Source organism: Lynx canadensis, chromosome A3 (genome assembly GCF_007474595.2).
Source record: "Lynx canadensis isolate LIC74 chromosome A3, mLynCan4.pri.v2, whole genome shotgun sequence".
NCBI lineage: Eukaryota > Metazoa > Chordata > Mammalia > Carnivora > Felidae > Lynx > Lynx canadensis.
In genome coordinates this window covers 63,387,187-63,531,365 of record NC_044305.1, presented here as the reverse complement: position 1 = coordinate 63,531,365, position 144,179 = coordinate 63,387,187, and the positions used below count along the sequence as shown (strand labels likewise).

Genomic DNA, 144,179 nt, shown 5'->3' with positions numbered 1-144,179 from the left:
AGATAACCAACTAGAAGGTGCACAGAAGCAGGAAGCATTTGAGGAGGAAATGAGTTCCACATAAGAAGTCAGAATCGATGAACTAAGCATATATACTTAGTGGGCAATAAATGAAACAACTCACTGGGGGCTCAAAGGCATGCAGCGAGGAGCCTTTCATCGTGCTGAGTACTGCCGGGTTGTGCTGAATGGCTTTTCGAATATTATAAACATGGAGAAGCTCGGCGTGACCAGTCACAGCGGAATGTGCTTAGCGCCCAAGCCAGGCACAGTTCGGTTTTGAGGATTGAGAGCCATAAACCAGCTGCATCCCGGCCCCGCCCTAATCCCCACTCCCGAACCCACCTTTTAGGTCTCCGTTCCCATCCATGTCACTGTCCTTGAAAGATCTCGGGTAGATCTGGTACATGGGCCCCGCCTGCCACCAGTCGAGACACTTTGGAGAGACGGCGATGATGGCTATGGTAGCCCCGATGAGCACGAACACCGAAGCCACGGTGAGCCAGAAAAGCACCTCCCGGGGCAGCCGGTAGCGGGCCTGGCCTGAGAACTGGAACAGCACCTCCTTGGGCATGCCCGCATAGGGCCTGATGTCCTTCAGGTCGGGCTCCACAGGGCCAAGGACGGCCACGGCGCCGTCCAGCCGGCTGCCTGGGTCCGGGTCCTTCTCCAGGATGTCTTCGTTGTGGACAAACCCGTTGTTTGTCCGGCATCCCTGCATACTCATCCTGATGGAGTCTGTCTTGCCTTTATTCTCAGCCATGTCCCACAGCCTTATGCCTTCAGAGGGCCTTCCTGCAATAAGAAAGGTGGAAAGGTGGCTTGCTGAAGTGCTTGGTCCTGTTAATGAGCTTTCGTGGTTTATAAATAAACCTGGGCGGACAAAGTCCAGCCAAGGAAGAAAGGGTAAAGGTAAAAGGGGTTTTAAAAAAAAATTCTCTCTACATCAACCCTTGCGGCTGTTGTGGCTACTGTCCCAACGCTGAGGGATTCAGACCTGGACGGGAACAGGGGCACGGAGGAGGGGAAAGGGGAGGAAGAAGCAGGGTTCCACCGCAATTTAAATGTTACTTGACTGGGTACACCAGTGTTCACGGCAGCGTTATTCACAATAGTCAAAAGGTGGAAACAAGCCAAGTGTCCATCAAAGGATGAATGGACAAACAAAATGTGATATATGCAAACAATGGAGTAATATTCAGCCATAAAAAGGAAATCCTGTCACACGCTACAACATGGATGAACCTTGAAGGCCTCATACTAAGTGAAATAAGCCACAAAAGAACAGATATTGTGTGATTCCACTCGTCTGGGGCACCTAGATGAATTTATAGAGATAAGAGAGTAGAAGGGTGGTTACCAGGGGGTGGGAAGAAGGGAGTCATGGGGACTCACTGTTTATGGAGTACAGAACTTCCATTTGGGAGGACGAAAAAGTTCTGGAGATGGAGAGTGGAAGATGGTTGCACAATAATGTAAAAGTACTTAATGCCACCGAATTGTATACTTAAATAAAGTGGCAAATTTTATGCTATGTATATTTTACCACAGTAAAAAAAAAAAAAAAAAAAAAAAAAAAAAAGTTTAAAAAATGGTCCTTTTTAGCTAGGTAGGAGAAAAAGAAATACTGAATTTTGCAAGCGGAAACAGGCTTTTCTGTATGTTTTGTTTTAAAGGTCTCTTTTCTTCCTCCAAATCCAAGAGGAAGAGTGTCTGGAGACAGGGAACAACAACACTTTTGTAACTGAAGCTAACTTTATTTTATCTCAGTCCAGGCCAACCCTATAAATAAGCTTGTCGTACACTCAGTTGGACCTCAGGTGCCTCCAGTCTTGTTTTCTTTCTTTTTTTTTTTTAACGTTTATTTATTTTTGAGACAGAGAGAGATAGAGCATGAACGGGGGAGGGTCAGAGAGAGAGGGAGACACAGAATCTGAAACAGGCTCCAGGCTCTGAGCTGTCAGCACAGAGCCCGACGCAGGGCTCGAACCCACGAACTGCGAGATCGTGACCTGAGCTGAAGTCGGACGCTTAGCTGACTGAGCCACCCAGGCGCCCCTCCAGTCTTGTTTTCGATTTTTTAGCTTCCATTCATTGAAGTACCCTCTGAGGGTGGGGGAAGAGAAGACGAGGAGAAAGGATTCCATGTCTAGCAAGTTCAAGTGCTTTACTATAGATAAATATAAATGCACTTAATACACGCACTTAAGAGTTATTTAATCATTGACAAGTGCAAAATACAACATTTGCAAACCCGAGCAAACTGCACTAAAGTTAGGTGAGCTTTCCTAGAAGATTCTTCAAGGCTTCCAAGAATGTGATGACTCATGGTTACCATTTAATCAATCGAATTTAAACAGCCTTATGACTCATTTGATCAGATAACAAGAATTTTTGGTTCTTTAAATAAAGCTATATGAATTCTTAACATTCCTGTATTTTTTTATAGAATGGGTTGGAAGCAGTGTGGGGTACACAGGAATAAACCATTTGATTGTGTCCAGGTTATTTTTCTAAAAGAGTAAATCCCAATACCTAGCTCATTGAATGCATCCAACATGGCATCTGTCATTAATTATGCATACTGTGTATTTTTTTAAAAATCAAAGGAATTCGGGGCGCTTGGGTGGCTCAGTCGGTTGAGCGTCCGACTTGGGCTCAGGTCATGATCTCATGGTTTGTGAGGTCGGGCCCCATGGCGGGCTCTGTGCTGACAGCTTGTAGCCTACAGCCTACTTCAAATTCTGTGTCTCCCTCTCTCTCTCTGCCCCTCCCCTGCTCATACTCTGTCTCTGTCTCTCAAAAATAAATAAATGTTAAAAAAAAATTTTTAATAAAAATCAAAGGAATTTAGCATTATGTCTTGAAATTGCTTTATCTCTCAAACACATAATAGTAATTTTCACAAAAGAATCTAATTCTTTTTTTTTCTTTTCAAATTTTTATTTAAATTCTAGGTAGTTAAATTACAGTAGGTTTCAGGAGTAGAATTTAGTGATTCATCACTTATATACAACACCCAAGGCTCATCATAACAAGTGCCCCCCCTTAATACCCATCACCCAACTAACTCATCCCCCACCCAAGTCCCTCCATCAACCCTCAGTTTGTTCTCTATCATTAAAAATCTCTAGGGGCGCCTTGGTGGTTCAGTCGGTTAAGCATCCAACTTTGGCTCAGGTTGTGATCTTCCAGTTCATGGATTCAAGACCCCCATCAGGCTCTGTGCTGACAGCCAGGAGCCTGGAGCCTGCTTTGGATGCTATGTCTCCTCCTCTCTCTGCCCCTCCCCCACTTGTGCTCTCTCTGTCTCTCAAAAATAAATAAATGTTAAAAAAAGAAAAAGACTCTCTTAGGGTTTGCTTTTCTCTCTCTGTCTTTTTTTTAAAGTTTATTTATTTTTGAGAAAGAGACAGAGAGCGTGAGTGGGGGAGGGGCAGAGAGAGGGAAAGAAAGAATCCTAAATAGGCTCTGCATCATCAGTGCAGAACCTAATGTGGGGCTCGATCTCATGAAGCATGAGATCACCACCTGAGCCAAGATCAAGAGTCAGACACTTAACCAGCTGAACCACCTAGGTGCCCCTCCTCTCTCTCTTTTCTTCCCCTTCCCATATGTTCATCTGTTTTGTTTCTTAAATTCCACATGAGTGAAACCATATGGTATTTGTCTTTCTCTGAGTGACTTATTTCATTTAGCATAATACACTCTAGCTCCATCCACATCATTGCAAATGGCAAGATTTCATTCTTTTTGATGGCTGAGTAATATTCCTGTGTGTGTGTGTGTGTGTGTGTGTGTGTGTGTGTGTGTATACCACATCTTCTTTATCCATTCATCAGTCAATGGACATTTGGGCTCTTTCTACAGTTTGGCTAAACAGGACCTAATTCCTGAAATTCTGTTACTATTTGGGGGAAAAAACAATGTGCAAAAATACCCATAGTTTCAAAATAATTTTAAATTATACAAAATAGCTTTTAGTTATAAATCCTTAAATTCTAATTATGCAATCATATAAATGCAGAGAAAACTCTACATCACAGCAGTATGCCTTCAAGACAGAAATGCTCCATTTCAACTTTTCTACACCCAAGATGGGGCTCAAACTCAGGACCCAAGATCAAGAGTCACACGCTCTACTGACCGAGCCAGGAAGGTGCCCCTCAACTTCTCTAAATTTTATTTAAGATAGCAACAATACTTTAAGCTTCCAGACATGCAAACTAGAATCTTTTAGAAACAAACGAATGATTATCTAGTCTTTGGTGGGAGGATTTCTTTAAATAAGAAAAGCAATCACAAAAGAAGATTGCTTAAATAGATTGAATAAAATTTTTGAATTTATTATATCATAAAATGTAGTCACTAAAAAGCATATGCCAAGTTGGGAAATATATTGGTAATAAATATGCCAGAGAGCTATGTCTTTAACATTAAAGGGACATAAACATTGTTAGGCTTTATATGTATGTATATGAAAGTTCATGATATCAAGTAAAAAATATGTATGTCAATAGAAAACTCAGAAAAAAATATAAAGACATTTCACACAAATTAATTCGCTAATATTAGAGAAACAAAGGAACATTTCCAATCACCTTGGCAAAGAATTTCTAAAAGATTATAGTGCTGGTGAGTGTCCAGGGTAAATTGACATAATAACTCTAGAAAGTAGTTTGGCAATGTGTATCATGAGTTTTAACATTTTCAGAGTAATAAATGAAGCCAGGTTTTAAAATATAAACTCCAGTAAAATAAGGAGTTGGTACGAAAGAAGGGATAGGCCAAACGATCAGTTGAACAGATTGGAGTCACCAAAAATAGACCCCTATTCAGAAGGGAATTTAGAACATGAAAAGGCAACATTTCAAATTAGGAAAAGAAAGATTATTTAGTAAGTGATGTTGGACAAATAGCTAGCTATTTGAAAAAGAAAATAAAGCTATATAGCTTTCCTTATTCCTTACATCAAAATAAGTTCTATGTAGATCAGATTTACAAGTAAAAAGTAAAACCATAAAAATGCTAGACAGAAATTTGTGAATTAAAAAAAAACCTTGGACTTGGAAAACTTTTCTAAATAGAATATGAAATATAAAACCTAGACCCTATAAAGGAAAAAATTTATCAATTTTTTTAATGTTTATTTATTTTTGAGAGATAGAGCATGAGCAGGGGAGGGGCAGAGAGAGAGGGAGACACAGAATCTGAAGCAGGCTCCAGGCTCTGAGCTGTCAGCACAGAGCCCAACAGGGGGCTCAAACTCACAAACCGCGAGACCATGAGTAGAGCTGAAGTGGGACGCCCAACTGACTGAGCCACCCAGGTGCCCCTTACAAAATTTAAAAACAAACAGAGCAACCCACAAAGATAGAAGGCAAATGGCAAACACATATGACAGCTAATATCCATAATACAGGAATTGATTATACAAACTAACACCAAAAAATAGAAAAATGGACAAAGGGTATAAAAAGTTGACAGGAAAAAAAATACAAGTGGTTAATAAACACACAATGTAAATTTCACCCAAAATTAAAGAAATAGAGACAAAAACAAAAACGATATACTACTTTTAGACTATCATTTTGGCAAAAATGAAAGACTTTGGTGATACCCAGCATCCAAAAATATAGAGGGAACTGGCACTCATACATTCGTGCATACATTAGTGCAAATTTTGTGTAGAACAATTTGGGAGTCTATGTCAAAATTATAAACTGCATAACTTTTGACTTGGAAATTACACTGCTAAAAACTTACCTTGAAGATGTAACCAACAAGACATATGTACAAGGATGTACACTGCAATAAAATTGAAGACAATCTAAACATCCATCATTAGAAAATAATTTAAGTAAATTATGGTTGATTCAGACAATGAAATATCACATAGCTCCTGCAAAGAACAAGTTTATAGGGGTGCCTGGGTGGCTCAATCAGTTAAGTGTCTGACTTCAACTCACATCATGATCTCACGGTTCATGAGTTCAAGTCCCACATTGAGCTCTCTGAGGTCAGCACAGAGCCCACTTCAGTTCCTCTGTCCCCCTCTCTCTCTGCCCCTTCCCTGTTCTCATGCTTGCTCTTTCTTTCTCTCTCTTTCAAAAATAAATAAATAAGCAAACAAACAAACAAATAAATAAATAAATAACATTGGGGAAAAAAGAAGTTACTGTCATAAATACTTAAGTGCATGAAAAAAAGAACACGTTTATATATCTCTGCTGATAAAGAAAAATGTCCAAAATACAGTGTGAAGTGGAAAACACTGTTTTGGAACGGTACAGATAATATCAGCAGAGTTGTGTGGAGAAAATTGGACACACATGTACACGTGAATATTTCATTCTCAGCTAGTGGTTGACTGAGACTAAGAGAATGAGGTCAATAATCCTTGCACTTTTACTTTTCACTATTTGCCCTCAACATATACAACTTTTGTAATAGAAGGAAGGAAAAGTTCATAACCTTTAACTCAGCAATTCCACTCCCAACAATTTATCTTAAGGAAATAATTCAACATAAGAACAAAAATTTACATATAATGAGGCTTCTAAATTACAGTACTATTTGTAACAGCAAACACGGGGGTGCCTGGCTGTCTCAGTCAGTAGAATGTGAGACTCTTGATCTCAGGGTTATAAATTTGAGTCCTGTGTTGGGTGTGGAGATTACTTATAAATAAAATCTTATAAGAGCAAACATTGGAAACAAGCTAACTGTTCAGTGATGCAAGACTAGCTAAAACATTATTATAGATCCATGTGATACAATATTAATCATCAAGTATATTTTCTAAGATTTTTTAAAAAATTTATTTATCCATTTTGGGAGGGAGGGAGGGAGGGAGAGAGAGAGAGAGAGAGAGAGAGAGAGAGAGAGAAGCAAAGGGAGAGCAAGAGAGAATCCCAAGCAGGCTCCACACGGCCAGCATGGAGCCCGAGGCTTGGGGCCCAAACCTACAAACTGTGAGATCATGACCTGGGATCATGAAGTCAGATGCTTAACCAACTGAGCCACCCAGGCACCCCTATTTTCCAAGATTTTTAATGGCATGGAAGAAACCCCACATTATCATGCTGAATGGAAAAATGAAGAATATAAAGAAATTATCCCACTTATGTGAAAAAAAATTGCATGTATATCTGCAAAATCCTACTAGAAAATATGTTTACAGGGGCGCCTGGGTGGCTCAGTTGATTGGGCATCCGACTTCAGCTCAAGTCATGATCTCACGGTTTGTGAGTTCAAGCCCCATATAGGGCTCTGTGTTGACAGCTCAGAGCCTGGAGCCTGCTTCAGATTCTGTGTCTCCCTCTCTCTCTCTGCCCCTCCCCTGCTTGCACATGTTCTCTCTCTCTCTTTCTCTCTCTCTCTCCCTCCCTCCCTCCCTCAAAAATAAATAAACATTAAAAATTTAAAAAAAAAAGAAAAAACGTTTAGAGTATTTATATCTGGGCTCTAAGATTATGTGTGATACTCATTTTGTTCTTTAAACTTTTTTGATTTTTCTAATTTTTCTATAATTAATATGTATTTCTATTCCATTGGAAAAAAATATTAAATCAGGAAGCCCTGAGCTGGGAGTCTACCTAGGCAGGCGGTAGAGTTCAGTAATAAGGTGACTTCTCCTAGCAACAGCCACCCCAAATTCATAAACACCCCATACTTATATCTAAAGTAAAGAGAAAAAAAGCAAACTTCAAAAAGTAGAAAGAAAACAGAGAAGAATTCAGTGAACCAGTACTGAAACACCAGTACTGCTAAGAGGCAGTTAGCAGTAATCTGGAAAAGAGTACACAAAGCTAAGAATTCCACGTAAGTACAAAGCTATCAGTATCACTTTCTTTCAAGGAGATTTTAAAAGGAAATACCGATTATAGAAAGCCAAACACACTACTGTTAAAACTTTTAAATGTGACTAAGGAACAAGAACACTAAGGAAGCTTTAAGAGCCAACAAGGATAATCAGAACAAAGAATCAGAGATAATGAAGATAAACCCGCTTGGTAAATTCAAATCCCAAGTGCATTACACAATCACGATCATAAAGCAGAAACGAATGAAATATCTAGAAAACAGGAGATAGCACAACGGGGAATACCACAGGATCCAGAAACACCCTGTAATTAAACAAAGAAACAAATACACAGAAGTAGTAACCAGTGGGGGGAAAATATATGTATATAATGAATTTTAAAGCCATCATATCATAAATATCATCTCAGCAGCAAACCCACCAAAGTGACATTCAACATATAACCTGCCAGGTTTGTGAAAATTTGAAAAAGAGGAAGAATTTTCCGTATTTCATTCACCTATTTACAGCCTCTCTGAACTAAGGGTGGGACCTGTTGCAATGTTCTCTCTCGGGTTCCCAGCGTCTGGCTCAGAGGCTGGTACGTTACATGAATAAGAGAACAGTCACTTAAAGATGGATGGACGGAACTCAATGCTGAAGGAGGAGGAAAAGGAGGATGTGGAGGAAACGGAAGAGAAAAAGTGGAAAGTACACTCTGCACAAAAATGTAGATTTGTATCACCTAGCCAAATGTTCCTGCCTTGAAACGGTTTCATGAGTGAAACTGGAAGTCAGAGGAAGTGAGATGCATCACGTGCTCTCTGATCTTGGGACCCACTGCCAGCTTCGCTGAGGCTTCTGTTACCTCACCTATAATATTAAACTTGGTTCCAGGGTGACTATTCTAAATACAGTCCAGAGTAAAATGTTTCTTTTTTTTTTTTTAATGTTCATTGATTTTTGAACTAGAGAGAGTGCGAGCAGGGAAGAGAGAAAAAGAGAGAGAGAGAGAGAGACGCAGAGGATCTGATGTGGGCTCCGCGCTGACATCCGAGAGCCCCGATGTGGGGCTCAAACTCATGAGCCGTGAGGTCATGACCGGAGCCAAAGTCAGACCTTTAACTGACTGAGCCACCCAGGTGCCCCTGAAATGTTTTTTTTAAAATAGTTCTAATTAGAAGGAAACAAAAAATAGATTTATCCCAGCTAGTGAGGGAAGTTAAACTTACATCACCACTGAAATCAAAGGAGAATATTTAAACATGTTTCTGCTGAAAATTAAACTATTTTAAAACACTTTTATAATCAAATATAACCAAAAATGGCAAAAGAAATGTGGACAGAAAATGAGAGTGCGACAATGTCACAAGACAGTCTTTCTACGCTCCACATACAAAGAATTAACACAAACATACAAATCAATAGCTAAATTACATTCAATACAAGATTAAAAGAGATAGCAAATTATATCTAGGAAATTAACATCACATAAAAGTCACTGCATAAAAAGTATTTGCTTGATGGGAATAGAGAAATATAAATTAAAACATTAAGGGTGAACACCTGGGTGGTTCAGTCAGTTAAGCAACTGACTTTGACTCAGGTCAATGATATCATGGTTTGTGAGTTCAAGCTCCATTTCGGGCTCTGTGCTGACAGCTCAGAGCCTGGAGCCTGCTTCAGATTCTGTGTCTCCTTCTCTCTCTGCCCCTCCTCCACTCATGCTTGTCTCTGAAAAATAAACATTAAAAAAAATTCTTAAATGTTAAGGGACATGATGGATTAATTGCATCAATAGCCCAGTTAATGGTCTCCCTGTATGCATGCCTTTTGTCCCATCATTTCTTAGACCCTTAACACACTGAGCCTTGGCTTTGGACATGTGGCTTGCTTTGGCCAATGGCACAATAACAAACTTGAAACAAAAAGAAGCTTTAAAAATTGCTTGTGCATTTCTGCTTTTCTTTTGCTCTCCTGCCATCACCATGAGATTATGTCCAGGCTAGCCTGCTGAAGGATAAGGGTGGGATGTGGGACATGTGTGAAGGAGTGTAAAATCTTCCCATCCAGGGTCTTCTAGACCAGCCAGTCCCCAGGCAGCTGGCCAATTGACCATAGATGCTTGAGCAAGCCCAGCCGTGACCACTGGAGGCCACCTAGTTCAGGTCCGCCAAACTGCCCGTCAATTGTTGTGTCATGAAAATTAATAAATGGTTGGGTTACTGTTTGGTTCTCGCCTTTAAAAAACAGCTTTATTGAAGGATAAGTGACATACAATAAACTGTACTCATATAAAGTATTTAATTTGGTAAGTTTTAACATGTGTATACACCCATCACCATGACAAAAATAGTGAATATGCTGGGGCACCTGGGTGGCTCAGTCAGTTAAACGTCCGACTTCAGCTCAGGTCATGATCTCACGGTTTGTGAGTTCGAGCCCCACGTTGGGCTGTGTGCTGACAGCTCAGAGCCTGGAGCCTGTTCTGGATTCTGTCTCCCTTTCTCTCTGCCCCGCCCCTGCTCACACTCTATCTCTCTCAAAAATAAACATTAAAACAAATTTTTTTTAAATAGGGAACATGTCCAACATGGCATGACTGCCAGATTGTCTTCCCAAGTGGCTGTACCATTCATTTTGCATTCCCACCAGCAATGAAGGAGAGTTCTTGCTCCACTTCCTCACTAACACTGAGTGTTGCTATTGTGCTAGATATTAGCCATTCTGATAGGAGAACAGTGACGTCTCGTTGTTGCTTAGTACGTTCCTTTTTACCTCTGAGTAGTATTCCATTGTGTGAACATACAACTGTTTATAACTGAACACTTGGGGCTTTTCCCCCCCAGTTTTTCACTATGACAAATACAACTGCTATGAACAACCATGTACACGTCTTTGTAAGGATATGGCTTTCTTTTCTTTTGAGTAAATACGAAGGAGCGGACTGGCTGGATCACATGGCAGGTATATGGTACATAAACCTTTCAAGGAAGTACCAAGCCGTTTTAGAAAGTGGTTGCAGCACGTTTGAGAGTCCTGGTTCTTGAACATCCTTGCCAGCACTTGCTATGTTCTGCAGGTTTAATTTTAGCAATTCCGGTAAAGAGGGAGTGGTATTTCACTGTGATTTTAATTGGGGCATCCCTAATTACTCATGCTGTTGAGTATCTTTTCAGGGTTTATTTGCCATCCGTGTACCTTTTTGGTGAAGCTGATGTTGGCCATCAGCCGGGGGGGGTCTCCGTTCTCTCCACATGGACCTGTCCATGTAGTCTCTCCATGTTGGCCACGTTGGGCTTCGTCACAGTATTCTGGCTTGGTTCCATACATGAGTGTCCCAAATGAAGAGAGAAAGCAAGGCCGAAACTGTATCCTTTTTCGTGACCAGCCTCAGAAGTCACATAGCCCCTTTCGGACTGTACTTTATATACAAGCCCAGAGCCTGGGTGTGAAGTTCTGGGGTAAAGGACATGGACGCAGGGAAGCCATTGCCCGGGATATTAATGCAATTAGTCTATCACGTACTTAACTCTTTTTTCATCAATCGTGGTGAAAAAACACAGAAGATATACCGTCTTGGGGCTCCTGGCTGTCTCAGTTGGTAGAGCCCGCAACTCTTGATCTCCAGGTTGTGAGTTCGAGCCCCATATGCTGAGTGTAGAGATTACTCAAAAATAAATTGTTTAAATTTTTAATGTTTATTTTTAAGAGAGAGAGAGAGAGAGAAAGAGAGGGAGAGAGGGAGAGCAGGGGAGGGGCAGAGAAAGAGGGAGACAGAGGATCCAAAGTGGGCTCCATGCTGAGAGCAGAGAGTCTGATGTGGGGCTCGAACTCATGAACTGCAAGATCATAACCAGAGCCGGCCACTTAACTGACAGCCACCCTGGCACCCCAAAAATAAAATCTTTAATATATATAGTGTCTGAACATTTTTAAGTGTATAGTTCAGTATTAAGTACATTCGCATTGTTGTGAAACCGATCTCCAGAAATTGTTGCATCTTGCAAATCTGAAACTTCACATACCCATTAAACAACTCTTCTCCCTCCCCTCAGCCCTTGGTAACCACCATTCTACTTTCAGTTTCCATGAATTTGACGACTTTAGATTCCTCATATAAGTGGAATCACACAGTACTTGTCTTTCTGTGACTGGCTAGCTTATCTCACTTGGGATGATGTCCACAAGATTCATCCACATTGTAGCCTGTGTCAGAATTTCCTTCCTTTTGATTAAAAATAAATGTTTATTTATTTTTGAGAGAGACAGAGCATGAGGGGGCAGGGGCAGAGAGAGAGAGAGACACAGAATCTGAGGCAGGTTCCAGGCTCTGAGCTGTCAGCACAGAGCCTGATGTGGGGCTTGAACCTGTGAACTGCGAGATCATGACCTGAACCGAAGTTGGACACTCAACCAATGGAGCCACCCAGATGCCCCAGAATTTCCTTCCTTTTTAAAAACTGAATAATATTCCATTGTATGTATATACCATCCATTCATCTGTGGGACATTTGGGCTGCTTGTATCTTTTAAGTATTGTGAATGTTGCTGCTATGAAATTGGTTGTGCCAATATGTCTGCAAGATCCTACTTTTGAATTGTTGTGGATACGTATCCAGATGTGGGGTTGCTGGATCTCTATGGCAATTCTATCTTTCGTTTTTTGAGGAAACTCCGCATCACTTTCCATAGCAGTTGCACCCTTATGCAATCTCGCCAACATTTTATTGTGATATTTTACTGTGGTTTTGATTTACATTTTTCTGATGATTAGTGGTACAGAGAGCATCCTTCATATTCTTGCTGGCATTTGCGTATCATCTTTGGAGAAATGTCGATTCAAGTCCTTTGCCCCCTTTTCAAATCGGGTTATTTGATTTTTTGTTGTTGCTGAGTTGTAACCATGTTTAATTTGTATTTCCAACAGGCTGCTAACAGCACCAGGTGCAGCCCTGAGCTGATACTTCGGCCTGATAAGAGGTGTTTCTGTGTATACCTCAGGCCCAAATTGGTGATGATCACAGCCAGGGGATTTCTATGGCCATTGTCAACCCAGAGCAACTGCTATTGATAATAACACTTCACCACTGTGCCTTCCTGGTGGCCTATCCTCCAGACATTACAAAACGAAACAACATACACACAAACAAAAAACCCTAATAATGTCCTAATGTGACATCATTCGCCAACGATGTAATTGCATCCACAGCATAATGGGCTGATTGATCGAGTGTTTGAACCTTGGGGTGTTTCAATTCTCTACCGCTTAAAGACTGTTCTCAAAAAAAAAGTCCAGAATCACAAAAGAAATAATGACACATAGCATCTGGTCTTTAACAAAGTTCTATTGAAAAAGATCACCCAATAGTTAAGTGCCAAGTTACCCACCCTGTGGTAAATACTTCAAATTCAGACACACTGAACGACTCCAGAAAACTTGTAATTACTAGCACCGGGACACCGTGAGCATGAATCAAATCAAGAGCTACACTCATCTGAGAACACTGTGCATTAGAGCTTCACTGGGACACTAACGTTACTCTCTGCAATTTAAAGCTGGGGGAATGTGGTTGTTGGATGTTGAGCGAATTCCTCCATTCCCAGGCCAGACCCAGTATTCTGGGGACGGGCGGGGGTCTATGTCTCCCGGACCTTTAATGGACACTCTCTTAGCAAAGCCGGGCTCAAAGCCCAGACACATTCAGCATGACTTTGGGTGCCGGATCAAGGTCTCTGAGAACATGTATCAGAGGACAAAGTGCCAGGATAGGTAGAAAAGACACAAAACGTGTCCCTACTTTAAGGAAATGGCTTTGCCTACAGCTAGGCATATACACAAACCCACTGTGAATGTGTTCCTTTGAAATAAAGCCCACTGACCCAGCACAATCTGTCAGACCATTGACCTTCTCAATAACACTTCTATTGAAACTCTATAGCCTCCAGTGGCTTCTCACTATAAAGAGGACAAAGTCCAAATAACTTGGCCTAAAGTCTAAGCTTCAGTCTATGCCAACCCTACATTCTAATCTTACTTCTCTCTTAATACCTCCAATCAGTGATGTTCACCGTTCCTTCGCCGCAGACTAGGCACACCTCCTTCTGGACATTTGTCCCCACCTCTCCCGAGTCCCTGCTCTGTCCGCCTTCCCCACCATCAGTATTATTCCAGTGGACACTCATCTAGGCCCCCTCCCAGAACCCTGTGTTACTCGTTTGTATATCCATCCTTATAATTTCGGTTATTTTAACACATGATTTTATTTGGCCCTCCCACTCCGATGACTGAGCACTGCACCTGTTACCACAGTGAGCAGGTCGGGTCATTGTCAATGGTCTTGCCGGCAAAGGAGCTTGGGGATCATCTCGGGCAAGCCTCTGCCAACTTTAGTCTGGGTACAAATCTTCTGTAGGTCTTGTGAAAGTGCAGGTTCTGATTCAGTGGTTTTTGGGTGGAGCCTGTGCTTCTGCCTTTCTAACCAGCTCCCAGGTGAGGCCAGTGCTGTGGTGCCTGGACCACACTACAGGAGGCGGAGACCTGCAGGACCGAGGTGGCGCACACGGGTGATCGGGCAGCATCGGGCACAGCAGAAAGGAGCAGGCTGGTGGCAGATTAGAAGGCTCCTGTCCGGCCTACGGGGGCAGCGGCCACTCAGCTAAAGTGACAATGAAGAACCGAGACTGACAGATCTCCTCTTTCCCGAGAAGCTGTGAAATCTGCATTAATACGTAGAATTCGCCCAATTTTATATGTGGGCAATTAACTCAAATCCACGTTTGAGAGGATCAGTAGAACACATCCCTAATCTCTTCATTAAAAAATTTTTTTCTTAACGTTTATTCACTTTTGAGAGACAGTGTAAGTGGAGGAGGGGCAGAGGGAGAGGGAAACACAGAATCCAAAGCAGGCTCCAGGCTCTGAACTGTCGGCACAGAGCCCAACGCAGGGCTCGAACCCACAGACTGCAAGATCATGACCTGAGCCAAACTCCAGCACTCAACCGACTGAGCCACCCAGGCGCCCCACTCCTAATGTCTTTAAATGGCCCTCTGTGTGACTGAGTACTCTCGGTCTTCATTCATTTTAGCTTTTTCTTTTTTTTTTAGTTTATTTATTTTGAGAGTGAGGGAGTGAGCATGGGAGGGGTAGAGAGAGAGGAGAGAGAATCCCAAGTGGGCTCCACGCCATCAACTTGAACCCACAAACCTTAAGATCAGACCTGAGCCAAAATGAAGAGACTGACACTTGGGACTCCTAGGTGGCTCAGTCAGTTGAGCATCAGACTTCAGCTCAGGTCATGATATCATGGTTCATGGGTTCGGGCCCCGTGTCAGGCTCTGGAGCCTGCTTGGGATTCTGTGTCTCCCTCTCCCTCTGTCCCACCCCTGCTCACACTGTGTCTCTGTGTCTCTCAAGAATAAATAAACATTAAAAAAATAATTAAAAAAAAGAGATAGACACGTGACTAACTGAGCCACCCAGATGTCCCTGAAGTTTTAGCTTTCTTTCTGTAACAGCCTTTATGTAAAGATCAGAGTTTTTCAAACTGAAAAAACTACTTCAAGGAAAAAAATACTCTGTAGCCCTAACAATGAATATTTGACTTGACAGTCTGTGTATAATTAGAACAATGATCCCCAAACTTTGGGACTTTCTAGGCAAAAAAAAAAAAAAAAAAAAAAAAAAAATCCAAAAAATGGGGGGAAACCAAAAAAAAAAAAAAAACAGTACCAACACTTCACTTTGTTCAATAAGGAGATTAAAAAATAGTCTACTCCTGGGGTGCCTGGGTGGCTCAGTTAGTTAAACGTCCAACTTTGGCTTAGGTCATGATCTCATAGTTCATGGGTTCGAGCCCCACATTGGGCTCTGTGCTGACAGCTCAGAGCCTGAAGCCTGCTTGGGAGTCTGTGTCTCCTTCTCTCTCTGCCCCTCCACTGCAGAGACTCTGTAGAGAGACTCTGTCTCTCCCAGTCTCTCAAAAATAAATAAACGTTAAGAAAATTTTTTTAAGATAGTTTACTCCCAATATCTTATTGTATGAAGGACATTGTGATGCCAAAACATGTAGGAAGAACATAAATCTTAGATCAAAGGATAATTCTTTAAGTAGGCTAAATTGTAGCTTTCAAGGGAAAAACTATACCATTCTTGTTTTTCTAATTTTGTGAGAGACAAGTGCAAACTTTGACTCAAGTTCTAGTTTGACAGAACCATTGATTATGTAATCCCTTCTGTTTGCAGGAGAGGAAACTAAGATGCCCAACAACCATGTGACTTGCTCATTGCCACCTGTTTTAGTGGCATAGCCAGTGCTCTCCACTGTTCTTGCTGGTGGGGGGGGGGGGTTACAATCTTACGATAATTCACCTCCACTCAGCCTGGTGAGATGCCAAAGTCTTGGACCAAAGAGATGTGGGTTTGAATCTCAGATCAGCAACTTATAAGTTCCGTAGTCTTGGGTCAATGGTTCAACCTCTTTGGATGGATCCCAGCTTTTTTATCTGTTATACTTATTCCACAGGGGTGTATGAGGATTAAACAAAATACATGTAACATTTTAAATTCATTTAGTTAAATTTAAATAAAAATTAAGTACAATATTTAAAAATTAAATTAAATAGCATATACAAACTACCTACCAGGGTCATGAGGCTCCTCTTGTAAAGATTGGTTAGCTTCCTCCCCAACAAAGAGCACATAGTGAGTCCAATGTCCTTGATAAAACTTACTGTTAACATTATAACAATTACTATTAAGCATTAAGTATCAAAACAATGCAGTCTACTCACTACATTTATAGAACTAAAGGGAACATCTCAAATTATTCTTCACAAAACAAGAATGATCTGCTCAGGGGTAATTACTCTATTCTCAGTTATCCCAAGAGGCAGCTAGAAATTTCTCTCACTAAATAAGAAATAAATATTAGGATTTTTTTTATGTTTTATTTTTGAGAGAGAGAGAGAGAGAGAGTGGGGGGAGGGGCAGAGAGAGAGGGGGCCAGAGGACTTGAAGGGGGATCCATGCTGACAGCAGAGAGCTGTGCACAGAGCCCGACGTGGGACTTGAACTCATGAACCCTGAGATCATGACCCGAGCAGAACTTGGACACCTAACCAACCGAGTGAGCTACCCAGGTGTCCCTACTTTTTTTAAAGTAAGCTCTACACCCGACATGGGGCTTAAACTCACGACCTCGAGATCAAGAGTCACATGCTCCACCAACTGAGCCAGCCAGGCACCCCCAAATTAGTTCTTTTTGATAGCAAACACTGCACAGGAAGAGCCTAGAAGCAATAGAGTATAATAATATCTACCATCATCTCTTCTTTGTTTTTCTTTTGTCTATTTCCACTTACTAAAATATATTTGTTTAATTTGAATAAGACCCTAAGGGCAAGAACTCTTAGCTCTTCCAAATTCTATTGAATGATGGCAGCTCTACTTGAACATCATGAATCATCTGGAAGTCCTTATCTAGTTACTCTGCTTTAAATCAGGAGAAATGATCTGATTACAGGGAGCACCACAAATTGTATAAGGATCAGTCACAGATGTTGGTCATGTCCTCGTGTACTGCTCACAACCAAGAATGAAATGTTGGGACTAAACCGTCAACAGGAGTGAATCTGGTTTGTTGGGAGTGTTTTAACAAGAATAATGGTCATCTGTCATGACTTGAAAAATATAAAAAAATACAATTTTATAGGAGGGTAAACAAAGTAAAAGTAACACCTACTAAAGTACACTTTACCAAGCAAAGTTGTAATCAAGTACTTGAAATATTTTGTAAACCATCTTGAACAAATATGTTCATATTTTCGAGAGACTTTTGTATACCAGTTAACCATAGCGTCCAAGAATATGCATATCCTGATCTGAAGCCTCCCTGATGAACACTTCATTACTGTAAGGGAGGAAAGATAATCTCAATGTTTTTATGCTCGGTCTGATGAAGAGTGGAAGGTCGTGGAAAGGCATGATAGGACAAAGCATTTAAGGGAAGCATATAGTAAGCGGCAGAAAATCTAGCAAAGCTAAAATTTATTCAGATTCTTCTCTGTGTCTTTGCCTTGCAAGATAAGGATGTTCCTTTCCTCTGAGTATTGGGGGGGCATCTCTCACAAGAGAGTTTTACTTTATTTTTTAAGTAATGTCTACTCCCAACATGGGGCTTGAACTCACAACCCTAAGATCAAGAGTTGCGTGCTCTACTGACTGAACCAGCCAGGCGGCCCGTCAGAAGAGGGTTTTATGACCTGCTTCAGAGGAAGGTCAGAAAGTTCTTCCTGAACATGCCATTTCTCAAATTCCTCCAGCTTTAATTATGCAATATGCCAAACTACCATATTTTCTGGTAGCATTTCCTTAACCCCACTGTTAACGTTCAGCATTAGTTTTCTTCATAGAAGTACCTGGGTTATTTGACTACAAACACTTTGTCATAACAAGTAGCAGATTTGTTTTAGGGGGGATTTATAATCTACAGCCAGGGCCAGCAAACTTTGTCCCAGGTCAAATCCAGCCCAATACGTGTTTTGTAAATAAAATTTTATTAAAACACAGCTGCTTGGGGCACCGGGGTGGCTCAGTCGGTTGAGCATCCGACTTCGGCTCAGGTCACGATCTCGAGGTCCGTGAGTTCGAGCCCCGCGTCGGGCTCTGGGCTGATGGCTCAGAGCCTGGAGCCTGCTTCCATTCTGTGTCTCCCCCTCTCTCTGCCCCTCCCCCGTTCATGCTCTGTCTCTCTCTGTCTCAAAAATAAATAAAACGTTAAAAAAATTTTTTTTAAAAATAAAACACAGCTGCTTTTGTTCATTTGTGTGTTATCTGTGGCTGCCTGCCACGACAGAAGAGCTGAGAGGCAGAGACCACATGGTCCTCAAGGCCTAAAATACTCTCTGGCCCTTTACAAAGTTTGTCAACCCTTGATATGTAGAATAAAGACAAATAACTAAATATGCTAAGGGATCCCTAAAAAAAAAGTTATCACTCCAAAAGCTTCAAAGGATGCCAGCCTAAGCCTATATGCCTTTGTACCAGCAAGGCAATAGTCTTTGCTTAAAAGGTAGACCTCCACATTCCTAAGCATGAGGAGATGTCAAAATGAGAGTCATAATCACAATGGAGGCACTCTACTTTTTATAAGTAGTAAAAGAACGGGGGTTTGTTTTTGGCAATGTTGCATTAGTGAGGATGCCATGCCAAAGGGAGTGCTCTCAAAGGTTTCAAAACCATGGCTCTTGAAAAGAGAAAAATCAACCATGGGCATCTTCTATAGCTGGATTTCAATACAATTTTAATTTTACAACATTTTATTTTATATTTATTTTTTAATGTAAACTCTATGTCCAATGTGGGGCTCGAACTCACAACCCAGAAGTCAAGAGCGACATGTTCCGCCAACTGAGCCAGCCAGACGCCCCTACAACATTTTAAAGTTATGCTCTATTGATACGTCTTCCTGATTGTTGGGGGAGGCAGATGGGATTATATAATAAAGTGGACTTCGTCAATTTATATTTATCAATATCACATAATTCGGCCCATATAAATGGATTACTTAGCAAAGCTTCCTCCACACTCCAACCCTATCATCATCCCAGATGCTGCTTAAGAAAACCATTAAGGAATTAACCAGATGAATACATTCATATACACATATAACTACTAAATCAATACCTAGATGGTAAATCCCTGGTGCTACTTACCCTAAGCAGGTCACATAGAGGGGCCCCTGTGAAAAATAACTCAGGCCATAAAATTTGGAGTATTCTTCTCTAGCGAATTTCATCTCAAGTTCACTTCTTTTGAAATATGTTAAAATGAAAATTATGAAACATAAAACAGATTTGGAAAAAAACATTTTTTTAATTTTTAAATATTTACTTATTTTTGAGATAGAGACAGAGCATGAGCAGGGGAGGGGCAGAGAGAGAGGGAGACACAGAATCCCAATCAGCCTCCAGGCACCAAGCTCTCAGCACAGCTATCAGCTCAAACTCACAAACTGTGAGATCATGATCTGAGCTGAAGTTGGACGCTTAACTGACTGAGCCACCCAGGTGCCCCAGATTTGAAAAAATCTTACCGTGAATGCCCACAAACCCAAATCTACATTAACGCATTTTTCCTTTAATCAGATTCATGTACAGAACACAGACTTACCACTTGTAGATGTAGAATTTGATGAGATTCGACACAGGGTTAGTTATGTAACCACTGCCACAATCATAAGATAGAGCTGGTCCATCGCTCTGAAAAGCTCCCCACACCCCTCTGCAGTCAATCCCCAGCCCCTGGCAGCAACTGATCTGTTGGCACTATAATTCTGCCTTTTCTTGAATTTTAGAAAAATGGAATCATACCATATATAGTCTTTGGGTTTTCTTTCATTCAACATAATGCCTTTAAGATTCACCCATGTTGTTGCATGAATTGGTAGTTTGTTCCTTTTTGGAACAAACTTTGAATAGCATTCATTGTATGTATGTGGTTTATCCTTTACACCAGCTGATGGAACTTGGGGGTATTTTGGGCTATTATAAATGAACTTCTTTATAAACATTCCTGTGCAGATTTTCATGTGAACATGTTTTCACTTCTCTTGGGTAAATGCTGAGGGATGGAATTGCTGGGTCCTAAAGTTATATAATATTTAAGGATATAAGGGAGGTGGTTTTTTAGAATGTTTGAACTAGAATCATCAGGACAACTTTGATAAAGGAGGATTAAGTTGGAAGATTCATACTACCTGATTGCAAGAATTACTATAAAGCTATAGTAATTACAATAATGTGCCAAACTGTTTTCTAAAGTGGTGGGATCTTTTTACCTCCCATAGGCAATGTAGGAGCCTTCCATTTGCTCCACATTGTCACTGAAAATCGGCAACACCAGTCTTTGTAACTTACCTCTACTGAGCAACACTGGTATTACAATGTTCATTTCTTTAATGACTAAGGAATTTGTTGCATCGCCATTTGTTATATCTTCCTTGGTGCAATGCTTGTTCAATTTTTCAATATTTTACCCATCTAAAAAATCTGTCCATTATACACATGAGTCCTTTATCAGTTACATTTTGCCTAAGGCTTGCTTTTTCATTTTCTTAACAGTTTTCTTGAAGAGCAGTTTTTTGGTTTGTGTTTAAGTAAGCTTTACACCCAATGCAGGGCTTGAACTTGCAACCCCGAGATCAAGAGTCACATGCTTCACCCACTCAGCCAGCCAGGTGCCCCTCATTTTTTGATATTACTGTAAATATTTTTTTTCGTTTCCATTTCCAATTGTTTGTTCCCTGTACATGAAAATAGAAATGTTCTGGTACATTGACCTTGTACCCTGTGACTTTGCTAAGCTTATTTATTAGTTGTATTATTTACAGATCCCTTATCATTTTCTACTTACACAATTGTGTCATCTTCAAATAGACAGTTTTATGGGTCTTTCTTTCCATTTTGTGTGTTTTTAATTTCCTTCTTGGTCTTGTTGCACTGGTGAACATTCCAGTGGCTAGGAGTACAAAAGGTGAGAAGAGACATTCTTGCCTTGTTTGGGGTTTTCCAGGGAAAGTATCAGTCTTTTACCATCAAAGAGATTACGGTTAGGTGTCACATAGTTACCCTTTGTCAGGTTGAGCAAGTTCCCTTTTATCTGTACTTTGCTGAGAATTCCTATCACAAATAGGTGCTGGATTTTGTAATGCTTTTTCTAAATATAATGAGATATGGTGGTTGTTGCTGTTGTTACTTTTTTTTACTCCCTCCCAGTATTGAGTTACATTGGTTTTCAAACGCTTCCTCTGTCAACTTCATGGGCATCAACATTTTCATAATATTCCTTTTTATACATGTCTGTAGGATCTGTGGTGAGATGTTCTCCTTTCCATTTCTCATACTGACAATTTCTTCTTTTTATTTCCTTCTGACCAGTCTGGTTAGAAGTTTTATCAATTTTATTGATATTTTCAAGAGCCAACTTGTGATTTTTCTATTTTTTGTGCCGTATTTCATTGATTTCTGTTCTTATCCTTGTTTCCTTCCTTTCTTGTGCTTCTAGTTAAGTTGGAAATTTAGAGACCTTATATTCTTTCTAATAGAAGGGTTTAAACCTATAAATTTCCCCCTACGTATTGCATCAGCTGCAGCCCCAAATTTTTGGTATGTTGTGATTTTCATTTTCATTCTGTTTGAGATATTTTCTAGTTTTTCCTGTAACTTATTTTTGGTACATGGTTTATTTAGAAGTGTGTCGTTCTTTTGTAGGTTAATTCCACTGTGGTCAGAAAATACGTCTTCTAGGATTTCAATTCCTTAAATTTAGTGGGACTTCTAAGAAGGTAGGGGAATCTTTTCCTTGTTCACTTTCCCCTTCCGCTGATTGGTACGGTTGACAACCAGGCCCTGGATGACGATGTAGCCATGAGATGGAAAAGGTCTCGGACTTGAATCACCACATGGGAGAAACACACTTACCCGGAACACCCATCCTGGTCTATAAGTGTAAGAAATAAGCTTCTAGGATTTGGACCATTATGGATTTGGTTCTGTTTGTTACAGCAGCTTACCTTACCCTAACTAAAATGCTGCTTATCTTTTTAAGGCTCCCCTGTCTCCCCACTACCCTGAAAGTGAATTTTTTCATAAAACATAATCTGTATTTTAGTTCATACTATCCAAAGCATATCGCCACATCTATTCAACTACTTTCATGTGTTCCGTTAACAAACATTTCATATGAATATAAATATATGTGATGTTTACTGCATCAGCCATGGTTCCTTTTTATTTTTTAAATAAAGTTTTATTGAAGTATAGCATAAATACATTAATGTGCACAAAATACTCTCTATATTTACAAAGCTGTCTATATGTGGGCCATTCTCGTCCTTTCCATCATTTCTTTCTCACTTGCTATTTTTGCAGCCCTGGTAATTGAGGAAGTCAAGAAAACAAGAAAGAAAAGGCCCCCTGCTACAGAGTGCGGTCACAGAGGGGCCCTTCCTGCATTCAGCTCAATGCCTCTGGCATACGTCTCCAGAGCCACCTTTCCCCCTTTTTATTTTTAAGGGAAAGAGGATATTATACAGGTATGGAAGAATGTAAAGAGAGAAGCTGCACTGATCTCCTTTCCCAGAGCAAATGCGAGACTCCAGCCAGGGCTGTTGATACACCATTTTAGCATCAGAGTTATTTTTTAAAATATTTTTGTAAGACATACATACAGGATGAAAATGGACATGTACCTAAAAAGAGTGCGGTAACAACAAAATAAACAAAAACAAGAAACCACCGGTGTTCACAAAGAAATATTAACACGTTCAGAATTTCAAAAAATGCATAAATGATGTTAAAAAAACACCATAAGCAAAAACAACACCAGAAATTTGCATGTATGTACAGGAAAGGAGTCAAAGTAAAAACTTGAATTAGCAGAGTTATACACAAAAGATAGGGCCAACAAGAACTTTATTTCCTATTTTATGCTGATGGAAAACAAGAAAATGATACTGAAAACCTAAGAATATTTCTGGGTGGCCCATTGTTTAAGTTACAGAGAAGTGTGGAGTAGGGTAGCAGTCACAATACCAGAAAGGGTAAAGGTCATTCCAATCTGGGGGGGGGAAAGGTGAAAAATGATGGCAACTTGATACCGATCCCAGGAAAGGTCCCAGACTAGATCCTTCTAGTGTTTTCTAATCCTTCAGGAAAAAGAACATCATTCACTATGAATCGACAGGTGTGACCTCACGAACTGTTGGGGGCAGTTACTTGACTAACGTTTTGGGAAATGCAGGACGTCCACAAGGAACGTAAGATCCCACAATATCCTTTATAACCTGGGAGAGATATGGGCTGATCAGTAAATCGTGACATCCTTACCTAACAGGTTGGTTAATACATTGTTTAACTTAGATCCTACCGAAAAGTTTCTAAGGCCTGTGAGAGGCCGTTAGCCTCAGACTTGTTTCATTCAATATACAAGGTTTACATATGAAACTTAGGAGTGATAGGAAAGGAAAAGATAGCTAATAGATCTTACACGAACCCAAAAAATTCTCAAAAGGTTCATGAATCTAACACAAGAAAACTTACTAAGAATGAACCCAGATTAAACAAAACACCAACCGTACAAGTGCGGGATAGGGGAAAAAACGCTTAACAGCAGTAAAAATCGTTAACTTCTGAAGACTCACACAGGACTGTGTGGGTGTCAGCAAAGCTAGTCCAACCTCTGGGTGCTACACGGATGAAGAGTATTAACTAGCACAAAGGGCAGGAGAGCTCTGCTACTTATGAATGTTCAGCTCTGGGTTGGGTACTTTCAGAAAGACGTAGAAAACCAGAGTAGTTGCAGGAAAGGGTCTTAGACGGTAAAGACAATTGAAGCCGTGCCATCTGATGAGTGACCCGGGGACAGAACAGAGTAGATGCTAGGAGTCATCACAGTAGCTGCTGTTAAATGTTTGGTCTCAAGAGCTAATAAGACAAATGAAGGGAAGAAACAAAGGACCAGTGAGCCCACTAGAGCCCAAGACAAAATAGATTCTGGTCCTGGAGGGTGGTCAGGCCAGAGACTGCTAAATGGTTTTTCCAACTTTGAGATCCTATAAATGTACACTTAAAGATCTGACCAGGTACAAAATCTGTTACTCTGTTTTTCAAGAACACACAAATGACAATCCTTCAGAACTACTATGTTATAACTTTTGAGACTATAAAACTACAAATCATTCAGAATTTGCTTTCTTGGCCACTTTTTATCTCAAATGGACAAGTGTGTGTGTGTGTGTGTGTGTGTGTGTGTGTGTGTGTGTTTCCCCCCTTGTTTTACTGAGATACAAGTGAAATGTGTGTGTTGCTTTTTGATGGGAAATCAGTCTAGAAAATGTAATTTATTTTGTCCACTCCCCCCTCTGCTAGTGTTAAAGCAATCAGCATTGTATAAACTTTTCTTGGTGAAAGAAATTTCACTAGTATAGGTTAGTACACATTTATACTGTAATAGGGGCTACTCTGTCTTACCTGCTATCTTCATGCATGGGCCACCCTGAAAAAGCAAAAAAGCCCTAAAAAAACCATACATACAATACAAACATGGGTCATTAGAAAGGAATTCCTTTTACACAGCCAATCTTCCAGGTACATTTAACTTATGGTTTTATTTATATAATTGAGGTTACCTCCAGCTACCTGGAAATGTGTGGTATGGTATGAACCTAATTCTAATCAATTCCAATTTTGTCTTAAAGGTATATCTTAGTACACTACAAACGTGCTCTAGAAATAACTACTACATAGCTGAGATTGCCATAAACCGCTTTCACCATTCTTCTCAGAGATTATGCAAAACTTGAATAAACCCATGCAATGCACTAATGAAATCTGTTTTTCTACATACTACATCATGAGATTACCCAGAGATCAAAACATGAAAGGAACTTTTCCATGGCTTTCCCTAAAAGAAATCATCTACTGTCTTTCCAAATTTTTGCCATATTACTTCTTAGAATATTTAGACCAGTTCTTTGGAAAAGCAAGAATTAAACGTGGCAGCCTTTGTGCTCAAGGAACAAACTGGGGTTCCTTTTTTCTTACCAAACTTTCTTGCACCTTTCATCTCAGGGTGGAAATACAATCTCTCAGAAAGGGAATGTACATAGTTACTGTGCAGTTACAGTCATTTACCACTCTCTGATTATCTAAAAGTTAAATGGAACTGTAATAAAAGGCACCAGAGGGGAGCTTACTTAGGTGATGTGTTTTCCAAAAGTAAAAATTTTTGGCCACTGGAAAAAGTATTTACAAGAAAATGCCTGAGCTGGTTTCTTGTGTGACCAAGATATCCACTACCTCGTATATTTTTAAACACATCTTTCACATCATCTAATTAGTTTATAAAGTATCTAATCTAAGGGGGTTAAGTTTTGTATTCATGTAAAGCAAGCCAGTTAAAAACTTACTTCCCTTTATATTAACTATAAACACTGAACCTCATTTCAGAAGAGGTCTGGGGCATCACAAATACCAGAATCAAAGAAAGATGTTCTTACATGAACATTAAGAGACCCAGGAACTTCTCATTTAAATGGCACTTTTAGGAGAAGGGAAACAATAATGACAGATTCAAGACTGCCTCTAGCCATGAGAATCCTTGGAATAAAACCAAAATCCTGCCCCAAAGCCACAGGTGTTTATCACACGGACAGAGATTTAGAAGGGTGCAATGACAGGTTTTCTTTGCCTCCATTAATGGGCTGTAAGATTACAGGTTAATAGAAGTATAAATAATGCAATTACACAATGTTGAGTTCATTTTTCTTTCGGGCTAAAAAAAAAAAAAAAAAACCTTCATGTCCTTGTACTTTTAGGGGCTTGGAAGGTCTGCCAGCCACTGCCTTTCTTGTCACCAGAGCCTTGTTGGGTTTACAGATGGACATGCCCGAGACTGCCATCTGGTGGAAATGATAGAAACTGAAATGATTTTGTTGTTAAATGGTTAAGTACATTGTCTACAAAGAAGGTACGAATTAAAAATATATGAAGGGGGAATGTCTCATTCATAACAGCAGTAAGAAACATAAAATTACATGGAACTTACTTAAGAAATGGGTAAAAAATATGAATAAAACTGTAAGACTTCAGTGGGGGTGGGGGGAGGCATAAAAACTCTCATATACATAGAAAGATGTAGCATTTTCCCGGAATGGAGCTCTTCTCTGCTAAAGATATCAATGACCCTCCCCCACCCATTAATCTAAGCATATGACAACTCAATATTCATGGGATTTTTATTTGGTAGAGAAAACTTGGCCAAATTATTCAAAAGCTCAAATGGAGAAACATACATTCAATTTTTGTTAAAGCAGGGTAATAAGGAAGCACCTTCCCTACCAGATGATAAAATGTATAATAAACTATGGCACTTAAGATGACATATTGATACATAATACAAAACACTGAAATGGGATGCCCATAAAAATACAAGCTTATACAAGAATATATAGTATAAGGGCATTTTCAAATAAATGAGAAAAGACTGGCTTATGTATTAGCTGGTGTGAGGGGAAAATGGAAAATACCACAATAGGTTTTCGCCATGTAGTATTACCCCAAAGTTCGTTCAACTAGCATTATGTATTTATAATAAAAAGAGCAAAATCATAAAAGAAAATATATGTAAATACTTACTCAGAATGTGAAAAGATTGTCTATGTATACAACTGAAGGTTCAAACTGTTAAAGAAAATGATAACATTCTAAAACTTTTGAACTTTATTTATTTAAGTAATCTCTAATCCAACGTGGGGCTCGAACTCAAGACCCCAAGACCAAGAGTTGCGTGCTCTTCTGACTGAGCCAGACAGGCGCCCCAAATTCTAAAACTTTTGAATATAAATAACCAAGGGATGCTTCTCAAAACTCATCAAATGAAACACCTAAGATCTTTGCAGTTTACTGTCTGTACATTTTACTTCAATTTTTTTTTAAAGTACAACAAAAAATAAACCCCATTATATTTTACTTCAAATGGCATATGGCAGATAAAAGGATAATCTTTAATATTTTTGACCAAAGATAGCTATCCAATACTATTCAGATCAGAGCATCTTAGCTCTCTAGTGCCTCTCCAACCATTGCAGAAAGACTTCATTCTGCCTGTGGGAAGAACCGGCATAGAAACGAAAATTTACTGTGTAACAAAAAGCACAGAAATAAAGCATCACGATGTAAGATTTTTGGGGAAAAAAACTCCCATGGTATTGACTTAGTAGTTTTTGAGGAATTAGGTTTTTTCCGTATTGATAGATGTGCTTTGTTCTTAGTTCCATCCCTCCAATATCCTTATTTATTTATTTTAAAAAAATTTTTTTTTCAACATTTATTTTTTGGGACAGAGAGAGACAGAGCATGAACGGGGGAGGGGCAGAGAGAGAGGGAGACACAGAATCGGAAGCAGGCTCCAGGCTCTGAGCCATCAGCCCAGAGCCTGACGCGGGGCTCGAACTCACAGAGCGCGAGATCATGACCTGGCTGAAGTCGGACGCTTAACCGACTGCGCCACCCAGGCGCCCCTCCAATATCCTTATTTAAAAAGACAAATGATAATAAAATAGTAATTTGTGGCATATTTAAGAGAATGGTTGATTTCCTAAATATATAGAGATCTCACAAATCAATAAATCAGCAGAAAATATGCAAATGAAAAAGGCTTTATTAAAAGATATAAAAATCAGCCAAAATGAGGAAAAAATGTTCAATCTCAGTAGTAATCAAATATAATTGAGAATTAAGTCAAGAAAATATCACAAATTACATTATCTTACCCACCAGTTCGGCAACGCGCAACAGTTGAGAGAAAGCAAAAGACACAGGCATTTTTGTATCCTGTTGGGATTATAAATTGGTGCCCTCTCCCCAAAAGGCAATCCAGGACGACTAAATTCACTTAGTTTCTGTATTTTATTTTTTATTTAAAAATTTTATAAAAAAATTCAAATATACAGAAAATTGCAGAAAAGAATTATGATATCCTTATCTAACTGCCCAGATTTAACAAACGTTAACATTTTGATAGGTCTTTGGGGGGCTGGGGGTGGAAATAAAGATCTCACACTTCCCAATGCTTCCAAATAAACACTGTCCTAAATTAATGTGTATCATCCCCATGCATGTTTTATACATATTATTTACCTATAAATTATATATCAAATTCCAAGATTTGGTCATTTTCTGTGCCACTCTTCTAATGCATAATTAAGAAAAAAATTAAACGACAAAATGGTGCTTTAATAACACTTAGGATTACTTTATACTTATTGTCATAGGGTTTTATTCCCCAGTAAGCTCTACGCCCAACGTGGGGCTTGAACTCATGACCCCGAGATCAACAGCTGCACGCTCCACCGACTGAGCCAGACAGGTGTCCCATAATAGGTTTTTAAGACAGACTTTTTACAAACCTTACATTGTCATTTGTTTTGCTTACACAATAACTTTGCTTCTATGTTAAATCATACATCTAATCATCTTTAAGACATTTTAAACAGCATTGGAGTTAAAACGTGTAGTCCCAACCATATGCAAAGCCCCACCGTGGGTCTGAAATATGAATTGCTATTACCAAGTCAGAGCAACTGTGCCAGGACAGATGCCTAGCAGATGGCTACTGTAAGATGCCACTGACCTAAGGTGCTTCTCGGTCTCAAAGGTATTAAGATAGTGCATCTTGGAATAAGTTTTGGAGATTAATGCTGTTACTTAAACGACGTCCTTTTAAAACCTGCCATTTCTCTCAGCATCACATTTTTAGAGTATTAAAAGAGGGTTCACTGCCAAAGGAACATAAGCCAAGAGCAACTAGCTGCTGCAGGAGCAGAGGATTCTCTGTCCAGCCTTCCCAGCATTTCACTAAAAACCCCAGGAGAAACTGGTTTATGCCAAAGGGTACTTGTGAGGAGGTTGAGTTACTCCTCCTTGGCAACATCTGCCTTAAATGAGGAAAATGGTCTAGAGACAGTCACTTCAACGGCCCACAAGTTCACATACTTATCGGCCGAGCCGAAGGTGAATCAAGTGACGCACTTAAATTGGGGCCAAAAAATTCAGGAACTGAGAGAAATACACCCGTGACATTTAAAAGAACCAAACTGATGCGAAAAACATGATGAACAAAACATCAAATTTTAAATAAACACAATCGTGGTCACTGAATTTTCCATTTGCCTCAGGCTTCAACACCGCACGGCAGGGCTCTTTTACTGGTCCAGCCTTACAGGGGAAGGAAAGGGGTCAGAATGACCTCTGGGCTAGTTTAACATGTAAATGTGCAACAGGAACACACAAAGGAACTCTCATAAGCAGGGTGAAAATTCTTCAATACTAGATGCCAAAACGGAAGCAGGCTGCTAAGAAGTAGAGTGTGGATTATTTATTTTTTTTTTTTTTAATTTTTTTTTCAACGTTTATTTATTTTTTGGGACAGAGAGAGACAGAGCATGAACGGGGGAGGGGCAGAGAGAGAGGGAGACACAGAATCGGAAACAGGCTCCAGGCTCTGAGCCATCAGCCCAGAGCCTGATGCGGGGCTCGAACTCACGGACCGCGAGATCGTGACCTGGCTGAAGTCGGACGCTTAACCGACTGCGCCACCCAGGCGCCCCGAGTGTGGATTATTTAGTTGTATTTTTATTAAAGGGAACTACGTTTATGTAAGAAGGTGGCAATGCGTACCTGCCAGGTATCAGCATTTATGAGGCCACAGTAATGAAAACGTTGTGATACCTGACAGGGTTGCGCAAAAAGACAACAGAACAGAATTTAGAAATAAGAAGTGCATCATGTATGTAGGAAACTGGTACGAGACAGGGCTAGCCTGGTGTTGACGCAATTAGCTAGCGGCCTGCCGAAAATTAGATTCCTGACTTCATGCTATATAAAATAGTAAACTCAAGATGGATTAAAATCCTAAATATATGTGCTTGGGAGATAGGATGAAGACTTTACAACTACTGGAAGCAAAGAGAATATGTGAACTTGAGATGGTAATGATTTCTTGAACAAGAAAGACAATAGTACAAACCATAAAAGACTGATAAATAACAAGACCCCATACACAAAGTGCGTGTGTGCACACATATGTATATGTATGTATATGTGTGTATATACACACATATATGTATACACATATATACACACACATATATGTCTGTGTGTGTGTGTATATATATATATATATATATGCATATACACATACACATACATACTGAGAGAGAGATACTAGGTTTTGTAGCACTTATAAGCAAAGGTTAGTATCCAGACTATATAAAAAAACTACAAACGAGAAAATGGCAAACCAAAAAGAAAAATGAGCAAAGGACATGAGCAATCATTTCAGATGAAACTCAAACGGCCACACATACAGAGATGTTCGCCTCACATGTAACCAGATATGCAAATGAAGACATACTATTTCATGTTCACCTAACTGGTAAATTTAAAGTCTGGCAATACCAGCATTAACTGAAAATGGAGATGGACAGAGAAAAAGGAATTTTTGTACATTTCTAGTGGAAATGGAGACTAGTATACACCTTTAGTAGAATGCATTTGCATTATTAACTTGAAGACATGACTACTTAATAACCTAGTAATTTTATCTCTAGGCAAATACTAGAAAAACACTAGTACATGTGCTCAAAGGGACACATGCCAGGACGCCCACTGCATCAGTTTTTTTAGTGGAGAGTTACAAATAGTCTAAATATCCCTTGATGATGAAATGGGGACTACACTGTGGGGTAGTCACACAAAAGAATACCAATTTATTTCTCAACCATTAGCTTGTTTTATAGAAGAGGGGATGTAGAGGTAATAATGTGAGCAAATAAATTCAAACCTGAGGTTGGGAATAACACACTTCCCTCCCCGTAAATACCACTCCCCAACCCCTGGCCCAAATCAAAACTTACCCAACATGGTGGGTGGATGTGGGAGGGAAGGAGTAATGAGGTGGTTGACCCCTCGTGGTGGGTGATATTTGGCCTTTGGCACAACTCCATTCCCCTTCTCCACCTCCTAAATATGTAAATCTGAATACTTGGGTAGATTACAAATCAAAACCTGTAATTCTCATTCACAGTTCAGCCCACACACTTCTGAGTTTCCTTCCTTGTAAAAGAGCGTAGGTCTACTTTCATTTGCCAAGTCATATATATATACACTCTGACCCTGGTGACCTTTTAAGCTTTTCAAAGTCAAAGAACCTTTACTCAAATCAAATCTTCTATGGAATCCCAACAAGTACCACAGAAAAAAGCAGAACTGCTCTGGAGGTTGAAAAATGGCACCCTTGTCATTCTAACATTTTAAGGAATTTGAACTACATGAAAATTCTTAAGACTATTAGTTTATTGTTGAGTATAAATCATTTAAAAATGTTAACTATTGGGGCACCTGGGTGGCTCAGTTGGTTAAGTGTCCGACTTCGGCTCAGGTCATGATCTCGCCGTGGTTCACCAGCTCGAGCCCCGCATCGTGCTCTCTGCTGACAGCTCAGAGCCTGGAGCCTGCTTCGGATTCTGTCTCCTCTCTGCCCTTAGATTGTACTGGTCCTCTTCACTCAAATACATGCCCAAGTATTTTCATTAGAGGTAGATGTTATGAGAAGAAAAATGAATTTGTTGTACAAGTTTAATTACTAAAGAAATTACTATTGCCATTATAGACTAGTGTTATTAGTCAAGGGGGTAAAATCCCAAAACTTTGATTCCACCCATATTTGACGTTCATTTATTTTTGAGAGAAAGACAGAGCGTGAGTGGGGGAGGGGCAGAGAGAGAGGGAGACACAGAAACCGAAGCAGGCTCCAGGCTCTGAGCTGTCAGCACAGAGCCCAACGTGGGGTTTGAACCTATGAGCTGCGAGATCAAGACCTGAACCAAAGTCAGACACTTAACCCACTGAGCCACCCAGGCACCCGATTCCACCCATACTTGAAAGTTACAGTTCTTTTTTGTGCTGCTAGAGTTGTGGATACAAGAGATAAAAGAATTACTAACCTCCTAATACCAAGATCATGTACCCTTCACTCCTGAATTAGAGGAGCATGGCTACCATTTGAGCAGGAAATGATGTATCTAGTTAACAGAAGTATTTGACAGGTAGAATGAAACTAAAACAAAATAAGGGGCGGGGGAGAAGAGACCACAGTCAAGAAAAACAGCAAGTGAGAACAGCAGGGATGTAGTCGCAGCCTGAAAAGCAACTTATTCTGTATTAGTAGCTAGCTGGTTTACTTCTAGACCACAACGTAACACACAATGCACAAAAATAAACACTTGCTTAGCATTCTCATTAGGGCTTACAGAAAATTCCCAAAGTTGAATAGGAAAACAAAAAAGCAAAAAACAAAACCTTAAAGCAACTGAACACAAAAATACAATGCAAAACAAATTGTTATAATGCCCATAAGAATTTATTTGCAAAAGCAAGTAACTCTTCAAATTGCTTTGAAGTACCTTAAATTCTAGTTGTAATGACTTTTAGCTTTTGTATCATAAATACAATGGATTTTCTGCACTTTGAGCATTGTATTAACATGTGAAACAAACCACAATATGCTAGTTTTTCCTTACTACTATTTAGCCACCCAAAGCAAAATGTGCTCTAAAATCTTCATCAAATGCTTTACCTTATTATTAGTTAAATCCAATTAGTTCCAAAATACAAATAAAGGCAATTTGGAAGAGGAAATGTGAATTTGAAATCATTGAAAAATGCAATCTATGATTTGGCAAGTAAAAGAAATTCAATGGCCAAGTTCCAGTTAATTTCAATAACTGAAGTTTAACTCCAGTAACATACGCGGACGCACTGGTCTGACTGCATACTTTCATGCATCCAGAAAACACACACACACAGTTTTCTGTTAACCAATTTGTTGTCTAAAAACTAACTTTGTTCATAACGTCAGAATACTTATTTATACAGTCTTCCTCCATCAAGTATTTCAGGTAGCTTAGTTTAGAATATGAATTGGTGAGGCTCTAATTTCCAGCTCAAATGTTGGGCTAATATTATAGTAACCTGTCTCCCCAACTGATGACCATTTCCCTGGTCATTAAAAGCCATTCTGAAGCCTAGCTTGGGGGGGGGGGGGGGGGGGGAGGAACACCTCAGGGGACATGACAAGCACCATCGTTTTCACATAGGAAGACTGAGTCATTATATGGAAACTTCATCTGAGTTTTAAATTTTGCTACAGTTTCTTATGAAGACCAAGGATCTACTTATGTGGTTGGGAGAGAGCCTGACAAGCACTGTGAAAAGACATCAAAACCCAACTGAATCCCACACATCCCCAAAATAAAACCGACCTAAGGACTTAAGGAGAATTCAGAGTTGCAGTTACTTTTAACTAAACACATTTAAAACCAAAAGCTCAAGCAGTAAGTCTCTTAAGTCAATATTATAATTACCAAGCCTCATAACTGGGCAAGAAACAGGAGACAAATTACGAGTGCTTGCTTTTTTTTTTTTTTTTTTTTTTTTTAACACTTCCATGGCAACTTCACTCAACTCTGCTTGAATGTTCAGCTAAGTGAAAAACCTTAACAAAAAAACTTCATAAAGCCCCCCTCCATTTAATGGTCATTAAAAAAAAAAAAAAGTCCTATCTTTATCCGGCCAACGTGACGTGACATCTCAGGTGTGGTAAAACGATTTAACACAAATCTGTAATCACCCAAGACTTTGTAAAAGACTAAAATGGACCTTTCAAGGAGGTCTATGAAATCAGAACTACGTCCTTAACAATACTAATACTTATTATTTTTTCAACATGTTGACACTTGCATGGACCGTGCAAAAGAAATAGTGGGTAACAGTGAAGACCCCTTGGTGTGTATCCAGACAGACAACAAACTAATCAGCTGCTACTGTTCTCTTCGTGCCACACACAGAGAAAGGGTGGGGGCGGGGGGGGGGGACCTGTTTCACTTAATGGTGTCCTTGATTAAGCAGGAAAACTTTTTTTTTATTACACCTTTATCCTCGAGTACACATCTTTTGAGTATCTTAGGTGATGAAAAGGGAGGTACCGGCTCCTGTAGCATGCTTGAGTGTGACGGCTGTCACTTAAGCTGTGTGCTGAACTAGCCGCTTTCATGAAGCACCATTTTGCCTTGAAAGAATGACTGACAGACTATGGTTATTCAGCAGACATTTTCTCCGAAACAAATGAAGTAATAAGCCTGTCGCTTAAGGAAAACAACTGACAATATTTGTTGCCAGTGACAAAATTTCACCTTTCAAATGACAATTAGAATTTTGAAAAATCTGTATCCATCACTGTGAGCCTGACAGCTTCCCAATACTTAACAAGATTTTTTTCTGAGGAGATCAGTTATAGTAACAAGAAAATCTTAAACACTGCATAATAATGTGTCAATATTCTGAAGAAAGCACAATTCGATGAAACGGTATTTTCCAAAAGATCAGTGTATGATGTTACAAAATCATGCCAAAGTAGGAGATCCATTCAAACTCCAACAAGATAGAGCAAATGGATTTTAGTGTAACAGAGTACGAAGCTGATCAAGTTGCGGATTTCACACTGCATCCAACCTTCAAGAAACTACCAGCTCTGAAGTTCTGACAGTGTATCAAACAAAATATTCAAAATTACCTGAAGCTATTAAAATACCCTTTCCATATACGTATTTTTGTGATGCCAGATTTCTTCATATACTTCAAAGTGCCACATTGCAACAAAATGCACAATCAGACCTGAAAATCCAGCCCAACATTAGAGTTTACAAAAACGAAAACAAGTGCTACTTGTCACACATAATTTTCTAAATTTGGAAAATAATTATTTGCCGTGAAACAATGTTATTTATGTTAACAGTCAATTGATTTCATTTTTTAATGAATAAAAATAGTACACAATATAAATGTCCTGGCTTTAATTTCTAATACAATAAATAAAACCCACAAAAGCAGAAGTTCTTTGGGATCTTTGATCTTCAAAAATATAAATGAAAAAAAAAAAAAGAATATAAACGGGTTCTAAGACTAAAATATTTGAAAACAGCTGGACTAGAAAATTCAGATTAGTGAAGACTGAATTCAGGTTTTTCTTCTCATTCACACATTATTTGTATGTCAAGGGCCACTAGACCACTTGAAAAAGTGGCATAAAAAATGGTTTTGGAGTGAGGAAGGAATTAGTCAGTATTGTCCTATACAGTTTGGATAATTCCTCTTTGGGATTATAAATCACCCACATGGCTTTGCATGAAAATTTCACAATAAATATTCCAACTATGTAAAATGTTGAAAAAGAACATTCAAACTGGACTTTTGCTTTTAAAAATCATACCAAATAGTAATATGTCACACTGTTTTTATCAATTCTTTATTTAGGTAACAAGTTGGTTATGTTCACTGCATTGTATGAAACATCACAATATCTTACTGGAAAGGTACTATCAGTACAGGGTTGGATCAGAGTGGGCAGTATGAACAATAAACCATTTTGCATTCTTCATTCCCTATCTTTTTACAACCCCCCAAACCCGGTAAAGGGACAGATAGCTTTTAACATCATCATGTAAAGCACTTTAACTTACAAGGCTAAAATCTAAGGAATAAATAAAATATATTGTGGCAATAATTCCTTTAGACCAAAAATCAGGTGCACAATAAATCAAATGATCAGGAAAGCTGTCTGTATTCAAATGGTGTGGCTCTCCAGAAACAGCTTCAGGAAAATGTTACAGAAAATATCATGAATTCCATTTCACACAGGACCAGATGACGACTCATTTTAACTACACACAAGGGCAATTACATCCTGCTGAAACACAATTTAAACATATAGGATAATGTTTACAAAGCATCCACAACATGTAAACCATGTACAAATGGATACATTCATCGCTTCTCCTACCCCAATAGCTTCTTTTAGATAAATATTTTACTCTTCATGTTCAGCATTAATTGGATTTTACTACATGCAAAACTCAAAAGAATTCAAGAATTCAAGGTTATTGTAAAAATAGAATTAAAATAATCTTCAAGTACCTTATGTGATAGCCACTCTGTACCGTGCCCAATGTTATAAAATGAAAGGTTACTGAACCCATGAAAATATCTCTGTAATATTTCCTTAGATCTAAAATAGATAATTTTAAATGTATTTATAGTCATTTCAATGTGATATTCTGAGCTTTTAAAATAACGTAAACAATTAAAAATTATACCAAATTACACACAAAAGTTGTATCTTAAAAGCTGAAAAAGTAAAACTATAGAAACCCACATGTAAAACAAAAATCACAATTTACATTATAAAGGCAAATCTCATCATTTAAAAAAATTTGCAGCAGTGAGATGTCAAAGCAAATTATAAATAGCCATAAATTAACCCATTTGGTTTCAAAAGATTTTCTAGTGAGAGTTGAAGGATGTAGTAGATACATGCATAAAATTTGTGAGGGTTTATAATATTATTGCCAAATACACTTTATCTTGAAGCAGGCAACATTACAATTTGGACATTATCGGAGAACCCAGTTTGGTAATACAGGTAAAATTAGAAAAAAAAAATTAAATAACAATTAATAATAAATATATATCCTATAGTAAATTGCTCAAAGGAAATCTCAAGCCACAGAGCTGCAAAAGGCTTCCAACGTGGTGAACTGAGAAAGGAGCATCCCATACAATTCTTTACTCTTACATGCTTATATGTTGTGTGTCTTGTCTAAAACAAAAACAAAAACGAAAACATAATGTATCTTCAGAGTACAGCTAACTATATTCCCATGCACCTTGGGCACAGTTTGTTATTTGTGGTGAAATCACTCCGTTGGTTCCTAGGGCCCAAAGTTCAATACAGGTGTAACCAGTATGCCTGAGGTTGGCGAAAAATACTGCAGTACAGGCAATGCTACAAGTGGCAATTATCAGAAAACACAAATATGAACAAATGGTGGGAAATGCTAATGATTTTCTGCTCATATCACAAAACGGTGGGAATCCACAAGAATATGTTTCCCTTGTATTGAAGCAAATTGTGATTAAAAGTTTTTTTCCCCCAATTTTCAGAATCAAAAGCATTTTAGAAGGTTTATAAGGCTACCATGGGTCTTCTAGATCTCCAGCACCCTACAGGAAGAGAAAAGGAAGAATATTATTATTATTTACCTACACCACTTCCGGGTTGGATTGAATTTCAAAAGAAAACAAAATTAGATGAACAAATTACCTTCCTTTGTTTGAAAAGGCACTTTTACAGAGAGCTGTGTGCAGTGTATACCTTGTGTACACACATGGGTCTATCTAATACAGATAGGTAACTGGTTGGGTTTTTTCCTCCCCTCTCCACCAAATGCCTTCCTCTTTCACAAACCACTTAAAAACATTCTGGCATTGGAAAAACAGATCAAAACATCAGCTACGTTCGAAGATCCAAATTTTCGCCTTAGCGCACGTTAAGCAATTTTAGATACGTGACAAATAGAAACACGAAGGAGAAAAGTTAATGTTCTACATCCACAAAATAATTTAGCTGTAAAAAAAATTTCCCCATGTGACTCCCGTATCTTAAAAACCTATTTTTAACAACAACAAAAAACTCATATCTGCCACTATGTAAAACATCCTGTGATTCTTGCCTTTGTTAAGAACTGATGAATATTTACAGCAAAGATCACAGTCTTGCAATCTTTAAAACGCTCATCATGGCAATTTTCCGACATGTCTATGTGTGTCCATACTGTCCAAAGATTAGTATCACAAAAGATTTTGTATCACAAAAAGGGGATAAGAAACAGAATGGATTTGAGTAAGCAAGACTTCTCAAAATGTTTTCTTTTAGTTACTGAAAAAAGCCAAGCCAAAAGTTTTCTAAATGGTATATAAATACAAATGAATTTCTAAGGGGCATTTTTCCAATATACCAAACCTGGTTGTTAAAAAAAATTTTTGTTTTGATTTAAAAATAAGTACAACATGCATAGATTATTCCACATCACATGCTTTATTTGGACTTGAACACTTATAATTTCATTCTAAACACTTGGTTGACATACATTTTGATGTATGTAGTTAGGCTATACAGAATGTACAAACCAAAGCTGTATCAATAATACATAGATTTTTCAAAAAATAGGTTTCAATAAAGAATACAGAGAAAGGAAAAATAACCACATATGCAATAGCTCAGAACTTCTAAAAATAAAACTACAGAGATGTAAAATATAAACAAGTCAAAGAACACACAAATCATCATCCTTGGGAAAAAAAAAAAAAAGTACAGGCCAGCATCTGCCATTCTTTGAGGAACTGAAATTACTAAAGAAAACACAAATTTATTACAAAGCTAACGATGAGTGTTCTAGTATGTAAAATAATGTGAAGCAATATAATTCTACATTAACAAGTTTTTCCACAATATAATGTAATCTCGCTTATCAGTAATCTCTAATCCTGTCTAGTATGACTTTAACTATTGATTTGAATAACTAGTAGCCTCATTTCTGGCATACAATAGGAAATGACATATAACTTTATTAAATTCAAAGTTCTAGAAATAGTCCACTTTAAACTGATAAAGGTGTATGCAAAGGCCTTCTTTAAAAAACAAGGCTATATGAATGTAATAAAACTAGTTGACCAAGGGTTCAAATAACAAAACGGTTCTATAAATGCATACATTACACTTCCTAAGTAAAAACCATCAAATCAAAGATCACAAAAATATTACCACGGAGTCAGGTCACATGGGTTTACCACTCATCTTTGTCCCTGCATCTTCATTATAGCTGTCTAATTCAGCAAGATCACTTTTTGATTCAGTATGGCCTTCCTGCATTGTCACTGGGCTTCCAGCATCACTGTTCGAAGAAGGAGCTGTGGCAGCTTGGTCAGCCGGGCTTTCTTCTCCCTCTACTTTAGCTAGCCTGTAACTAGTCAGCATCTCCTCCAGAAGTTGTCGGTAGTTTCCCCTATGATTAATTCTCATTTGCCTGAGAGCTTCCACCAATTTTCCCTGTGATCCACTTTCCTCTGCTTCCTCGGAGGCCTTTTTTTAAGATTCAAGACCCCAGTGTCAGTAGACAAACTAGGATATCACATGTATATCATAACATATCACAGCAAAGCACTCATTTCTCTACCACGAGTAATATAGGCTAAGCACGAGAACAGTTCATTAGATACGTATCAAGTCTTACTTGTGTCAATAAAAACTTCCAATGGAAATATCAAGTCGATTTTAGCAAATTACCATTAACTAGTTTACATCTTATTCCACACTGTCATTTGAAGCCCCATCTGAAATTTACTCCGCTATTGGAATTCAACAGCAACACAAGCATTCCTAAAACTGACTTACTTATAAAAGAAAAACCAGTAATTGGCTATAATGGTTTAGTACAAAAGGAAATTAGTGTTTAAAGCAACAGGAAAGGACAGAAAAGCAGGCCATTAGAACATTAGTTTCTTCAACACTTCTGCAAAATGACAGGTAGGAGAGGAGACACAAAATGTAAAACTATAAATTTAGACTGGATTTTGGGGAAATTTTAATGCTTCTGTGGATAAGAATTTTATTTCCTTTTTGTACTTAAATACTTCAATTAAAACATTTCTAGATAAAAATAAACGAGTTATTTTAAACATGATAATAAGATATGAATAGGAAACTACTCACTCCTTTCCTATTTTATTAAATTTTGGAAAACTTACAGGTTTCTACAATAGCAGCTGCTTAATCTCGTTAGCCGAACACGCTCTCACATCAATGCTGATCACAGTTAAGCTGACAGTCTAAAAGGAAGAACCTTACATCATGTGCCTCCTGATGTGATGCATTAGGGAGTGTAGGGCCATGTCCTGTGTGTTCTTGCCAAACATGTTTAATACAAATCTAATAAAGCGAGTTCCCAATTTACGGGAAAACAGGGAATAGAGGACTGAGTTAAAGGACACAAGAAAACAATCATATGATCCAGAATGTAGGACATGCTATACAAAGCTGGCTCAGGCCCTTCTTTTTCAGTGGCAAGGGAAAAAAGAAAGTGGGGGCTTGGTTACAGACTCCATTAATATGCTTGACTGATACCGTAACAGCCTGATTAGACCATCGTTTAAAATAACTACTGCAACAGGCATTCTAGGGACAACTGGGAAAATCCGGAATTGGCACTAGATGATAATCTTTATCTTATTAGGTATGATAATAGTATTATGGCTATAATACTAGATTTATGGTTGGAAAGATGTCCTCATTTTTTTCTTTTTTTAAAACTAAGCCCTATGCCCAATGTAGGGCTTTAAGTCACGACCCCAAGATCAGGAGTTGAATTCTCTATCAACTGAGCCAGCCGGGCACCCAAAATGTCCTCATTTTTAAGAGCTTCATGCCAAAATATGCCAAGATGATGTCTGCAATGTACTGTTAAAAGGTTCGTGAAAGAAAGGGGGAAAAAAAGTAATACACACACACACACACACACACACACACACACACACAGATAAAGCCAATATGGTAAAATGTTTACAGTTGTTGAATCAAGGTAGAAGGTGTGTAGGTGTCCATTGTGATAATTTCAATTCTCCATATTTGGGAGTTTTTATCATAAACTGTTGGGAAAATCAGGGCGCCTGGCTGGCTCAGTTGGTTAAGCGTCCGACTTCGGCTCAGGTCATGATCTCAACAGTTAATGAGTTCGAGCCCCACATTGGGCTCTGTGCTGACAGCTCAGAGCTTGGAGCTTGTTTTGGATTCTTTCTCTCTCTCTCTCTCTCAAAAATAAATAAACGTTTAAAAAAAGTTGGGAAGGGGCGCCTGGGTGGCGCAGTCGGTTAAGCGTCCGACTTCAGCCAGGTCACGATCTCGTGGTCCGTGAGTTCGAGCCGCGCGTCAGGCTCTGGGCTGATGGCTCAGAGCCTGGAGCCTGCTTCCGATTCTGTGTCTCCCTCTCTCTCTGCCCCTCCCCCATTCATGTTCTGTCTCTCTCTGTCCCCAAAATAAATAAAAAAAAAGTTGAAAAAAAAAATTAAAAAAAAAAAATAAATAAATAAATAAAGTTGGGGAAAAAAACTCTAAAAAAATGGTTACTGATCTAGATCTGACATAAACTTTTAACTATCCCTGGAAACTGATACTCTACAATTCTGCAACAAAGAAACAAAGATATGCTGATATAACCACATAATAAATAGCAGCGCTTATTAGAAAAATGAGAGCACCTGAATGCTTTGGGGGGGAAAAAAGTGCCCTTGTGGCAAAAAGCAAGAGATGATACTGTGCATTGTGTATGTTTTTATGTGTATGTATATGTCTATTATCTGTTCATTTTAGGATGTTATATATAAAGTGCCTGGGAAGACAGGAAATACAGCAATATACAAGTGATGGTATTGGATAGTGAAGTTATAGATGCTTTATTTTCTTTGAATTCTCCAATTTCCTACCTCAGGTAGGTTAACTGTCAAATTAACTTTTAATTTTTTTTTTCCTTTTTAAAAAGTTTTTATTTATTTAAGTGATCTCTACACACAACATGGGGGCTTGAAGTCACGACCCAAGGATCAAGAGTTGTGTACTCTTCCAACTGAGCCAGCCAGGTGCCCCAAATAACTTTTGTTTTTCTTAATTTGCAAAATTTACCGGGTGGAGAAAACATAATAAAATGTGCTCTGTTAAGATTTTTCTTATTTTTTCTCCCTTACCTTTCCTTATGTGCTAAATAAACATGTTTCCCTATATAAAGTTTCTCATTTGAATCTATTCAGGGAAGGTTAAGAAGGAACAACTGGGTGAATGCTTGCTAATCATAAACCTTATTGGTCTTTAATCAAGTTTTCCAAAAGGCAATTTTCTCCTTGATAGTATATCACAAAGAACTTTCAATAGAGGGCATAAGAATCTCCCCACCTCACCCCCCTGACCCAAAAAAACTCAACTCCCGGGGCGCCTGGGTGGCGCAGTCGGTTAAGCGTCCGACTTCAGCCAGGTCACGATCTCGCGGTCCGTGAGTTCGAGCCCCGCGTCGGGCTCTGTGCTGACTGCTCAGAGCCTGGAGCCTGTTTCTGATTCTGTGTCTCCCTCTCTCTCTGACCCTCCCCCGTTCATGCTCTGTCTCTCTCTGTCCCAAAAATAAATAAACGTTGAAAAAAAAAAAAAAACAAACAAAAAAAAAACTCAACTCCCTTTTTATAAATAAATTAAATTAAATTAAAAAAAAAAAAAAAAAACCTTCTAGGGCATTGAAACAAATTCTGAAGTGATGATCAACCCTAATTTCGTACCAGGACTGCCTGTGGAGCTTTTCAAATTATATACATACTGAAGTTTTAAGCAAATGATATTCACACTCATTGGGTTGGGAGGAGTTTTTTAAACTTTTTTTTTTTAAAGCTTTATTTATGTAAGTACTCTCTACACCCAATGTGGGGCTCAAACTCACAGCCCAAGACCAAGAGCTGCACGCTTCTAGCCCGCCAGGCGCCCCCCCTAAAGTTCGATCACATGATATTTAGATTCATTGGGGTGGGGTGAGTTTTTTAAAGCCTGCCAGGCGATTCTGATACACAGAACCTGTGACACAGACTCTTCTTACTGGAACTTATTGATGAAAATGTTATGTTAGTTGCATTTCAATTTTGGTGGGTTTGAAAGATACAGCACCTCTTGCTCTCCAACTGACACCTGTTACTACAGCAAGCGTCTACTATGTCTCTGTGGATTCTGTAGGAGTGCTAGCTGGGGAGGAGTAGCTGCTTTCAAAAAAAAAAAAAAAACATTAAAACCAAACTTGTAAGTTAAATTGGGATGGATTTACAATGGCTGCCATCACAGAGCCACTGAACTGAAAAGAACTTGAGCTAATGACCACATTTAAAAGTCATTTTATCTCAAGACAAATTACATTTCCCTACTGTGCTCGATAAAAGATAGATGGATGAGACCTCTTACCCAGCCATTTCATTGGACTCTTCACAATACTGTTTTGCAACTCTCTTACGGATTTTCATTAATATTAGAAAAGGAACCTACTGTTTGGCTGTACTTTTTTTTTTTTTTTTACCTGAACTCATATATACATTACATCACGATTACACATCTATTACAGCCATCAGTTCCACCTTGCAACTGTTAATAAGTCTTTCCAATTAGATTGTAAGCTCTCTGAGGTAAAGAGAATTTCATATTCCTTTCTGTAATTAATGTCTGTACTTGGAACTTTATGCATATCATCTCATTTAATCCTCATAGGTACCCTACCTAATAGGTACTGCAACCCTTATTTTTATAAGTGAGGAAATTTATAAGCTCAGAGAGACCGAAGTTATTTATCAGAGTGAGAATGCTAGTTAAGTGACACAGTTCAGATTGTATACAGGTATAATTAGCACCAATGTCCCCCTGCATGTTCTTTTGAATACATGATGGCAACCATTTTTGCGTAGCAAATGCCCCATATAAACACTCACTAAAGAAATATTGCTTAAAATTATTGTAGAAGTGGGCCACAAATTATTTCATAGTCAAGTCTACAATGCATTTCCTTGATACAGAGAGACTAATGAAATTATAGGACAAAAAAATTCTATTAGATGAGATGGTTTAAAAGTACTCTGCAAACTAAATTAAAGGCAATTATGGAGATGAGAATATAGACCTTTACCCTCTGTTTTTATTTTCAAGGTTTCACTGTCATCTAGACAAACACAGTTTAAAAGAATCAAATCTCTCATGAAAATACTGCTTTCTCCAAAATAAGACACTGGAATATAGACAGTGAACAGAAGGGGGAAATTTTTAAGCACATTTAGAAGATAAACTTTAACTAGCTAGTATTTATTTGCAGCATTTGTTAATGCAGTTGCCATAAGCGAAATTCTTCAAACTACTAGCTAAAACAATGGAGAAAAAAGTAAAGAATAAATATTTACTGTGTTTTTGGTACAGTCCTATCCTCTGCTTCTCAGCTAAAAATAACTTTTAGAGCTAAAAATTCTCAACTATGAGTTCATGAGATAAAATTAACGACGACTAAGGAAGAATCTAATTAGCTGTTATCTGCAAGGATTATGTAAAATTTAATGAATCTGAAATCATTTTAAAGAGTCATTTAAATGATCAAGACCACACAGCTTAGAGAAGCAGTATGTCGTACCATTCTTAAAAATAGACTAAAGTTTGGCATATTTTCAAACAGTATAGATCTTCTCCATAAATATGTTCTGAGAAGTAAAAAAGAAAACAATTTACCAAAAGACTAGTACGCACACAGTCCTGAAACTGTGATATAAAAATGTAAAAGCAGCTATGTTTACTGTAACTGATCTATTTGAAATTATCAACAGAAAGGCTATATATAAAACTTAATGTGAAAACAGAATATGAAGATTCTTTTGGGCTTTTGTCTGGTCTTTCCTCCCTTCTCAAAAATTCAAATGCCTTAAAAAAGATTTTGGATTAGGACAAACAAAAATGCGTACTATTTAAAAGAAAAATAACTGATAAGATATCGGGCTTGGCTGCTTAGTTTCAAAAACTTTATGAAATATTCCTCTTCAAAACCAGAGTATCTTAAGACTATTAAACAGGAGATTCACAAAAGAATGAGGAATGATTTTTCATGGCTAGTAAAGAGATGGGGTACAGACATATATGTAATCTCTAAATATCTTAGATAACACGGAAAGGTGTAAAGACAATGGTTCTGGGAATCCCCATGCCTTAGACTGAAATTCTGGCTGTATCATTTATTTAGCTTTGTAACCTAGGCTAACTACTTCCTCTCCCTGACTCTCAGGCTCACCTCTAAAAGAAGGGTGTTGAGGATATCACCTATGACTGTATACATATCCAACAACTGGACAGCTACAAGTCCCCCCTTTACCCTTGGAAAATCATCAACCTATATGGCTACTTGATCAGTAATATACTAATTAAAAAGCATTTTAAGTATTCTTTGAGGGAAGAACTTAACATTTTTCCATGGAAAATATAAAACTCTATACATGTACTTTCATACAAATTAGCAACCTCAGATTATTTTTTTTAAATATATGACTTAAGGATAGTCTGAAGCAAACACCTAGAAATTAATAAATAGAAATGGCTCTTATTTAGCAAGTATTTACTGAGTTCTCACCACATGCCAGGCACTGTTGTAGGTGCCGGGACTATAGCCATAAATAAATCAGATGAAGTCACAGATCTCGCAGAATTTCTACCTCTAGTTATAAGATGCGACCTAGCTTTTTTTTTTTTTTTTTTTTTTTAAGATTAGAACCTAAACCAATGAAATAGCTTATTTTTTAGTAATCTACATACCCAGTGTGGGCCTTGAACTCATGACCCCAAGATCAGGAGTCACATGCTCCATCTAGTGAGCCAGCCAGGCACCCCAACCTAGCATTTTGGAAGAAGAAAAAAGCCATGATCTCAGAGCCCTGCCTAAGGTAAGAACAGTTTAGAGCAAAATGCAGTTTTACTTTTTCTGGTCCTCTAGGTGATTGTTCTTTTGGGGTCACAGACGCCTTTGAGGAACTGATGAAAACTGCAGACATACTATACTTCTCGTTAACAACTGCGTATGTACACACATAAACACATTTTCAAAAACTTTCTGGGGATTCACAGACCACCTAAGAATTCCTGCTAGACTCTTCCAAAGATTTTACTAGGTGGGAAAATGTCAATACTGCTTGCATTAAGAAGTCTTAACATACTCCAACAGGTTGAACTAAGAAACAAATTTAGTAGACAACTTCAGAAGACTCCTCTCAATAATGAACTTTCTGAATATGTTTTAAATGTTTTAATTTCTGACTTACATTCCACTGGGCCTTCTGAAATAAAATCCACAAGATTTTCTTTTCATATAAGAAAAATAAATGAATCCCTATTTCCGTAAGTAATCCCCAAATTACTTATAGGCATTTACAGCCAGATAATTCTATCTCTGATATGAAGCAGACATCTTAGGATTAACTCGAATTAACTCTGACTAGCATTCTTTTTTTTTTTTTTTAATTTTTTAAATGTTTATTTATTTTTGAGAGAGAGAGAGAGAGAGAGAACATGAGCAGGGGAGGGGCAGAGAGAGAGGGAGACACAGAATCCGAAGCAGGTTCCAGGCTCTGAGCTGTCAGCACAGAGCCCAACATGGGGCTCGAACCCACGAGCTGTGAGATCATGACCTGAGCCGAAGTCGGACATTTAACCAACTGAGCCACCCAGGTGTCCCCCTCATTTTTTAAAATGTCTGAACATAATTTTTATTTTTGTTACTTAAAAAAACCCCAATTTTTATAAAATGTCCCAACTGGCTCCTCTTCTGTATTTCCACCACTCTGCTGTCTTTCCCATTCTGTAAACTAACCCTGGGCTCCTGCCACTGTACTTCAGCAACATCTTCCACATGGCGCACATCTAACTAAGTTAAGAAGCACTTATGTAGCACGTCTGTGCCTCACTCACTGCTACAGTAGCTTAAGAAGTAAAAACTTAAACACCTATAATGACTTCATTTTTTTTTTCTGCTTCTTTGTGTTCTTTTATTACATTACTGCTACTAGTGATGATGGTTCAACATTTTTCTAAGGTCATGATTATTCTGAAAGGGCAAAGTGGTATTTCCCAAAAGAGGGCTCTGGACTGCAAAAGTTACTTTTTATAGTAAACAGGGAAGTTTCTCTAATCCGCATATCTGTCTGATAATGAGTTTACGCTTATCATCTGATCTCTGCAATTATTTTGCTACTTGACTGCCAGCATCTCTTTAATCTAATGCTGCACATGTTTCTAACAGATTAAAATACCAGAGATATTCCTTTGGGTCTATCATTCTTATGCTCCAAACAGATGGTGGCTCCTCTCTGTAAAATATCAAGTTCAAAAGGCCTCTCCAGGAGCGCCTGGGTGGCTCAGTCAGATAAGCGTCTGACTCTTGATTTCAGCCCAGATCGTGATCTCACGGTTGTTGAGATCAAGCCTGCACTGGGCTCTGCACTGACAGCACAGAGCCTGCTTGGGATTCTTTCTCACCCCTTCCTCCCGTCCCTCTCTCAAAACAAATAAGTAAACTTAGGAAAAAAAAAGGGGGGGGGGGGAGGCACTCCAGTCTCTCCAAAAGTACTTCTGGCATCCTAAGTTCTTTTTTTTTTTTCCCCCCAAATGGTCATTGGTTTTTGAGAGAAAGAGAGAACAAGCAGGAGAGGGACTGGAGAGGGGCAGGAGGGACAGAGGATCTGAAGTCGGCTGTGTGCTGACAGCAAAGAGCCCGATGTGGGGCTCCAACTCATGAACCATGAGATGGTGACCTGAGCCGAAGTCAGACACTCAACCAACTGAGCCAGCCAGGCGCCCCACATCCTAATTTTTTTTTTTTTTTTTTTTTTTTTTTTTTTTTTTTTTTTTTTTTTTTTTTTTTTTTAACCACAGCAGCTCTATGCTCTGGACAAAATGAGGTCCTTTCTTTAAAGACTGGCTTATACTTTGTTCTTGCCTCTCCCGTCCACTTGAACTACCATCCTCCTCATTTCATTTGTCATTCTCATCATTCTTCAAATCCCCTCTTATCTGTAATTCTGACTTGCCAGGCAATCAGTGTACAGTTCACATGGAAATGAATCACATTCCCTATTCTGTCACTTCTTTCTATTCTTTACCAAATGATGTGAAACACTGTATTCTTTAACTTGTGTGTTTATGTGGACACGGCAAGCTGCAATGACAGGAGAGATGGAACCATGCCTCATGTTCTGTAGTCTCCCTGCTGTATCACTTCACCTCAGGGTAGACTGTCCGTGTTTCATCTGCTGAAGTTACTAGAAAGCTTGTGCATCTCCTAACTTATACACAGTCATACAATACTCATATTCAAGGCCAGTTTTTTATCCTGAGAATCTCTCTTCAGTTTCATGGCTCTGTTGTTTATTCATTCACTGTTTATTGAGCTGTGTATAAGTACTTTCTATTTTTTTAAAAAAGTTTAAAACATTAACCCCAATGTTAATTTAGGGTTCTGAGGCATTTTAAAAATCGTATCTGGAGTAAAAGTAGCCAACTTTTTGAGGGACAAAGAAATTTGGCAAGGCATAATGAAATATTTTTTTTTTAAGTAGGCTCCACCCCCAACGTAGGGCTTGAGCTCATGACCCTGAGATCAAGAGTCGCGTGCTCTATCTAGACTGAGCCAGCCAGGTACCCCAAAATTATTTTCTAAGATTACACACCGGGGTTACATTTTCACACACATGAAGAAACAGGAGCACTTAGACAGCTAGTAATGAATCAGTAACTACCTTTTGAGGGTTTATTTCCCCTAACCATAGTACTGGATGCTGTGTGGAACCTATAATCTAGCTGAAGAGACCAGCCTGTCTTCACTCCACCACCCACTTACGACGAACTTTTCAGTCACGGCCACCCCAACTTCTGTCCTCATTTGTTTGATTTAGGGTTCTCAAAGGTATCACATGACGTTTTTAAATTAATTTTCATGGCTTTAGATACAATTCTTAACACTCTGAGGTACCGAACACCAAAGAAAGACTCAGGACAACTGCTCTAGACCAAGATATAAATCCTGTTATTAGCAGTATACAGTGTCACTTTTATTCAACTCACTACAATGTATTAATTGTAAAATGTTCCTTTTTGCAAGGACACTTTTATTGTTTAGAAAAAAGAAACAAGAGGATTTTGCTGCACAAAAAGGAATACAGTGCGATTGAGAGGATACCAGTGGCTGACGTCTCTCTCAAGACCTGTCACCAGGAGCTGGAGACTTGGAGGGTGAGTCTATTTCTTCTCAATGAGTTTCATTACTAACTTGGGCTCCCTTAAATCTTTCAAGCATAAGTGTTAAAAATTAAGTTATTCATTTACAGACGTCCGAAAACTTCAAAACCCTACGAGAAAATACTTATTTGAATTACTGACTTTGAAATACAGGACAATTAAAAAAAAAAAAAAGGAGGAGGAGGAGGGAGGAGGGGGACAAGGAGGAGGAGGAGAAGGAGGCACTGTTTTGTCTTCTGGCACTAGTACCAAGATAAAAACACTACAGAGACGCGGCTGACAGCACATCAACAGCAGTAAGGAAGGCAAAGTGACAGAGTTCTGCTCTGAGGAAGCACAGCAGAGACAGCAAAAATGGTTATCTCAGCTCAACACACATGCCTACAGCGGCAACGCTAAGGTTAGAAAGAAATTATCCTTAGGTATTCAACTGGGCACACAGGGGCACTGAGAGTCAGGTCTTTAAAAGAATAGCTCATTTTCTCTATCACTACGTTCTAGTGATGGTAGCAGCCTGCTGAAGGAGAAACTGAGATACTTCAAAGCACATTCTTCGCCTCAAAATTAAGATTTAACGGAGAGGGAGAAGGAAACGCAGACACACAGGGAGGAAGTAAGTACAGCCCAACAAAAAGGTACTCGGTGCCCATTAAGTGGCAAGTCTATCTACAGAACAGAACTGTATCTCTACCTCCATTTCTATACATTCCCTTAAACTTTAACTGACTCCTTAACATGAAAGTACTAATACTTTATTACAGATTTCATTATGTGAAAGTATTATATCTAGTATTTACATTATAAAATTATTTAAAATGCTTAAGAAACGAAATAAAACTTACCCCATCACTTTCTCTATGTGGATTCAGCCTACTATAAACAGCTTCAATAACATTGCGCCTAAAAAAAATTACGCTTCAGGTTTATTAAAATTGCAGACAATTACTAAGCTTGAGTATTTAAAATAAGATTTCATCTGGACCGTTCTCAAAAATTAATTGCCACACTTAAACACTTGCCAAGAACATAGTTTCTATATCTCACTCAGAAACTGATCCAGCACAACCCCAAATTTGTTCTCATTTATCAAGGAAATAGGACCTTCACCTTCAAAGCACATGATAAATAATTCCCTTAAAAAAAATCTCTTTTGGATGAAATTTTAAAGTTCTTCTCTAGTAAAAGAACCATCAACTCATTTCATTTTTAGATAACTGATATACTTCTTACCCAAAATTAATTACTAATTATAAATGAACTCAAAATTAGTTCTTTTTGTTCTACTTACTTGCCAGCAAGACCTCCCCCAGGAGGCAAATTTGGGATATTTTCTGCAGACAAGATGCGCATGACATGGGCAAGATCAGGCATTCCTTCCTCACCAGACTTCTCCATAATTTCTGCAAGTTTTTAAAAAGAGTTCCTAAATTAATGTGGTAAGTCCGGATTCACAGAGTGAAACAAGGGGTATTATTTGGTAGTATCAATTTTCAAATGTAAAAAAAGCAAACATTATCTTACTATCACACGAGGAACAAAAAAAGTAATATAAAAAGTTAGGTGCATACATAAAAGCAAAAACTGAAACAAAGGAAACGTTCTATGACACAGCAATAGTGGAGAAATTTTTGGTATAAGCCGAGTGAAATGGTTTATAATCACTAAAAATGATCCCTGTTAGTACAGCTATGTGGAAAAGCATATACATCTGATCTGATTTTATATAAAAATACAAAAGTTATTAAGACTATAATTATAAAAAAAAAAAGCGATGGATAAGGATTGTAAGGAAAAGGAGAAAAAATAGAAATCACTTTAGAAGACTGTTCATTTTTAATCAAAGAATAGCTGACGTATTATATTCGTTTCAGGTGTACATAGTGATCTGACAATTATATACATTACTAAATGCTCGCCACGGTAAGCGTAGTCTCCATACGACGCCAGTGCAATATTACTGACTGTATTCCCTATGCTGTACTTTTCAGGCCTGTGACTTGATAACTGGAAGTCTGTAGTTCTTAATCCCCTTCACCTAGTTCGCCTATCCTTCCTCTGGCAACCACCAGTGTGTTCCTCATATCCAGGAGTCTTTCTGTTTTGTTTTCTAGATTCCACATAGAAATGAAATCATAAGGTATTTACCTTTCTCGGTCTTATTTCATTTACCATAATACTTTCTAGGTCCATCCATGTCGTTTTATAAGGTTTTTGATACCTAAGTAGTAATGTTCCACAACGATTTAAAAAAAGGAAAATGAGTCACAGAACTTGCTGAAGCTTAGAACAAAGTAAAACATTTACATGTTCCGTTTACACTTAAAATTTATGGAAAACAGGTATTTAGTACATGATTATTTGGCCAGTATTAAGATATAAACTCCCTGAGTCTCCTGGGTGGCTCGGTTGGTTGGGCGTCCAACTTGGGCTCGGGTCATGATCTCACGGTTCACGGGTTCGAGCCCCGCACTGGGCTCTGTGCTGAGAGCCTGCTCAGAGGCTCCGCACAGCTCAGAGCCTGGAGCCTGCTTCAGTTTCTGTGTCTCCCTCTCTCTCTGCCCCTCCCCCACTCACACCCTGTCTCTTTCTCTCTCAAAAATAAATAAACATTAAAAAAATTTAAAAAGAATGATATAAACTCCTCAAAAATCAGACAGTGCCAACTGACTTGAAGTTAACAAAAAAGCAGTATCCTCGGCGGTTACCACGCCTCACCAGGCCCTCACCATGACCTTAACTTTCACCACTCCCATTCGACTCTGCCCCTGACCCCTTTATCCCCACAGGCTCCATTCAGAGCAGCCTTCTCCTGCTTCTAGATCTTCACATGTACTTCTATGCTCTTTCTGCCAGTCCGACCAACCTATTTTGCATAGTTCACTCACACTCATTCTTCAGGTTTCAACTTCTTATGTCACTTTCTCAAATGCGTCTCTGAACCAAGCCTGGAGCAGGTGCACCGCTGCACACTTCCACTGCGTATGATAGTTAATGTGTCATAAGACTGCAAGCTTCTTGGAGGCAGGACTGTAATTCTCCTGCCTTATACTTGCATCTCTATAGCACAGGATTTCTCAGCCTTAGCACTACTGACATATTGGACCAGACAAAAAAAATTTTTAATGTTTTTTTTTTGAGAGAGAGAGAGAGAGAGAGAGAGAAGCACAAGTGGAGGAGGGGCAGAGAGAGACACACACACAGAATCCGAAGCAAGCTGCAGGCTCCAAGCTGTCGGCACCATGCCCCACAAGGGGCTTGAACTCACAAACTGTGAGATCATGACCTGAGACGAAGCTGGATGCTTAAGCAACTGAGCCATCCAGGAGCCCTGGACTAGACAAATTTTTGTTGTAGAGGCTGTCTGTGTACTGCAAAATGTTAAGCAACATCCCCGGCCTCTACTCCATACTAGAGGTTGGCGACACCCTCTCAGTTATGACATCAAAAAGGTCTCCAGACATTGCCATGAGAGAGAGAGAGAGAGACAGAGACAGAGACAGAGACAGAGACAGAGAGAGAAGACTGGGTATGTTACAGAAAGTATATATAGAGAGAAGTCAAATGAATTATAATGTAAACAAGATGGGGAATCTAAGTAAAAGGTACTACATGTACATGGGAGCTCTCCTGATTTTTTTTCAACTCTTCTATAAATTTAAAATTACTGCAAAATAAAAGATTAAAAAAATAAGTACAGCTGACCCTTGAATGACTCAGGTTTGAACTGCATGGGTCCATTCATGTATAGATTGTTTTCCAATACAGTACACTACTGTAAGTGTATTTTCTCCTTATGATTTTCTTAACAACACTTTCTTTCCTCTAGCTTACTTTGAATACGTGTTAGTAGACTGTCTATGTCATCAGTGAGGTTTCCAGTCAATAAAGTTTCAGGGGAGTAAAAACTTATGTGTGCATTTTTAACTTATGGGGAGTGTTGAGGGAAGAGGTGGGGATGGTGGTGTGTTTGTACCCCCAACTCCCATGCTGATCAAGGGTCAACTGTAAAATCAATGATCTCTCACAACACCAATGCTAACTCTAATTGGGAAGATAAAAACATACAGTAATGAATTCCTATGATTAACTTGGTAGGAGGGAATTAGTATTAGTGGAATTATAGCACTTGATGTTCATGATAACCCTGGAGGCAAATTTCACTGGACTCCTCCACTAAAAGTATAACAAAGGAAAGGGACAATAAAATAGCAAGGTTTAACAGTATTTTCGAATTTTTCTCCTTGGGGGTATCATAGGCCTATCTCTTCTCCCTGCCAATCAATTCCCACTCACTGGTCCAAGATGTGACAGTAAATCTCAGGCAGACAGATGCCTGTTTTTTAAGGCCTTGTTTAGAAATACTTAGTCATTTTTTCCCAATTAAAAAAAAACTACTTGATAAACAAGGAAGAATACTTTTCCTTTCCTTCTTAAAAAACAAAAAAAAACCAAAAAAAAAACAAAAGCACCTTTCTTACTTACCTTCAACCCGTGATTCCAAGTGCTTATCCAGCTCTGAATCTTTTCTCACTGCTTCATCTGAGACCTTGGGAGCATTTGAAAAGCAAACTAGTACAATACTCATGTTATCTCGACTTCCCTGTATATTCAAGAAAGAAAAAGAAAGAATTATATTTCTACAGTCCAGCAACTTCCTATTATTTAATTCAAAACAGAGTTAATTACATTAAGCAATTATAGTTTATTTAAATCAGCAGAATGCACACATTCAACACATTCATTTCCATTCTAAAGAACTATTTGAAGCATTCCCTGAAGAAACAAGATCTCTAGATAGGGGTAGATCTGTAATTATTTTATGACTTTTAATTCTGTGTACCTATTCTTACCCACCAACACTCCACAAATGAGGAAATGAGGAAATGCATCTTTATATGCATTACATCTTCTAAACTCTGTTTCCCACTCAAGACTACATATTCCCAAAGTGGCTCAAGCCCAAAACACATCTTCCCAAACAAGTGTGTAATTTTCACCTAATTAACCTGCATTAGAGCAATGCTAGCAAAACGCCACTGAATTTGACACAGCTGAAAATTACTGATCATTAGGATACTCAAGAGACTATACTGAACAATTAAGCAGAGAAGAAAACAGATTATAAACCATTCCGAGGATAGCAAACAATGGAATGTAACTGGATGGCTGAGATACTATACAGTCAGATATAAGAACTTTTGAAGAAAAGCCATCATATTGTTAAACAGAATCACAAACAGGGTCAGAGTCTGCAGAGGGGAGCTAAAACCGCTAACTTAAGGACAAATTTTACTGCTGCCTTGTTAATCACACTATCACGTACAAATGATCTATATTTAAAAAGTAGACTATTACCATAAGATTATGAAAAATGAATTTAAAACTTTCTCATTACTTTTCCTATAGATATATTACTTTAACTGAGTTTCTTAGAACAGGATAAAACAGTGCTTGGGTCACCTGGATGGCTCACTCGGTTAAGCATGCAACTCTTGATTTTGGCTCAGGTCACGATCCCAGGGTCGTGGGATCGAGCCCCATATGTGGCTCCACGCTGAGTGTGGAGCCTGCTTAAGCTTCTCTCTCTCTCTCCCCAGCTCATGTGCTCTCTCTTCCTCTCTTAAAAAAAAGGGGGGCGGGGCGGTACCTGGGTGGCTCAGTAGGTTAAGCATTCGACTTCAGCTCAGGTCATAATCTTGCGGTTCACGAGTTCCAGCCCTGCGTCAGACTCGGTGCTGACAGTTCAGAACCTAGAGCCTGTTTTGGATTCTGTGTCTCCCTCTCTCTCTCTGCCCCTACCCTGCTCACGCTCTCTCCCTTCCTCTACCAAAAATAAACATTTTTAAAAAATAAAGAAAAAAAAAGAATAAAACTTCTTGAAATAGTGACTTTTCAACCCACACCCCCCCCTTATGGTTTCTATTTATGATTCTAAACAAACTAAATCAATGTAGGTGGTAGGCTATTTTGTCTGATGGTGCCCTTTGCCAACTCAAGTGAAAAAAGCCTAGGCCACATCCATTCTAGTCTTTTCATTCAGTATGGCCAGAATCTAGGCAGGCACTGTTTGTTCAGACTTGTCACTTTTTTGGAACCCACATGACACAGCCAAAAAGACAGAAAGATCTTGCAAAATGTGAAGGCAATGGAGGCCAGGCCTTAAGAAGGCTTCAAAAAAAAATAACTTTTCACAGACTTGCACGCTTTAGTAGGAAGAAACATCATGAGTATATAACCAGATTCTCTGTATTTGGGAGGGGAAAAAAAAAAATCAAGATTTCCAAAAAATCAGGATTGGTCCAAACTAATTTCGTTCTTTAATGAAACCCACCAAGACTTTCACAATGACTTAATATAAGAAATACTACAATGGCTGTAGAATATATATACATATCCACACATAAATACACCATGGTTCCAAACAGCTCCCCCCTCCCACCCAAAAAAAGAGTCAACACATTCTACAGGATTTATCATGTAAGTTCAGGTCAGGAAAAGCTTTATACCATAGACATTCAAGACACACACACACACACACACACACACACACACACACACACACACAATTTCCATTAGGTTTTTATGTTATAAAAATTAAATCCTACCAATTGGAAAATTAACTGAAAGATAGTTTAAGGAAGTTTAAATATCAAAAAATAAAGGAAATAATTTACATTTACACCTAAGCATGTGTGATTTCAAGGATGCTTCTTCTATTTCTACATAAAGATGACTTTCCCCTAAGTACAACGTATGAGTGCATTTCAGTAATTTTTATACAGCAACTTAAAAAGATGTTTTTCCCTTTATGCCTCCTCAGTTTTCTAGAGATAAACTATCCTTACATAATCAGTATAAATTTTTCATTAAGTTCAGAAATGAAACATGATAAAAACAAAACAAATCCAGCTTGGTGAACTGAAGCAATTAGCCAGATATTTAAAACTGATCATTTCAGTGCCTCTTCTTTTTATTTTTTGACAACAGCACAGCAGTACCACTCTAAGGAATTAGACCACTAACGGATAGTTCTAGGTCAAAGCAGCCAGTGTCCCTGCCATATGTAAGGGCATTTAAATGGAAACAGAAAATAATCTGATGTGGTTAATTTTTAAGCTGAATGCTGCCCGGTTATAAAGAAGTGTCCTGGATCAAGTGTTAACATGGCATATGAAAGTAAGTTGTGAACAGAATACCACTGCCAAGGTTAGTAAATGAATATCTGATAAGTAAACCATCAATATTCCTCATTTTTTTAATCATTTTTTTCAGCCTGGTACTGTGCTTATCTTACTTACATGTTCAAACACCAGCCAAACTTCAAAAATAGACCAAATTTTCACCTATCCATGAGAGATGGAGTCTATGATTACTTCAAGAACACTCCCTTCCACCATTATCTTATTCCCTGAACCTGTATTTCCTTCACCTCCCTGTTTCACAACCATCATCTACAGAATTAAAATTTATTGAGGTCTATAAACCAGAGAACTATTCAGGCACTTACCAAGAGCTTTACCCTCAACAACTCCACAAAGATATTATCATTCACCGCTATCTTATAAGATGTAGAAACTGCAACTTCACCTGAATTCATTCTATGTGGTGCGGTATAACTTAAAACCCAGCTGTCTGGCTCCAAAGCCTATGTTCTAATACTAAACCCATGGTTCTCAAATGGTGCACCAAGAAGCCCCAGGGTGCTGTGATGTACTCACAGAGATATTAAAAATAAGGGGAAATACAGTGATACTCCACATCTGTGGACACCCCACAATCTATCGTGAAGTAATTCACAGTTTTAACAGTAGATAATGTGATATTTCTCTCAATGACATCCTATCTTTTCAAAGCCGGGGTTTTAAGAGTTGGTGTGATAAAAAGCAAGTCCCATTAAAAAAAAAAAAAAAAATCAATGTGATACAGGCAATGAAGATGGCCGTGCCCAATAATTATAATGTTTGAGAAGTTGTGCAGTGACCAACAGGTACACATCTCATTAATATGTAACTGTAGTTCCTTAAAGAATGAAATAAAGTATTTTTTCAATGTGTGTGTATTATTTTGTTAAGACATATATACTCATTAAGTTTGCATCTCACTACATAAACACTTGTATCTGTTAAATATTACTATGGCTAAGTAGCACTGTGAAAAAATTACTAAGACACTCCGGCAACATGGGACCAAGAAAGCTTGGGAATCACTACACTACAGACTATACTTTTATGTTCAGTCCTTCCCTTCCACGCCCCAAAATACACAACCACACTCCATTCTAACACGATCCAGGTCTACCTTTGCATTATTCAGAATTATATTTTCTGAAAACTATAATGGAAAAACTCCTGAGTTTAGAGCTGAACAGTTGTTTTGGGGGATACACAAGTGCATTTTCCGTATTGGACTACTAATCTGGAATGATGCTGCCTTTGGAAAATAAGTCATTAACTTACCTCAATTTTATCCAACTATCAAGTACTATCTCATGTTTTAAAATAAATAAGCTTGGGTGGTTCTGTTGGTTAAGCATCCAGCTCTTGATTTCTGCTCAGGTCATGATCTTACAGTGTATGAGTTCCAGCCCCACATCAGGCTCCATGCGAACAGTGTGGAGCCTGTTGAGGATTCTCTCTCTCTTCCTCTCTCTCTGCCCCTCCCGTGCAAGCTCTCTCTCTCAAAAATAAATAAAAATAAAACTTAAAAAAAAAAAAAGCAAAATAAAATAAATGAGCTTCTGATAAGTAGCATATAAACTGAATTTAGGAATATCAAATAGTATTTTTTTTCAAATAGTATTTTAAAAGAAAAATAAAAGAACAATTTAAAGGAACACTGAGTTTTACAATTTAAGAAAAATGAAGCAGGTGGCAAAGTAACATGCATAATATGATCCATTTCTGTAAACAGTAAAAAACAAACCAACCCCTCCGCCTATTTTTATACTCCTGTATGTTTGTATAATAAACAGAATTATTTGGAAGAATATATATGGTTGCTTAAGGGGGATGAGATTTTTTAAAAGGACATCAAGATGAGTAACTTTACTTAAAACATCTTCGTATTTGTTTGCAAATGTTATTCATCTTGTACTTAGTGTTATCCTTCAGGAAAAATTTTTCATGAAACCCTCTGAGAAATATTGGCAATAAACACACCAAACTTGAGTCTGGAAACGTGAATTCTACTCTTGGCTTCAACACTTACCAAAACAGGACTTACAGCTATCTTTTAATGTCAAACCTCCATTTCCTTAATTGCAAATTGGAAATAGATTTTTATTTTGTTCACCTCAGAAGGTTACTAGGAGGATAAATAAGGGTTACTTATAAGTTATGAAAGGCTATGCAAACAGCCGCTATGTTTTCTATGCAACCTGAAATTAACATAAATACCATGGATGCCAGCACTGGCAATAAAATGGGAAGGGTGCTTTCTTAGGGACTATTCTCTCCTACAGTTAAATATCTTCAAGAGAGTAATGCCTGGCCAGAGTCATCCAACACTTACAGCTTCATATTGCTAAGTGGCAATCCTGAAAAAAAGATTATCATTTGCAATAATAATGCTAACTACCTTTCATGGTTGTGAAAATTAAATGCGTTAAAATACCTGTAAAGTGCTTAGAATAGCGTTTGCTCATAAAAAGCAGTGATTTACTGATGCTATTGTGATTACGATGATTATCACAATCTCCCAAGATTTCATGAGTTAACATATAAAAGTGCTTGTAAACTATTACGGCATGACAAGTGTTAGAAAATATTAACACATCATTTAAATCTATTATCACGAAAACTTCAATACTTAAAAACTGTGTCTATTCTCGCTTTCTCCTCTTGAAGTAGCTCTCACTTACTGAGCAATCACTAAGTGCCAAGCACAAGGCTAAAGTGCTTTCCATGGAATCTAAAATTTTGTATTCAATCTTTCAGACTAAGTTCAAAGTAATCATATTCTATTTTAATCATATATTTTTTAAAATTTTTTAATGTTTATTTTTGAGAGACAGAGTACAAGCAAGGGAGGGGCAGAGAGAAAGAGAGACACAGAATCCCAAGCAGGCTCCAGTCTCCGAGCTGTCAGCACAGAGCCCGATGTGGGGCTCAAACCCACAAACCACGAGATCATGACCTGAGCCGAAGTCAAAGGCTTACCTGACTGAGCCACCCGGGCGCCCCTACTCACATTATTTTAATTTTTTTAATGTTTATTTTTTTTATGTTGTATTTATTTTTGAGAGAGACAGAGAGTATGAGGGGCAGAGAGAGAGGGAGACACAGAATCTGAAGTGGGCTCCAGGCTCTGAGCTGCCAGCACAGAGCCAGATGCGGGGCTCGAACTCACAAAACCGTGAGACCATGACCTGAGCAGAAGTCGGACGCTTACCCAACTGAGCCACTCAGGTGCCCCTAATGTTTATTTATTTTTGATGTGAGGATGGCAGGAGCAGAGGATCCGAAGCAGGCTCTGTATTGACAGCAGAGAGCGCCATGTGGGGCTTGAACTCACAAACCATGAGATCATGACCTGAGCCAAAGTTGGACATTTAACTGACTGAGCCACCCAGGCGTCCATGTTTTTATAATATTGCTAACCCTTAGTTTTACAATACAAATGAGTGAAATGACAAAATTATGGAGTTAGAAAAACAGAAATGGATAAGATGTTTAATATTTAATTCCATTAAGTAACATGCAAGGTTCAAAACATTCATAAGTCTGTAATCTTTCAACATAAAAGTTAATTAAGCTTCTCAAAACTGATTTCAATTTGAATGCAGCTTCATTCAAAGGAACTATGATGGTCAACTTCCACTAAAACTGAATGAATCATGTGTTCCGACCTTTTGCCCCATTACTATAGTAATTTATCATTTCTGAGATTCTAGGAATTCACAATGTTTAATGCCATCAACGGGAATATTTAATCACTTTAAACTGATAAAAGCTATCAAGCGAAGATATGAAGATATGCTACCAGAATCCTTTCAACTCCATTCTGAAGGGTCGAGTCAAAATTCCTGAAAACTAGCATCCTTTCTACAGAAGGGAGAGTGCAGTTTATCCACAACACAAACTTCTTTTTTACTCCAAATTACAGACCTACTAGATTTTGGCTATTCCCTTCAAAACTACATGCCATTCTTTCAACAAAATGCTATGCAACCATGACAAATGATTTAGACTGACACCTACAGACATGGCGATCTCTCTACAGCATATTGTTGAATGAAAAAGCATATTGTAGAATAACAAGTATAATGATCTCATTTTAATAAAAATACACACATTCACAGGCAGGCAAAAAAAAGACTAGAAAGATACATACCACAACAATGAATGTAGCCAAGTTAGGTGAGAGGCAAAATTTTTGAGTGTTTATATGTTCTGGATTATCTGGAATTTTTTTCAATAGCCAAGTAAATACTAGTTTGATAATCAGGGAAAATTCTGTTTTCATCTGCTGGTCAGGCCAAAAAACACCTGCTTGCTTTTGTCTCAAAAAGCTGCAGGTCAGAATCTCTCTATTTAGAGTCCAAGGAGGAGGCATTTTTTGAGCCACTGACTATTCAATCACTGACAACCATCGATACCTTCAGTGCTTAACTTGTCCAGGTAAAAAACAAACAAACAAAAAAAAAAAACAGAAAAGAAAAGAAAAAAAGAATACAGTGCGCTTAAGGAAAAAAAAATCTAAAGAGCTAAAGGAACCACCATTAAAAACCCTTTCAGAAAAAAGCTGCCAACTACAAATAGCAGCCCTTAAATTTTGTCTATTTGAAGTTGCCTTTTCCCGTTCTATGGAAAAGAAATAGACACTTCACCAAAAACTGGGTACTTCCATAGACTCAGAGATCCCTCCTGGGAAATTTTTTGGCTATGCTTGTACCTTCCAAAGCAACTTACATGGTGGAGAGACAGAACAGTTCTAATCTAGACAATAAGTCAAAACCTTTCTTTCATATAATCAAAGATTAGTTTTGCCTTAGTATCTTTTCAATCAGAGTCATACAATACACGCATATCCTAGGCACTGGCCAGATAACTCCAATTTTACCTGATTGCTATACAGACACTGTCAAAACCCATTGGAAACTACTGAATACTTTAACAACATTGAAGGGAATTGCTAAGTAAGTTAGTCTGGAGTTTCTTTCCCTATTACTGTATCAAGTTAAGATTCACAGAACATTATAAAACTAAACGTTCATGTTCCACAGGAATTCTTCACAGGATTATGTTTTACGTTAGTCTCTGGTTTTGAATCACTGCTGACAAAAACATCTATAGGAAAAGAACTCTGGTATCTTCTGCAAAAGCTAAGATATTCTCCACCATGTCATACATCACTTACATGGAGCCACATGTAAATTCCTTTTTGATTTTATCACTAGGAAAGAGCTGCTTTTATTAGACAATAAGATATACACAATTTGTACTTTTACTTCAGTTTTCATCTCATCTGCCAGGAGGCTCAGATATAAATCACAAAACTTGACTTAGCCTAGGTCTCTGGCGTATCTTTTGTAGATCTAATACAGAATTATACTATATACGTGGTTCACCAAACTGCTTCAAAATCAGGCATAAGACAGCTTATTGCCAGTGCTGAGAATTTAAATCAAAAGGCACAATTCTGTATAGATGCCCCTGCCACATCAACAAGCCATAAAGTACTTAAATGAGAACAAATGCCACAAACTTATTAAACCTAATTTTCAAATTAGAAGGCTGAGATAAACGAGGATGGCCAAAAGTAAATAAATTAAATAATAACAAATAAATAAGTCATTTCTGATGAAGAAGATAATTTAAAAATACACAGGTTTTCCCTAAGGGAAAAGTTTTTAAAATTCAAGTTTGGTTAATTTTACTTACCGTGCCTTTTCAAAATTAATAGGGTATTTATAATTATAACAAAAAGACTTACATACCTTATGTAAACAAGTGTCCACTACCCAATTGCACACATTTTCCAGGTCATCAGATACCTCAAGCCTAGATTTAACAAATTCACAGAGCTCCTCATTACTCATAACATCCCAGATCCCATCACAAGCCAAGATGATAAATTCATCCTCTTCTGCTCTTAAAATTTCATAAACCTCGGGCTCTGGAGAAACAAGTTGTTCTGTTGGGCCCTTGCCATCAACACACTTGTAATCATAGTCCCCCAAAGCACGAGACACTGCTAATGAACCATTAACACGCTGTATCATTACGCTGCCTCCTGCATTTTGGATTCGCTCCTTCTCCCTTGGATTGCAAGGTTTGTGATCCTGGGTGGAAAAGCAGACTTGTCCATTCCTGTACAGAACAGCACGTGAATCACCACAGTTGATAAAGTAGATATGCTTGGGTGAAATCAGGACCCCCACTGCAGTTGAACCACTTCTGTCCATTCCATTTCTGAGGTCGGAAAAGTTACGCATGTATTCATCAATTTTCAAAAAGCCAGTTCTGATGCCACTCTTGACATTTTCCACTGAGGGCTCAAGAGCAGACCCTGATTTCCCAGCTGCCCTAAAGTCTTCATTGTTAGTGATGTGTTCTAATAAATGTGTTGAGCAGTAATTTGCTACTCGAGATCCAGCGTGACCATCATAAACTGCAAAAAATGACCAGTCGTCCAAGCCGTGAGGAATACCTACAACAGCTGTGTGTGCATCTTCCATTTCCACTCTCCATCCTTGCATGCTGCTCAGGCCATAACGTAAACCATTCCCAGCACCATGAGCGTTATGTTTCTCAGTTTTGGGTTTATCCAAAAATGCACCCATATTTAATAATGAATCTGAAAGAAAACAAAAATTGCCAAGTGTTATATGCTTCAGTCTGTGAGACAATGATCTATATTCTATTCTATTCTTCACTATTCTATCTATTCTCTACTAACTCCTATCTCGTATATTTTTCAGTGTTATCTGAATTTACTGGAACAACAAAAAAGAAACCAAGAAAATTTCCCCACATATCCTTATTTTAGAACGGCAGTTTCTCAATCGTAGCACATTAGAATCATCAGACCAATTAAATCAGAACCTCTAGGGGTAGGACCCAGATATCAGTAATTTTTTGAAGCCTCTCCGGTGATTTATATGTGCAGTACATTGAGAATCACTGTTCCAGGAGAAAGGAAAACAAAGAAACAAAACCTGGCTAAGTTTTCTTAAACATGCAACTAAGATCACCCTGGAGTTCATATAGAAGTTCAGACTGGTATGGCATTTTTTCCCAATAGATTAAGGTACTAAAGTATGCGACTGTATTTCAGAAAGACTTCCAAAGGCATGTATTATGTTTTCCCCCAGTGATCTTGACAACCTCAAAATTCAATTGAAACATAAAATCTCCATTCTACAAACATCTGATTTTATCAAAGCTTTACTGTGTATCAAATGAAAACCTTTACCTGGGATTCTGGCAAAAACAATAAAACAACACAACTTTAATGATGTGCTACAGAACATACTTACTGTTGTCGAGTTTTGTAAGCATGGAGTAGCATTAGGACAACTTTTACTAAGTGCTGACTGACAAAAGACTTAAAATTCATAGACAGTACTACTAGGTAGTGCTAAGGTAAGTACTACTGTGCATCGCCCTCCCTCCTGACTTTACTATTATTTTAGAATAAAGCTTTTCCAATTTCCAAGGACTTGGACTAGAGCAGTGGTTCTCCAAGTAAGCGTGGAGATGCCCTGTCAGTTTCCTACCTACAATCCTGGCCCTAACACTCGTTAGCTGTGTGACCGTAAGCTTCTTAGTCACTTCTACCTCAAATTCCTGCTCTGAATTAGTCACTTGCACCCCTACCTCCCCTCTGTCAAATGGGATAACAAGAGTACCTACACTTCACCGGGTTGCAGTGAAGAATGAGTTAATGTAGTGTGCTTAGAACAGTACTTGAAAAATAGTCAAACCATAAAATGTTTGCTGTTATTTGCTCAAAATGCAGATTCCATAGCTCATCCACACACCCAAAGATTTTTTTTCAGGACATCTTAGATAGGGACATTCAAAAGAGCATGCTAGCAACTGAAGAATCACATTTTGAAAGACACCAGTCCAGATCAACTGTCTTTTTTTTCTAAGTTTATTTATTTACGTATTTAGTTATGGGTGGGGGGGGGAGACAGGGAGAGGGAGAGGGAGGGAGGGAGGGAGGGAGAGAGAGAGAGAGAGAGAGAGAGAGAGAGAGAGAGAGAGAATCCAAAGCAGTCTCTGAGCTTGTCAGCACAGAGCCCAATTCAGGGATAGACCTCACAAGCCGTGAGATCATGATCTGAGCCGAAATCAATAGTCAATGCTTAACCGACTGAACCACCCAGGTGTCCCTAGATAACTTACAGCTATGAAAATCTTTTTCATATCTTTTTCAGCTATGCCCATTAACCTAACTTTACAATAAAATTTTATCTCTATTTCTAAAATCCCAATGAACCACCATATATAATATTTATAAATTACACAATTTTACAATTTTTCATGAGTTATAGAATACTATACTAACAAATTACAAATATAAATATTTAAAAAAGGAATTCTGAAAGATTCAAAAAACATAAAAATTATTTTCCATTCAAGTATACAAAATTATATTCTGTATTAACAGCAATGTAATACAATGTTTATTTTTTAATGCACTGGTTTAAAACTGTGACACAACAATCTGAAAGCCTACTTCTAAGTACATTTTTACTTAGATTCTTGTTTTTAAATGTTTAAGAGAAAGTGAGTGCCCATGTGAGTGGGGGGGGAGGGGCAGACAGAGCGGAGAGAGAGGGAGGGAGAGAATCCCAAGCAGGCTCTGAGCTGCCAGAGTGAGCCCTACTCAGGACTTGATCTCATGAACCATGAGATCATGACCTGAGCCGAAATCAAGAGTCAGACGCTTAGCCGACAGAACCATCCAGGTGCCCCTAGATTCTTGTTTTTAATTGCTATTTCAGCTGAGAAAGACAACTTAGATCATACCTAAATGCAAATTAACTGAATTATTGACTATCAAACCACTTTTCTTTTTTTCTTTAGATTTAACTTTTTAAAATTATTTTAAGGTTTTTATTTATTTTTAGTAATCTCTATACCCAATATGGGATTTGAACTCACAACCTCGAAATCAAGTTGCACATATTTCTGACTAAGCCAGCCAGGTGCCCCTACTTTTAAATTTTTTTTAAGTAATCTCTGTTCCTAATATGGGGCTCAAGCCCATGACTCAAGATCAAGAGCTGCAGGCTCCAGCTACTAAGCCAGCCAGTCACCCCTCAAACCACTTTTCAAGCCCATCTATCAATTATGGGGGGAAAAAAAGTGCTGTCATTTCCATCATCTTGATGTTCTTGCAATTAAGGTGCTACTGTTTTACACTTCAACAAATAGATTCAAAATTCATAAGAACTCCTCATTTTGAAGATTAAAACAATAGTTGGGAAATTTCTATTTCCAAATTTGTTTTTAGGAATAAAGAAAGGAGGGAAGGAAGAAGGTGTCTTCGATAGAAAGTTACAGGGAACATTAAGAACCAAACAGCGCCTGGAAGGCTGACTTGGAAAATCATCAAAGAAGCCCTGTCCCAAACAAAGGAGCCAAACACTGAAATTTACACCAAGAACAGCCTTGCTTCTGTGCTGCTGCTGCTCTCACTCCAATGATTCCTACCTGCTGTCTCCCTCTCAAAGTCACTTGCTCAAGATTCAAAGTCCAGGAAATGAGTATCTGACAGAGCTTAGGTCACCAGTACACCTATTGGCTTTGTCAGGAACTGCATTCTTCTGCAAACTGGTCATTTTTTAATTCCAAATTGCTATTTTAAAGTTGAGATTGTCCCTTGGGGCACCTGGGTGACTCCATCAGCTGGGCGTCCAACTCTCTGCTCAGAGCGTGATCTCACAGTTCGTGAGTTTGAGCCCCAAGTCAGGCTCTCTGCTGTTAGCGCAGAGCCCTCTTCGGATCCTCTGTCCTCCTCTCTCTCTGTCCCTCCCCCGCTCACACTCTCTCTCAAAAATAAACATTAAAGTTGGGGTTGTCCTTCAGTGATTTAGTTTTTTAAACATGAAATATCATACATATGAGTTTATATAATGTACACATACAGCTAAAGAGTAAAAAAATGAACACCTATGTACCCACTATACAATTTAAGAAATAACACATTACCAAGATCACTGAAGTTTCCTATTATCCTGAGTATTACCATTGTATCCCTTGTATTTTAACCATGTGACATGCAATTGTTTAGTTTTATATGTTTGACATTATACATTGATGTGAAATACAGTAGGTGTTGCTCTACTATTTTTATCATTTGTTTGGCCCACCACTAGATTTCTGAGATCCATCCACACTGATGCAGAGCTATTATCCATTCTACTATCGATGAATATTTGAGTTACTTCTCATTTTTTAGAACTATAAAACAATACTGTTGTGAATAATCTTTTTTTAAATTTTTTTAAGTTTATTTATTTACTTTGAGAGAGACAGAGACAGCATGATTGGGGGGAAGGGCAGAGAGAGAGAGGGAAAGAGAGAATCCCAAGCAGGCTCTGTGCTGCCAGCACAGAGACTGATGCAGGGCTTGAACTCATGAAACTGCAAGCTCATTAAGAGCAGGCTGCTTACCCGACTGAGCCACCCAGGCATCTCTGCTGTGAACGATCTTGATGCCAATGTAGGAGTTTTCCTAGAACATATACCACAATTCCCAAGTACTAAAAGTATGCAAATTTGGCATTTACTATACATGACCTTTTTTTCCAACAAAAATCACAAAACAAACCATTATATTTCCAAACTAAATTTATCCCCCAAATGCTTATTTATTTGGTAACACTACCTTCTTTAAAATAGATACCTTCTTGGGGCACCTGGGTGGCTCCGTCGGTTGAGCGACCGACTTTGGCTCAGGTCATGATCTCACAGTTTGTGAGTTCGAGCCCCACGTCGGGCTCTGTGCTGACAGCTCAGAGCCTGGAGCCTGCTTCAGATTCTGTGTCTCTCCCTCTCTCTGCCCCTCCCCTGCTCATGCTCTGTGTCTCTCAATGATAAATAAACGTTAAAAAAATTTAAAAAAACTAAAATAAAATAAATATCTTCTTGGTAAGTAACCTTTATCTTGAATGGGAACATTAAAGTATGTGTTTCTTTTATCTAAAAATATCTGCATACGTCCGACTTCGGCTCAGGTCATGATCTCTTGGTCCGTGAGTTTGAGCCCTGCATCGGGCTCTGTGCTGACAGCTCAGAGCCTGGAGCCTGTTTCAGATTCTGTGTCTCCCTCTCTCTGACCATCCCCTGTTCATGCTGTCTATTCCTGTCTCAAAAATAAATAAAACATTAAAAAAAATTTTTTTTTAAATATCTGCATACTGCTGAGGAATTAGCAACTCCTATTTTAAGTTCTACTGTTCTTCAGAAGCAAAGAACTTTGCTATGAGATAATCGGCAAACTTCTATGAAATAAAATGTCTGTCGTGGTTACTTCTCATTTATAAGCACTGTCAATAACTTACTATCGTTTAAAGTTAAAGGTCTTGTTTCTATCAAATTAACTACACTGATGACACACTAACCACTCCTTATAAACTCCTGGTTCAATTTCTTTGCTGTGGAAATTTACCTAGGAATGATGCAGTGAACGATTTTTACCTTATGTGACTACAATTTTTCTTCCATAAAAGGTGGTCTTTATTAAAGAAAACATTTACTGTTGAAAATACACATTTGCCTAGCATCTCTCTGCTTTTGCTATTCATACCATTACTGAAACACAAGTCAGCAAACACTAAGGGGAAGAAGGTATGTTACGACATCTATATTTTAATCAACTGCAAAGCAAACCTTCCACAACATATAATTGTTCTGATACTGGTTTCTTCAAATCGGCACTGTATACCAGGCATGTTTCAAAGGCATTTAATGGCAAAGGAATGCATTTTAATTTTTTGCCATATGTTCCATGTTATTTCAGTCATTTTGACCAAGACAAATAAAACAAGTGTTTCTCCTGTGATATGGCTTTCTGTCGTTTACTGTTCAACAAGAAACCTCAAAGGGCCTTGTAAACGTTTATAATTTGGTGAAATTTTGTACTCTTTTTTTGGTTGTTGTTAAATTTTTTTTTATGTTTTTAAATTTTTGACAGAGAAACAGACCGTGAGCAGGGGAGGGGTAGAGAGGGTGACACAGAATCTGAAGCAGGCTCCAGGCTCTGAGCGGTCAGGCTCAAACTTGAGAACCACGAGATCATGACCTGAGCGGAAGTCGGCTGCTTAAGTGACTGAACCACCCAGGCGCCCCCAAATTTTGTACTCTTATTGCATGTTGTATGGCTTTATCAAACATCTCTGAAAAAAAAAAATCACAAAGTTTTTGTTTGTTTTTTATTTTAGAGACAGTGAGCGAGTGCACACAAGTGGGGAAGAGGGGAAAAGGGAGAGACAGAATCCCAAGTAGGCTCCACACTCAGCGCAGAGCCCAACTTGGGGCTTGATTCCACGACCCTGAGACCATGACTGGAGCCAAAATCAAGAGTCAGACGCTCACCAACTGAGCCACACAGGCGCCTTCATAAAGGTTTTTGATACTCAGAATGCCTAATTTTTAAATGTCTTGCTAATTTCTTGTGATTTCATGCTATCGTTTAGCTACATGTCAAGTAACACTGCACACACAGGCAAGGTACAGTTTCAACAATAGAGATCTACACTTCAAACAATCTTTTTTGACAATCTCAAATTTTTTGTAGTTGACATTTCACATCTGATTATAGCATGGTTTTTACCGCATAATGAGAGATCATACTGGAATTAGGAGTTCTAACAGTTTTTATGTGTATGCCTGTGTGTGCTTTATTATAATCAATCAATCTGATTTTTGGATAGGAATCTTTTATAGTCATTTACTCACTTTTTGAAGACAGCTTCATTAAAACCTGACCATATGGAAATCAACATAAATACATGTAAACTTCAATGGGATACCACGACGACAAATACAAGTGAGAAAGTGAAAATTCCTCCCTTCCTTAGGATCTCTCACCAGCCCAATTTGACATACTAACAGCATGGGAAGCCAGTGTCAATCACTGTATTAAATGCAATTTGCCTTTTTCAAGATGAAAGGTAATAAACAGAAGTTGTAAGTTTTAAAAAATTAATACTAATGGCTTGTTCTACATACCTATGTTTAGAAACCAGTGATATATACAACTCTGTGGGCCACAGAGTTTTTACAAGAATGTCTACACAGAAAGCATTACCTAAAAACAACACATTTGTCCTTTTCCACTGCCTTCTTTGAGAAAAATACATTAGTAAACCCAGAGCAGCCCAGTATGGTAATTGTACTATGAAATAAGAATCTGAGAAATAATATTTTAAAAGGGGTTCTCAGACCTGGAAAACTGGGGACTACTTGTCTTTTTTTATTTAAGTTATTTGCTTAAATCACTTTAAGTGATCACATTTTAATTTTTCTTAATTTTAATTTATTACTTTTTTAAAGGAAACTCCAAGCCCAATGTGGGGTTCTAACTCACAACCTAGATATCAAGAGTCACATACTCTACAGACTGAGTCAGCAAGGTGCTCCAAGTAATCACATTTTTAAAATTACCTAAAAGATTGCACATGTGTTTATATAATATGTAGCATTCAAGTCTGGGATAACCCTACAATTTCTCATTAATAATCAGTGCATAAAATACAGCAATAAATTATACATACTTTTAATGTATCTGTCAAAAGAATACTTTAACTTTGTTCAATTAATTTAAAATTACATAATAGTACAATAGTTACTCATTCAAATATTTTCTTCCCCCCTCCTATTTTTTTAAGTAAACTACCCCTAACGTGGGACTCAAATTCATGACCCCAAGACCAACAGTTGCATGCTCTACCAATTGAGCCAGAAAGGCGCCCCTCATTCAAGTATCTTCTCAGTACCTACTGCATGCCAGGCACTGTATTAGGTACTAGGAATAAGATGTCCCCTTCCCTAGAGGAACTTACAGTCTAGTGGAAGATAAAGACAAGCACACAGATCAAGAAGGCACACTGTGATATAGGGTACAAGGAGATAAACAGAGATATGCTAACAGGAGGTGTCAAAGACAGCCTTATATATTTAAAACTTTTCCAAAGTGGGGCACCTAGGCGGCTCAGTCAGTTGAGCGTCCAACTCTTGATTTTGGTTCAGGTCATGATCTTACAGTCACAAGGTGGAACCCAGTGACAGGCTCCTCACTGTACACGAAGCCACCTTAAGATTCTCTCTTTCCCTCTCCCCACTTCCCCTCCCCAGCTCTCACAGGCATGTGCATGTGCGCTCTATTTCTCGCTCAATAAAAATAACAATAGGGGCGCCTGGGTGGTTCAGTCGGTTAAGCCTCCAACTCCAGCTCAGGTCAGGATCTCAAGGTTCGTGGGCTGGGCCCCGGGTTGGGCTCTGTGCTGACAGCTCGGAGCGTGGAGCCTGCTTTGGATTCTGTGTCTCCCTCTCTCTCTGCCCCTCTCCTGCTCACGCTCTCTCTCTCTCTCAAAAATAAATAAATGTAAAAAATTTAAAAAAAAATTAAATTTTAAAAATTAAATTAAAATGGGGTTTAAAAAAATCCCCCCCAAAAAAGCCAAAGGTGAGACCTAAATGATGGAAGTGGGAGAAGGCATTAGCCAGCACAAACACCAAAAGAAGGGCAAGAGCACAGTTTGGTATAGCTGGTATGTATGTATGTGTACTATATGTACACTATATGTACTATATGTATGTATGTGTGAGTCTATACGTGAGCATTTCAAGGGACAAAGCAGCAGCACTGAAATCCTAAGAATAACATTATTTCCCACTGAAATGTCCATTATCTACTTAGAATCGTGGATTTGAGAACTCAAAACCATGCGAACCTCTTCTTGCCTGAGAAGGTAGCAAACCCATCTGACAATTGTGCTTTTCAGTGTGAAGAACATATCTGGGGGAAAGGTCTAGAGGTCCTAAAATTTAGGTGAGTTTCTACAGTTTACATTCTTCTATAGAATAAGCCTCCACATAAAAAAAAAATGTGATACCTTTGAGTTTGCTTACAAACCCACTCTAAAAGGGAGGAAGGGTAAGGGGGTAGACAACCTTCACATATAATAAGTCAAATTTCATTGAAAAGAGACTTTGAAGGGCTGTTCAAATACTCCCAATGAAATATTACTACAACGTTCAAACAGATCAAATACATGCAAATACACATAGTCAAAATGTACTCACACTACTCATCATCAGATAATTAAAACAGTTGCAAAACTGAATTTCAGGTTCCTTTTTTCTTTTTTTAATATCTATTTAAGTAATCTCTACACCCAACACAGAGCTCAAACTCTTGACCTCTAGATCAAGAGTCAAATGTTCTTCTAACGGAGCCAGCCAGGTGCCCCTTAGGTTCCTTTTTTTCTAAACCCTTCTTTAGTTCATTCAAAATCATCTCTACTCCTTAGATCAAATGGATCCATAGGACAGAGGCTTTTTCCTCTCTTTTCTCTTAACCATGTCTAGGGACTAGAACGTCATCCAAAGAGGGGCACACTTACTTCAAAGCTGCCCTCAGTTTATAATCAAGCCCAAATATATTTCACATTTATAAACAAAACTGACAGCACAGTAGGAAACACTTAATAATAGGTCATCAAAGAATATACCTTCAGTTTTTCAAATAACAACTTATAAAAGGGAAGGAAAAAAACACATATCGCACTAAACGTTTGCAGTAACTGACTAGAGTTACTAGAGTAACTAGAGCCTCAATTCAAAAGCAGGACTATTTTACCTACCATAATTTGGGCACTAAATTATTTTCAAATCGTGCCTCTCCACGCCCTTAATTATCCTCCACCTATGCAAAGCTACATTCTTCCAAAAATGTCAGATGTGGGCCTCACCTCTTCCAGAAATCCTTTCTCTGAGGTGCTGTATCTACTAAACTTCATTTTTTTTTAACGTTTTTAAAATTTTTTTATTTTTTTTATTTTTGAGACAGAGAGAGACAGAGCATGAACGGGGGAGGGGCAGAGAGAGAGGGAGACACAGAATCGGAAGCAGGCTCCAGGCTCCAAGCCATCAGCCCAGAGCCCGACGCGGGGCTCGAACTCACGGACCGCGAGATCGTGACCTGAGCCGAAGTCGGACGCTCAACCGACTGAGCCACCCAGGTGCCCCTCTACTAAACTTCATTAACAGTAAATGCTACTTTCCCATCCATTTAGTGCATGCTACTCTGCATAATCAATGGCCCCTCTGTGTATACCTCCTATTTCCCCCAAATAGTATGTTTATTTCCCTGCAAAAACAAGTACTGAATAAATGCTAGATTTTTTAAAAATTAGTTTGAGAGAAGTGATTTTACAAAGCAACACTTCCATTCCCAATAAGTGATAAATGTTATGTGGCCTTTACCATAGGCCATATTCTCCCTCATAAGTGAAGTAGATTTCATGAAGGACAAAGACAAGCCTTTGTATTACACTGAAAAGATAAAGGCCTTAAACAAAAAACCCCTGAACTTGTCACTCCAGTGTCCTAGAAGAGCCTCATTGTGTCAGAGAAAAAATTTCCAAGGAGGACAGCATCCAGGTATGGGATCTAGGGTAATGAATGCCAAAATGGTGTCCACCACATTAAGTCAATCCAGGAATTATATCTTTGAATGAAACTGTGCATTCCAGAAGACAAGGCATCGATTAAATTATATTTTTGGTTATTGTATTAGATGTTTATTTTCCTTTGGATTTCCTCTATCTTTAATGTAGCTTAAAAGTTCTTACTTATCTCAATGATCTTATGTCAAATTAAGGGGGGAAAGACTCACACACATGTTCTAGAGAGGGCTTTGAACTTAAACTGAATGCTCTCTGCCTCCCTTAAGTCAGTAATAATAAAGGGCAGTAGTAATAAGGGATAGTCTCCCAAAAGTGATAGAGACATTGGCTTAAGCAAGGAGCTGGGAATGAAAATTCTGGCCACTCCTACCTGCTTGGACCAGTTCTGTTTTTAAAGAATGGTTTACTCATACATGATAGTCATTAAGTCATTTTAACTATTAACCAGTTCATTTCATAGTATCATCTATAAACTTGGCCATGGAAATTTTCTCACATGAATTATAAAAACATCTATTAGAACAGATTATTATGACCAAGGGCCATATTTCATTGAGATAATCTGGGAAAGCTTCATGCAACACAAAGTCTAGAAAACAAACTACATTTTTACAAATCTAAATCTGAAGAGACTAAACGAAATGGTCCCAAAAGAACCAAGAAATCTGTAGTGCTTAGAAGAATATCTTCTGATAATAAAAGCATACTAACTTGCATCTAAAATAACAAATACATTCAGTAAACATACCATCTTAAGACAACTAACTGTGGGAAACAAGGAACCAAATGCTAAACATTGGGTTTGATTCTTGGCTCTACCAAGTATCTGTTTTCCTAGGGATGGGGGAAGCTGTACAAAACAATATCAAGCATTTCTTCCTGTTCTGAAATTCTGTGTGGTTAGAGTCTGACTAGTAAGTAAACTACCAACTGCTGACAACAAATATAAAATTATAGGACACTGTGAGACTAAAATACAGTGAAGAGGGGATAGTACAGTACCAGTGAGCAAGTCTGTATTTCATTTGCAATATCAGATAAATACAAGTAAAGTGAAATACAGTAAGTAAATAAACTAAAGATTTTAAAAAGATTTCTCGTTTTCTGAATGAAAGTTGGAGAACTTCGGCTTATTGCCCAAGGCTCCCAAAATGATAGCAAATATATCCTCTTCTCCAACTTGAAAAAAACAAAACCTCAAGTCAAGCATGTCCTCCCCTATGATATTTTACAGACTACTCCAAACAAAAGTATTTATCGGGGCACGGGGGTGGCTCAGTCAGTTAAGCGGCTGAATTCAGCTCAGGTCATGATCTCATGGTTCCTGAGTTCAAGCCCCGCGTCCAGCTCTGTGTTGACAGCTCAGAACCTGGAGCCTGTTTCAGATTGTGTCTCCCTGTCTCTCTGTCCCTCCCCCCTCCCCCATACTCTTGTCTGTCTCCCTCTCCCTCTCTCAAGAATAAATATTTTTTAAAAGCATATTTAAAAAAGAAAGTACCACCTTTCTGAATTGCTACAAGTAGTGTCACGCACAAGGCAATTAACTGTATACTGCTTTATGGCAATCCTTGTATTAAACACTAACATTTATATCATTCCAAATGTATCTATGTCAAATGGTACCAAGTTTCCATTTCAACTTTCTATTCAAACCAAAAGCAGGCTTCTTACTGAAACTTACTATTAAGCAGAACCAAGCTTGTTTGTTATATTTTCATTATTCACCCAATTTGGATTTTACTTTTTTTTTTTTTTTTTTTTAAGGACGCTGTCAGTAATTTGGCATGGTTATCTCTTTAAGAAGTTTAGTTTTACACTTTATGTAAAGAAAGCCAATGCTTCTCCACATTGCTGGCACTGTCCGCCTTGAAGAATGACTGCTGACTAAATAAACAGAAGGGAATAACATTTTGGTAAAACACATCTCTGAATTCCTCTCAACAATAAGGGACTTTTTTTTTTTTAATTTTTTTAACGTTTATTTATTTTTGAGACAGGGAGAGACAGCATGAACGGGGGAGGGTCAGAGAGAGAGGGAGACACAGAATCTGAAACGGGCTCCAGGCTCTGAGCTGTCAGCACAGAGCCCGACACGGGGCTCAAACTCACGGACCGTGAGATCATGACCTGAGCCGAAGTCGGATGCTTAACCGACTGAGCCACCCAGGCGCCCCTATAAGGGACTTTTAAATCCGTGAAGATAAAGTTAGCGAGAGTGAAGTCAACAGCAAACACGCTGTGAAGCCGGGGAAGCAGCAGAACCAAGACTCTGACTTAGTGGAATGCTAAGTTAAATGCTAGGCTAACTGTGAGCAAACAAGGACACTAGTTTAAACTGCAGCGTGGAGGTATTGCAGGCAGTGGGGGTGAAACCGGGACTAACAAGAGGACTGATGGAAAGTCTACTGCAGCAGCAGGTACACTTCCCAGAATTCTCCTCTGTGGGTCTGCACAGCCGAATGAAGGAGTAGCATCCCCTCGCCCCAGAAAGAGATGGAAGTTTATTTCTGAAGAAGGTAAAACAGAACTTTTGAAGAGAAGAACACCAGGCTGAGATTAGGGCTGGAAACTAGCCTTAAAATGTAAAATTAAGTAGAAGTTTACATATTGTTTGATACACTAGCCTTTTTCAGACACTGAGTTCCCCAAATGCTGGCAATCAAATGTATACCCTCTAATAAAAGAGGCTTATTTATACTCTTTAGAATCTCACTAGCTCTACAGGAAAAGATCTAAGGTACTGACATTGGAAGTTACTCAAAAAGCTAGATCAAATTCACCCCACAGCAATCCCACAGCCAACCAATCCCATGGACAGGCACAAAGCTTCCAACCGTCTATTCAACGTCCATTTTAGAATATAAGCAGACAGTCCATGGCCAAACATCAGTGAATTTTCCTAATGGAAGAGGGGCCAACACAAGCAGAAAAGGGCAGCTTGGAAAAGAAAAGCCTAGAAAGGGATTAGGTTGGGCAAAGAAAAGTTAATCACAGGAGGAGGAGGAAGGAAGCACGCAACCAAACTCCTTTCAGAAAGGTAAGAGATTTTGATTCCATGGAATAACCGGATGTTATTAAAAGGAAAAATAGAACAGAGGACTAAAAGAGCTCCTGTAAAGTGAAAACATAATCACAGAAGAGAAAACTGGGAAAATGAAAGTTGAGAGAAATTCCCAGAAATTAGAGCACAAGACAGATGGTACAACAGGAGAGGATCGGCCTAGGAGTTTCAAGAGCCAAAAAATGGAGTAAGAGAACACAGGAAATTGAAATGCAGGCACACCTTGGAGATACTGCAGGTTTGGTTGCAGATGACAGCAACAAAGCAAGTATCGCAATAAAGCTAGAAAGTGAAATTTTTTTGGTATCCAGAGCACATAAAAATTACGTTTATACTGTACTGTAGTCTATTAAGTGTGCAATAGCAGTATGTGTAAAAAAAAAATGTATACACCTAAATTAAAAAATACTTTAGGGGCACCTGGGTGGCTCAGTCGGTTAAAGCGTTCAACTCTCGGTTTCGGCTCAGGTCATATCTCACAGACTGTGAGGAGCCTGTTTGGGATTCTCTCTCTCCCTCTCTCTCTCTCTCTGCCCCTCACCTCCTCTCTTCCTCCTTCCCTCCCCCCTCCCCTCAAAATGAATAAACATTAAAAAAAAAAAAAAAACTTTATTACTGGGGCGCCTGGGTGGCTCAGTTGGTTGAGCATCCAACTTTGCCTCAGGTCACAAATCTCACCGAGCCACACACTGGACTCACTGCTGTCAGCACAGAACCCACTTTGGATCCTCTGTCCCCCTCTCTCTGCCCCTGCCCCACTTGCACGCATGCGCATGCTCTCTCTCAAATAAACATTTAAAAAACTACTTCATTGCTAAAAACTGCTAACCATTATCTGAGCTCTCAGTGAGTCACAATCACTGATCACAGATCACCATAATAATTATTATAATAATAATAATGGAAAAGCTTGAAATATTGCAAGAATTACCAATATGTGACAGACACAAAGTGAGCAAATGCTGCCCCCAAAATGGTGCTGAGATTTGCAGGGTTGCCACAAACCTTCAATATGTAAAAATCGCAGTATCTGTGAAGCTTGATAAAATGAGGTATGCCTGCAGTTGCTAAAATATAAGAAAACTTCCACACTGAAGTTTGAATGAACTCCAGCTCATTCCATGTCCACACAAGAATTTCAAAACTGAAAAAGCCCACTCTGTGACAAGCACAATGCATGGAAACATATTTACAAAGGCACATTACCAAAACCTTCAGAACACTGGAGATAGGCAGGTATATGAGCCTACAGCTATAAGAGGTTTAATTCAAAAATTGAAGGATCAGAATGCCACTGGTCTCAACTGGAGGTTGAATTAGCAATTAGAACATCAAACACTAAACAAAATGTATTAATGCCAAGAAAACAAGAAACTGTGCAGGGAATAAAAAGCAATCCTATTTTAGAAAAAAATAAAGAAGAATGAGGGAGTATGTGTATGTGTTATGGTTAGGGTAGTGGAATTGAAAGAGCTAGATTTCATCTACAGTAATGTGACAGATAATTCCCAGAACTGGAAAAAAAATAATCAAATAGCACATTAGAGATTTAAAGATAAATTCCAAAAGAATCAACTGTAAAAGTTTAAAATGGTTGGTTCTGGAGAATCTTCTCCAAGAAGAGGAGCTCACAGAACTGTTTGGTTCTTCAAACCATGTAAATGCTTATTTTAATTAAAAAAAAAAAAACAAAACTGAAGACGCATAAAGTAGAACAATAGCACACTATGAAATAAGAAACTGCAATTCAGATCATAAACTAATTTCCCTAATAAAGAGACATAAAAATGTCTCATTAGGGCTTAGTATCCGAAATATATACACAACTTACACAACTCAATACCAAAAAAACAATCCACTTAAAAAATGGACAGAGGACCTGAACAGAGCTTTTTCCAACAGGCACATGAAAATCATCAGGGAATTGCAAATCAAAATCACAATATCACCTCACACCAGTTAAAATGGCTAGAATCAAAAAGACAAGAGGGGCACCTGGCTGGCTCAGTCTGAACAGCGTGTGACTCTTGATCTCAGGGTTGTGAGTTCAAGTCCCACATTGGGTATAGAGATTACTAAATAAATAAATAAACGCGCTATGATACTACAGGTTTCTTTAAAAACAAAAAGAAGACAAGAAACAAGTGTTGGTGAAGATGTGGAGAAAAAGAAAACCTTGTACATAGTTGGTGGGAATAGAAATTGGTGCAACCACTGTGGAAAACAGTGTGGACCTTGCTTAAAACATTAGAAATAGAAATACCATATGATCCAGTAATTTCACTACCGAATACTTACCCAAAGAAAACAAAAACACTAAGTTGAAAAGATACGTGCGGGGCGCCTGGGTGGCTCAGTCAGTTGAGCGTCCGACTTCGGCTCAGGTCATGATCTCACCAGTCGTGGGTTCGAGCCCCACATCGGGCTCTGTGCTGACTGACAGCTCAGAGCCTGGAGCCTGCTTCAGATTCTGTGTCTCCCCCTCTCTCTGCTCCTCCCCTGCTCAGGCTCTGTCTCTCTCAAAAATAAATGTCGAGGGGCGCCTGGGTGGCGCAGTCGGTTAAGCGTCCGACTTCAGCCAGGTCACGATCTCGCGGTCCGTGAGTTCGAGCTCCGCGTCAGGCTCTGGGCTGATGGCTCAGAGCCTGGAGCCTGTTTCCGATTCTGTGTCTCCCTCTCTCTCTGCCCCTCCCCCGTTCATGCTCTGTCTCTCTCTGTCCCAAAAATAAATAAACGTTGAAAAAAAATAAATGTCGAAAAGAGATGTGCACCCCTATGTTTACCGTAGCTTTATTTACAATAGTCAAGATATGGAAGCAGCCCAGTGTCTATCAATAGATGAATGGATAAAGAAGATAAAGGTGTGTATATATGTACGTACACACACACACACACACACGCGCGCGCGCACACTGGAATATTACTCAGCCTTAAAAAAGAATGAAATCTCACCATTTGCAACAACATGGATGGGCCTAGAGGCACCAAATGAAATAAATCAGAGAAAGACAAATACCACATTGTTTCACTTAAACAAAATAAAACAAAACAGAGTGTTAAATACAGAGAACAAACCAACCAGTGGTTGCCAAGGGAAGGTGGGTGAGAGGATGGACAAAATCGATAAAAAGGATTAAGAGGTACAAACTTCCAACTCTAAAAATAAGTCACGGAGTAGAAAAATACAGCATAGAAAATATAGTCAGTAATACTGTAATAATGTTGTATGGTCACAGATGGTGACTACACTTATTATGGTGAGGGAGGAGTAATAGAACTGTCAAATCCATCAACTGTCAAAGTCAGATGTTATGCACCTGAAACTAGTAATATTGTGTGTCAATTTAATTTTTGAAAATCCCATAAATCAGTAAGAAAATAATCAAAAACACTGATAGAAAAATGGACCAAAAGAACCCCACAAATGGATCTTAAACTATGCCCAACCTCACATTCATGAGAGAATGAAAATTAAAACTACACTGAGATATCATTTTTCATGTATGAGATTGGCAAACACCGAAGGTTTGGTAATCATTCGCTTGACAAGATTATGCAGAAACATATTCACATTGCTAGTACCAACAGACTGGTACTATCTCAGTGGAGGGCAATTTAATAAAATTGATCAAAAATTACACTTGCACCTACTCTGACCAAATTCTAAAAATTTACCTACAGGTTTATGTACAAAATGACTATTCACTGCAGCACTGTAAGCAAAAGTAAAATACATGAAACAATCTTAGTATCATTCATTTGGGAATTATTTTATTTAATAAGATGAATCATGATACACATTCCATGCAAAATATGCTGAAATATACCCTACGATTCTTTTAAAAGGAATATACACACATGCACATGTGTATATCCGTTTGTTTCTGCAAGCATACACAGAACACAGGAAACTGTGGGGAAGAGAAAACAAGAGGTTGGAAGGCAGGGATGAAAAGGACGCTCTCTATTATATGCTATGTTGTATCCTTTCCATTTTATTTATTTTTTTAGGTTTATTTATTTTGAAAGAGTGAGAGAGAGCACATGAGCAAGGGAGGGACAGAGAGAGACAGAGAGAGAGAATCCCAAGCAGGCCCCATTCCATCAGCTCGGAGCTCAATGCAGAGGAGCCCCACACAGAGCCCGACTTGGGGCTCAATCTCACAAACTGTGAGATATGACATGAACCAAAATCAAGAGTTGGACACTTAACTGAGTCACTCAGGCGCCCCTATGCCCTTTCCATTTTAAAATATATAAATGTAGGGGCACCTGGGTGGCTCAGTCAGTTAAGCGTCCGACTTCAGCTCAGGTCATGATCTCGCTGTTAGCGAGTTCGAGTCCCGTGTTGGGCTCTGTGCTGACAGTTCAGAGCCTGGGGCCTGCTTTGGATTCTGTGTCTCCCTCTCTCTACTCTTTCCCCACTCAAGGTCTCTCTCCTTCGAAAATAAATAAACATTAAAAAAAAATTTTTTAAACATATAAGTGTAATAAAATTAAATTTCTTGAATTTAATGCCATTAAATGAACATTATTTCAACTAGGAAAATTCCTTTAGAGTGAATCTTCTTTTAGCAATCAAAGCTCTAATCCATAAAAATCTAAACCATTTATAGGGGCACGTGGGTGGCTCAGTCAGATAAATGCCCGACTTCAGCTCAGGCCATGATCTTGTAGTTTGTAAGTTTGAGCCCTGTGTCAGGCTCTGTGCTGACAGCTCATAAGCCTGGAGCCTGCTTCAGGTTTTGTGTCTCCCTTTCTGTCTGCCCCTCTCCCACTCACTCACACTGTCTCTCTCACACACACAAAATAAACATGAAAATAAAGTTTAAAACCATTATAAATATTGATATATTGGTACCCAAAGGTTTTTTCTCTGCAAATCAAAGGAATGATCATCCACACTGACAGAATGAACTCATTGGTGAGTCCTACTATTAAAAAGAATAAATAAGAAGCATGAATACTACACTCAATGCATGACTAAAACTGAGGTGTAATGGTGTAGATTAAGACAGCATCAAGCTGCTAAAGGATATCATAAATTCTTAAAGAAATGCATATACCAAACAGAGGGAAAAATTGTTTTCTCGAAAGAATTTAGAACAAGGGCAAATATTTGGTGCTGCTATGCTGTATATACAAGTATCAAATTCTACCTAAATGAATTGCACTTCTGTATGAGATCAAATGAAAACAAAATTCTCATGGTGCATTTTGTAATTTTATAGAAATAAGATTAACATATATTTCACCAGACACGAATATAAAAGCTATCCTATGAGACATGTTAGCAGAAATCCAGTATTTCTGATAACCCTTTCAAGACATTTCTTCGGTCTAGGACTGCAGTATAATATTCTGAAAGCATTTGAAACAAACCCATCAATGCAGATTTCAGCTAGCAACATACAGCTACTGGAAAACACAAAACAATTTTTCTACATTTTCACAACTGTAGAAAACAAAACATTTACAGATACAAAACAAAAACAGAGGAAAAACAAAAATTACAAAGATGCAATTAAAGACTAGAATTGCATCTTACACAGGGGTTAGTGTATAAACTCAGCAGATGGCTGACATTATGTAGAATCAAAATTACCCTTGCAAACCTGTTAAAATAATAAACACTAACCTTTATATAGGCTTTTTAATACGACCAGGCACTAAATCTACATTAATTTCATCTATATCATTCAATTCATTTAATCTCTTCAACAACCTTATGAGGCAGACATTATGGTCCTCATTTTATAGAAGGGCACTGAGTCACAGAATGGCTTAGTAACTTGTCCAAGATAAGGAACCCAGGTTGTCCAAATTGTAACCCAGTCTGTCCGGACTCCAGAGTCCATGCTCTTAACCACCATGCCAACATACAACAGTCAATATTAAAAGTATACCTGGTTTGTTCTCGAGTTGAAACAAATCTGTTTCTTCACATCAACAAAAATATCTGAATGTCATAACCTTGATTCTGCTTTCTCTCTCACACAGTATTCTGAATCATTAATAAATCCCATCAATTCAGGGTGCCTGGGTGGCTCAGTCGGTTGAGTGTCTGACTTCAGCTCAGGTCATGATCTCATGCGTGATTCGTGAGTTTGAGCCCCACGACGGGTTCTGTGCTGACAGCTCAGAGCCTGGAGACTGCTTCAGATTCTGTCTCCATCTCTCTGCCCCTCCCCTGCTCTCTCTCTCTCTCTCTCTCTCTCTCTCACACACACACACACACACACACACTCTCTCTCTCTCTCTCTCTCTCTCTCAAATATAAAATAAAACATAAAAAAAAAACCTTAAAAAAATCCCATCAATTCTATCCCCCAATATAGCCCAAATCAGTCCCTATCTCTCCATCTGTAGCTGCACCAGCCTGGCTGAAGTCATCATCATCCCTTGCCTGGACTACTACAATAACCTCTTAACTAGTGGTTCCACTTTTGACTCCCTATAATTCATTCTCCAGGGTGATCTTTCTTAAATGTAATGAAATCACGTCACTCTTGCCTCCCACTGAATTAAGAAGAAAACCCAAACTTAATACAGTACTCTACTCTCTGACCCCTGTCAGTTCTTCAGCCTTACTTCCTGTAACTCTTCCATCATCACTTACTGCTCACTAGCCACAGTGCCCTTTTCTATTCCCCTCACTGCGTCACACTTGTTCCCCATCACTGGACTTTTGTTTTTACTGTTTTCTCTTCTTGGAATCACCCTGAATTCCACACCCCCAGTTGCATGGCTGACTCTTTCTTGACATTTAGATCTCAGCCCACCTGTCAACTCAGAGACGCTCCTGGACTACCCAATCTAAAGTAGTCTCCAAACACCATCACGGCTCGTTATACTGTGTTATTTTAGTCATAGCTTGCCGAAATTGCTTTTCGTTAAGTTCTTTATTTTTTACCCCAAAAAGAATGTAAGCTCCACAAGTAGACAAACTCTGTCTGTCTTGTTCACTGCCAAAATGACTAAAGCTACGCATGGCACATAGTAAGCACCCCATAAGATATTTGTGGAATGAATGAATGAATGGCCAAGTAAGCACCAAATGGAGTAGCTGACTTGCTATAAGTAATATGCATTGCACGATGCTCACGTTATAGGTTTACTGTAGCTGAAAATGGCTGAGCCATGGTTACCAAGTCAAGCTCATTAAAGCCAGAAAACATAAATACAACAGTCTAGATTAATACAAGGTTCAATATTCTGACTTGCCAAACATATAAAGCGCTGCATTCGCTAAGAACCGCACTTCAAGAGGGACACTGACAAAACCTAAATATATCCTAAGCAGAAGAATGAGAATAGCTGCTCAAAAAGCATTTGAAGAACAAATGAAGAACATTTGAAGCTGGTACTGCTTAGACTAAAGAGAAGGTATTAAGTCCCAACAGGGCTGATGGTGGATACTGAATCCTTGCAGAAGAAGAAAAGGCTTATTCATTTGTTCCAGAGGACAGATCCAGAATCAACGGATGAAAGACAGGTGTCTCGTTAACATTAACACAGTTTCAAAAAGATTATGTTATTTATTAGGGATACAGAAAGAAAGGAGGCAATCAAGTTGAAAATGGAGAATTCAGTTTATGTGCACTCCCACCCACCCCCACACCAAGGATTTTTTTTAAAAAGGCACCTCTCTATTTGAAGATGTTACCTGTTTATAAATACAAGGAAACCAAGATGTATCGTCATCTTGGCGTCTACTGCAACATAAAAATGTCAGTGTCTTTTCCAAGCTGAAGTCAGAAAAGACTATAGAGAGAAGAGCAAATAAAGGAGAGAGAACTGAGAAACAAAAGTTGTGATCTCCACTTAAATGATTATCACTAAGACTACTTACCAAAAAAGTAAACAACACAAAGAAAAACAAAAATATTTGTACTCTTGTTTTACAATGTAAAATTTATACCTATAAGATATACAAAAATTAAAATGGTTGCTATTGGACTGATAATGTTATGAGGGCTCAACACAATTAAAAAATACTATCTTAATGTCCATACTGTTGAAGTAAGGTGACCGGTAAAGGAGGGCTCAATATATACTATTATTTCTACCTTCGTGTAGGTCTGAAATTTTCTGTAACCAAATTTTTACAAACTGGTTTAATGCTGTCTCCCTAGGGTCGACCAAAATTAAGACCACTTCTTCCCCAACAACCACACTTGGGATACTGGTGATTGTAATGAAATTTAAATTGCAGGACATGCAGAGGAAAACCTGCCAGAACAATTTCATTCTCCCTTTATTCCTTCATGATTACAAATGCCAGAAACTACCCACACTTCCACCAACCCTAAGCCAAAGGTAAGAACCTTCAAGGGTCTCACTAGCACGAGGGGGCAGATGGCAAAGACTTCTGGTCAGAAACCAAGCCCCTTCAGGGACAACCAGGTGACCAATCTTAGAGGGTTAATGGTCCTCTCGCCTCTTACTATTTTAATTAATTTTTGCTCCAGAGACTCATTAGAACAAGTAATCAAAATGTGGGCATCTCATTTGAGGCGCTAAGGAATAAGTGACTACATCCATGGGGCTCATCCTGTTGCTGGCACTGTTTTAAACGTTTCACAAACATTCTACCCTTTAGAAGAACAAATATCAGAAAAGCAAACAACTGTCAAAGAGACCTTCAACCCCAAACCTTTAGACATAGCAAATTATAAAATTTCAACCACAGACATTCAGCTACTGCAAAATTTCCCCTCTCCTTTCTACAGCTGGCACACTATTTAAAAGGTTGGGGGAGGGGGGTGAGGGGCACATGGACATTGGCAAGCCTTGCTCAGGACAGCACAATCTGCCAATCCCATCTGCCTCCTATCAGAAGGATGAGGTCGTGTCAGAGATGCCTCAGGCCCATGCACAAAATCTTTCCCAAGGATTTCTGGAGACTAGCATGTTGCTCTTTTGACTAAAGGTAACACAGAATAATAAACTTGCTATTTTTTCGTGAGGTCTACATGCCAGACATTAAATGACAAGAGGTACATGCACCGTAGCATTTAAATCAAATAATGATTTAGTAAAGGTCATACAATTAATGTTCCTAGTCTACCACTGGGAAAATTGAGATCCCTAGTATAACCACACAACACAACTTAAATGGCAAGTCAGAATTCATACCAAAGTAGACTGGCTTAGAGCTTGCATTCTTAGACTCTAGGCTTAAGTAATTAACATATTAAAAACTTGTCTGCTGGGGCACCTGGGTGGCTCAGTCGGTTGAGCATCCGACTTCAGTTCAGGTCACGATCTCATGGTTCATGAGTTCGAGCCCCGCGTCGGGCTCTGTGCTGACAGCTCAGAGCCTGGAGTCTGCTTCAGATTCTGTGCCTCCCTCTCGCTACCCCTCCCCAGCTTGCACTCTGTTCTCTCTGTCTTTCTCAAAAATAAACAAACATGAGGTGCCTGAGTGGCTCAGCCGGTTAAGCAACCGACTTCGGGTCAGGTCATGATCTCGCGGTTCGTGAGTTTGAGCCCCCAATCGGGCTCTGGGCTGACAGCTCAGAGCCTGGAGCCCGCTTCTGATTCTGTGTCTCCCTCTGTCTGCCTTGCACTCTGCTGCTTGCACTCTGTCTCTCGCATTATCTCAAAACTAAATAAACATTAAAAAAATTTTTTTTCAAATATTAAAAAAATAAATAAAAACTTGTCTGCTTTTTAAAAAATCAAAAATAGTTATACATAAATGCTTGGAGACTCCAAAGGCAGAGGTACTAATGTAATGTGGTACTCGGATCAGATTCTGGCATAGAAAAAGGGAATCTCTAGAAAAACTGGTGATATCCAAATAAAGTCTGGAACATCATTAATAGAATAGTACCAATGTTTGTTTCCCTATTTAAACAAATACACCATAGCTAGGGAAGAAATTAACATTAAAGGAAACTGGTTAAGGGGTATGCAGGAACTCTCTGCACTATGTTTGTAACTTTTCTGTAAACCTAAAATTATTTCAAAATTACAAGTTTTTTAAAAAATTAAAATAAAAAATTAAAATAACAGGTAAGCCTCAGTTAAGTAGAACACCTCACACTAACCAAAGTGTTGGATAAAGCAAGGATTATAAAACTGCTATGGAAAATCTTTCCACCTGTGACTGTGCCTATCATGATGGAGTAGCTTAGAAATGTTATCCTAAAAATATCAAGATTACATAATAACTTAAAACTCTGACACAGTGCTTCGATTTCTGAGAAGTTATCTTTAAAAACATGTACAAATTGTACACAAAGAATGTATTATGATCTTAAAAAATTAACTATGTTAACAAATGGAATCTATTAGCATATTAAAAGAATGTCATTCTATAACAAAACAGGAATAGAAAAGTGGTTCTAGGGGAGCCTGGCTAGCTCGGTCGAAAGAGCATGTCACTCTTGATATTGGGGTTTTGAGTTCAAGCCTCACGTGGGGTATAGAGATTACTTAAAAATAAAATCTTAAAAAAAAAAAAAAAAAGAAGAAGAGGGGCGCTTGGGTGGCTCAGCTGGTTAAGCATCTAACTCTTGATCTCCGCTCACGTCTTGATCTTGGGGTTAAAGGCCTGCATTGGGCTCCATGCTGGGTGTGGAGCCAACTTAAAAAACAAACAAAAAAACAAAAGAAAAAAAAAGAGAAATGGTTATAATTTGGAAATCAGTTATGTAATTCACCTAATAACATCAAAAAGAGAAAAATCTTTGTGTATAATGATGTTCATTACAGTGTTATTTATTCTAAAAATCTACAGGAGTGGTTATCAACAAGGGGAGATTTTAGCCCCCAGAGGACATCATTTGATAATGCCTAGAGACATTTTTCTCCATTGAGAGAGAAAGAGAAAACACCCGTGCACACGTATGCCCAGGGCAGAGACTGATGTAGGACTCGATCTGACAAACTTTAGATCATGACTTGAGCCGAAATCAAGAGCTGGACACTTTACCGACTGAGCCACCCAAGGGCCCCATAGAGACATTTTTTTGAAATAATTTTTTAAATTTGTTTATTTTTGAGAGCGAAGAGACACAGAGCATGAGCAGGATAGGGGCAGAGAAAGAGATACAGAATCTGAAGCAGGCTCCAGGCTCCAAGCTGTCAGCACAAAGCCCAATGTGGGGCTCGAACCCACGAACCGTGAGATCATGACCTGAGCCGAAGTCGGACGCTCAACCGACTGAGTCACCCAGGCGCCCCATCCATAGAGACATTTTTTGACTGACAAGTGGCGCAGGGAGGGGATACTGGCATCCAGTGAGTGGAGGCCAAGTAGGCTATAAAACATCTTACAATGCACACAACAGGCCTGCAGCAAAGAATTAATGGTTCAAATGTCAATGGTGCTGAGGCTAATAAAACCTCATCGAAAGGATGAAATACTACAGTCATATCTACTAAGAATTTGGGGGAACATGTTTACAATTTAGGTTAGCAGAAAAAAGCATAATATGTTTAAGCTATTTAAAGGCAAATAAAGAATCCCATGGGAATTCAGTCTGTCATTCTTGTCCACTCAGTCTTAAAGCCACTTAAAGCAGGAGTAGACAAATCAGGCTATTCTCAGTTTTTCCAAGATACAATGCAGAAGGAGCTAGAATAATGGTAATGACTTCAAAGAAACAAAGCACGATGCAAGTGTTTTATCTCTAACTAAACTGTTGCTCTTTCAAACGTGTCAAGGGATGCAAATTATATCACAGTGGCATAAGAATTATTTTTGCACTGAAGACATTTGAAAATCAACAGATGCAGAAAGGCTTTATCTCGACTTCCTACCCCTTTTCTCTGCCTAAAAAGCAGAATCCTCCAACAGAACCGAACAGGACAAAATCCCCCTTCAAGGGAGGCTTCCAATAACAAGAGACTTACTCTGATCACCTTGCAATGGGAAGTCAGCACTGGGATAAGAAATCAAACAAACATTGTCATACCTCTCATCTGCTCTCTCCTAAAGACCTAATTTGTCTTTCCTAAGTCTTGTTTTTCCATGAGAACCCTTTCTCTCCTTCCCCTTCCCCCATTAAGGGGAACTCTAAATTCTAAACTCTATGGGGCGCCTGGGTGGCGCAGTCGGTTCAGTGTCTGACTTCAGCCAGGTCACGATCTCGCGGTCCGTGAGTTCGAGCCCCGCGTCGGGCTCTGGGCTGATGGCTCAGAGCCTGGAGCCTGGTTCCGATTCTGTGTCTTCCTCTCTCTCTGCCCCTCCCCCGTTCATGCTCTGTCTCTCTCTGTCCCAAAAATAAATAAACGTTGAAAAAAAATAAATAAATTCTAAACTCTAAATTCCAGCTGTTTAAGTTCCCATGTACATACACAAATGAACGTTGTCTTTTCTATTGTTACTCTATATTTTGGCAGTTTAATTCACAAGCCCCCCAACCCATTGATATGAAATGGCAGAGGAAGTTTTCCTCCCACTTGTGCAAGAGTGTAATTTCATTCTTCTAGGCCCTTTCTTATACAAACTACTGAGAGCAAACTTGGCTAAACAAGAAAGGACTAGAGAAAAATTGGGGATAAACATAAATCATAATGAAGTTGAAATAATAAAGTAACTGACACAGACTGGAAGGTACTGGAAAGAAATGAAGGTAAAAGGTAGTGCATATGTGTGAATTTCTGCTTTCATGGGAAAGATGGTCATTTGTTTATAGCTATTAAATAAAGCGACAGAGGTATATTAACCAAAGAGAAGTAATTAAAGAATCAAAATCAGGTGGCAGAAGATAAGTAGTAAATATTAGAAGTAAACTAATTTCCACATCTTTGAGGTATCATTAAGATAGAATTTCAGCTTATAATGCAATTATAAACAAACCGTTAGAGAAACAGAGATTATAAAATGTCTAAGTCATAGAAAAACATTCCCAAAAGACAATAGAATATTTTTAAATTTTCAAACATTTAAAAGAGAAAGCAAACAAAACAATTCAGAACAAAGACACATCATATTAATAAACATAAACTTGCCTATTTAAAAAAAATATTCTTGGGGCACCTGGGTGGCTCAGTTAGTTAAGCGTCCGACTTCAGTTCAGGTCATGATCTCGCGTGGTCCGTGAGTTAGAGCCCTGCTTTGGGCTCTGTGCTGACAGCTCAGAACCCGGAGCCTGCTTTGGATTCTGTGTCTCCCTCTCTCTCTGTCCCTCCCCACCTCTCAAAAATAAACAAAGATTTTAAAAAATGAAAAAAAAAAAAGATAAATATAATCCACAAAGAAAATTTAACTATAGTGATAAGCCAAGTAACGTCAACCAAAATATGTAAGTAAAAACTATAGGTAAGGCAAAGGGAAAGAACCAGAAACAACAGAATTAATTTGTTACTATTACACTATGGTACATCAAACAACGTGTTTTAATGCGCAAAACTGGAATAATCCGTGCAACAAAATAGAGTAGTAGTGGATTATAACCCAAAGTACAAAATAAAAATTCCATGAGTCCATACTGATAAAAATGAATGGCTGAATAAATGAGAGAGAATAAATCTCCAGTGCAGAAGAATTCCAAATAATTTATGTAGATACCCCACACTCAAATAGGTGAGCCATCACTTTCCACCCCTTCAGTGTGGTCTGAGCATGATGACTTCCTTTTCAAAGAGAACAAAATGAAAAGGGGGGAAAAGAGTAACTTTACAGTGGAAAGACATGACACACACTATCTCTGGCAAGTGATCAAGGTCAACATCAACAATCAGAGTCATGTTCACAGTATGTTCTCTTTAAATAACATGATGAAAATAGCACTGAATCTCTGTGGTCTTCTGCCCCAAATCCCATAACCCCAGTCTAATCATGAGAAAAGCATTAAATAAATCCAAATAAAGACATCATGCAAAATAGCTGACCAGTACTCCTCAAGATTGACAAGATCATTTAAACCAAAAAAAAAAAAAAAAAAAAGAAAGAAAGAAAAAGAAAAATCTTAGCAGCTCCCACAGACAAGAGGGGCCTAAAGATACATGATGATCCCAAAGTAATGTAGCATATCCTAAATGCAATCCTGGGACTGAAAAAGACTTTAGGTAAAAACTATGGAAGCCTTCATAATATAAATAACATGGATAAAAAGTAGAGCATAGGGAATAAAATCAATAATACTGTAATAATTCCGTTTGGTGATAGGTGGTAACTACACTTACCATGGCGAGCATTTTGTAATGTATATAAATGTCAAACCATTATGTTGTACACCTAAAAGTAATATACTCTGTCAATTGTACTTCCATTAAAAAACAAAAAACAAAAAAAGCTGAGGAGGGGAGGCATCCAACCCTTGATTTTGGCTCAGACCATGATCTCATGGTTTGTGAGTTCGGGCCCCCACTGGGCTCTGCACTGACAATGCGGTGCAGACTTGGGATTCTCTCTCCCCATCTCTCTCTCTGTGCCCCCTGTGTTCTCTCTTTGTCTCTCTCAAAATAAAGAAAATAAACTTAAAAAGAATTATTTAAAAAAAAAAACCTGAGGAAACCAGAGGAAGTATGAGTTTTAGTTAATAATAATAATATATCAATATTGGCTCACTAATTATAAGGGTTCAACTGAGAAGTTCCCACTTGGGGTTTCTCACATCATTGAGCAGATATTGGCTGGGGAGACAGTCACCTAAAAATTCACTTAAAGGTTGGCAGTTGATGGGAGCTGCTGGTAAGAATTCAGCTGGAATTGTCCCCAGGAGCGGCTGTACATAGTCTATCCAGTTTGACTATCGCTGGGTAGTCAGACTTCTTACATGGGACCTGGCTTTCCCCAGAGGGAATGTCCCACGGGAACCAAGCAGAAGCTATTTCTCCTTTTTGGAGTGTCACCAGTGCCACATTCTACTGGTTAGAAACAATACACTAAAGCCAGTTCAGATTCAAAGGAAGGGGATACAGACCCCACTCTCATAGCAGAGACCCCATCTCTCAAAAAGGGAAATCAAAAAAGAATTTACAGACATATTAAAACTACCACACATGGCAAAAAGACTGGAGGTTTACTTTGAAAAAAGCTGAATTACAAAGGCTCTGAATTTAGAGACAGCATATTTAGTTGAGAGCCAGGGTAAGAAACCTTACTGAAACCAGTGATTTAAGTGATGAATGCTGAATCCCTGAGCCTTCTTTCCCAACTCAATTTCCAGAAACATATTTATAAATTCCAAGCATGAAACAATTCTACTGCTCTCTGAGGAAATTCAATAGTCCCAGAGCAGGTATTTACGGATTACTTACACACAGAAAACTCAACAAAATGGTCAGGTCACCTTACGGACAGGTCTACCAAATGATGGTCCCTGTCCCTTTCACACAAGGCTTCCAAACTTAAACACGAATGGACACCTGAAGGAAAACATACAATGTGAAAAACAGAATAAAACAAACAAAAAGGAAACAGAAATAACAGAGTACAAAAAAAAAATCGTCAAGAGAAATTAGTATTATAATTCATGAAACGAGATCGAGGCGTTATTTTAAATAGATAGATAGATAAATAAATAAAATGGGGGCACCTGGCTGGCTCAGAGGAGCGTGAAACTCTTGATCTTGGGGTCATGAGCTCAAGCCCCACGCTGGGTGTAGATTACTTAAATAAATACAAATTTTTTGAAAATAAAGTCACTAGCATATATGTAAAAAAAAAAATCAGAGAAAAAGTAGGTGTCCTTTAGGACCTAAAATGAAGATGGACATTTTTAAATTAAAGGGTACAAAATTAAGTCAGAAACACAATCCAAAAGCAGGATTCTCTGTGCCTCCTTCACCCCAAAATATGCACGCGCATGCACCCACACACTCAAAATAGGAGAGAACAAAACTAGGCAAGTTTTAGGATCAGTCCTGGGTATAGTATCCAACTAACAGATATTCTAGAAAGAACAAGGAATGCAAATAGAAGAAATTTATCAAAGAAATGATTCAGAGAAGTTCCCTGGCACTAAACGTAAACGCCAAGACTGAAAGTGCCTTGCCAAACCGATATCAAAGCAGAACCACTTCGGCCACAACAAAAAAAGGTAACTGAAATTTCAAAACACTGATAAGACAAAAACCCTGAACATTCCCAGAGGGGAAAAAAACAGGTCACACAAAGAGGATCAGGAACCACAATGGCATCAGAAATCTCAGAGTAGTATCTGACAGAGCTTCCTGTGGAATTGCTGGGTTATACAGTATCCACCCTAGAGGAACTCTATACACAAGGAGGGGCACAAAATGAGACTCTACAGAGGTTAAAAATACGGGTTCCATCTACATGTATCACCATGAATAAATCCAGTGGGATGCTATTTACGCCAAGTTATAAAATGTAAAAAACAATAAACAGGTTAGATGAGCAAATATCCAGCACAAATATTAAAAACATGCCTGGCTAGTATAAAAACTAAACTATCATACTACTGGGGTCACCTGGCTGGCTCAGTGGGAAGAGTGTGCCACTCTTGATCTCTGGGTCATGAGTTTGAGCCCCATGCTGGGTGTAGAGCTTACTTAAATAAATAAAACTTAAAAATACAATAAAATTACTAAACTACTAAAACCAGTTTGATAGTAGCTAACTTCCAGGGGAAAAGAGTCAGAAGAGATGGGATGATAATGTTTAGATAAAGTTGTTCACATTTTCTTTCTTTTTGAGAGCAGTCTGAAGCAAACATAGCAAAATGTTAATGTCTATTAAATCTTGAGACAGGCACATGAATCCTCCTGTCATGAATCAAATTGTCATGCTGTTCCAGAAGCTGCATACGCTGACATGGAAATTCATATCTATCTCAATACATACAACTTCATTTCAACACAGTAATTCTGCACCAATTTCTTTTACTATTAAATGGTCATTAATACCCATTTCCTTGACAAATATCACAGTAAAGTCTTGTCAACCTAAAAATATGAGTACTTGCTCTGTTCAATTTATGGAGTGTGAAAATGCTATGTAAACACATATGTAGAACAGAAACTGTTTAGCCAAAATAAATGTCACTTCTGTTTTAACAGACGCCTGGTCTAACACTTATAAATAAAAGATCAACTCATTTGAATTTATCTCCCTACTAAATTTTGAGAGTTCTTTAAAATTATTTTCAAAAGAAAAAAAAAAAGGCTTTAAAAAATGGGAACAAGCAAAGAGGAGAAAAGTTTCAAAAGTGCAGAGAAGACATGAGACTTATAGATTCAATTTTCCCAAAATCCAATGTATTTAAGTTTCTCTAGACTATTATTAAATATATGTACACAAACAAAGCCCTAGGGTAGCTTACTCTTCAGTGAAAAAAATTTTTAAGTAAGCTCTACACCCAATGTGGGGCTCAAATTCATGACCCCCAAGTTCAAGAGTTAAATGCTCTACTGACTGAGCCAGCCAGGAGCTAGTGAAATGTTTTTATAATGAAAATAATTATTCATATTGATATATTAACCCACGTCAGGAAGGATTTTCTAGTTCAAGACAGATGGAACATAGCCCATTTATCTCTAGCCCCTCCCAATACACCATCAAAATGTTAGTAAAGTTATTTATTTTTAAGTATAAAACAAACAAAAAGAAAATTTAGGAAGGAGGAGAGGGAAGTGAGAGGCACAGCATCACTGGGTACAGATATCAAAAATCTATGGAAGGTGTAAAGCAGATGGAAGCATGGTAACTAACTAATGAACAGAATGGAAGAATCTGCACTTCGGAATACACAAGCAGCAAATGAGAACCGGGAAGACGACTCCTAGCCAATTCAGAGCTCATACACAGCATGATGTTTGGACACGGTAAAATGGGAGAGAACATGAAAATGGAAATGGGGGAACTACTGAAAGTTACAAAGAACCATTAACACCATTCCACCCCCAGTCCACATCCAGAAAGGCATGTGCCAGACCTTTAACCCCCAACAAAACCAGAAGTGTTCTTTTCTCAAGAAATTTAAAAGGAATTTTATATGCTTATTTATTTTTTTAATATTTACTTTTGAGAGAAGAGAGAGAGAGGAGAGGGAGTACGCACGCACAAGCAGGAGAGGGGCAGAGAGAGAGAGGGAGACAAAGCATCTGAAGCAGGCTCCAGGCTCTGAGACATCAGCCCAGAGAAAGACACAGGATTCGAACCCATGAGCCATGAGATCATGACCTGAGACAAAACCGAGAGCTGGACGTTTAATCCACTGCGCCACCCAGGCACCTGCTATGTGCATATTTAAGAGGAAGCATGAATAGACGAGTCAAGGATAATCAACCATGTGAGGAAACTCAGCAGCACAAAAGGCAAACAGTTGGGACGATCCCATTATAAAGAGAATTTTAACAATGGAGAGATTTTTTTTTTTTTTAATAAGAAATCAGAATGTTCAGAAATTCAAAAAAATGCTGTATCTTGTTTCCATGAAACAGGAACAGGGTGCTATGAAAATGGAACACAGGATGAGAAACAGCCCCTCACATTTAAATATATGACTGCCCCTACCCCTCACCCCACCAAAAGAACAAAAACAAAAACAAAAACCACACACCTCATTCAATGGTTTTTGGGAAGTTTAAATAACTCACAGCAACCTCCCAGATTATAACAAATACCAAAATAAGGAAAAAAGAAAAAAGAAAGAAAAAAAAGGTGAACATCACAGAGGAGGTTCAATGTACTCCAGAAAGAAAATAAGAGAATAAATTATCAAAGGAATAAAGAAGAAAAACAATTTCTCAGAGCTGAGGACAGGAGTAATCAGATTCAAAGCCCACTGCTTGGGGGAAGAAGTGGGGAAGGGGAGGGACCCATGTTCAAATAGACCACTGTGAACTTTCATATGACCAAAAATTAAGAGAATCTCTTAAAAGCTTTCAGGGACAATGTGGTGGTTCCCCAGAAAATAAAAATAAAACTACCAAATGATCCTGCAAATCCCACTTCTGGGCACATATCCAAAAAACTGAAGGCAAAGTCTCAGAGATATTTACACACCCATATTCATAGCAGCTTAATTCACAATAGCTCAGAGGAGGAAGCAACCCAAGTGTCTGATGATGGATGAATGAATACACAAAATGTGGTATATACATACAATTAGTTATTATTCAGTCTTAAAAAGGAAATTTTTTAAATCATTATACTGTACATCTGAAACTAACATAACACTGTATGTTAACTATACTGGAATTAAAATTGGGGGGGAGGGAAGGAAGGAAATTCTAACACTTGCTGCAACATGGATGAACCCTGAGGATATTATGCTAAGCAAAATAAGGCAGTCACAAAAAAGACAAATACTACATGCTTCCACTTATAGGAGGTATCCAAACTAGTCAAATTCATACAAACAAAAAGTAGAATTGTGGTTACCAAGGGCTGAGGGGAGGGGATATAGAGGAGTTGGTATTGTTACAGGGATTGTTTTTGTGTTTTTTTTTTGTTTTTAAAGTTTATTTATTTTTGAGAGAGAGAGCATGCAAGCGAGCAGGAGAGGGGCAGAGAGTGAGGGAGAAAGAACCCTAAACAGGCTCTGCCCCAAGGCAGGGCTCGAACCCACACACCATGAGATCATGATCTGAGCAAAAACCAAGAGTCTGAAGCTTAGCCGATGGAGCCACCCAGGCGCCCCTAGCGTTTGTTTTATAAGATGAAAAAGCTCTGGAGATCTACTGCACACGAATGTGAACATATCTTAATACTAGTATACATTTAAAACTGATGGTAAATTTTATGGGTTTTTTAAGCACAACTTTAAAAAATTATTTAAGCTTTTAGGTATGAAGCTGGAAAGTCATCTAGACAAAAACAAGAGTCCAAATAACATGGGACTTGTCAGCAAAACTAGATGGCAGAAAACTCCTTTGAATTTCCATAGCAGAAAATCAAACTATGTCTAATTAAAAAAAAAAAAAAAAATCACTGGGACACCTGGCTGGCTTAGTCAATCGAGCATGTGATTCCTGGGGTCGTGAGTTCAAACCCCACAATGAGCGTAGAGCTTACTTAAAAAAGTAATAAATAAAAATTTTTTAATTTAAAAATTCATTAAATAGTTCTATAAACATTTTAGTTAAAGATAATGGAATTACCAGAAAAGCTCACAGATATCAAAAATTGTTCCTGTAGAAAAGTATTTATTTTCCTTATTATAAGCTTTCCATACATTTCACTTTAAACAGCACTTTATTTTTTTTAATGTTTATTTATTTATTTTGAGAGAGTGCATGCACAAGCGAGGAAGGGACAGAGAGGGGAAGAGAGAGAGAATCGATTCCAAGCAGCACAGCACAAAGCCCAACTCAAGGTTTGATCTCACAAATCATGAGCCGAGATCAAGAGTTGGATGCTTAACTGATTGAGCCACTCAGGCAACCCTGAGCACATACTTAGGGGAAAAAACAAAACAAAACAAAAAAAAACAACTGAGCGTATATCACTTCCTTTTTTTCACTGTGATATATAAAAGTGTCTTTACTGAGCTTTATAGACTACTAATACATCACCAAAATAAAGTTAAATCAACGTTATTTTCTTATTGCCTTCCATTATTAAATATGAAGCATGTTTCTCTGAATTTAAAAAAGTCAATGCGGGTGCCTGGGTGACTCAGTCGGTTAAGTGGCTGACTTCGGCTCAGGCCATGATCTCTCGGTCCGTGAGTTCGAGCCCTGCATCGGGCTCCGTGCTGACAGCTCAGAGCCTGGAGCCTGTTTCAGATTCTGTGTCTCCCTCTCTCTGACCCTCCCCCATTCATGCTTTGTCTCTCTCTGTCTCAAAAATAAATAAACGTTAAAAAAAATTAAAAAAAAAAGTCAATGGTCCATGTTGAGCATTTTTTCTTTAAAAAAGAAAAAAAAAACATTTAAGAAAAAATGGGGAGGGGGGGCACCTGGCTGCCCCAGTGGGTAGAACATGCAACTCTTGATCTCAGGGTCATGACTTCAAGCCCCACGTGGGCCTACCTTAAAAAAAAGGCATGTGGCCTACCTTAAAAAAAAATTTTTTTTTAAGTCAATTGTAAAGGTAATAAAATGGCATTTAGAAATGAAGAAATCTAAGGCAAAGCAAATTTACAAGAAATATTCTTGCTGAAAACAAACAGTAATTATAGCATTCATAAGAACAGTACTGGTATGTTATGTTCAAACTAAATGTAGCTGTAGTTCAAACTAAATACTAAATTGTGTTCAAACTAAATTGTAGTTCAAACTAAATACTAAAAATGTGTAATTCAATAGCAGGGGGGAAAAAATAAGCAGAAACAGGATACAATTTTATGTTGTGTACTATAGTCCTAGATCCCTGCTAACACCCTGGACTTTTAAACAGTTTGAGGTTAAGAACTGCTTACCTTTCTGAATCAGATGATCCAGGTTTCACAAGTCTGAAAAATTCTCAGCTTTCATCTCTTATTATAATGTATTTCCTCAATGCGCTCTATTCTATGTATTTGAAGTTAAAGCAAGGTCTCTAGAGCCAAACTATCTGGATGTGCATTTATCTCCTATATGCTAGGTGATCTTGTCAAGTTATTTAATCTTTTCTGTGCCTCAGTTTCTATAAAATGTGGGGAATAAAACCTACCCTAAGAGAGCTGTGAGAATTTAAAAAGCTAATACAGGTGAAATGCTTAGAACAGTGCCTCTTTCTACTTTCACATTTTAACTGAGGTCATATATTCTCCTAAGGATTATCAAGAAATGTTTCTACAATGTAGCCAAGTATTCTTCACTACCAACCTGTTGCTAGACACAATGCCTAGATTAACAGCTTTTACGAGTATAATATGTTGGTAAAATTAATGATAGCCTGGGGCACCTGGCTGGCTCAGTTAGTAGAGCATGCAACTCTTGATCTCGGGATTGTAAATTTGAGACTCATGTTGGGTGTAAAAAAGGTTAAAAAAACTTTAAAATAGAAAAATAAATAGTAAAATTAGTGATCGCAGTAATAAAATTCGTAACCAGCTCCCGCTCTAAATGATGATGCTTGGAAGTCACACAGTACCAATACCAAACCAGAGACTTACGGAGAGTATCCTTCACAAATATCTGCTTCAAATCCTAAACACTAGTCTCCGCTTCCCTGGGAAGCAAAGGAAGAATACTTTTTCCCCCTTCACTAAATTCACAGAAACAGAACATTTGGCTCTCACCCTCCTTTCCAATTCTTAATTCTTTCAGAATTAAATCAGAAGTTCTCTCTTCTTCCAAATCAACCCTGAATTGTAGTGTTAGTGGCATTTGCTTAAGATTTCTGAAAAAATAACAGATATGGAAAGTTCGAAAGGGTCTGAATAAATGCTAAACTGATACTTTTAACATTTTTTTATTACAGCTGGATAACTAGGCATTTACCACACCCAGCTCCAGTAACAGAGATGTAACTGATGGGAATATAAATTAATCTGGCTCCAAAACTAGTGTTTGATTTGGAATTTACACGTGCGGTGCTCCCAGGTCTTTCCAACTAATTCTTTTTCTGTTGTTGTTAATTTTTTTTAATGAGAGAAAGACAGTCACAGAGCGTGAGGGGGAGGGGCAGAGAAAGTGGGAGACACAGAATCTGAAGCAGGCTCCAGGCTCTGTGCTGTCAGCACAGAGCCCAATGTGGGGCTCAAACTCACTAACTGTGAGATCATGACCTGATCCGAAGTCAGACGCTTAAGAGACTGAGCGCCACCCAGGCGTCCCATCGTTCCAACTAATTCTAATAAATATTTGCTTGCCTTCCAAAAAACAAACAAACAACAAAAAACCCCAAAGGTTGGAAACTATAGCTCTAGATTAGAATATATTATGAAAACAAATCAATTAAGTTGCAGATTTTGTGAACTTACAAGTAAGGTTCGCCAGATGTGACAATAATTTAGATCTTGTTCTAATTCAAAAGCATAGCTAAAATTCCAACTTTGGGACAATAGTACCATTTGTTAATCCCTCCCCTAGTCCCTCAATAAGGAACAGGTAGGTCATAAAATGGAAATAACTTTTGCTGACCATGGCCTTTTGCTTTAGCTGCTATTTTAATGAGAGAAAAACCTGTCACTGTTTGGATATGTATAGTATGTGTTAAAAATTAGACTACCTGCATATCTGAACTACAAATAACATGCACTCAGGTTATATATATACATGTATAGGTCATACACATACGGGTTATATATATACATCGTCAACTCTGACAGAAATGCCATAAGCCAAGAACAATGATCTTGAAGAAATTCAGGAAAATATCTGCCACAGATTTTACACCCAGCAAAACGAATTGCAAGTATAGAAGAGTGTATGCAAACTCATAAACATGCAAGAACTCAGGGAATGTTGTTTCCATGAGGCCTTCCAGAGGAACCTGACTTGAGACAATGCTAGAAGGATGTCAGGAGTGAAGAGGAGGACAAGAGGAAGAGAAAGGATCTCCTAAGGGCAAAAGACAGACTGCTGGATGAATGACCTTGGGAATGGCAGAAACCTCATTTTCAATGGCCATCACTGCCATTAGCTCAGATCCATGAAGCACTGCCTGACATCAAGGGCTGTAAAAGCTAGAAATGCCACATTCTTTGGTACTCAGGATCCATTTAGTGTGGGCCACAGAATCTGCAGAAAACCAAGTTATGCCCTCTTTTAAATCACCACTCTTCCCCTCAAGACTTCTTTTTTCACATTAAAAAAAAATGGTATGGGCTTTACCACAAAATAGACTTGAATCAAATGCCAGCTCAACCGCTTACTGTATGACCCTGACCTAATTATTTAATTTTTAAAGCCGTGATATATTCGTCTAAAAGACAGCAGTATTAAAAGCACCTATGTCACAGAGTTGTAGTAAATGAATGAGATAGTGCAGGTTAACTGTAGGTCAGTGCTGGGCATAAAGTAAGTGCTTAAAAATGTTAGCTATCATTATCATTATAAACCATAAATCAAACTTAGTCTACCATAACCAACCTAGGGCATAAATAAAATCAGATGTAGTCAAACAGCAAAATAAAGTTATAGTTTACCTCTCAGATCAACTATCCGTACATAAATCGACAGAGGAGAAAATACCTGGTGTTTAGAGAATGACTATCCTGTGGATAACATTTTGAACTCTCAAGTTTTTCCAACCAGGCTCAACTGTATTTAAACATCCTTTAAAGGCTTTTTCATTACTGAAATCCTTTCAATGACTTCTGAAACCAGCAAACCAGATGGGGTGGGGAGAAACTTAGTTAACTGGATATGACCCAAACGTTTTAGTTAATTATATATGTTTACTTGCATCTCAAATGTAGCAAAATCACTGCGTTAATCTCAATTACGTTCTCTTACATATACACTCCCTGTCAGACACATCAAGGAGTTTCCACCAATGTTAGACAGCTTTACTGTCAAAATGGTCAATTCACTATAAAAATGTCAGATCACAGTCCAATCAACAAAGTTCCATTCTGCCATCCAATTCCTTCCCGCTGCTAAAGACTCCTGGCTGTTTTTACGTGTAATAAGATGCACCTATTCTATGTGCACAGTTTGAGGAGTTAAATATAGATACTTGGGTAAGTAATCACAACCACAATAAAGATACAGAACATTTCTATCACTTCAGAAAGTTCCTTCACGCCCCTTTGAAACCAATCTCCCCATCACTTCCAGACTTAGCCATTAACGAGCGGTCCATAGAATAGTTTTGCCTTTCCAGAATTTCATGTACATGTAACATATAGTATGTGCCCTTTTCTGTCTGGCTTCTTTCACTTAGCGTAACGTCTCCGAGATCCATCCACATTGTGTTTATGATCAGTTTGTTCCTCCTCACTACTTCATGGCTTTTAAAAACTTTGGGTCCTAACAGATTTGGAAGACGACTGAGAGGCAAGGACTAAAGAAAGTAGTTTAGGCCAATATAAAGCTGGTATCACCAGCTACCTGCATGTGTCCATTAAAAGCTTAATATTTTGGGGTACCTGGGTAGCTAAGTAAGTTAAGCGTCCCACTCTTGATCTCTGCTCAGGTCATGATCTCAAGGTTCCTGAGTTTGAGCCCCGCATCAGGCTTCTGACAGCGCAGAGCCTGCTTGGGATTCTGTCCCTCCCTCTCTCTCTGCCCCTCCCCGCTCCAAGTAAATTAATAAACATTAAAAAAAAAAGCTTAATATTTTAAGACAAAAGAATTATTTTCCCTTGACCCTAATAGTAAATTTTTTAGCTAATGTTTCTGAAATCAGAGGGAGTTCATGTCCTATCTTTGACTACATGGATGATGAAACAAATGTAGTTTGAACTTTGTCATGATTTTGTGCTTGTTTTACTACAAGATTGACTTAAAACATACTGACAAGAATTCACACCTTTTTAACATCTGCAAAGCAGCCCAGAACTAAAATAATTGCTTTTCCTAATCCCAATAGTTTTTCTTTAAAAAAAATTTTTTTACTGTTTATTTATTTTTGAGACAGAGGGACAGAGCACAGGTAGGGGAAGAACAGAGAGAGAGAGGGAGACACAGAATCTGAAGCAGGCTCCAGGCTCCAAGCTGTCAGCACAGAGCCCAATGTGGGGCTCGAACCCACAAACCGTGAGGTCATGACCTGAGCTGAAGTCAGATGCTTAAACCGACTGAGCCACCCAGGTGCCCCCTAATCCCAATAGTTTTTCAATGGGCAATGACAATAAAATAACTTCAGGGCTACATGATTTACTTCTAGTTGTCCTCTGTCCTCTCTTCACTCCCAAATAAATGGCTCCAGATTACAAAAACCAAATTAAGAACAAAATCAGACAGCAAAAGTTTCAGGAGGCTTTCAGAGTGAATTTTATTTGTAGGTTTCATTATCTTTAGTGCTATGATTATGAGTAGTGACAGAACATGACTCTACTGCATCATTACGGTCCTAACACCCACAAAAGTGAATTTACTTCACCCTGAAGCATGGTCATAGTATGACCAACATATATAGAATATTTCATATTCAGAATGTTTCTCATGATATAATATGTAACTATATCATTACAAAAAGCACCACTACTCCTGGCAAAACAACTCACACACTGAGGTCTTTTTGGTAGAATTAGCTATTTCTTGATAGAATTAGCTAATTCATCAGTCTGGCCCTAAAAAGTAGGCTTCTCAAGATAAGGTATTTTGTTGCACTTCACACTATTGATAACACCTCCCCTTTCCTGAAATTCTTTCCACTTCTGCAGACTTTTAAAACAACATTCACAATCATTCATGCCCCTGCTTTTTCCTCCAGCCTCCAACTTTCAACAGGGAAGTGGGTCCCCCAAATAGTAATTAGCCTTCAACCCAAAATATAGTATCTTCCCTTTGATCCAATCTCATTGCTTCAGCTACCACTTTTTAATATATACACATTTTTTAATTTTTAGAGAGAGAGAGCGGTCGTGAGCAGGGCAGAGGGAGAGAGAGAACCCCAAGTAGGCTCCAGCTCAATGAAGAGCTGGACTCAAGGTTCCATCCCACGACCCAGGGATCATGACCGCATCAAGAGTCAGGTACTCAACCAACTGAGCCACCCAGATGCCCTTCATATTTTATTTTTTTAAGTAGTATCTACACCCAACATGGGGTTCGAACATACAACCCTAAGATCAAGAGTCACATGCTCTACCAACTAAGCCAGCCAGGTGCCTCTCAGCTATCACTTCTATATTGACTTCTCAGATTTCTATTCATTAAGCTTGGCTGCTTTATTCATTAAGCTTGGCTACATATCTCTTCAAACAGAACATAACCAAAATCTTCACCTGTGCACCAAACCACCTTCATATGCCATTCTATTTGTATTCACTGCCTATTAATCTCCCTATTCAAACTCCTTCTTCTAGTAACTCAGGCTAGAAACCATAAATCTTTTATATGAATCCACTCAGAGCTACACCAAATCATTATGTTCCATCAAATCTCTCCCTTTAAGTGTCTCTCTTATCCTCCACCCTAATCCTGAACATCATCGCCTATTGTCTGGATTATCTAACCGCCTCCTCGTTGGTCCCCCTCACTTCACTCTCCCCTTCCTTCAATCGACCCTACAGATTACCACCAGCCTCATTTCCCTAAAACATACTTTAGCTATCCCAAAAAGATTTAATGGCCTTCCACTCCCCAAGTGACACTGAGTACAAAATATCCAGTCTGGAACCTCCCTCTATAACCTGCCCCGCCTAGGCCTTACATGGGCCAGGAACATCATTCTCATTCCCACCGAAGTGGTCCTATCTTCTTTCAGTGAACTAACCAAATCATTCAAGGTGCCTAAGAAATAACACCTCCTCTTTGTCACCATCAGCAACGCTTCATCCCAGCCTCTCACCACCCCTATACAGTCATCCATATTTCTTTTGACATTTTTGCCTTCCTTATCCTTTCTGCCCTAACCTGTGTCTCTGACACTTAGCACGTACTAAGTAAAATACATGTGAAGTTAAAAAATCCTTCTTCAAGAGAGATATCCTAGTCAACCATTCCAAAGTTCACAAAAATATTAAGTTGGCAGAGACCCAAAAATCTAGAACTCTGATTAACCTCTGTCATCTACTGTAACATACATTAAGTGCAAGCAGCTCTTATTTCCAGCAATTTTTTAAATGTTTAAAGTAATTTTTCTTTAATTTTTTTTTTTAACATTTATTTATTTTTGAGACAGAGAGAGAGAGCATGAACAGGGGAGGGTCAGAGAGAGAGGGAGACACAGAATCTGAAGCAGGCTCCAGGCTCTGAGCGGTCAGCACAGAGCCCGACGCGGGGCTCGAACTCACAGACCGTGAGATCATGACCTGAGCCGAAGTCGGACGCTTAACCGCCTGAGCCACCCAGGCGCCCCATGTTTAAAGTAATTTTATTAATTATGTTTATGATTGCTATCTTTTATTGCTTTTACTTTCCAAATCAACCAACATTTCCAGGAATGGCTAATTCCACCACGATGACTAAATTTCTCCTCAAGGGCTTTGCTCACACATGGGAGCTTAAGTTCCTACTTAGCATGTTACTGTGTACTTGGCCAGCCTGTTAGGAAATCTCATTATCACTGCCACCACAATGCACCAGAACCTCCACACACTCATGCACTTCTTCCTGAGGAATCTGTCCATTTTAGAAATGAGCTATATTTCTGTCACTGTCCCCAATGCCTGTGTAAACTCTCCGACAACAGAGCCATTTCAATGGTGATTTCCAGCAATTCTACTTTCAGTGTTTCACATTTAAAGCACCCAGTCAATCACACCCACTTACTGCAGACAGAAGGTACACTAATGAATTTATCACTTGGTTTGTTTCCAGATGCTCCACATTAAGCATCCCCAACTCCCACATCAGTCTAGCCCTATAAGCCCTTTTTGAGAACATCTTTGGCTCTAGACCAGAATCCATTCAGCTTAGCTCTTCCCACAGGTCTCTGAGCTTAGAGTTAAGGAAAGGAGCAAACTGAGCAAAGGGAGGAATGTATAGAGGAAAAGAAATATACACAGGGATGCTGGGTGGCTCTGTTGGTTGAGCCTCTAACTCTTAATTTCGGCTGAGGTCACGATCTCCGGGTAGTGGGATTGAGCCCCGCATCAGGCTCTGTGCTGAGTGTGGAGCCTGCTTGGGATTCTTTTTCTCTCTCCCTCAGCCCCTCTCCCCACCTCACGTGTGCACGCTCTTATAAAATTTTAAAAAATACACAAAAATTTTTTAAAAACATACAAAGTATTGTTTACCTTAAGTATAAAGCAATCAACCTATCCCCCACCCCCATATTACCATTCAAGTACTACCCTTCCAAGCATCTACTTCAATCCAAGCATTTTGGGAATTATTTTAAAACTGCCTTGAGGTTAGAATAGGATTTGGGGGATTTTAGAGATTTTAGTTTTAAGCAATCTCTACACCCAACATGGGGCTTGAACCCACCACCCTAAGATCAAGAGCCACGCCACTGCCTGAGCCAGTCAGGCACCACTAAAATGTCTGTGTCATTTTACAGACCCGCCATCTAATTAATCCCTAAAAACTCTTAAATACAATTAAGAAAAACAGCAGCATTCTAATTTAAAAGGAAGTCTGTATTTATGCCTACAAGATTTTGTCATTACAAAAAAAAACAAGAAAAACATGGGAGTGCCTAGCTGGCTCAGTTGGCAGAGTGTCAGACTCTTGATCTCAGTGTTGTAAGTTCCAGCCCCACACTGTGTAGAAATTATTTAAAAATAAAATCTTGGGTTCCGGGGCGGCTCGGTCGGTTAAGTGTCGGACTCCTGGTTTCTGCTCAGGTCATGTCCCATGCCAGGCTCTGCACTGATGGCACAGCACTTGCTTGGGATTCTCTTCTGTCCTCTTTCTTTTGTCCCTTCCCACTTGCACTCTTTCTCTCTCAAAATGAACAAACTTCAAAAAAATAAAATCTTAAAAAAAAAAAGGGCAAATGATAACAGCAAATACATGGAGAAATTCAAACGGCCACTATACATATGAGAATGTTCACCCACACTAGTAAGAGGAAAACATAAAATTAAAGTCACGAAACAGAGTTTCTCTCATTAGATTGAAGGAAAAAAAATTCTCAATACCAAGTGCAGACAAGGACATAGAACTCTGCTGTGATACAGCAGCTAGTAGCCACATGTGGCTAATCCAAACTGAGATATGCTATTAAGTACAAAATACATACCATATTTCAAAGATTTAATAAAAGAGAATGCAAAAATATCTCATTAATTTGTACTGTTTACTTACTGAAATGGCATTTTTAATATACTAGATAAAATATAATTACCTTCACCTGCTCCTTTTTGTTAAAGTGGCTACTAGAAAATGTTAAGTTCCATGTATGGCCAATATTGTATTTACACAAGGCACCACCTGCACCATTGATATAGGGCAACAGAAACTTCTGTATCCCACTGGTGGGAGCTTAAGTTGCTACAGCCACTTTGGAGTTAATTGTGGAAATACCTAAGTAGGTTGTACAATGAGAAAAGCCTACAATTCAGCAATTACACCCCTAAGTATAGGCTCTAGAGAAACCCTCACACATATGTACCAAAAGACATGTAAACTGCATTTTAGCATCATTGTTTACAGTTACAAAAATAATCCAAATGTCCATCCAAAGAGATTACACAAATGTGTTATAACTGTCCAATAGAATACTATATAATACATATGCAATACTATTAAAGAGAGGGAGAGAGCAACAAGGAAAAACCCTGCAAACATGCTGAGTGAAAAAAGTAAATTGTATAAAAAAGCATTCCATATACAATCAGGCACAAAAACTCCAAAATCTCTTAAAACAACAGTAGATGCTATTTAGACATAGATACGCACATGGAGATCATATATGTGAGGGTAGGCAGGCACAAAATTCAGGACAGTGGGAAAGAAAGGATGGAATCTGTGCAGGTAACAGAAGGGCTTCAAGTATGGTGGAATGTCCTATATCCTAAACTAAGCTGAGTAGCGGTTACTTTGGCATTCATTATTCTTTATAACTCTTTTTATACCTGATAGATTTCTGTGTGTTTAACATATGATTGTACAGGCCATGTACAACACCATACTTTATGGATTTGGAGACACAAGCAGAAATTTCACAAGTCTCCCCATGTTAAAAGCAGTTATACCTTGAACAACATCAGGATGCAACAAAAGCTACAAACAATTATATGAACACCAAATACATAAACACCACTTTTATACCACTACTACCAATACGATGAGAAAAGGGGACAATATATACATACTAAATCAGGGATGAGCAAAACTTTTCTTTGAAGAACCATAAAATAAATATTTGGGGCTCTGCAGAGCCATATGGTTTCTGTCACAACTATTCAACCTGCCACAGCTGTGGGAAAGCAGCTATAGACAATACGTAAAAAAATGAGCATGCTGTGTTCCAATAAAACTTTATTTGCAAAAACAGGCAGGAGAGAAAATTTGCCCAACGAGCCATAGCTGGGTGACTCCTGTCTAGATACATCTTTTTGTTTTGTTTTTTTAAAATGTTTATTTATTTTTGAGAGAGAGAGGGAGAGACACAGTGCAAGTGGGGCAGGAGCAGAGACAGAGGGAGACAGAATCTAAAGTATGCTCCAGGCTCTGAGCTGTCGGCGCAGAGCCTGACGTGAGGCTCAAACTCACAAACTATGAGATCATGACCTGAGCCGAAGTTGGGACACTTAACCAACTGAGCCACCCAGGCGCCCCATTAATGTTTATTTATTTGAGACAGAGAGAAAGAGAGAGTCAGAGTGCAAGTGGGGGAGGGGCAGGCAGAGAGAGAAAGAGAGAAAGAGAGAGAGAGAGACAGGGAATCCGAAGCAGGCTCCAGGCTCTGAGCAGTCAGCACAAGAGCCCGACTCTGGGCCGGAACCCACAGACAATGAGACCATGACCTGAACTCAAGTCGGATGCTTAACCAACTGAGCCACCCAGGCACCCCTAGATCCATCTATAAAAAAAAAAAATCATGGGGCACCTGGCTTAGTCAGTAAAGCGTGCAACTCTTGGTCTTGGGGCTGTGGGTTCAAGCCCCACAATGGGTGGAGAGATTACTTAAAATCTTAAAAGAAAAAAAAAAGAGAAACCAGTAAATCCATTAAGTAAAATTCTAAAGAAGAAATGGATTTACATGGTAACAAAATATGCCAAGATATACCAGATAATCACAAAAGGGAAAATGTTACTTGTCCATGGGGCTATCTAGTAATCACCAACTTCACCTGTGATCAAAGTTAGCACCACTCAGTGTGACAATCAGGCACTTTGTGCCTTCTGATGTGAAGGATGAAGCCGCATCACCTATGAAGCATCCTGGCCAAAATGTTTAACCTGAATTTAACTCAGTCTTTAGCTCTAATTTAAGAGTTTACAGAAGACAAAGGAGTAAGTTTTAAACAAGACCTCAAAGAAATAATCAAATTCTGAATACAGGACATTTTACAAGATAATCAGTCTCTTCAAAAAGACAGTCACTTAAAAAAAAAAAAAAAAAAGACGGTCACTTTTTAAGTAGGTGCTTAAATTTAAAAGAGAATTGAGACACAACAGCAAATGCAGCACAATAATGCATGATGTTTCACTGGATCTTGGTATGGAAGGGAAAAGCTATGTAAGTCATTTCTGACCCAGCTGGGGACATCTGCATAAGGACAGGGATTAGATGACTTCTGGAGATTAGACAACCGTGTTATATATCATGATGACAATATCGTAGGTAGGCAGAAAACGACATTTGGGGAGTAGATTCATACTTAAGTACTGGGTGAAGTAACATGGTATCTACAATTTATTTTGAAATGTTCAGCAAAGATTATATAAAGCAAACATGGTAAAAATATAAATACTGTTGAATTTAAGTAGTGGGTATAGACGTACTCAACGTACCATGACAATGTTCTGTAGGATTAAAAATGTTCATAAACTAATATGGCATTAGATGTAACTATGCTTCTATGAAAAAATTTTTCATAGTAGAAAGGCAAAAATGCATTGTGATTGTTAGTTTATTAAATTGCATTCATCAATCTCCTCTACAAATACTAGTTTTAAGTCTCCCCCAGAGTTCTCAAGGTTATGTATCAAATTTGACCCAAAAGAAACTCTTCTAAAGTTCATGACCTCGATGTTTTTTCAAGCACCTGCTTTCTAAAAGCAGAACAATTACAAGATACTCTATACTGCCATTTGATTTTCACACATTCTAAAAAGGGTCTAAATATATAACATATACCTCTGATTCCTTTATAGCATTTTTACTTATTACCTTGTATAATTAATCACATACGTTTTACTCCTTTCCTCACTCCCCCAAACAGCAGATTCAAATTATCTTTGTTCTCCAAAGTGCCCAATGCTAGCAGACAGTATTTATTTAGTAAATAAAAATTGAACAGCAAGAGATTTGTGTTCATACCTTTAACAAGTTAAGCATTCAGTCCTTGAGAAGGAATGCTAATCTCTCTCCTCTCTTCCTACTCCCTAGTCTACTCTCATTACAAGATACTGTTTCTATGAAAAACTTTACTCAGCAAGTATTTACAGACACAATATAGATACATGGACAGAGCAGCATACAAAACTAACACAGTTGTTGCCCTTACGTAGCTAACAAACTCTAACAGAAAATGAGAATCTTACAATAGAACTCTGGATTTTAGAATCAAAAGGACCTCAAGATATCATATGGTCCAGCCCTCTGCCTTAACTCAGGTAAAAATATTATACTGCAGATTAAAACTACTAAATCCTAGAAAGACTAAGTAACTCGAGAAGTCACAGAACCATTGATAGTTTCTATGGGTGGGGCACCTGGGTGCAGTGGGTTAAGCATCTGACTCCATTTCGGCTCAGGTCATGATCTCATGGTTCATGAGTTAGAGCCCCGCATCCAGCTCTCTGCTGTCAGCAGAAACCCATTTCTGACCCTCTGTCTCTCTCTCTCTCTCTCTCTGCCCCTTGCCCACACTCTCCCTCTCTCTCTCAAAAATAAACAAACATTAAGAAAAACAGTTTCTATGGGAACCTCAAACCATGTCTTCTGCCTAGGTTAGGTACTCTTTCAACCTATCATGTACTAATAGTAACAGCAGTAGTCATAGTAACGACAACAATAACAGAAGGCACTCCAATGGCAGTGATTACGTGTGCTGGGCTCTATAGGAATAGCTTTACATGGACTGCCTCAGCTAACAATTTTATAAGATATGTTACCATTCTGGGGCACCTGGCTGGCTCAGCGTGCGAGTCTTGATCTCAGGGTTGTTTGTTCAAGCTCCACATTGGGTGTAGAGATTACTTAAAATCTTAAATAATACAAGATTTTAAAAATTAAATATATATATATATATTATCATTCATTTTACAAATGAGAAAACTGAGGTTTAGAAACATTAAGTAATTTGCTTTAAGTTATCCATCTACAGAGTGGTGGGACAGGAATACAAATCCAAGTAGTCCGACTTCAGTGTCCATGCTCCCAATCATCCTCCTCCTTTTGGAGCTTTTTCCAGAAGCATAATCTGCTCCAAGTATAAAGCCTTCTTACATCTAATAAACACTTACAAACATACACAAGTAAACTGTGCTAAGCATTCTGCAGCATTAACTAAATGCATAAAGTAGCAAAAATTCAGAAATATGTATCTAAACGTGTTGAGATGTCTCATGCACATTTATGGACAAGTAATTCTCACCTAGATCTGTGGGTATAGAATAGTTTTCATTCACATGTGACTAAGAAGGATTTTATGATTATCAAGGCATTACTCTGAAGTAATAGAGTTAAGGCCTAAAAAAACAAAATGAAAAGAACAAAAAAAACACGGTCTCCTAACGTCATCACCATTTGGCCAACTCCTCTGAGCATTTTTCAACTGATATACTCCTGAAGCCACTGCTATACAGCATCTCCCAAACTGTATTAGCCATAATATCATCTGACAATCCATTAAATATCACACTTATCTTTTGCTGGATTGGTTTCAGTCCTTGTGAAAACGCAGTATCAATGTTATTCCAGCTAGCTCTCTAAAATTAACTATGCATCTCTTCTCCTTCCTATTCAAAATATACCTTATGCTTGACTCCATAATTTGCCCAGGCAATATATGCCTGAACAAAAACAAAAGACCCGCCTATAAGAATTCCAGTCTGTAGGGTGATCATAAAGTCTGAAAACAGAGATATTATTTTAACATTCTGTACTGTAACATCAATTAGCCATTTATTGTGTACACATCTGTGTTCCCAGACCTGGTGGCCACCTTGTACTTAAATAAAAATCAAGCACAGACAGAGGCAGAAAAAAAGCAACACAAAACAAAAGCACAAGAGAAGAGAAAATAACCTGAACCTAAAACACAAACATATCACTGAGAAAAAGACTCAAGATCCAGGATAAGAGCAATAATGCAATCTAAATCATCACTAATCCTTCCAAACCCCTAAGTCCCTTACAAACTAGTTAGATTGCACAAAACGAAAACAAAGAAATGGACAGTATAACCGCAAACTATTCTATGTATTAAGCCAAAAGTTATCATTTCACTTCCACATTTTACTTCAAAAGACTCCAGAACAGATGACGAGAAGGAAATTAAACTCCACTTCCTCACACTTTGGACCTACAACCATCAAAGTGTTAATAAAATTCTGTACCATATCAATGAAACCAGTTACAAGAGATAATTTAGACATCAAGTAAGGCTTTGTCTTGTTTTTTAATCTAAACTATGGGCACATATTTCCAAATGTTGAACAGCTCAGTGAACCTGCTCTGACAGCACTGAATTTAATACATTCAAAGAGTTCAAATTCTTCTGCACATCAGCATTTTGATAAAAGTGATATAGTTACCAAAATACATTAACAGTGAAACTAGTAATTTGAGGGCTTAATTTGGGTGCTATAAATGAAGTCTCTTAGGTCTTGAATGGAACCAGTGCTCATTTTTATATTCAGGCCCTGAAATTAACACAAGTTGATTCGCTTTAAAATAAAATTTAAAAAAATCTCAACTCACTGCAGCAAGCAAGATCACATGAGAGTCTGGCTCAATGCCTCACAAATGAAAGCAAAAGACCATTATGTATTAAAATAAAAACAAAGATCAAAGATCTCTCGTGCTTATCCTAAGTGTGCAATGGTTGTGTAAACTCAGGAAGAGACATCTTTACCAAACTGGATCATCATTAGGAAAGGTACATAACAGAAAGTAGAAAAATAAGCACCTGATTCATATCTAAGTGCAGTAAGAAATCCTCATGCAGAAATTTACAATGCAGGAAAAACAAAGGCACAACTTCAAGTTATACAGCACAGGTCTAGAATTAAGGGAAGCAGTAACAAATATACAGACCAATTTTAGTGCAATCAACTAAGAGACGGATTGGCTCCATCAGTTATCTTCAAAAGAACTGTCAAATAACCAGAAAACAGAAGTAGCAGTCACAAATCAGTGACAGGAGCGCCTGGGGGGGCGCTCAGTCAGTCCAACTACTGAAGTCATAACCTCAGTTTGTGAGTTTGAGCCCCACGTCTGGTTCTGCACTGACAGCGTGGAGCCTGCTTGGGATTCTCTCTTTGCCCCTCCCCCATTCTCCCTCTCCCTCTAAAAATGAATAGACTTAAAAAAAAAAAATGCATCAGTGACAATATTTCCAGACACTATAAAGGCCAATCACTCACCTTTCAAATATACTCACAAAAGAACACAAGAAAGAGCAACAGGGTCTTTTCTAAACACAAATGACAACGTATGTTTTATAGGTACATAGCAAGTTACTGAAACCAATCTTGTTAACAAGTCCTACTCACCCTGTTCCTATTATCCTACCTTCTCCCATTTTCCTGTCTAGGAACTTATCTATCTATCCAAGGCTGGCCAGTAAAAGTAAACACCTGAAGGCCCCAGCTTCTGGCGGGATCTCTCTTTGACCTTTGGCTCACCTTTTAAAATCTTTGGTACAATATCTCCCCCTTTCTACTTCCTCTTTCCATGCATCAGTTTATGTCTAGTTACAGAAAAACTCTTCTTCCCTCCTTTTTTTCTTCCCTCTCTTTTGTTAATAATAGTAAAGCTCTATAAGGGCACGTGACTAACTCAGCCAATGGAGAATGAGACTCTTGGTCTTGGGTCATGAGTTTAAGCCCCACACTCGGTGTAGAGCTTACTTTAAAAAAAAAAAAAGTAAAGTTCTCATCAGAGCTTCTAAAGTGTAGCATAGAAAACCATACATCCCAAATTTTCCACTCGTAATTTCGGACATCCACAAAGGGAGTACAGTTGAAACATAAACTGAGGAAGTGTGTGTGCCATCAGAATGTAAAATCTATGAGGGCAGTGATTTTGTCAGCCAGAAATGGTGCTTTGCATATTAGAAGGCACTCAGGGAATGCCAGAATAATGCTTGGGGGTGGGGTGGCCACAGAGTAAAAACTATTAAACTACATGGAATTCTTTACTTCTCAGTGGGTTGGTAGCCTAAAGTAATGGGAAGCTGCTCATATCTCAACTTGATCTCCCATACATTCTATCATTCAGAGTTGCTTTGAGTTCACAATTTCCTCTTTGTAAGGGACTAAGAAGAGCCACCTGTACTTAATAGATAACACCCTTCATTAACTCAGACTTGAGTGCTTTAATGAGAAGAGGGGGAAAAGAAAATTTCTTTGCCATGATAAGTTAAATACCCATGAGCAATATGGACACTCCTAGATTCTCCTAGTTGTAAGAACATCTATTAACTACTCTTTTTCAATGTTAAGAGTGTACTTATACATACCTACATCAAGAAAATTAAATGCAATTAGACTTAAGAATCAGTGACATTACTCTCAAGCTTTAAAGTGCTTTGAAATCCTTTCGAATTTCACAAATTACTCTATATATCCTTTGTTAAACCTGCTTTTCAGGTTTGCACTATCACACAAAACCTATTTATTTAGTTTTTTTCTTCTATTACACATTTGATTATACCTGATAACATAACCACATCTTAAAAACAGAAAAAGTTTTCCACGAAGGAAAGAAAAGGTTTTTCATGTATCTATCATACAAATGCACTTATCATCCACCGGTAATTTGAAGCGGGGGACGGTCTATATAGACGAAAAACACAATACTAGACACAGGTTTAACCTGCCTGTACCACTGCCAATAATTGGTCCCATCTCTAAAAGTAAGACAAGCTCCTTAACCTTCAGTAGAAGTCTTCCAATGTTCATCTCTCTCTCTCCTCTAAATATCAGATCATGTATTGAATAGTCTTTTGTTCAAAGGGATGTAAAACAAATTCAATAAGGGTTATGTTTCCAAACTTTAAGGTCTTTAGATTTCAGAAAGAAATCAACTTAAAGCCAATAAATGTAATATTGATATTTCAACATACTCCCAAAAAAGCACTTTTGAGTCCATTTTTAGTAAGTTAATATTAAACTATTTAGTAAATAAGGGGTGCCTGGCTGGCTCAGTCAGTACAGCATTGTGACCCTTGATCTCAGGGTCAGGAGTTCAAGCCCCATGTTGGGCGTGGCACCCACTTAAAAAGAATAACTTAAAAAAAAAAAAAAACACAATTTAGTAAATGAAAAAAGCTTTCAATTTGTAAACTGTGCTTTAAATGTTAACAAACCATGTTAAATTTGTCTAAATAGATTAACAAGTTAAAATCCCACTATTGATTGTTAAACTACTGGGTTCTTGAACTTAATTATTAAAAGGGTATCATTATAAAAGGTGTATGTTATGCCAAGAAATAATAAGATATTGTAGATGTGGCCACAAGTTAGCTGCAGTTAAAAAAGAAAAATATTTACTTGAGAACTCCTCTGTGTCATGACCTACCATAATTCAGAGCAAAATGTTTAGGTCTCTGTTATTTAACATTAAATTTCAAGGGAGAAATAAAACACCCTGAAGTTTGAATGAAAACTAAAAAGAAGAAGAAGAATGAGCTACCTTATGCTATTTGTTTCTAAGGTTGTTAGATGATGCTAAAAACGAAATCTCATGATCTTTATAAAATCTGAAAATTAAACTACAGTATATAGAATACACTTCTGGAAAACTTCTTTACATCAAGAATTTAGTAAAAACTTCTTTTTATCGGGGCACCTGGGTGGCTCAGTCGGTTAAGCGTCCGACTTCAGCTCAGGTCATGATCTCGCGGTCCGTGAGTTCGAGCCCCGCGTCGGGCTCTGGGCTGACGGCTCAGAGCCTGGAGCCTGCTTCCGATTCTGTGTCTCCCTCTCTCTCTGCCCCTCCCCCGTTCATGCTCTGTCTCTCTCTGTCTCAAAAATAAATAAACATTAAAAAAAAATTTAAAAAAAAACAAAAAAAAAACAAAAAAAACCTTCTTTTTATCATAACATTGATTCAACTACCTGATCAAATCACTCGAGTTAGTCTAAAAGGTGATCTTCTTTGGGGGGAAGGAGAAGATATAGTTTAAACACTGAAAAGTGTAATTCAGGTCAAATCTACACAAAGAGGCTAAACCACATTAGAGATGTTTCTTTTGAGGGGCGCCTGGCTGGCTCAGTCAGAGCATTCGACTTTTTTTTTTTTTTTTTTTAAAGTTTATTTATTTATTTTGAGAGGCAGAGAGAGAGCACACACATGTGCGAAGAGGGTACGGGCAGAGAGAGAAGGAAGGAAGGAAGGAAGGAGGGAGAGGGAGAGAGAAAGGGAGAGACAGGGAGAGGGAGAGGGAGGGAGAGACAGGGAGGGAGAGACAGGAGGGAGAGACAGGGAGGGGGAGAGAGAGAGAGAGAAACCCAAGCAAGCCAGCTGTCAGCACAGAGCCAGAGATGGGGCTCAAACACACGAACAGGGAAATCATGACCTGAGCAGAAATCAAAAGTACGATACTTAACGGACTGAGCCACTCAGGTGCCCCTGGAGCATTTGACTCTTGGCCTCAGGATCTTGAGTTTGAGCCCCACACTGGGCGTAGAGATTACTTAAAAAAACAAAACTTTAAAAAAGTTAAGAAAAAAAGAAATGTTTCCTTTGAAAAAAGATTCCAAAATGGCCAATCAGAGATATTAGCATACTTAGTCTAAAAGATCAAAAGTTATTTTCTTTTAAATCAATATTTTGGTATAAACAAGTATCAACAAACACAAATAAACAAAGATTATGAAGTACCTTTCCTTCATCTATACTTGTTAGATCAGTATGACAGTTTATACAAAAACTACAAAAACCAGTATTCTCCAAATCCACCCTATTTCCCTTCCCTGTTTGGTCTGAGTACAGGATAGTGAGATGGAAAGTAGTTGGGTTACATTTCCAGGGTTTACCTAGTTTCTGAGAATTTTATCTCATATCCCCAATTAATCAGTCCTTTTAATCCACAACTCTACTGATATGATATATAAAATATATTCTACAGTAAAACTTTAAAGCTGCTAATATATTATTTCATTTTGACCCACATTCTGAAATTAGTTCATTAAGAAAAAAAAAATAAAAAGAATCAAGTACAATGTGGGGGAGGGGGGAATGGATATCCAGAAATAACCACATTCTCCAACATTCTCTTCCTGCTAACCATAATTTTATATGTTATGCTAAGTATCACTTGAATAAATTTTGCTATTTGAATTCTGGAATTTAAAATAAGTTTATTCTAACTCTGACACTGTCAGTTGTTTCCCAACTCATTTTTGTTTAAAATCAGTGAACTGTGAAAGGCATATTTCACAGAAAAAGTAAAATACCATGTTATATTTTAATAAGTTAATTTTACTCACTTTACTAATTTATGAAAGACCACTATAGAGTTAGAATTATACTTCTTTACTCTCTATTGTAGGTAGGATCACAAAATTCTTTAAAATAGTTACATGTAATATACAAATATTCATACAATGTAGATAATGCGTGTAACTAACACCAATGAGAGTGGGGGGAAAATTCACTCTCAGTGTCATGTGCGCTAAAAGAAATGTTTACCAACCCATTTACAAGGGCACGTTTACAATTGTTCCACCATTGGCTCAATTTTTAATGAATCACCACAATCCCTAAGCGACACTATGGCAAATTCTACTCTTCAACGAGTATCACGAGACAGTCTATCAGCATCAAATTTTAATTCAAAAGACTTCGTAAAAAATGTACATTATAGGGAAAAATGTACATTATAGGTAAACAAACTTTCAACATGAACTACTTTTTCTGATCCTTATCAACTTGTGAATTAGTTTTTCTTAGAAGCACAGCTAGGTAGACATACCATTCCTTCAGATGATGTAATTTGTAGAGATTTGGTAATTACAATATGTTAACAACTAACATAAAATAATATTTATCGCCGTGACTATCAGACAAACTTTAAAAGCTTTCACCTATTCCTGGAGTCTTCGCAGAAATCAGACACCTGGTATGAGAAAACAGGTGTTGAGAGCTCTGCTGGTCATTTCTAAGAGATTAATGCAACATGGACAAATTCCACAGATTATATACAAAAACTGAGGAAATCTTAACCAAGGGGTACAAAAGATCACATAAAAACACAACTCCATGCTGACAATGCAACATGGAGAGCCACTGCAGAAACTGTGATAAAACTTTATGAGAGCAAAAATAAATGAAGAGGGGAAAACACAACCACCATTTAAAGAAGACACTGACAGAAGCAAAGAAGCACAGTAAAAATCAGGATTATCCCTGGGGGGGGGGGGGGGGAAATCTGTTGACAAAAAAAAACAAAACAAAAACAAAAACCCAACCTGTTCTAAATACTAAATTTTAGAAGTGCAATTGAAACAACACATTGCCCATTCAGGAGGCCTACAAAAATATTTCTTTAAAAAAGTTATCACCTTAATAGTGTAACTTCAACCGTATTTTTTTAAAGCCCGTACACTTGGAAAAGATTATCATAATAATTAGAATAACTTGTCTCTATTTAGAAATGCTGTTTAAAAGCAGGCCAATGATAGGAACTCTGCTATTGCACAACAGAGAAAGTAAATGAAATAATGTCCATTAACATTCAGTGTTGATGGTATGTTGCTCAATCTCCCAGAACATAGGGACTTACAGTATCTGCCCTCTACAATTTACCACTTCTACGTCCGTGCAGTAGCTCAAATAAAATGAGTTCCTGTGTTAATCCCACAATAAACCTCAGTAATTCTCACATCACAGTTGTAAAGGTTTGTTAACAAAAAGAATGTTTTTCCCAAAATAGCTACATATCACTAAGACTACTCAAATTCCTAAATAATCCTTTTACAAGTCTCCTGCCAACTTTATTTTGATACATTAAACATGTGGAGCCTATTTTAAAAGGTCTTTAACTGTGACTTCATGAAAACAGCTTCCTCGTTGTTCATCTAATGTCTTCTTTTTAAAGTTTCCACGTTGTTTTTAAGCCGACTTGAATACTTATGAATCTGGGCCGACTATCAAATGCTTAAGAAGCAGTTTTGCCAAGTAAGATGGGCAAATGTTCTAGATCTGCTAAATCGGACAATAAAGGTCAGGCAACTTAAAAAACGAAATAACTTATTTCCAACATTCACTGAGCCCCTCTTTTTTAAATTACCTTGGTGTTATTCTCACATTTAACGTTTATGAATACAACCTACTTTTGAAAGGACATTAGACCCAATTATATTATTAAAAAAAAAAAAAACTGATCTTCCATCTAAAGCCGGTTAGTCTACTCTTAATGGGCCTCTGGAAGATTTGGGGTACTGAAGGCAGAAGTTTCATTTAAAAACTTTTTTGCGGAAAAGAATGACATCCGAAAAGGACTGCTGGGGAAGGCAGGGAAGAAGAGCCCGGAGTCACCAAGAAGAGAAAGAAGCGATTTAGAGCTACTAAGAAGAGGTGGTGAGAGGCAGAGAAAGAAGAACGAGAAAGAAGATTTAACAAGGAAGTGAAGTGGAGCGCAGAGTGGGGCAAAAGCTGATGAGGAAACAAATGTAAAAGGTAGGGTTTTCAAATAGGCATGATCCAGGAAGGGATGAGTTAAAGCCTGGAGTAGCCCTAGCCCCACTGCTTTGGTGTGAAAGAGACGCTCGCTGTCTGAAGCAGAAAACAGGGGGAAAGCAGTTCACTTCCAGGCGTTGGAGCAAAGTAAAATTCCCTGCCCCGAGCCTCTCCCAGCCTCGGCCGAGCGCGGAGGCGGCGGCTGGGGAAGGGGCCTACCCAGGAGCCAGGCTCCGCGTTCTGCTCCCCCAGACTCCACGGCAGAAAGAAAAAAAAAAAAAAAAGGCGAGGATTAGACAGGTAGGGCCCACGACCGCAGCCCGGCGGCGCCCCGAAAACGGTCCGGGGCCTCGGCGGTGCCCGCGAGCCGTTTCCCCTGCGGCGGGGCGCGGAGCGGCCTTACCTGGGGCGAGGGAGGGAAGCGAGGTCTAGGGCGTCCGTTCTCGCCCGCCGCAGAGAACCCCTGCTGCACTCAACCCAGGCTTCCGACTGAGGCGCGACCCTGCCTCAGCCGCCGCTTCCCCGTCGGGGTCTCGGCCACCGCCTCCGCCGCCTCCGGGGCTGTTTACACCGTCGGGCCCCGCACGCCGCCGCCGCCGCCGCTGCCGCCTTCTCTCCACCCTAGCGCCGTTGCCGATTCGGCCGCCGCCACCTCCTCCGCCGCAGCCTCGTCTCTCTGGAGCATCTTCCAGCCACCGAACCCTGAGAAGCAGAGAGTCCAGCCGCGCCGGCAGGAAACTCCCCCGCAACTGCTAGGGGGACCAGGCGGTCAGAACACCGGCGGCTTTTCCGCCATTGAGCAGCAGCCGCTCGGCTCCTTCTGCAACCCCCTCCCCGCACCCTCTCCTCCCCGCCCCTCGGGCAGCCCCGCCCCCAGATCCCACCCATTGGGACGGCACGGCCTCTGGCTGCACCCGGTTGGCTGAGATTCCCGTCAATCAGCGTCCCCCTCCCACTTCGGCTGCCCCGTACCTCGGTACTCAGTTTTCCCCGCCCACAATGCCCCGCCTCTCAGTTCCTAATTTCCCATTGGGCACCAGTGACCACCTTCAATTGGCAAGGTCAACTATCCATCAAACACCGCCCACTGAGTGAGACCCAACCCTTCATTACCATTTACTTTATTCAGCCCCGCCTCTGGACGTCAGGAACAAACCCACCCTACCAGCCATAAGTAGAGATCGCCATCAATCAAATAACGCCCACCTGCACTCCGCCTCGCATAGCCCGAACCCTAGCGATTCTCTTTTTTTATTGGTCCAAAGGGTGACCCGAACCGTCAACCATTGGCTTTCTCTGCGTGTCCGTCACTAAACCAATTTCCAAGTCCGTCACACTGGCTTTTTTTAAATGAACGCGCAAAAGGCGGGGAAGTATTCGAAAAGCGATTGGCTAGTCTTCGAAAACGGTCAAATCCAGACAGTGTGTGCGGATCCTTCCCGTTCTACGAGAATCATGCCCCTTTATTTCTAACCTCTAAGCCTTGCGTAAAACAAGCGCCATAAAGGAGCCAACGCGCTTGTGCAGTTATAGGTGTAGAAGCCTAGTCCCACCCGGAATTGCAGGGGGTTGGCTGCCGATTGGCTAACAAAGTCCTGTTAGGCCCTCATTGGAGAATATAAACGCCTCTCTTTGGCGTAGAGACGGAAGGGATGGCGCGGGCGAGGATCAGAAGCGGTCCGGGGAGAGGCGGTTGTTTTGCTTCAGCCAGCGGGAGGGGCATACGCGGGAGAGAGAAGCTCAGAATGCTGGGCTCTGGGGGAGGTGTTGCGGGGAGGGAAAAAGCCCGGATGTTTCCCAACAATGAAATCATCGCCGACCAATCAGAGCTGCTGAGCTGATATACCTGCCGGACCTGTCCGCAGTAGGGGAGGGAATGAGTTAGTGAGCGGGAAATTGGGGTATCAGGAATGGCTGGAAAGCGAATTGAGAAAATGGGACAGGCGATCCCTTCAAGAGGACTCTGTGCTGTTAAGGGTTATTTGTGTTCTTTCTAAGCCTGCAATGCCTGGCATTCAGCCCTTGACATTTCCATGTTTTGTTTCTTAGTCAACATTGATTTTTAAAACTCGGCCTAGTCTTTGACATTCATTCCTTCGTTCCACAATTCTTGAGCGCCTGCTATTTGCCAGGCACTATGCGAAGAACTGCAGACACAAAACTAAATTAGGCAATCCCACTACAAGATGATACATGCTATCACTGAAACATGCAAGGGATGGTAGTGACATAAAGGGATCGTCCCTGTGTATAGGTTTACTGAAGAAAGCTTCACAAAGAACAGTATCAGTCTAGAATGAATGATTCAAGAGGCAAAGGAAGGGAGTGGACAGGATTCCTTCAGCAATCGAATTAGACTAACAGGTATTGCCAGGTTAATTCCCCCCAAAAGAAACAAAACTAAAGTGTAATTAAAGCATTCTAACACCTTAGAATACCTTTTTTTTTTTTTTTTTAATGAAAGTGCCCTGATAAAGCATTTAAACCTTATTCACACTTTTGTGTAAATTGGTTTGGACTGACAATCAGAGCTGGCCCAGCAATGGTGAGAATGGCAAAAATAAAGACTTAATTGCAGTTCAGATTTTTTCATCTATGCCCCAATTTTGCATAATAATAGGGGTTTTACGGTATGGTGGCTAGCGCACCAGCATCATAATCAGCTGGCGTGCAGATTCCTGGGTCCACTCACACCCATAATATCAGGGACTCTAGGGACAAGACTTAGGTGAATTTTTAAATTTTTATACACACCAATGATTGAGACCCTCTAGCATAGGTAATGGAGACACCATAAACTAAAATTTAGTTGCCCCACTTCTGCATGATGGGAGGAAAAATAATAAAGAAAAAAAGAAGTAGGCCCATTTAGACTTTGCCTTTCCCTTGTCTCCTTTGTTATCATTATCACTTCTTAGGAAATATTTCTTAAATAACTTATAGAATACATTTCCTTAAATCACTTTCCTTTGTCTGACATACTTTATATAGGGGAAAAGGAGTCTAGGATCTCAGCTTCCAAAATGAGAATCTAAAGATCATAAAAATGGAGACATCAGAGGACCCTGGTCTTGAGAATCCAGGCAATCTCAGAAGGACATCAGAGAAGTTTCTTGATCTGATTGATTTCCTTCTCACTTTCCCTTGGTTGACCCTAAGACTAATACAAAGCACAATCATTTAGGTGGGCTGATGATTGCACATCGTTCATTCTTTCAATCACTAAAAGTAAAGATGCATTGGGCACCCTGGTGGCTCAGTTGTTTAAGCATCTGATTTCAGCTCAGGTCATGATCTCAGGGTTCACAAGTTCAAGCCCCTGCCTCAGGCTCTCTCCTGTCAGCATGGAGACTGCTTCAGATCCTCTGTATCCGGACCCCCCCCCCCATCTCTGCCCTTTCCCCCGCTTGTGCGTGCTCTCTCTCTCTCTCTCAAAAATAAGTAAAAATAAAGGTACATTGAATACTGTCCTAGGGGTTAAGGATACAATAGGGATAAAAACACATTTAGGTTAACTTTCTTGTATGCTTTATTGTATTAAAACACTAAACCAATAGGGGTGCCTGGGTGGCTCAGTCAGTTAAACATCCAACTTCAGCTTAGGTCATGATCTCACGTGGTTCGTGAGTTTGAGCCCCGGTGTTGGGCTCTGTGCTGACAGCTCAGAGCCTGGAGCCTCCTTCAAATTCTGTGTCTCCCTCTCTCTCTGCCCCTCCCCTGCTCACACTCTCTCTCTCTCTCAAAAAATAAATAAACATTTAAAAAAAACACTAAACCAATAAAGAAGGTCCAACACAATTCACAAATTTAAAAGGTAAATTGGTGTGTACCATCATAAACATACAATGCATCATAAACATTGAGTACCATCATAGAGAGCTCTGATTCTAACTAGCTATGTGAATGCAGCTAGTCTAAGCTCTCCTAGCTTTGTTTTGTTGAGATTTAGATGTTATTAAAGGCAAAGCAGTCCCCAAAATATAATAAAAACAATACTAAATATAATGTAGAGGGGCACCTAGGTGGCTCAGTCAGTTAAGCGTCCGACTCTTGATTTTGGTTCAGTCATGATCTCACAGTTCCTGGGATTAAGCCCGGAGTCAGATTCTGCAAGCTGACTGAAAGAAGCCTGCTTGGGATTCTCTCTCTCTCTCTCTCTCTCTCTCTCTCTCTCTCTCACTTTCTGCCCCTCCCCCACTCGTGCTGTCATGCTCTCTCTCTTTCTCTCTCAAAATAAATATATAAACGTTAAAAAAAAGTGAATGTAATGCAGAGAAAGTCCTGATTTTCCCAATGTAGGCTACAGTTTTCTGGTGGTCTTTTTAAAAATCATTTTATTTATTTATTATTATTATTATTGTTATTATATTATTATTATTAGAGAGATTGTTATAATTATAATTATGTAATTATTATATATTATATATTTTATTATTTATTATATATTATACATTAATTATATTATATATTATATAATTATAATATAATTATAATATAATAATTATATTATTATTATGAGAGAGAGAGAGAATCCCAAGCAGTCTCCACACTCAGCACAGAACCCAACTCAGGGCTCAATCCCATGACCCGGGGATCATGACTTGAGCTGAAATCAAGTTTCAGATGCTCAGCTGACTGAGCCACTCAGGCACCCCTGTGTTCTTTTTTAAATAAGACATGAGATATTGGGGTGCCTGGGTGGCTCAGTCAGTTAAGAGTCTTGACTCTTGATTTCAGCTCATGTCATGATCTCATGGTTTGTGAGATCAAACCACTTTGGCCTTTGTGCTGATAGCATGGAGGCTGCTTGGGATTCTCTGTCTCCCTCTCTCTTTGCCTGTCCCCCCCCCCCCCACCATACACACACACGTTCTCTCTTTCTCTCTTTCACTCTCCAAATAAATAAATAAACTTTAAAAAAAAAAAAAAGACATCAGATATGGGGCCTCTGGGTGATTCAGTCAGTTAAACCTCTGACTTCAGCTCAGGTCATGATCTCATGGTTCGTGAGCTCGAACCCCACATCAGGCTCTGTGCTGACAGCTCAGATCCTGGAGCCTGTTTTAGATTCTGTGTCTCCCTTGCTCTCTGCCCCTCCCCTGCTCGCACTCTGTCTCTCAAAAATAAATAGACATTTGGGGCGCCTGGGTGGCGCGGTCGGTTAAGCGTCCGACTTCAGCCAGGTCACGATCTCGCGGTCCGTGAGTTGGAGCCCCGCGTCAGGCTCTGGGCTGATGGCTCGGAGCCTGGAGCCTGTTTCCGATTCTGTGTCTCCCTCTCTCTCTGCCCCTCCCCCGTTCATGCTCTGTCTCTCTCTGTCCCAAAAATAAATAAACGTTCAAAAAAAAAAGAAAATTAAAAAAAAATAAATAAATAGACATTTAAAAAAAAATTTTTTTAAAGACATCGTATAACAATGTTTTCCAAACAACTTTGGGTGCCTCAGTTTTGCTGGTGTCCTAAACCCATCCTTGATAATCCAGTACTGTCTACTTCACGTAATTATTTTAAAGATCAAATGGGAGGTGCCTGGATGGCTCAGTTGGTTGAATGTCAGACTCTTGATTTCTGCTTACATCAGGAACCCAGGGTTATGGGATTGAGCCCTGCATTGGGCTCTATGCTAAGCATGGAGCCTGCTTGGGACCCTCTCTCTCTCTCCCTCTGCCCCCTCCCCTGCTTCCATTCTCTGTCTCTCTAAAAAGGGGGGGGGGGGATTAAATGGGATATGGTATACAATAACAATACAGAGCCTGTCACAGTTGAATCATAATTCTTATATGTCACATAGAAGAAGTTTCATGTATTCATTCAGCATATTTATACACCTATTATATGCAAGCCATTATGCCCTCTCTGACAGGGTGCTTCAGTGTCAAACTTCAAGTAGTCCAATTTGTGCAGACTGATCCACTCCTCTCTTAAGCCCTGGAAATATTCCAATGATAAACCTGTTTTCTTCATTAAAAAAATGTTGGTGGTGGGGGAGCGGTGCCTGGGTGGCTCAGTTGGTTGAGAGTCTGACTTCAACTCAGGTCATGATCTCATGGTTCGTGGGTTTGAGTCCCATGTCAGGCTTTTGCTGACATCACAGAGCCTGCTTTGGAATCTTTCTCTGCCCCTCGCCTGCTCCTGCTTGCTCACTCTCGCCGGCGCTGTCTCTCTCTCTCTCACTCAAGAATAAATAAACATTAAAAAATTTTTCTTTAATTTTTTTTTCACCAGTTCCACTCTACAAATACTTATTAAACAGTCACTGTGAATCAGGTATTATGGTAGATTATAGGCACTGCTGCCTTTGAAATTAGTTAACAATGAGAGGTGCCTGGGTGGCTCAGTCAATTAATCGCCTGACTTTAGCTCGGGTCATGATCTCATGGTCCATGAGTTCGAGCCCCACATCGGGCCCTGTGCTGACAGCTCAGAGCCTGGAGCCTACTTCAGATTCTGTCTCCCTCTCTCTCTGTTCCTCCCCCACTCCCACTCTGTCTCTCTCTCTCTCTCAAAAAATAACATAAACGTTTGGGGCGCCTGGGTGGCTCAGTCAGTTAAGTATCCAACTTCAGGTCATGATCTCACAGTTCATGGGTTCGAGCCCCACATCAGGCTCTGTGCTGACAACTCAGAGCCTGGAGCCTGCTTCGGATTCCGTGTCTTCCTCTCTCCCTGCCCCTCCACTATTCACACTCTGTCTTTATCTGTCTCTCAAAAATGAATAAATATTAACAATAAATAAATAAACATTAAAAAATTTTTTAAAGAAATAAATTAATTAACAATATTATTGTGATATAAAAAGAAATATATATTTGATTTCATCCCTGGTTCCTGGCACAGAGCTCCTAAAACCCTTACCATTTTTTGAATGATAGGGGTAAGAAGAGCATTTTTGTTATTCATAAGTGGCCTTTTTTTTTTTTTTTTTAAGTAAGCTGTAGGCCCAAGATGGGGATTGAAGTCAAGACCTGGAGATCAAGGGTCACATGCTTTACCACTGTGCCAGTCAGGCACCCCATAAGAAGCCTTTTTGAACCCTTGAATTTATGCGAATGAGGTAACTCTTAGAAGATAGCTGGTTGCCAGAGGAAGCAACAATGTGATGAGAAGGTCAGAATTTTCAGGGCCTCCCGACTGTTGGGGAGGGCAGAGAAGCTACAAATGGATTTAATCACCCATGACCAACGATTTAATCAATCATACTTAGGCAATGAAGCCCCCATAAAAGCCCTAAATGACTGGGTTTGGAGACTCCTGGGTTGGCATACACACTGAGGAGCTGAGAAGGTGGTGAGCCCAGAGAGGCCATGGAAGCTCCATGCCCCTTCCCACATAGCCTGCCCTAGGCATCCCTTCCATTTGGCTGTTCCTGAGTTATATCTTTTATAATAAACTGACCAGAGTAAATAAAGTGCTTTCCTGAGTTCTGCGAGTGGTTCTAGAAAATTATCAGACCCAAGGAAGGGGTTGTGGGAATCCCCCATTTGTAGCTGGGTGGTCAGAAGAACAGGTCACAACCTGGGACTTGTGACTGGCCTCTCAAAGAGGGGTCAGTCTTGTGGGACTGAGTCTTTAACCTGTGGAAACTGCCCTAATGCCATGTAGTCAATGTCAGAATTGCTTAAGGTGAGGCAAACAACCTGCACGTTTGGTGTCAGAAGTGTTGTGAGTAGAGTAGGAAACAACGTTTCCCTTTCATTGACCACTATTACTTTCTTAGAGAGGTTCTACCCTAGGTGGCTTAGTCAGCTGAGCGTCCAACTTTGGCTCAGGTCATGATCTCACCGTCTGTGAGTTCGAGCCCCACATTGGGCTCTGTGTTGACAGCTTGGAGCCTGGAACCCACTTCAGATTCTGTGTCTCTCTCTCTCTGCCCCTCCCCTGCTCACACTCCGCCTCTCTCTCAAAAATAATAAATAAACATTAAAAAAAAAAAAGTTCAACCCTGATTTTAATAAAACCACAACATGGCTTCTCTCACTCTCTATTTTTTTTTTTTTTTTACTTTTTAAAAAAAGTTTATTTATTTATTTTGAGAGAGAGAGAGCCAGGGCGAGTGGGTAGAGGGGCAAAGAGAGAGAAGAGAGAATCCCAAGCGCTGACAACTTGGAGCCTGACACAGGGCTCCAACTCACAAACTGTGAGATCGTGACCTGAGCAGAAATCAAGAGCCAGATGCTTAACTGACTGAGCCACCCAGGCACCCCAAAATAGTTTCTCTTAAAAATGTGTCTCAAACAGCTCCAGAAAGCCCTTTACGACGAAGACCCTTTTATCCCAAGGTATCTGGGATTCAGCAAGAATTAGGCCACACATGCTAAAAATTATTTTAAAAATCCATCAGAATGTTGCCCTCTGCTCCACATTTAATTCTTATTTCAACACTAAAATATTGTTTAAAGTTTTTATCATCATGAGGGGAAAAGTCTTTTTTATAAACCATGTCATAAAGTTAGAGTTGTGTTTGGCTAATAGAAAACCTAAACAGTGGCTTAAATAACTGGAGGGTGTGGGTGGTGGGTGGATTTTTTTCTTTTTTTTTAACAAGAAGTTTGGAGGTGAGCAGTGATGTCAGGGTCAGTGCTTCTACAATTATCTTGTCACCCCAAGATTGCAGGATGGTTACTGCAGCTTCAGATAAGATGCCCAAGTTCGAGGCAGTAGGGCGTGAAGACATCACATGACCACCCCTAGCTGTAAGGGAGGCCAGGAAGCTTAGGGAACTGTGATGTCATGAGTTTCTGAGAGTGAAGGTCCTCAAACTTTACCAAGCATCAGAATCCCCTGGAGGGCTTGTGAGAACATGGATTGTTAGGTCCCTCCTCCCAGAGTTTCTGATTCTGTAGGTCTCAGGTGAGACCTGAGGATTTACATTTCTAACAAGTGCCTTAATGCTGCTGCTCCTGCTACTGGTCCAGAGACCACACGCTTTGAGAACCAGTGACTTAGGGTGATCATGACCCACTGCCTGGCATTGGCACACGGCTGTCCAGATGCATGGCCATGTTAGCATTTATAAATATTTTTGCAGGTATATTTGTTTCATCTCTGCACAGATAACAATAAACTCAAGCAGGGGTGCCTGGCTGACTCAGTCCGTAGAGCATGCAACTCTTGATCTTGGGTTTGTGGGTTTGAACCCCATGTTGGGTAAAGAGTTTACTTGAAAAATACATATATACATACATAGGTACATTGGAAAGAAAGAAAGAAAGGAAGGAAGGAAGGAAGGAAGGAAGGAAGGAAGGAAGGAAGAAAAGAAGAGAGAAAGAAGGAAAGAAGGAAAAGAAACTGAAGCAGAAGCAAGAGCAAGAAGTCTTTGCAGACACCAGTCGGTCCTCAATGCATCCAGCCCTGTCTTTCCCAAGCCATTAAAGATCTTAGACTGACACTGGAACTTTACAGCTTTCTAACTTCCATTAAAATTAAGTGGATCTGCTGCCATGGACAATACTTTAACTGAAGTTTATCCTTAAGGTACAATAGCTCTCCAGCTTGCATTAGTCAGAGTTCAGCAAGAAACAAATGATACACTCAAATTAGGAATTTTGAGGAGAGTGTCATAAAGGGACTATTTCCAAAGGTGCAGGCAGGGTAAAGATAAATCATATGGTCTAATCCCCTTGGGCTAGTAGTGGAGGCACATTATCACACCTGTGCCTGAAGGGATGTCGGTTGGAAAGGCTTGCAGGAACAGAGAGGTGCGTGCAGAGTCCTGTGTCAAGAACTCTGATCCCCGTTGAAGGACAGAGTGAGCTCTTTCCAACTAGGGAATAAATACCCCAACCTCATCTCCTCCCTCCCTTTGATCTCATGCCAGCGCTACCCCTCGGCCAAACCCAACTAGAGCCTATTGATATTGCCCATTCAGGTCACAGGACAGAATGGAGAAAGGTGGAGGGACATCTGGAGGGACAACAAGAGATATCCAGCACAGACATATTTGAATTTTATACCATTTATTTCTAGGTTTAGAATTAGTCTTTTTCCATAGTTAAAGAAAACTCAAATTGCAAAACAGAGTATGGTCTGAGGACCCTTGAGGGTCCACAAGGTCAAAACAATTTTCGCAATAATGGCAAGACATTATTTGCCTATTTCACTCTCATTCTTTCAGAAGAATACAGAGCCTTTCTAGAGGCTATAGAACATGTTCTATTGTAACATACTGCAATAGCAGATACAGAGTCCAACTGTCTTCCATTAAATCAGAAATTAAAGAGATCTGCAAACATAGAAGACAATGTCTCCTTCCTTACTAATATTTTTGCTTCAGAAAATACAGTTTTTTTCACCAAAAAATTCTCTTGACGTGAACACATAATGGGCTTATATTTTATGAATTAAAAAATATTTTTAAATTTCTCAATTTTAATTGCTAGCACAATAAATGTTTATAGACATAGCCTGCACAAACAAAAGCTCTTTGGGTACTTAACAATTTATAAGGCTACTGAGGAATTCTGAGAGCAAACTCTCAGAGAACTGCTCTAAATCATACTCCACATAAGGCTAGCTCCAAAGGTAGTCCAGCTTTAGCCAGTTTAAGGAGCTGGGGAGAGGGGGAAGGGAACAAAAAGGCTGACCTAGAAGGTAAAATGCCTGCCTTTCTTATCTCTACTCTCTTGTCTTCCCCTTTATTTCTTTTTTTTTTTATTTTTTAATGTTTTTATTTATTTTTGCTTCAGAGAGAGACAGAACATGAGCAGGGGAGGGCCAGAGAGAGAGGGAGACACAGAATCGGAAGCAGGCTCCAGGCTCCGAGCTGTCAGCACAGAGCCCAATGCGGGGCTCGAACCCACAGACCGGGAGATCATGACCTGAGCCGAAGTCGGACGCTCAACCGACGAGCCACCCAGGCGCCCCTCCCCTTTATTTCTTTTTAAAGGTACCTGGTCCAGAGACCACACTTTGAGAACCACTGACTGAGGCTAATCATGATCCATTGCCCGGCATTGGCATGTGGCTATCCAGATACATAGCCACGTTAGCATTTCTAAATACGCTTAACGGCTTTATTTCTGTTTTATCCCTGCACAGATGAAAATAAATGCAAGCAGAGGCAAAAGCAAGAAGTCTTTGCAGACACCAGTGGGTCTTCAGTGCACCCAGCCCTCTCCTTCCCAAGCCTTTACCTTTTCTGATTTCCTCTTCCTATTGAATCCCTTTGTGGCTCCAATTCTAGAACAGTTATCCTATAATAGCTCATATTATGATTATTTAGGGAATTTCTTGTTTCTGCTTCTACCCTCTCTGAAGGACATGAGTAGGAGTACACGTGTACACACAAGTACACCCACGCACAGGATGAGAAATTCTTAACTTGGGGGTCCACAACGTCCCAGGGGATTGAATTCACAAGTTTAGGAACTTGGACAGGAAAGAACTTACACATTTATTTTCACTAGCCTCTAACTGAAAGTTAGCATTGCTTTCTTATAAATGTAGACAGCACCACAGTAGCACCAGCAGTGTCTGTGACTTTATCACCAACAGAAACTATTGACATTTTTTTACATCCCATTAAAGTCGTGGATCTCTGGAATTACCATTTACACTCAACGCTATTTTGAAATTACAGGAGTTATTAGACTTGACCCTATATCCTGTTATTTAAAGCATTCATAAGGAAGCATATGCGGGGCACCTGGGTGGCTCAGTGGGTTAAGCGGTCTGACTTCAGCTCAGGTCATGATCTTGCGGTCCATGAGTTTGAGCCCCGGCTCGGGCTCTGTGCTGATGGCTCAGAGCCTGGAGCCTGCTTTGGATTCTGTGCCTCCCTCTCTCTCTGCCCTTCCGCTGCTCATTCTCTCTCTCTCTCTCTCCCTCAAAAAATAAGTAAACATTAAAAAGAAGAAGAAGAAGAAGAAAAAGAAGCATATTTATAGGAGCTGGCTGGCTCAGTCAGGAGAGCATATGCCACTTGATCTCCTGGCTCTGAGTGCAAGTCCCACATTGGATGTAGAGCTTCTTTGGGGTGGCGGGGCAGGGGGGGGGAGAAAAAGGAAACATATGCGTTACCGTATCACAAATTTGCCTGTTTTTTTTAATAGTTTTATGACTATTTCAATATAATTGGTTTCCTTTGAAATTTTCACGAACTTTACGTATTTAAAAACATTATCCGAGAAGGAAGCCACAGGATTCACCAAAGGGATACATAGCAAAAAAAAAAAAAAAAAGTATAGGGAGTAATAACCTCTGCTGCGGCGGTAATCTTCAATTCAGCAAGGACATTATTTCTTTTGTTGTGCATTGCACACAGATGTCCAAAGAGCATTTACCGAATTGCATTTGGGGGATTTCAAGTAGTTCACTGGATGTTTTCCTTTTCCCCAGTGCCACTCCACCAAGGCTGGGCCAGTCCCCACCCCACTTCCTCCCGAGAGAGGAAGTTGATCAAGCTATCGCCATCCTGCCTGCAATCCCCACAGCCTTGGAGGCCAAAGCTGGCTGCCTCAGAGTCAGATGCTCCTTTGTGTTTTCAAGCGAGTGTCATGCACATGACATGATTGAGATTACGTTACAACACAGTGGGTGGTATCAGAAACACTTCTCACTTGGAGCCCAACTCTATAGATGCTGCAAGTGTGTGCTTAGCTGGAGAAAGCTCTACTATCACCATTTATGTAAGCATTTTAGCATTTTTGCCCAAGTTCATTTACATTATTCATTTGCTTTGTTATGTTTTGTCTTCTTTTTACAATAAACTATACATTTCTGCCAACTCTTCATCTTTTGCTTCTTAGCAGCACTGCCATTTGCTTATGCAATATGGTGGTTTGCTCATGCTTCAAAAACCCAAAGGAAACCTTGTGCTACTTTTTCCCTTATTTTTCTTCCACATCTGCAATGACTCCTTTCCTGTTTACTTGTCTGAAAGCTCTTTTTCTCCTGCTGTTAAAGCTGGGCATGAGCGCTGTTCTTAAGAATCGAAGCAGACTTTCCGACGGAGCAGATATCAAGGAGAACACAAGGGTAAAGCCACAGGTTGATTGTTCTATAAACAAGCATGCAGCGATACAGTTGTAGGAAAACTCTCAATGAAAAAGTCATGGTGAAAGGGACACCCAGGATAAGAGCTATTAGTTTAAAAGGCTTCATAATACGGGTGCTTGGATGGCTCAGTTGGTTAAGCATCCAACTTCGGCTCAGGTCATGATCTCATAGTTCATGGGTTTGAGCCCCGCATCAGGCTCTGTGCTGACAGCTCAGAGCTTGGAGCCTGCTTCAGATTCTGTGTCTCCCTTTCTCTCTGCCCTTCTCCCACTCACCTGTCTCTCTTTCTCTCAAAAATAAACATTAAAAATTTTTTTGAAGTTTTCATAGTAATGCCCACATATAATGTCCTTTAGATAAAGGGCTTATGTTTCTGGAAAATAGCAGAGACCTCAGCAGTTAGATAACTGGTCTAGAGGCAGGTATCTTATCAAGACGTGGCCACAGAAAGAGTGAAGATCAGGGTTGAGAAATTCAGGCTTTGAAGCCAAGTAGAAACGGTGACAGGAGAGGAAGCCAGAGAATCCCAGCAGAACAGCCAGAGAACGCCAGCAGCAGAAATGGCTGGAAACTAAACCCGTGAGAGGCCAAATGAAAGCTTCTTATATTCTCCCTCTGGGTGACCAGAACTTCTCTCAAAGTATGGTAGTGGGTTCAAACCTTAGACAAGGGTTCAGGCACAAAGCTGCAGAGGGTTTGGGGAAGCAAGGATAGGAAACACCTTCATAGTGAGTTTCCCTGAGCTCCATGATGGTTTTTTAAAGATATTTTTAGGGGCACCTGGATGGCTCAGTCAGTTAAGAGCCCCACTTCGGCTCAGATCATGATCACACAGTTCGTGAGTTCCAGCCCCGCATGGTGCTCTATGTTGACAGCAATGAGCCTGCTCCAGATCCTCTGACTCCCTCTCTCTCTGCCCTTCCCCCACTTGCTCACAGGCACTCTCTCAAAAATAAATAAACATTATAAAAAACATTTTATTATTTTATTTTAAAAATAATCTCTACACCCAACGCGGGATTCAAACCTACAACCTCGAGGTCAAGAGTCCCATGCTCCACCAACTGAGCCAGCCAGGTGCCCCACAGTCCTTTTTTCTTTTGCTTTGTTTTCAAAAAATTTTATTAGGGAGATTTTCAGACACATACACACACACACACACACACACACACACACACACAGAGTAATATTATATAATGAACCCATGTACCTACCACACAGCCTAAACAATTCTCAACATTTTGACTATACTGCTTCAACTATAACCTCCCCTCAATTTTTTTAAGGTTCAGCTGTTAGCCCTCTGATTTCTACACTATCTTCCTCAGAACTGTGCCCCATTCTTGTGACTCCAACTACCGTCTCAATGCCTCTGAGCCCCAATTGTGGAGCAACAGCCCCATCCTTTGATGTACCCTCAATGGCGTACTGCATCTGTCCATTTCAAGGTCCCACTGCACTTCGGTCTGTAGCAGATACTGTTGGCTGCCTTCCAAGCGGCCTCCCCACCTTAATGTTCTGTCCTGCTATAGAATCTCACTTAGTTGATACACCGGGGGGAGGTCTAGTAACCTTTCAGCCCTGGAGATTAATCTTCATTAGTCTAAACTGTCCATGATAGTTTCTTTCCCCTCTTTGGGTGACTGATTTAGGAACGTGCATATGTTTTCCACAAAACTCTGCCGGTAAGAGTTTTCCTTACTCTTATAAAGGAATATGAAAAAGGTACTCTCTTCCTTTCTTGGAGCCACTCACCAGCTAGGTGACTCTGAGCAAGTTACTTAACTTCTCTGTACCTCAGTTGTCTTATCTGTAAAATGGAGATGATAGAAGCAATTCATGGGGTTGTAGTAAAGAGCAAAGGAATTAATATATGCAAATTGCTTACAACTGTATCTGCCCTATCAATAGTGCTATTATTTAGCACTATTTATTTTAACTATTATTATTATTTTGTAAGGACGTGATGCTTGGAGCTTTGGCAGCCATCTTATGACCAGGAAAGGACAAGCCTTGAGGATACAGACCAGCTCACTATGATGAGAGAAGAGACATGTGGAAAGGACTTTAATCATTGATGATGTCAAGCTACTGAATTAAACAACCTTAGAACCACCCTACCCCTGAATTTCTCATTAAGTGAGATAATAATTTTGCTTATTATATGTATCTCTTTGGTTGAATTTTCCATTTCTTGCAAACAAAAGCAGCCTAATTGATACATATGCCCCAAATCAGATTTCTTCTTCTCTAAGCCTGCCCAAGTTTATTGCCTCTGTCAAGGCATCAAATTTCCCCATTCAGTCTTCTTTATAATTCCCCATATCTAGCCAGTTTGGTCATTGTTTCCTTCTAATTTTTTCTTTCCTTCCATTAGCAAAATTGCCATTAGTGGCAAAAGAAAATATAGTGCAGCTAAAGCCCTGAACTAGCCGTCATGAGAACTGAGGGGCTCAAACAAAGTGAAAACATTGGTCATGGCCAACTTTGTCTTGTTCATAGCTTCTAGAACATTGTAAACATTCAGTGTATATTTGTTGAATGAATGGATGGAGGGATAGATGGATGAAGCATTTTCAATTGAAGATATTTTATCAGAGGATAATTTTTCAGAGCAAGAAATCTTCCTCAGAGGTGCCTGGCTGGCTCAGTCAGTAGAGCACGTGACTCTTGATCTTGGGGTCATGAGTTCAAGCCCCACATTGGGCATAGTTAAAAAAGAAACAAAAACAAGTTCCTCTGCCAAATAAGTTTGTGTATTTGATTAACCATCAAACAAAATTGCTTCAGGACTCCTCAGAGCCTTCAATACGCTTCTATTCATTAAGAGAGGTGACTCTACTATTCAATGCCATCCCAGCTTCATTGACCAGAGAGGCATTTTTTTCTCAAATCACTGTTTCCTGGAGTTCCACAGAACATAGCTACAGGAGTTGATCTCAAGCTATTTTTGCCAATTTTGGCTTCAGGCAGAAGAGAAAACTCTAGAACAACCTATACCCTATATTGCTTTTCTGTCTACTCATTCTCATTTCCCACTGCAAAAAATAGTTGTACATAACAATGAAGTGTCATTCTACAGGAATATTTGGGGAGATTACGTATGCATCTATTTTTGCAATTCTAGTATGGCTTACTGATTGTTTAAATAATGTGTAAATGTCTACCGTCTAAATACCTGAAAATCCCATGCTAAAACCCTATTGATGCAAATATATACTACTGCATGTAGTAAATTAATTAAAACCCCAGAGCAAACTGGGGTGCCTGGGTGGCTCAGTCATTTAGGTGTCTGACTTTGGCTCAGGTCATGATATCACTGCTCCTGAGTTCAAGCCCTGCATCGGGCTCTGTGCTGACAGCTCAGAGCCTGGAGCCTGCTTTGGATTCTGTCTCCAACTCTCTCTGCCCTTCCCTTGCTCACCCTCTCTCTCTCTCTCAAAATATAAATAAACATTTAAAAAAACACAAAAAACAGAGCCAACCAATAATGATAAAGCTTAACTGGGCATGAAATGTAAGAATAGCAACTTTTTAAAGCCACAACCAACCTAAAACCATGCTAATGAAGCACTAAGAATAAAAGTGTCCTTCTTGAAAATTATGGGAATTTCTACCAGCCGTATATGTCCAGGTGCTATAGCAGCTGTACAAGTCTGCTGTCTCCCTGGAAGAACACTGAATTAGTCCTCATTAAACTCTAACAAATCATAATTGTAGTTTATGAATACCAGAACTTCATAACCCTTAATAACTCAGTAGGTTTCAACTAGGCCTTAGTTTTACGTGAAAATGAATGTCATTGGAATTGGCTGAGATAATGTGTTTAAGAAGCAGACACCGTACTTCTAAGGATGACTTCAATGGGGCCTGCCTAGATTAGCACGATGTGCAAAGAGCCCGTGTGTTTATCTCCCTCATATGTTGGAGGCCCTCATGGAGGGCCCAGATTAGCCTTCATATCAGGACTATTTTATTAACTGCTCCTCGTTATTGCTACCAGATTAGTCTGGATCATCATCTTCTCCCACTTGAAAGATCTAATACCTACCAGTAAGAAAAGTTACCAACTGCTAAATTAGTACCTAGCAGTTTAGGGTCTCCACACCTCTCTAATGGCGCTGAAAAGTTATCAAGGGAGGCCCGCCTGGCTGGCTCAGTTGGAAAAGCGTGTGACTTGATCTTGGGATCATGAGTTTGAGCCCCACGTTGTGTGTAGAGATTACTGAAAAAATAAACTTAAAAAAAAAAAAAAAGGATTATCAAGGGAAACTGAGAGCTATTTTCAATATTTAAAAAAGCCTAAAGGGGGGGCACCTGGGTGGCTCAGTCGGTTGAGCCTCTGACTTCGGCTCAGGTCATGATCTCATAGTTCGTGGGTTCAAGCCCTGCATCGGGCTCTGTGCTGACAGCTCCGAGCCTGGAGCCTGTTTCAGGTTCTGTGTCGCTCTCTCTCTGTCCCTCCCCTGCTCACGCTCTGTCTCTGTCTCAAAAATAAATAAACATTTAAAAAAAAATTTTTTTAAACGCCTAAAGGAAAATGTGCATTTACTTGTCATAAGTGGCACTGGCCACATTTTGTGATTTCAAGTTTGGAATTATACCAACTCAGTGAAGAAATACCAGTTATCTCCTAGTGACTTGAAGTTCAGAATGACAGTTTTATATCTTTGCCTTATAAAACATGCTAAAGCCATCCTCATCTCATGTCTTCACTAACCAAATTCTCCCCATTTTTATTTTTTTTTAATGTTTATTTATTTTTGAGAGAAAGAGAGAGACAGACAGAGCTTGAGAGGAGAAGGGCCAGAGAGGGAGACACGGTATCCTAAGCAGGCTCCAGGCTCTGAGCTGTCAGCACAGAGCCTGATGTGGGGCTCGAACTCACAAACTGTGAGATCATGACCTGAGCCAAAGTCTGACACTTAACTGACTGAGCCACCCAGGTGCCCCTGAATCCTCCCCATTTTTAAAGGATAGGCTCAAGATTCCACTCACTGCAGTCCCCAGAGATTTCCTATTACTCTTAAATTCTCCAGTACTTGTTGGTCATTTTATTATCCTAATTTTTTTCAATGTTTAGTTTATTTTTGAGAGAGAGAGAGACTGCGCAAGTGTACGAGTGGGGGAGGGGCAAAGAGAGACAGACGGAGGATCCAAAGCAGGCTCTGGGCAGACAGACCCACGTGGGGCTCAAACCCATGAACTACGAGATCATTACCCTGGAAAATCTGGTGTTCACCCATTGAGCCACCCAGGTACCCGTTATTATGCTAACTTCTTTTTTTTTTTTTTTAATTTTTTTTTTCAACGTTTATTTATTTTTGGGACAGAGAGAGACAGAGCATGAACGGGGGAGGGGCAGAGAGAGAGGGAGACACAGAATCGAAAACAGGCTCCAGGCTCTGAGCCATCAGCCCAGAGCCCGACGCGGGGCTCGAACTCACGGACCGCGAGATCGTGACCTGAGCTGAAGTCGGACGCTTAACCGACTGCGCCACCCAGGCGCCCCATTATGCTAATTTCTTAACAAGAGCTAGTCCTACCCCTAAACATTGGCTTGTCTTTGACATCATTTCTGAATCAGCATGGTCCACATAGAATGTTCTCAACTGGATAGATCCTCAACAAATGAAAGAAAACCACTTTTTGAATAAAATGATTTTAACTTGTAGGACAGTTGATCACAATTCATCTATTTAATTTATATAATGTGTAGTGTCCTTAAGAAAACAAACAAAAAAAGAACCCTGAGGTTAAGCAAAAGTTTTCAAACTACGTTTTTATCTCCCACATTTTTTAGTATGAATATACGTGGAGAGAACACATGGAGAGAAACTGAAAGAAAATTACAATGAATATCTGTATACTCTCCACCTAGATCCAACAATTGTTACCATGTTGCCATATTTATTTCATCACTCTCCGCTGATCTGCCTATATACATTTTATACTGTTGCTGAATCATTTAAAAATAAGTTATAGGTATCATAACATTTACCCTTTAAATACTTTACTATGCTTTCCTAAGGAAGCTTCTTGTACCTAACTATAATATCATGATCATGCCCCGTAAAATTAATAATTAATTCAATATTATCATCTAATAACCAGTTCTTTTTCAGTTTCCCCCCATTTGTTCTAAGAATATCTCTTATATCTGTTTTTTTTTTTTCTTTCCTGTCCATGATCCAGTAAAGTTTTATACATTGCATTTGGTAGTTATATTTTGTAGGGGAAGAAAAGGTTTTCCATATTTGGGGAGCAGCATGTCCTGGACATCATTAATCTCTTTACATGATTTTAATCTAAAATGGTCCCCTTGTTTTTTTAATAGCATCAGTTTTTTAAAGAGGCAGTTGTACAAACAGTTCTAATAGTGTTAAATACTATAGGAAAGACATTTTTCCGTTTCCCTTGTTTACAAAAAGAGAACTTCCTGTTCCGAGGTTCTGAGATTTTAAATCTTAAACTAATCATCAGTTGATACGGTTCCAAATAAAACAGCCACTGAAGAAAAAAGAGAAAACTGTGAATTTACAAGATAATACATAAGTTCCAGCAATCACTGGCTAGGACTCCTTGAGCAAGATATTTAGCTGCCATGAGGTTCATTTTCTGCTACATAAGAGGGAGATCATGCCTACTTTGCAAAGTAAGGATTACCATGAGATAGTTACATGAATGCCTAGCATAGCAGAGAGGCTTAATAAATGCTTGTTTCATTCTCCTAAGTCCCTATTTGTTGTCAAAGAATGGGGTATTTCCAAATTGGTAAACTTCCCAAGTATTATTCTTCCTTTGAACATTTTGTGGCGAACTCAGTTGCAAAACATAAAGTCCGTACTTAAGTTTTACAGTACGTTTTACTTTGCTTTGCTTTGGGTTGTGTTTTGAAAGTAATATTTGTGTACCTTCTTTTTGAGTTTTTATGCAAATGATTTCTGAAAAGCACTTCTAAAAATCATGTAAGACAAAATCATCACTATTTTAAATTAACATTTTAATCTAACTATGTTTTTGGTGTTCTATTTCTGCCAGCATTATATCTTTTTTAAATTTATTTCTTTTCTCCTCCCAGTGTTTTCTTTTATTATTTAAATCCAAGTTAGTTAACATACAGTGTAATAATGACTTCAAGAATAGAATTTAGTAATTCATCACTTACATATAACACCCAGTGAACATCTCACCAAGTGTTCTCCTTAATGCCTATCACCCATTTAGCTCATCCCCCCCCCCACCCACAACCCCTCCAGAAACCCTCAAGTTATTCTATTTAAGAGTCTCTTATACTTTGCCTTCCTCTCTGTTTTTATTTTATTTTTCTTTCCCTTCCCCTATCTATGTTCACATTTTGTGTCTTAAATTCCACATATGAGTGAAATCACATATTTGTCTTTTCTCTGACTGACTTATTTCACTTAGCATAATACATTCTAGTTCCATCCACACTGTGGCAAATGGCAAGATTTCATTTTTTTTGATCACTGAGTAGTATTCCATTGTCTATATATACCACATCTTCTTTATCCATTCACCAGTCAATGGACATTTGGGCTCTTTCCATGCTTTGGCTATTGTCGATAGTGCTGCTACAAAATTGGGTGCGTGTGCCCCTTCGAATCAGCATTTTTGTATCCTTTGGATAAATACCTAGTAGTGCAATTGCTGGGTCATAGGGTAGTTCTATTTTTAATTTTTTGAGGAACCTCCATACTGTTTTCCAAAGTGGCTGCACCACCAGCAATGTAAAAGGGTTCCTCTTTCTCCACATCCTCCCCAATATCTGTTGTTTCCTGAGTTGTTAATTTTAGCCATCCTGACAGGTGTGAGGTGGCATCTCAGTGTGGTTTTGATTTGTGTTTCCCTGATGATGAGTGATGTTGAGCATCTTTTCATGTGTCTGTTGGCCATCTGGATGTTTTCTTTGGAGAAGTGTCTGTTCATGTCTTCTGCCTGTTTCTTCGCTGGATTATTTGTTTTTTGGGTGTTGAGCTTGGTAAGTTCTTTATAGATTTTGGATACTAACCCTTTATCTGATATGTCTTTTGCAAATATATTCGTCCATTCCAATGGTTGCCTTTTAGTTTTGCTAATTGTTGCCTTTGCTGTGCGGAAGCTTTTTATCTTGATGAGGTCCCAATAGTTCATTGTGCTTTTGTTTACCTTGCCTCTGGAGACATATCAGGTAAGAAGTTGCTGAGGCTTGGGGCGCCTGGGTGGCTCACTCAGTTAAGCATCCGACTTCATCTCAGGTCATGATCTTGCGGTCCGTGAGTTTGAGCCCAGTGTCAGGCTCTGTGCTGACAGCTCAGAGCCTGGAGCCTGTTTCAGATTCTGTGTCTCCCTCTCTCTCTGACCCTCCCCCGTTCATGCTGTCTCTCCCTATCTCAAAAATAAATAAATGTTAAAAAAAAATTAAACAACAACAAAAAAAAGAAGTTGCTGAGGTTGAGGTCAAAGAGGTCATTGCCTGTTTTCTCTGCTAGGATTTTGATGGCTTCCTGTCTTATGTTTTTAGGTCTTTCATCCATTTTGAGTTTATTTTTGTGTATGGTATAAGTAAGTGGTCCAGGTTCATTCTTCCACAAAACTGCTGTCCAGTTTTCCCAACACCATTTGCTGAAGAGACCATCTTTTTTCCATTGGTATTCTTTCCTGCTTTGTGGAAGATCAGTTGGCCATATGTTTGTGGATCTATTTCTGGGTTCTCTGTTCTGTTCCATTGATCTATGTGTCTGTTTTTATGCCAGTACCATACTGTCTTGATGCTTACAGATTTGTAATACAGCTTGAAGTCTGAAATTGTGATGCCTCCAACTTTGGTTTGCTTTTTCAACATTACTTTGGCTATTCGGGGTCTTTTCTGGTTCCATGCAAATTTTAGGATTGTTTGTTCTAGCTCTGTGAAGAATGCTGGTGTTATTTTGATAGGGATTGCATTGAATATGTAAATTGCTTTGGATAGTATGGACATTTTAACAATATTTGTTCTTCCAATCCATGAGTATGGGAATGTTTTTCCATTTTTTTGTGTCTTCTTCAATTTCTTTCATAAGCTTCCTATAGTTTTCAGGGTATAGATTTTTCACCTCTTTGGTTAGGTTCATTCCTAGGTATTTTATGGTTTTTGATGCAGTTGTAAATACGATCGGTTCCTTGATTTCTCTTCCTACTGATTCATTATTGTTGTATAGGAATGCAACTGATTTCTGTACATTGATCTTACGTCCTGTGACTTTGCTGAATTCACATGTCAGTTCTGGCAGTTTTTTTGGTGGAGTCTTTTGGGTTTTCCACAGAGAGTATCTGCCAACATTATATCTTTAAAATACGACATTTAAAAAATAATAGAAAACAATTTCAAACTACTTGCATGAAGGTGGACACAGTTCTGATGAACTACCTTTAAAAATTAAAGAGGGCCGCCTGGGTGGCTCAGTCAGTCAAGCAGCCAACTCTTGATTTTGGCTCAGGTTGTGATTGAAAGGTCATGGGATCCAGCCCTGCTCCCTGCTTGAGATTCTCTCTCTCTCTCTCTCTCTCTCTCTCTCTCTGCCTCTCTCTCTCTCTCTCTCCCTCTGCCTCTCTCCTCGCCTAGTGCTCTCTCTCTATCTAAAAGTAAAAACAAAATAATTAAAGAGATACATTTTGGATGAGATTTTCCATCTTGCTTATATTGCTCTTAATGAATCAATAAATCTTTGATATATGTTGATTCTTAAAAAATTAGAGAGATACATAGTAGATAAAATTGTAATTTTTTAAAGACTTTATTTTTTTTTCATTTTACTTATTTTAAAGAGAGAGCGAGAGTGCACAAGCAGGGGAGAGGGGCAGAGGGAGAGACAGAGAGAGAGAGAGAGAGAGAGAGAGAAGCTTAAGCGTGTTCCACCCTCAGCACAGAGCCTGACACATGGCTTGATCCCCACAACCCTGGGATCATGACCTGAGCCAAAATCAAGATTCAGATGCTAAACTGACTGAGCCACCCAGGTACCTCATAAAGACTCTATTTTTAAGTAATCTCTATACCAACATGGGGCTCTAACTCATAATCCCAAGATCAAGACTCACATGCTCCACCAACTGAGCCATCCAGGTGCCCCTAAGATTAGAATTTTCAAAAAAATAATTTAAATAAAAGCTAATTAATTATCTTTGAAGTAGAAAGATTATATAAGTCACTAAAGATTACAAAAAAGAAAATTAAAAGAAATTATCCTTTTCAGAGCGCCATTTTTTTAAAGATACAGGATAGATAGAACGGATTGTGAAAATTCTCTGCTTAGAATCTCTTATAGTAATCGGTATATTTAAGGTTAAATTTGGCACAGTAAATAGGTAGAGAGGGGGATAAAAGAGCCATCTTACAAAACATAGTTTTCTTTTTTTTTTTTTTTTTTCAGAGAGAGAGAGAGAGAGAGAGGGCATAAGTGAGTGAGGGGCAGAGAGAGAGAGAGAAAGAAGTGGGGCTCATCTGAAGCGGGGCTTGTGCTCACCCCATGTGAGACTCGAACTCACAAACTGTAAGATCATGACCTGAGCCAAAGTCAGATGTTTAACTGACTGAGCCACCCAGGCGCCCTCTTTTTTTTTTTTTTTTTTTAATGTTTAGTTATTTATTCTGAGAGGGTGGGGGGCAGAGATAGAATCCCAAGCAGGCTCCGTGCTATCAGTATGGAGCCTGATGCAGGGCTCAATCTCACAAACCGGGAGATCATGACCTGAACTGAAATCAAGAGTCCAATGCTTAACCAACTGAGCCACCCAAGCACCGCAAGTACAGTTTTCATTGTATTATTTTGGAACACAATTGATCATTAACAATAAATTAAACACCATTTTCAAACTGAACGATAGTAGTCATCTACCCACACAGGACAACTATTTTGGTGGTTTTGTTAACACCAAGTTCATGCAATCAAGGACAGGTAACACCAAATAAAGGTCATTGTTGATAAATTATATAGTTCAATTCTAGAATTATAATAATAACTTTATAAAAATAAGTCATAAAGGAATGTATGTATATTTTTGTTTCTGAATGGCGGCTATATTTTGTGTGTATGTGTTTTAGAAGATTACATACAACTATTGTAACAATTTTCTTTTACTGTAACTTCCTAGCATTACTTCTATTTACTTAATATAGGTTGATTGTATCATAAAGTAAAGCAGTTTGTGAATTTCAATTACTACATGAATATGCATAGGTTTGTTCATATTTAGATGACTGTATGGTTTGCTATGAATCATCATCACACAAGACAACATACAAAAGCCAACCCCAGGGTTTAGACACGATTGTTAATGTTTGCTACAAGATACTTCCCCAAATAGGACAAATAGCTGATTGACCCCAGGAAATCTAACCTCGTTGTATCAAGCTGAAATAAGTGAAAGTAGACCGTGTGTTGAACATGCTGTAAGATTATAGAGAAGAACAACATCAATTAAAGCACTGTGCTTTTGTAATTTCCCAACATTACAAGAGAACTCACCACCAACTGGAAGCTAGTAATCAGAAATTAGAGAACTATTTTTAAGCAAATTTCCTACCAATTAGTCACATGAATTCTCTTCTCTAGTCCTGCTGGTGTGCTCTCTATGAAACCCTGCCCCTCCTCTCTCATCTCTCTGATCATGACAGCCTCAAGAATCTTGCTCTCTTTCCTGAACTACAGTAGTGTTTCTGTGCCACGCAATTTAATACCTAATTGTATACTTATTTGTGTTAGTCTTTAATTGTTTTACATGTGTTATATATTCTTTTGTCAACTAGATTGTAGTCCCTGAGACTAGGACCATATGTCAATGCTTTTTATGCTAAACATGGTAGGCACTAAGTAATGTCTTCTAGGAAAATCTAAAAAGAGCCTTTGGGTTCATGCAACTATGCCTAGAACTCAAACCAAAAAAACTTCACGTCTGTGTGGGGTAGAAAGGACACTCACTGGGCACTGATGTTTTTAAATTCATTCAGATCCTCTGGTTATAGTGAACATAAATCTACTCTAGTTGGCTTAGCTAGATACCTATTATAAGCAGACAGGATAATTTCATGGAGCCCAACTGCAGATTGGTGATTAAGACTGAACTTGGAAATTAGAAGGTCAGAAATCAGGCAGCGTCTTTTTCTGAACATGAACATGTTTTCTCTTTTTTCCATTTCTCCCTCTAGCTGCTTCTATCTCACTCGGTAGGTGGAAGCCAGTTTCCCTTGCTGTCATGTGTCTTGGCATGTGGCTTCTACAGCATCAACCTTCCATAGTCTTACAAGTCCAGGACCCTTGGGTAACTGACACAGTCTTCACATTCCATGTCCAAATTTCTGACAGAAAAATACAATTGGCCTGTGATGGGTCAGATAGTATTCCCTGGCCCAATCAGCTGCCACCAGGATAGCAAGGACCACGTGCTTTGACATTTATTCTCAGCAGGGATGTGGAAATAACTTTCAAAGAAGAGGAAAGACAGAAGGCAGGCAACTTGATTGGTGCAACAATTACAGTTCAAATCCACAGGAAATCGCAACAAAAGTTTTGTAGGTGTCTTCCTAGCTCATAACTCCCTTCTCCTGAGAATTACCTGCTCCTGTGGGGTGGGGCTCCAATGAACACATTTGCACTAAAGGACACTATCCTTCTGGTCAGCTGACCGCTGACCAGGTGATCACTCTTCCCTGGTTTTCTCCTGTGAGGTTTGATTTGAGGCCAAGAAACTGCCCCTCAGGCTAGGCTGCTCTTTTGAGAGGAAAGGCTGTGGACTCAACTGTTTTAGGACCATCTTTCCCCTTTCCATATGTAGGAAAGAGAATGAAGCAGATATCCTTAGGAAGCAGGGCCGAGACAAGGGAGCAAGCCCTGCCTGATTCTTCAAGGCTCGAACAATTTCCGCTTCCAGAAACCCACTTGAGTTCTTCTCTTGAGTTCTGTG

The 144,179-nt window shown here is 39.1% G+C and overlaps 2 protein-coding genes across 4 annotated transcripts in view; both read right to left on the bottom strand.

Moving 5' to 3' along the window:
• SLC3A1 (solute carrier family 3 member 1) overlaps window positions 1-845 on the bottom strand; it is a 36,908-nt gene extending 36,063 nt beyond the window's left edge. Inside the window, exon 1 of the mRNA XM_032592635.1 lies at window positions 346-845. Coding sequence (XP_032448526.1) covers window positions 346-763 — 418 coding nt within the window. The 5' untranslated portion in view covers window positions 764-845. The remainder of the gene's footprint in view (window positions 1-345) is intronic.
• Window positions 846-35,710: 34,865 nt separating this feature from the next.
• On the bottom strand, window positions 35,711-119,073 carry PPM1B (protein phosphatase, Mg2+/Mn2+ dependent 1B). 3 transcript variants are annotated; one of them, XM_030310512.1, is made up of 6 exons: window positions 118,645-119,073; window positions 62,086-62,945; window positions 53,631-53,748; window positions 50,437-50,548; window positions 49,991-50,048; window positions 35,711-37,486 (listed from the first exon to the last, which is right to left on the bottom strand). In XM_030310512.1, the coding sequence occupies exons 2-6, from the start codon at window positions 62,929-62,931 to the stop codon at window positions 37,457-37,459; spliced, it is 1,164 nt and encodes a 387-aa protein (XP_030166372.1). In that variant the 5' UTR covers window positions 62,932-62,945; window positions 118,645-119,073; the 3' UTR covers window positions 35,711-37,456. The 3 variants fall into 3 exon arrangements, with proteins under 3 accessions (XP_030166372.1, XP_030166370.1, XP_030166373.1); XM_030310510.1 differs by lacking the exon at window positions 35,711-37,486 and adding an exon at window positions 38,338-39,404; XM_030310513.1 differs by lacking the exon at window positions 35,711-37,486 and adding an exon at window positions 38,338-39,404 and having other exon boundaries at window positions 62,803-62,945.
• Between the last annotated feature and the right edge of the window lie 25,106 nt (window positions 119,074-144,179).

Excerpts from the sequence above, each read along its gene's own strand:
- PPM1B (XM_030310510.1), bottom strand. The coding sequence starts at position 62,931 with ATGGGTGCATTTTTGGATAAACCCAAAACTGAGAAACATAACGCTCAT. Across the intron at positions 53,749-62,085 it reads TGGACACTTGTTTACATAAG|GGAAGTCGAGATAACATGAG; the intron begins GTATGTAAGTCT and ends TTGAATATACAG. Across the intron at positions 50,549-53,630 it reads CTTGGAATCACGGGTTGAAG|AAATTATGGAGAAGTCTGGT; the intron begins GTAAGTAAGAAA and ends AAAAACTTGCAG.